At 35.7% G+C, this 144,179-nt stretch overlaps 1 protein-coding gene across 1 annotated transcript; it reads right to left on the bottom strand.

The window, feature by feature from the left end:
* Nucleotides 1–37,937: 37,937 nt before the first annotated feature.
* On the bottom strand, nt 37,938–87,492 carry LOC126778390 (B-cell receptor CD22-like). Its single transcript, XM_050501878.1, has 21 exons — nt 87,399–87,492; nt 64,080–64,212; nt 62,300–62,413; nt 60,478–60,563; nt 57,186–57,299; nt 53,922–54,043; nt 53,633–53,690; nt 45,754–45,905; nt 45,131–45,275; nt 44,363–44,493; nt 43,979–44,132; nt 42,820–42,914; nt 42,017–42,107; nt 41,811–41,924; nt 41,626–41,738; nt 41,267–41,444; nt 41,054–41,182; nt 40,896–40,982; nt 39,943–40,319; nt 38,627–38,852; nt 37,938–38,078 (listed from the first exon to the last, which is right to left on the bottom strand). The coding sequence occupies exons 1-21, from the start codon at nt 87,490–87,492 to the stop codon at nt 37,990–37,992; spliced, it is 2,802 nt and encodes a 933-aa protein (XP_050357835.1). The 3' UTR covers nt 37,938–37,989.
* Nucleotides 87,493–144,179: the final 56,687 nt, after the last annotated feature.

Genomic DNA, 144,179 nt, shown 5'->3' with positions numbered 1-144,179 from the left:
TTCCTCACGATATTTTCCTTCACCGTCAAGCACTAGATGAATTATAATAAGAAATAAAGCACATGAAAATTTAGTGGGTTTGAACCCGAGCAAATTATTGAAATAGCAATGTAACAAATATAATAACAAATGTACGGCATTTACGTCAGAAATATTTAAATAAATATATAAAGTGAATAATCAAATCAAAATAGCCATTATATAAATCATAACTTCGTGGAATGGTGACGGGAATGCTAGCAGCATTTCGTATACGTATAAAATACGATGTTATTATCAAATAGAATGTTTTATTAATTAATTACTGTTAAAATTAAATAACTCAATATAAAACTACTAAGCTTTCATATAAAGCTGATATAAATTATTAAATTATTGTTGCTAATATTTGTGATGTAATCAAAATACAGGCAATATATATTATCTAATTAAAGATGTATTAAAATAGTTTTATATACAAATAGTAAAATAACAAAACACCAATAGTAAATACATGCGTATAGTAACTAAAGTAAAGGTGAATTAAAATCGTAACTTTATGTTGACGCGAGTTCAGAAAAACAATAAATCGCTGTTTATCTCCTGATTATATTTGACTCATTGGTCTAGTGGCTAGATATAAGGTCGCAGATCCCGAGGTCCTGGGTTCAAATCCCAGATCGGGCCAATAAAAAGTTATCGGGTTTTTCTGTTGAAAAATTCTCAGTAGCTACCCGAAGTCTGGAAGTTGGAAGTGTGTACACTCCCATACCTCGTAAATCACGTAAAGCCCAACCGACTTTCTTAATAAAAATTCCTTAAACAAAATAAATATTTTAATAGTATTTGATGGAAATAACTTTCAAATTTAAATCGATCGAAAAATAATAACTACTAAGTTTGCCGGTTCTTCTCCATAGAATCCCGTTGGGACCCGTTGGTAACTTATATATTAATACATAATCCTATTTGACTGCCTCGTTGGTTTAGTGGCTAGAAAGCCGCAGACCCAGAGGTCCTGGGTTCAATACCAAGATCGGGCCAGTAAAAAGTTATTGGGTTTTTCTGTCAGAAAATTCTCAGTAGCAGCCCGGAGTCTGCAAATTGGATGCGTGTACACTCCCGTTCCTTGGAAAGCACATAAAGCCGTTGGTCCTGCATCTTAATTCTTTCTGGTCATGTCGGATTGCCGTCCCATCGGATTATAAGAGTTAGGGAATAGAGTGTGCACCTATGTTTGCGCACACACTTGTGCACTATAATGTCCAACGCAGTAGGCTAATCTCTCTTGAGATTGGCCTCCGTCGATATCAAATTAATTAATTTATGATTCGTTGTGTGATTGTAGAAGCGAACTTCTATCTTCGTTTATTTCACGATCTGTACTTATATAATCAAAAGGCTAAATAATACCTGATCTCTATCATTCATGAACAATTAATATAGAAATGTTTACATTTTTTTCTATAATGTATATAAATACAGTTATGTGTGGGAGAAAGGAGCCTAAACTAGGTTGCCCTGTGCTAAGGGTCTCCTGGCTCCTACTCTTGAGTAAGGAACTATTTATTTGTTTAATTTTATTTTGCCGTGTGGTGACGGCGACGAATATCATCACCCCATCTCATCCCGTGGGGGACGTAGAAGTCGACCCGAGTGAATATACACTAAAGAACGGGCAGCAGCGTCTCCCTGAGTACTACGACTAACTTACTGCGATCGCCAACCCGTCTGCCAAGCGTGGCGATTATGGCATATCCCCTCAATGATTCGCGCAACTAAACCACGGCCCCTAGTCCCCGGCAGCGCTGCTATTCCTAGCCTTGGTAACAGGTGTGGTAACGGCGGGGCAGGGGATGCTAAGAATCCCCGGCAGATTTCGTGTTACCAACACCGACGACCTCTGGCCCTGGCAACATATAACACGCGTACACTGTGGACCGACGAGAAGATCATCAAACTGGAGGAAGAACTGACCAGGTTAAACTGGGATATCGTCGGATTATCCAAAATCAGAAGACAGGGGGAGGATACGATGATCCTGAAATCCGGTAAGCTTTTCTATTTCCGAGAGGGCGATCAACTGTCTCAAGGTGGTGTCGGGTTCATAGTCCACAAGTCCCTCGTTAACAACGTTGTGAAAATCGAGAGCGTGTCGACTAGGGTGGCGTATCTTGTACTTGGAATCACCAAGCAGTATTCTTTGAAGGTCATACAGGTATACGCGCCGACTTCGACACACTCCGACGATGAGGTTGAGGTCATGTATGAGGATTTATCTAAAGCCATACATACCAATAAGACTCATTTCACTGTTGTAACGTGGGACTTTAACGCGAAGCTGGGCAAACGATTTGGTTATGAGTTAAAGGTGGGACCACATGGAATTGGAGACCGCAACCCTCGGGGCCAGATGTTGGACAACTTTATAGAGAAGGAGGGACTCTTTATGATGAACTCCTTTTTCAAGAAGCCAGGTCAACCAGTCAAGGTAAATGGACCTGGGTGAGAACTGATGGGAAAACCAAGAATGAGATAGTTTTCATGTTGTCGACGAGAAGACAAATATTTAATGACGTCTCCGTGATCAATGCAGTCAAAACCGGGAGCGATCACAGACTAGTAAGAGGCTCATTAAATTTCAATGTTAAACTCCAGAGGTCCCGACTGATGAATCCTACGCTCCGACCGTCACCTCTCCAAATCCGAAATCCCGAAACCTTTCAGCTCGAACTCCAAAACCGATTCGATTGCCTAGTAGACTGCGAGGAAGTGGACACATACAACGATAGGTTTGTGGAAACTGTCCGTACTGTTCAAGATACAGGATGTTCAAAATGTAAAGTTTTCTGACTGCTAGAACATTTGTTTCCCTATATAGGTCTACAGTGGGAAGTATCATTCTTTGAGCTCTTTCAACATCAATTATGTGCGTTTTGTTAGAACCACCCCATACAGTTATACAGTATGCTATTAAAGATTGACATAATGATATATAAACAGTCCTGATGAGAGTCCAGTCTGCGATATGTCTCATATTTTTGAAAATATATGTAAGTTTTCTGAATTTTTGACTTAATTGTTTTAGATGCCCTTTAAAATTAAGATTTTTATCAATTGTTATACCTTAGTATTTAGTTTGATCTGTTTTATTAATAACGGGACAGGTACATTTGGTACGATCTGCTAAATTACATGAGTGAGCTACTAATTGATGTGATATTGTATTACGTATGCACGAATATATCCTGTGCAATTATTATTTAAATATTTGAGATTAGTGGATAATGTAATCGTGGCTGAAAATTCATTCTGGACTAGGATTTCAACTTTGCTTAGTCCCGTTTATTCGTCGAACTAGTACTAATAATAGTAATATAGTAATATGATCTGTTATGTCAACTAATATATTATACTACCCATAATTCATAAATTAATCTAATTTCGAAACATTTGACAAATGTTTGGTCAAATGTTTGATTAATCATTGGCATGTACACTTAACGGTTATAATGAGACAATTAGCATCAATATTACCAGCAATAGATTGATACAACATTAGCTAAATGGTAATCAATTCGATTTATGCGATAATATTGTAGAATACAATACATGTGGTTACGCAAAATTTGATGTGAATATTGCACCATAATATGTAAGTCTTTGCTCAACATTTTGCCATTTGAGGTCTATTAGCACACCATTTACATTATAAGTTATAATTCATATTGTATACATATTATACAATGGCTCTAGTGACTGTCTTATAAATATACAGATACTTTGATTGGGTAGGACCAATCACGCGTCTGATTAATAATATGTTAGTGTTTTCAGAGTCAGCCTGGTCTTTCCGGTGGTGTCGGGTACCATTCGAATGAGCGCACAAACTTGTGCACTTTAATTATATGTCCTGCGCAGTTGGCTAATTCTTTCGAGACTTGCCGCCGTTGCCGAAATCGGCCAGGATGACATCATCAGCTTGGAGTTTGGAAGTTGATAGCGTTGACTCTTCACCTGGACTTACTAGTTCATGTCAGATAACCGTATTTTTGGATTATGAAAATGGACGAATAAATAGTATACATATATGTCCATAAACATTGCATTTAAATTCCCATTGCGATTCAATAATTAAAGGTATAATCTTGGGGACAATGCCACAGGACAATCTTTTAGACGGCGTGTTTTTTCTATAAATTTGTAATGCGTATTTTGTTTTGTTTTTTTATTTTAATCTTAATATAACTATTACAATTAGGTACACGATGTACAATTCAAAATCACTGTATCCAACAAGTATTCTAAATTTAGACAGAAAAGAAAGGAGAGGAGAGGAAAAGTGAGGAGGACAAAACATATGATGATGATCTAAGGAGATCTAGGGGATAGAATGCTTGAAACAACCATGTATGAGGGGTGAAATTACTAGCAACAATTACGCACTGAAGAAGCTTGCCACATCAGGAAATCAGCAAGATAAAATTCCGCTACCAATGTTAAATCCACAATAGATCAAGGTGATGGATAATGCTTCAAATTGTATCCTTAAGAGCTCATGATTTTACTCAGCATTGGGATCACTGGCAATAAGCAGCTGCAGCGAAGAATATAAAACACAAATATAATTCGTTATATGATAAATATATTGAGCCTTATAGAGACACATCACACAAAATGAGTAAGTTAGTTTACTCATTTCAAGAGATTCATGTAAATTTACGTACATACACGCTTTCGCGTATAGCTGCTTTCATTTGAATATAAATGCTTTCACTCGACTAATTGCAGGCTTAAATGTAGGTCTGAAATTTCTGTCCAGATTTACCTTTTGTAAAATACAAACAATTTTGGCAAAGTTATATTTCGATAAACAGATTTTATTAGAAATATCCAAGTTTAAACACTTATTTTTGTAACCTAATAATGCGCTTAATTGTAAATTATTACTAAAAAAACAAAACTACAAGTTTGTTAAGTCTATTATATGTAATAATGTCTCGATGTCACCGCCTAACTGTGACATCAATTCCATCGCGAACAAATTTGGCAACTCCTTTCTTTGTCGCACTTCCAAAAAATGGAATTCCTTACCAGCTCACGTGTTCCCCTCCTCTTACAACCCGGGTTCCTTCAAACGAGGCGTGAAGAGGCATCTTGCGGGCCGGCAAGGCGAAGGCGGCTAGTGCAGAACGTTTTTCCCGTCTGTACTGGCCGTCGTCGCGTTTGGACTCTACTACCACTTACCAACAGGTGGAGTAGAGTCATTTGCCCTCCCGGCGAATATAAAAAAAAAAAAATAATTTATATTACTGTACATAGTTTATTAAAACATGTATTTTAATAAATTCTTGTAAATAAAATATAAAAAAGTGAATAACGTATTAAAAAATGAAAAAAATAAAATTTATAACGTGTGATTTCCAGTTCGTAAAGTATTACCTTTTAATATCTGGAAATCAAGATAAAATACTTGGTGGTAGGGCTTTGTGCAAGCCCGCCTGGGCGCATGGAGTTACCACCCACGTAAGTCCATGCGCCCAAACTATTTTCAGTATTTTTCGAAAGTCTAGATAGGATTGTTTGATTTGCTACGGTCAATATTATTGTGTTTAGAATTTTTTAATAATTTATTATTTCAAATTAACAACAGAAATAACAATGAGCAAATAAAAAAATGATTAGATGAATAATGAGTTAGGACCTCGGAATCTGGGGCTTTATATCTAGCTACTATACCAACGAGGCAGTTGAAAATCGAAATCTTATTATTGCTATTCCATGGAACCAGTTTTTGCCGGCGATTTTTCCGAACCGATATGATATAGACATCTTCAAGAAAAATGCCTACGTATTCTTTCAGGGCCGACAACGCACCTGCAAGCCCTCCGATGTTGCAAATGTCAGTGGGCGGTAGTCCATCTGGTGTTCATCCTGGTCATTTGTCTCCTATTATATAATAAAAAAAATTAAATGATAAAGTATGTAAGCAATTATTAAAATCTTCTTTATAATATTAGTGTAGAAGATACTTCAGGCTTGACAAAGTTTTTATATTATCCCGTTGAAATAAAAGGATTTTTTGGAGACCATTTTTGATATGAGGATGAAAAAACAGTCGTGCGAATACGTTTCTTACGAACGCTACTTTAACTGTAAAAGATATATGAAATATTTCTTTGGAAAAATTGTCGAGATTGTCACTGGGTTCTCGTGTGTACGGGGTTCGTTCCACCAATTTACCATTACATTAAAAAAACTCATCATAAAGATTAAAAATTTTAATTATAAAATTTATAACATAAAAAATCAGGGGGTGGGCCGTTGATAGTATCTGGTCAATTAAGTTCGCATTAATAAAATAAAATATTATAAGTAAGTTAGCTGTAGGTGAGTTGGAATCGGTTAAAATTAATAGATAGATTTAAATAGATAAGCAGGATAGTGCAAACCCTGAACGCAGTGTCACAATTAATGAGAAAACAAACAAAATCAGTGCGAAGCAGCAAAAAGCACCAGCAGCAACAGCAAGCCACAGGACAAGCAGACTCTCCTTCATAAAACAGCAGAGCCTCCAACAGCTCCAAATCAGCAACAATTCCTCGGTTGATTCCACCGTAAAATATTATTACACTAAGAAAGACTTAAGAATGCCCTAGACACAGGTACAAAGAAGAATAAGTTATTAAAACTAATTAATAACTAGACAAATAAGGTTATTAAAGTTAACTTTTAAAGTGTCAAAACATGGAAAATTATTGCTTAATAAGCAATAAAATAATATTAGAAAGCAAGAACTATATTTAAATTAATGTAACATAGCTTTTAAGACATTCGAATCACATTTGGATTCGACCCAGGTTACCTAGTACATTGACAGAGTCTATGTTCAGTTTTTGAATAACATATGAAGAAATTGATAAAAATATATACTGAACCACGTGATGTATTTATAATATAATGTAATTTATGCTTCAACTCACCTCAGGAGTGTTTAAATATGTAGAAATAAAGCGATATATGACTTATATTGCACGTGGCACGGTTTCGATACAAAGACTGGAATTAAACGAAGAATCAATTAAATACTACTCAAATAACAAATAACGAATGCACTGTGTTTTACTTACGGTTTGGTAACCCGAACCTCTCAAATAAGTTTTACAAAGTAGATGAGGTAGGTAACCCTCCGTTATTATAATTTTGTATATAATCTGAAACGAATATAAAAACCAATATACGAAATGTACAAACAATATATTCAATGCCAATAATCCACTATATTCAACGAATATACTTACAAAAATGAATATATTTAAACGTTTAAAACTGACAGCGTCGGTAAACGACCGGCGCCTGCTCAAACATCCAAAGGACGACCGAACGGCGAACAACGTAGTGCTGCTATCTCTCAAACAGCATAGATAATAAATGTCGAAACAATGAATGCCGATTCGATAACCGTAATTTATTTTTTAAACCGGTTAGATTAGGTAAAATATTATTGGGTTACAAGATAAAAAGATATATAAAAAAGTGTAAACCACATTCACAATTTGATAAAAAATGATGAAAATAATATATATTTAAAAATAACTACCCGTCCCGGTTTCACACGGATTTATAAGGCTCTATACAAAACGATTATTTCGTAATATTATACGTACGAATACATACAACTCCATTGGTTTACGTGGTGTATGTCAGTAAAGCTCTCAGTCGATATGTTCAACAATTATCGTCATATTTTAGTCAATTTACACAAAACATTAATTACACCTAAACTAGCCTTCTAACTAAGACCGCATGAATATCCAATCGATAGTTTTTGTGTTTATCGCGTTCAGACTAATTTTTATATTTCACTATGTTTTGCATGTAAAGAAATAAAGTTTTCATAAGTAACGTAAACTTTATAATATATAAAAAAATATAATTCTGTTGATAAAACTATTTAAAAAAATCACAAAAATTGATTTTTTTTAAATGTACTGTATTTGTAAACTTACATCTGTCCCTCCAATCAATTTAAACGAAAAAAGAATATTTCATATATTTCAATCTACAAAACTTGACATAATTTATTATTTATAAAATGGGACGTGACAACCGTAACAAAAATCTCGCTATCAATACAAAACGTACAATTTGTACTTGTCACGTTACGTTATGCGTTAAAAGAACAATCACAAAATTCAAAACAACGAATACTTTCTAAGATTGCGATATATTTTTAACATGTAAAAAAAACATTGAGAAATGATCGATAAAAGACTATGTTAGAGAATAAATAAATAAAGCCTTTATCGCTGTTCTTATTTATACAAATAGTTATAATAATATTTTTTTCATTTTTGAATGTGTCCTAAACTCTTGAAGTAATTTATCGGCTCACGGTCGTTAATCTCCTACAGCTTGTCGTCCGACAAAGGCCTCCTCTAAAGATTTCCATTTCATCCTGTGTTTCGCTTTGCGAGTCCATGTTGGACCCGCTACTTTTTTAATGTCATCCTCCCATCTCATAGTCTACCTCTGTTTCTTTTGCCATCTCGGGGGTACCATTCCGTTACTAGCCTTGTCCATTTTTCTTTCTTTTCTCTCATCATATGTCCTGCCCATCTCCACTTTAGTTGTTTATATGATGAGTATACATCTTTAAATTTTGTTTTACTTTTTATGTTTATTAATTTTTCTCGGTCCTTTCTTTTAACTCCTGTCGTGCTTCTCTCTATTACGTTTTGGTAATGTTTTATTCTGTTTCCTAATTGTTCTGTCAATGCCCAGGTTTGACACCCATATAGTAAATATGTTATATGTTTTCCTTTTTTCTTTCATAGGTATTACTTTGTTTTTCATAATTTTACTAAGTGACGAATAGCGTTTCGAAGTATTAGCGATTCTTCTTTCTATTTCTTTCTGCATGCATTGTTTGATAGACATTAGCTGTCCCAAATAAATATACTCCTGTACGTATTCGATTTGCTCATTATTTATTTTTATGATCTCTGTTTGCGAAGAATTTGACATTATTTTCTTTTTTGTTAGGTTTATTGACAGACCTGCCTTTTCGCTTTCATCCGTTAGCTGTTGCAGCATTGTTTCCAGGGTCTTCGGACTATCTGCAAATAAAAATAAGTCGTCTGCGAAACGCAGGTGACTCAGGTTTTCCCCATTTATGTTTAGACATTTTGTTTGCCCATTCTAGATTCCTAAATATCATTTCTAGGACGGCTGAAAATAGTTTCGGTGAGATAGTGTCTTCTTGTCGTACACCTCGCTTAATCGGAAATTCTTCCCTTATAGATTCTAGCTTGACTTGCCCAGTACTCTTCGTGTAAATGTTTTTAAGAATTCGTATGTATTTTGTTTCTATGCCTTGTGTAGCCAATGCGTCCCAGGTAAAGCCGTGTTCCAATGTGTCGTATGCTTTGTTGAAGTCGACAAACCCTAGATTGTAAATCTTGTTATATTCTTTAGCTTTTTGCATTGTTTGTCTAAGAACGTAGATATGATCTTTAGTTAAAAATTTGCTAGGGAATCCCGCCTGTTCCTTAGGCTAATTTTTTTTCAAGGATATCGGTAATTCTAGACAGTAAAAATTTTGAAAATACCTTTTAAACATTAGACATTAAACTAATGGGTTTGTAGTTTACTATACCTCCTTTATCACCTTTTTTATGTAGCAGTATAATTGTCGACTTAGTCCAATCCTTGGGGATCTTTTCAGTCTTTATAATTTCGTTGAATATTTTCATGAGCTTTGGTGCAATCACTGGTAACGTATTCTTATTAATTCATTTGTAATGAGGTCTGATCCGGGTGTTCTATCAGACTTTCGTGAACTGACAGTTTCTTCTTTTAATATTTCAGGTATTTGTTCTCCGTTAGTTTGAGTATCATATTCTATTACTGCTTGTTCCACTGTTTGACTTTGATATAATTTCCGGTAAAATTCAGTAGCAACTTTTAGTTTTTCGGATCTCTTACTTGTAGTTTTCCTATCTTGTGTTTTCATATTTAGTATCCAATCTTTTTGTCATTTAATTTCTTCCGTGCCTTTTTTATTACTCCTGTTTTTTGTATATAGTTTTTTATAGTAGTTAACCGTTTGGTTTTCCTTTCTTTCCGAAGTTTTTCACTAATCGTTCTGTTCATTTCTGTTATTTTTTACGGTTATCGTTATTTTCTCTTTGTTGTAAAAATTTCTTACGTTCCTACTGTAGTTGTTTAGTGTTAGGTTAAAATCATTCTTGCTATTTGTGCTTGTTTGTCTAGTTACCGTTTTCAGTTGATTTAATAGTTTATTATATTTTGCCTGTAATTAAGTGCATTATTTTTTATCGAGTTCATCAGCATCTAGTTAATCTTGAAGGTTGTTAAGCAGAGATTGGGTGTTATCTATGTATTGGATAGCCGTGTGCTTATTATGAAATGGTCTTGTTTTTTTGGGGCGTGCTCCTCTCCTGCCAATGTTGCCTTAATCATCCTATGATCCGTATTAAAATTTAAATTGTTTATAATGCATAAATCCTTAAAAGCTTGACTATTGTTCGAAATAATGTAATCAATTTCATTTTTAAACAGTCCATTAGGAGATCCATGTCCATGTTTTGATGGCTTTTTATAGAAACTGTGAAGGAAACTTAACCTCTTTTCTAATGCAAAATTCACTAGTCTTGTGCCGTTTTTGCTTCTTATGCCAACTCCATGGCTTCCTATTATGAGCCCTTCTCCATTGTTTTGTATTCCAATTTGTCCGATGAAATATCCCATCACTATGATGTTTTTATGAGCGCTTTCGCAAGTTTTTTGGAGGTCTTCATAGAATTTTTCAACTTTTGTTGTCTTCTTTGTTGTCTGGTTCTGGTGGTGAATACGCCTGGATAATGGACCACTTTTCTTCCTTTTCCCCAATTATTTTTATATTAAGAATTGCGATGCGTTCTGAGATTCTTCTTATTTCTTCTATGCAGTTTGCAAGATTTGTTTTAATCATGAATCCGACTCCATATAATCTTAGCGTCTCCCCTTTATAGTGTAATTAAAGTTTCCGTGATCTTCTATTCCTTCTCCAAATTTTCCTATTTCGCTAATACCGATAGTATCCCATTTTATTTCTTCTATTGCATTTTCTAGTTCTTGGAGTTTTTCAGGGGTTCTAAGAGATCGACCGTTAATATATGTACAACATTTGTTTTATTTTTGTTGTAGATGTAAGTATCATTTTTTATCTTTAGAGGGTAGTGGTCGTTTTCCCCCACAGGGACCAGTCGCATGGGGGAGTGTGGTATTTTGTTGTTTCTTCTCTTTTCATGCTACGAGATTGATGTGTTTTCCGATAACCGATATTTAATTGTTATTGGAGATGAACAATTGGCTGTGCCGCACGTGCACTGACTATGTCACACGAAGAGATAATACTAAACAAACAAAATCCCTTGGCTTTTGCAACATAGAAAAATGATAAAATAACGTGTGGTGCTCATTGATTTTCATGCAGGATAAATAATGGATTAATTAGTGGTCACGATTTGTACAGTAACTATTTTTAATTTTTATTTGTAAATATGTAAAATATATAATAAACAAAAAAAATTATTATATGAAATAATTAATAAAATAATTATATATATATATAATAATATTATTATTATAATATTTATAGGTCAGCGTTTGGCCGTTGACTTGCTTTGTCATCGACACGGTCTAGGATGTAGCACGCTTGCTTGCTTTGCTGTTTACTCTGGATTTGAAGAGACCAACGTTGTAACTTTTAGAATCCGGAGTCGAAAACTAGTTGTTTATAAATTTCTTTATAATAATATACATTTAATAAAAAATATCTACGTCACAGCCATAAGGCATATATTGGCGACGTAAAGGTCACAAACACACTCGAGCTTTTACAATTGCGTCGAGAAATAGCAGCGCTGAGCGCTTTCTATTGACTATATCACGGCGAGGGCTCTGAGAAATTATTCTCTCTAATTCCTGCTTCCTCCTTCCTTCATAAGTCTACACGTGCTGGCTCTCGATGTCACTGCTTAACTGTGACATCAATTCCATCGTGCACAAAGAAATTAGGCAACACCTTTCTTTGTCGCACTTCCAAAAAATGGAATTCCTTACCACCTCACGTATTCATCTCCTCTTACAACCCGGGTTCCTTCAAACGAGGGGTGAAGAGGCATCTTGCGGGCCGGCAAGGCGGGGGCGGCTAGTGCAGAACATTCTTCCCGACTGTACTGGCCGTCGTCGCGTTTGGACTCTACTACTACTTACCATCAGGTGGAGTGGAGCCCTCTCGGAAATATTAAAATAAAAGGAATACAATTGAAAATCAGTATTGAATTCTCAAAGCTAACGTAAGAATGGTACACATATTTGGAGCAAATCAGAGTGGTAATAGAGTTGAGACGTGTTAAGCATAACAGATAAAAATACTAAATAAAAAAGTACCAGTTTGTCACAGTGATAAGATTTCATCCATACTTGTGACTGTAATTTATACCAGGATCAAAATAAATACTCATAAATTAACGGTACTGTTAAATATCATTATGTAATAGACATTTTTTATCTGTATCAATGCACACTACCAAATATAGTCTGTCATTGTTACTGTCCTTGAAAGAAATATTTTCATCTTTGTTACACATTGTACGTGTTAAATAACATGGAAAAGGATTAGAGTAGAAAAAAATAATTTGTTGCATTTCAAATTTGTATTTTAAATAATAATACATCCCGTAAATACCTTTGAGTAAAAGTGCAATATTCTTAAGTTTTATAAATGCGTTGTGAATGATTGTAACATTTTGAACGAATAAACGTAAGAACGAATGAATGAAAGAAAAAACAAATAAATAAATATTAATGTCCTACAGACCAATTTCGGCCACGGCGGCCAATTTCAAGAGATATTAGACAACTGCGCAGGAAATATTGTACTGCACAAGCATGTGCACAAATACAGGTGCACTCTCTATTCACTAACTCTCATATGGGACGGAAATCCAACACGACCGAAAAAAGTTCAGGCGCAGGACCAAATGCTTTCCGAGGCACGGAAGTGTACACACTTCCAACTTCCAGACTCCGGGCTGCTACTGAGAATTTTCTGACAGAAAAACCCAATAACTTTTTATTGGCCCGACCTGGGAATTGAACCCAGGACCTCCGGGTCTGCAGCCTTATATCCAGCCACTAGACCAATGAGGCAGTAAATAAATATAAACATAAGATTATAAACCTTAGTCGACCCGACAAAAAAAACTCAACAATATTATATTTTCTAACGAACAATTGTTGTTTATTTTTAATATACATAATTATAATTTTATTATAACTGCCTCGAGGCGATAATTCCATTCCCAAGGCGTGTAATCATCTGAAAAAGCTTTCTAGTTTTATTATAAACTTTTTGCACGCAAGTGTAAATGTGGGTGGCACAATTACCACCCACGTTCCTAAGTGGAAAATTTTAACGCAGTTTTTACCCTTATATGCTTATATTTCTTTATGAACCGTTTTTATAATCAAGAAATTATGACATAATACTTGTTAAGCAGTACACTGTAAGTTAAAATAAAGATACGTTTAAAACAATGAATACAAATTAAAAAGAAAACTAATGAGACAAATATTATAAATAAAAATTTGTATGTTTGAATGAGTTACTCAATCACGCAAAAACGACTTGACGGATTTAGATGACATTTGGCAAAGAACTTATATTTTGACGGCGAAATTTTGCGAAAGGTATTTATTGAAGATTTTAAATTAGATCTGTGATAGTTATTTTCATAATTTTTTTTAATGGACATTGACCCCATGTACAAGGTTAACCCATGTACAAGCCGTACAAGGGTTAAGTTCTTTAATATATATTTATTAAATGTAACGAGTATTTTTACGTCACATAAACATACTTAATATTGTTTACTTAAAAAACTTGAGCGGTTTTTCAAGTAAACGTGATTAGAGTTACAGTACAATTTTTGGAAATACTCATTGTCAGTGCCGTTGCTTAAATTTCTAAATAAATAAACAACTAATTTGCACAAAAGAAAGTAAATAGTATATCACATTGCAAGGATTTACTATAAGTATTAATAATAATAAACGTATTTTAGCGTTTGTATAGTTAAGCAATGCCGTGTCTTCTTCTTTCGAATGTCAAATCAATAATGATTGAAAGAGCGAAAGCTAGGTGGTAGAGCTTTGTGAAAGCCCGCCTGGGAAGTTACCTACTCATACCTACTGCAATACTTAACATTGTTGCATTTCGGTTTGAAGTGAGTGAGCCAGTATAACTATATTCACAAGGGACATTACATCCTAGTTCCCAACGTTGGTGGCGCATTGGCGATGTAAGAAATGGTTAATATCTCTTATATTGCCAATATGTTAGGGTGGTGACTTACCATGGCCTATTTGCCGTCCCATAATTTACAAAAAATTTAATCTGTCTGCTTATAGCTGCTAAGGTTTATAGTAAGATCGTAAACGATTGAAGATTGCTTATATGATTGCAGCACCGTTACTCTGGGGCATCACTTATCAAATTCACTCCTCTCAGTATAGTAAGTGCTTTTATGTTTAACTTTTTTACAGTAGAAAATCAACTCACTGATGTTATCATACAACCGAATCCGTTTCTTTGCATTATAAGTATGTAATTTTAATTTACATTAGTTCATGTATTACATTTGTTTTTTAATAATAATCAATTTATAAGCTACGTAAACAATTATCACCTAATTTTAACAGTTGTAACCAAATTTAACGCCTATTCGACTACATGAAAATTATTTTTTAATTAATAAATTACCTATCTAAATTATATATTTATAAAACAAAACATAAACGAATACTTAACATTGCATATGTAAATTATTAAAAGCCCTGAAAGCCTATTTAAGAGCATGTAAGTTTAAATTTTGATTTCAAAATGAAAGTACATCGACGAGCATATCTCTAAAAATAAATAAAATTGAAGTGTCTGTAAATATGGCTATTTGCGAGTTACCAAAAGCAAAATAATATTGTCCTAGCAAATGGAAATACTACATCTTACATAGTATATAAGGAGGCATTACAATAATTCATTATATCTATTTTTCCATAGTTACTAGAATAATAATAATTGCACTAATATTACTATATAATATAAGTGCGATTTGTATATGTCGTTTAATATTAAGTTGCTGATTTGAGTATCATAGTACCAAAGAAGGGGTAAGCACCGTGACGTCACTTGTTATTGTAAAGGCGACACGTGGACAGAGTCGTGTTGGAAAGTGAGGAATTGAAAATTCTTAGTACTTATATTTTTGCTAAACTACCTCCATTTACTTTTAAAGTTATGTTGCTTAATACATGTACAGTGCAACCTTAATATAACGTACCTCAATATAACGACTTCCTCAATTTAACAAATTCTTCGTAATCCCCTTGAATTGTCCATAAGATTCAATGTAAAATGTCCCTTTACATTACGAACATTTTTTGCGAACAACCTCTTTTTAACGAATTTTCAACTATTAAGAAAAAGTATATATACCTCTAATTAACGAATTTTGTCAACCCAAAACCTTTATATCCAATAATTACGTAATGTTGAGGTAAATAAAACTATTTTTTTACCTCTTTATAACGAATTTTAGACCAACCTAACCTCAACATAACAAACCTCAGTTCAACGAATTATTTGATATAAAGAATATTTAATTGTTCCCTCCTGATTTGTTGTATCGAGGTTGCACTGCATACTGAAATTAAAAAAAAAAAATATATTAAAATTATATTAATGTCTGTGCCTTTGTTGTAACTTTTTATTTATTTATTAAGTCTTTATTGCTCTCAATTTACAAACATTATATAAAAGAGCATCCTTCTCCAAAATTTCACCTCAAAAGGGGAGAGGAGACCTTAGCCCAGCAGTGGGACATTCACAGGCTGTTACTTTTACTTACTTTATATAAAAGAACAGATATTATAAGATTGAGGCCTTATCACTTAAAGTGAACTATTTTTTATAGTTGTGATTGAGATTTTTTTTTAAATGTAAGAGTAAATTTTTTAAATGAGGATAATGAAGACAATAAAAATTGTAATCTTTCAAATTAATTGTGATGCTACTTCGATATAAAACATTCTGAAACACAGACAACACGTCTTTGTAGTAAATAAACACTAATACCGTACAAACGAAAACAAAATAAAACATACTTTGCGGTCTCTTAAAGTATTTGAGTGTGAAATGTCTGTGTACTAAATAAACGCTGATACTGTAGAACTGAAAACAAATGAAAACATATTTTGCGGTTTGTTAAAGTATTTAAGTGAGAAATTATGAAATATAAAAGATTTTATATTTTAAATCAGCTTGTAAGATTTATAACTTAAAATTAATTTTTACAAGATATAATATTACGGAGATTATCTTCAAGTGAAAGGACGTTAAGTACTATAAAAATATATTAAGGAAATTTTAATTTAAACGTTAAAATTATGTTATCAAATTTAAGTAGAGAAGATCCTATTTATTTATTATGATATCAATACCAATAAGAAGTACACTAATAAACACAATTGAGTCTAAACATAAGGTTATATAAATCGATTATATATTTATTAATAATAATAATGTCCTCCAGACCGATTTCGGCCACGGCGACCAATCTTAAGAGAGATTAGCCAACTACGCAGGAGATATTATAGAGCACAAGTGTGTGCGCAAACACAGGTGCACTAACTATTCCCTAACTCTCATAATCTGATGGGATGGCAATCCGATCGGAAAGAGTTCAGGCGCAGGACCAACGGCTTTACGTGCTTTCCGAGGAACGGGAGTGAACACACTTCCAACTTCCAGACCCAATAACTTTTTATTGGTCCGACCTGGGAATTGAACCCAGGACCTCGGAGTCTGCGGTCTTACATCAAGCCACTACGGCTAGTACTAGTACTAGCCACCCACGAGGCAGTCATATATATAGGCAGTATATTTATTATATTGTATATTTCATGGATTACTGGTAATTACGTGGTGAGTTTTAGTTGAGTGAGGTGAGTTATTAGGAAATGGTAGGTGGACTGGCTAATGTGCTACTTAAGTGGTCACCACCCTAAACATTGACTCTATAAGAAATATTAATCATTCCTTACATTACCGATGCACCACCTTGTGAACTAATATGTATATCCCTTGTGTCTGTAACTACACTGGCTCACTCACCCTTTCAACCGGAACACAACAACTGCTGTTTGGCGGTAGAATAATGATGAATCGATGGTAACTACCCAGAGATGCTTGCACAAAGCCCTCCCAAGAAAACTGCACTACAATTGTATTACCGAGAAAAAAGGTTTTAATGTAACCCAAATAAATTTACCTAACATATACCCAAGCCTTTAAATTACCGTTTTTTATTTTGAATAAACGAATAACTGTTGTCCGTTGATCTATAAAGCGTGGTCAGGCGTTTTAACGGCATGTGAAGTATTTTCACCGAGGCTTGTGTAAATAGCTTTTATTTTACCATGCGGAAGCGATGCACATCCGGTAGTGGCATTCTTCAGGTTAATTCACTGGTGGTAGTAGGGCTTTGTGCAAGCTCATCTGTGTAGGTACCACCAACTCATCAGATATTCTACCGCAAAACAGCAGTACTTGGTATTGTTGTGTTCCGGTTTGGTGGATGAGTGAGCCAGTGTAATAACAGGCACAAGGGACATAACATCTTAGTTCCCAAGGTTGGTGGCGCATCGGTAATGTATGCGATGGTCAACATTTCTTACAATGCCAAAGTCTATGGGCGGTGACCACTTACCATTAGGTGTCTCTCCTGGCTAAACTCTTTGCCGACAATTCCGTCATCGATGATTGTAGTGCACTGCCACCTTCAATACCTGCATGTGGCCATACGATGCTTGACATTAAAATCAGGCAACGTGATGTGCGTGCGGAGCTGAAATCACTTGATGTACGGAAAGCTAGCGGTCCCGATGGAATACCAGCCATAGTGCTGAAGAAGTGCGCAGCGGAGCTGTCTCCTGTGTTAACGCGCCTGTTCCAACTTTCTCTCTCTTCGGGAAGTGTGCCGGAGGCTTGGAGAAGAGCTAATGTGCAAGCGGTTCCCAAAAAAGGGGATCGGTCTGACCCGGCAAATTATCGGCCAATAGCTATCACCTCAGTACTTTGTAAGGTGATGGAACGGATTTTAAACAACCAACTGATCCATTACCTAGAAGATCACTCTTTAATTAATGATCGTCAATACGGGTTTCGACCAAAACGGTCCACAGGTGATCTTCTAGCGTACGTAACGCACCTCTGGGGTGAAGCTATCGACAAGCATGGAGAATCGTTGGTTGTCAGCCTCGATATCTCCAAGGCTTTCGACAGGGTCTGGCACAGAAGTCTTCTCTCCAAGCTGCCGGCATATGGTCTGCCTGCTCAGCTATGCACCTGGATTGCCAGCTTCCTACACAAGCGTAGCCTTCGTGTTTTAGTTGATGGTTGCGCTTCACAATTCTATGTAGTGAATGCTGGGGTCCCCCAGGGATCTGTGCTATCTCCCACACTCTTTCTTTTGCATATCAATGATATGCTCTCTCTTGGGAACATACATTGCTATGCAGACGATAGTACAGTGCATGGTGGATACCACGGACGCGCAGTGGCTGGGCGAGCGGAAATTGAGGAGAGGCGGAAGAATCTTGTCATTGAACTCGATAGGACGTTAGAGCTCATCGCCAAATGGGGCTCTGATAATCTTGTTGAGTTTAATGCCAAGAAAACACAGGTATGCGCTCTCACGGCGAAAAAGTCAACATTTTCTCCTCTTCCCTCCCTCTGTGGTACTCCGCTGGTGATGCAAAGCAAAATCGTCATGCTGGGGATTGACGTTCGCTGCGACCTTAGTCCAAGGGATTGCATCGAGGCTGTTATAAAAACAGCTTCACGGAAACTCGGAGTTCTGAACAAGGTGCGGCGCTTTTTCACGCCACAACAACTGTGCCTGCTGTACAAAACACAGGTACGGTCTTGCGTGGAATATTGCTCGCACCTTTGGGATGGCTCCGCTAAGTACCTACTTGAGGCCTTGGACCGGTTGCAGCGACGTGCCGTACGCATTATTGGCGACGTAAAGGTCACAAACACCCTTGAACCTTTACAATTGCGTCGTGAGATAGCAGCACTGAGCGCTTTCTATCGACTGTATCACGGCGAATGCTCTGAGGAATTATTCTCTCTAATTCCTGCTTCCCCCTTCCTTCTTAAGTCCACGCGAGCTGGTTCTCGATGTCACCGCCTAACTGTGACATCAATTCCATCGCGAACAAAGAAATTTGGCAACTCCTTTCTTTGTCGCACTTCCAAAAAATGGAATTCCTTACCAGTTCACGTGTTCCCCTCCTCTTACAACCCGGGTTCCTTCAAACGAGGCGTGAAGAGGCATCTTGCGGGCCGGCAAGGCGAAGGCGGCTAGTGCAGAACGTTTTTCCCGTCTGTACTGGCCGTCGTCGCGTTTGGACTCTACTACCACTTACCAACAGGTGGAGTAGAGTCATTTGCCCTCCCGGCGAATATAAAAAAAAAAAAAAAGGTGGCCCATATGCTCATCCGCCTTCCTATTCTATAATAAAAAAATACCGACTAGTTCGATTGCACCTAACCTACTTATGTGTGTTTTACATTTACCAATAACAAAATTTAAAAGTCACGTGATATTTTATTTTGTAATAAATAAGGCTTATTTTGTATAGGATTATATACATCATAGAATATCTAGGAGTTAGTATTCGTTAATGTTCATACGGGATATATAAAAATATAATCGTGTATCCACCAACCCGCTATCGGGGACGTGGTGAAGTAGACTCCACACCTCCCAAAACAGGAAAGGAGGCCATCTTAGCCCACATTTACAGGCTGTTAATTTTTACTTACTTTACGTTCCTAATAAGTATGACTTCTGATTTCAGTCTCTGATCCTCAAGGGTGACTAGCAAACTGCATTACAGCAGCTCACGTGTGAGAGCAGTCATAATTACACTTTCTCACTCATTATCCAACGATTCCAATTATGTATGTAATTGATACAAATTAATATTTAAAAAATATAAATTTGTATCAATTATCCACACTCCGAACCGGTGGTAGTGCTTGACGATTCTTAAGTATTTTTAAAAGTATATTTGAATAAAAAATATTTTGATTTTGATTTCTAACACAAAAGTTTTAGAAATCATAACCATTACTCTTATGATTTCCTTTAAAAATAAAATACAAGTAGATTAGAATTCTTCAGTTCAAAACTATTTTCTCTATAAGAAAAATTGTATTAAATTTTTCAATTCACTACCTTCACGTTTGCAACGCGGACAAGTGTCAAATTATCTCGCAACTACAAAAAAGTTGATTAAAACAACACGGTTCGGAAACGCTTGGCTTTGAGCCAGCTCTCTTACTGACTGGCATATCCCGTAGCATATTATAAATCAACATGAACTTTGTTTGTGACAAATTTTATAATATTGAAATATATTTGTTTTAATAGGAAAATAATAAAGCTAAAACACATCCACATAGTTAACGTAAAATTAAATATCTATTATGTTATAACTAGCTGATTTGCGTGGTTAATGCTATTATATTAAAGTAACAATCTGTAAAAGTCCAATAGCTCTTACAGCTGGGCTATGGCTTTTTGACAAGGTTTGGAATGCGGTTGGATACACACGTGAAAGATTCAAAGACAGGTGCAGGTTTCTTCACGGTGTTTTCTTTCACCGCCGAGCACGAAACGAATTTTAAACACAAATTAAGCACATGGAAATGATGTCATGCTACATCGGTTAAGGTTCAAGTTGTCCAACCAACTGGACCATATCGACTCGGGTATTATGGTATAAATGAAAAAAATATGTGTACGATATATATTTTATTACAAAAAGTTTTTATTAAAGTAATTTGGATACAGCTTCAAAGCCCACGCCGAAAAATGTAGTTTATATTAAACATTGTTCGGAATTTAAACTTTCGCTTTGGTAACATAAGAATTTAATTTATTCATATATTTGTTTTGTTTCATTTATTTTTTTCAAATTTGAAGCAGAATGATGATGATATCCTTCTGAACGATTTCGGCTACGGCAGCAAATCGAGAGTTTAGCTAACTGCGCAGGACATATTATAGTGCACAAACACATGTAAACTCTATTCCCTCACACTCATAATCCGATTGAATAGCATTCCAATACGACCAGAAAGAATTCAGGGACACGACAAATGGCTTTACGTACTTTCCGAGACAAGGAAGTGTACACACTATCAACTTTCAGACTCCGAACTGCTACTTAAAATTAAAGACAGGAGCGCCCAATAACTCTTTATTGGCTCGACCCAGTATCTTAGAACAGGACCTCGGGATCTGCGGTCTTATATCTAGCAACTAAAAAAACGAGGCAATCTATAATATCAATCAACAAATTTAATCAACAAAACAAATGTCTTAATTATTCGTTAACTTATCTAAATTTAAGATCAATTTCATTCTTAATCGTTCTCCATTTTACAACTATTAAGATTAAAACTTCTATCATTCGATCAATGATGAACGAGAGTTCCGTAAATAAAAATCGATGTTTGGCCCAGTCTTAGAAACTTTCACTGTTTGTTTTGTTAAAGCAAAGTTCAAACAACTTTCAAGTTAATAAGCTTGTTACAAGTTTTCAACAGGCAAAGACTGAAACGTCTTACTGGTAAGCAAAATATTTTAAACAAATGATGTTTAGTGCTTGTTCTCTTAAGGGAAATATATGTTAAGATCAAGTGATGACCTTACTTCATAAATGATAAGCAGACTTTTACGTTGCTCGCTAGGATAACATAGTACATATATTTTTTGAGCATTAATTGTTTTAAAGAAAAAAAATGCAAGAGTAGAAGATGGTGGTGAGCTTAATAATATTATATAATAATTTATTCATTAATAACTTTTGAATTGAATGTACAGATTAATGATAGAACTTTGTGCAAGTCCGTCTTGGAAGGTATCAACCTCTCATTAGATATTACGCCAAAAAGTAAATAGTATTGTTGTGTTCCGGTTGAAAGGGTGATTGAGCCAGTATAACAGGCACAAGGGAAATCTTAGTTGCCAAGGTTGGTGCCAAATTGGACCACCGTCAGGTGGCCCATATTTTTTTATATATTTCACAGATAGGCTGACGCCTACATAAATATATAAAAAAAGAATGACTGATTGATTTCCATACACGACATACCACATACTGAGTTTCTATGTCAATATATATTGACATAGAAACTGAAAAAAAAAGTAGGCATATACCTACTATTCCGAACCTTGTATGTTAGAAGTATATACGCTTGCTATACAGTTAAGCACGTATCCCCGAGATACCCCTCCAGGATTTTGAGAGTGAAGACGTGAAGTTTGCTGCTGTAATTAAATGGTCCACATCCTTATACCATGTATGCTACATACATGATGTTATTTCCGTCTTGTGTACCATTCTTCACATGAAACATCTATTGACGAACCTTGGACGATGGACGTATAAATATTATTATTAAAACTCTATGTTTTATTTAACTATATTTATTTATTGAGTTTATTTGAATATTAGTAATTTCGATGTTCCACATGTTTTTTTTTTTGTTAGTCTACAATATACTATTTTAATTTTATTGTAAAGAAAACACATTATTAAAAATAAGTAATGAATTATAAGATTGATAGCCTTCGACGCCGTGTGACCTATTACCCTGAAAGGAATATGTATTTTGTGATGGAAAAAGCGCGCGCGAACAGGCCGCAAATTAGCACTGCAGTACCATATCATCTATAACGTTCAATCGATCGATTGACACAACTATATATTTATTTTTTATATAGAATAGAAAGGTGGACTAGCATATTGGCCACCTGTTGGTAAGTGGTCACCAACGCCCATAGACATTGTAAGAAATGTTGACCATTGCTTACATAGCTAATGCGCCACCAAACTTGGGACCTAAGATTTTATATCCCTTGTGCCTGTAATTACACTGGCTCACTCACCCTTCAAATCGGAACATAATAATACCAAGTACTGCTGTTTTAGGTAGAATATCTGATGTGTGGGTTGTACCTATAATGGTGGTAATTATACACAAAGAGAACAGCATCTGTTGCCTTTTTCAAATAAATAATATAGGCAATCTTTTGATAGATTTGTTTAATCAAAGTCTATATATAAAAATTTTCTTAAAACGAACAAATTGACGCGTGTTTACTACTCCTAAATAATCACATTCAACTCGGTCAGTAGTATCGTGGAATGAAGCCGTAAATGGTGCAAAGTGTATGAAGAAATTAAGTTTGTGGCAAACTTTTAACTGAAGTGTTTAACTACTTGGTGCTCCTCTATCTACAGAATTTAGATAGTTTTAGTTTTTAGATCGTTACAATGACAATAATTTCAATTTAATTATTTAGGTGTATATGGTGTGTAAATGGTACTTTTTAGTATTGACTGCCTCGTTATTATTATTGGCTACGTGAACGGCCGCAGAACTAGAAGTTCTGGGTTCAAATCCTAGGTCGGGCTAATTTATTTATTAAGGATCTCCAACAAAGGACCACGAACTTACAAGTACATTAAATAAATAAAAAATATTAATTTTAAAATATGTGTGCTCCTTCAATCAAAGGAGACCACAGCAAGCAATAAAAAATATTTATATATTATAATAATAAGTTATTGAATGTTTCCGTCGAAAATACACTATTGAGTATTTTTAATTCGTCCAGAGACCGGAGGTTAGAAGTGGGTACACTCCCGTGCCTCGGAAAGCACGTAAAGCCATTGGTCCTGCGCCTGAACACTTTCAGAGTTAGGGAATGGAGAGTGCACCTGTGTTTGTGCACACGCTTGTGCAGTATAATATTTCCTGTGCAGTTGGCTAATCTCTCTTGAGATTCGCCGCCGTAGCCGAAATCGATCTGGAGAAATTATGATTATTACTTTTTAGTATCTGTTGGGCTTGTAGTTTGTAAGTCTGCATGTTCCGATGTTATATGTTCTATTCGTCCTATTAATCCGGAAATTCAATGTTAAGTTTTGTTTTGTAGTTTCAGAGCAAAATATATTTTTTATTTCGTGTCAATAGATAGTAAATGATTTTTTAAAACAAGGAATATAGATTCTTAAGTTTCAGTTTTGAGGTCACATAGTTCGAGAATGAAACGAAGGAAGGAAGCACCAGAATGCAAGGTATTATTATAAGAACCATATTAACAAAAAAAAAACAAAAAAATAAATAAAGCATTTAATGGTATTGCATTGTTTTCGATATTATTGTAAAACTTTTTATTTATAAAAGAGTATATTTAGTTTGAAAAGCCTCCCAGTCGACTTTTAGACGCGGGCAGCCAGTCAAAGAATTACAATTGCACGGCAAGTATTTCTAGTGCACAATTTAAGTTTCTTTTTCTCTAGGGAAAGACCAACGTCCTCTCTAAGGTATGGAAGTGTAACTTTCAACTTCCTAACTCGGCGCTTGTAATGGGAATTTCTTGATAATAAACTTCAATAAGTTTTATTTGCTTGATTCGAGATTCGAATCCACGGACATGAGAACTAACCTTTTAAATTAAGAATTATAATAACGGGCCAGTTTTTAATATAAATATATATATTATTATATTAAGAGCTTATAAAAGTGCTGGGCTAGGGCTTCCTTCAGAAGGTTTTGAACTTATTCTACGACGCTACTCCAACGTGGGTAGGTGGATACATATTTGGAAGTTTTTTATGTCACAAAAACCTCACGAAGAATATATTAATTAAGAGAAAGCCGATTTTGAACCTGCATCTTTGGTTAAAATTCAAAGATTCACGTGTGACCAATGAGCTATTAATCGATTCATGAATGTCGTATATTTCGTAAATCGTATTTGTCGTTTATAAATGCCATTTTGTATTCTTTTAAAATAACTTAAATATTTATATAATATTTTAGCAATGACATAAGTTTAGATAGTAAAATTTTGACATTATTTATAATTTTAATCATAAAATATCATAAATATCATTCGTATCGTAAGTTTTATTAGTAAATATATAAAGGTATCAATAAATACACCAGCTGCTCTGATCTTTGATCTTAAATGTCTTAACCCAAAGGCTGTTGAAAGAAATCGCTAGTAAGTGATGGGCTTTTTGTAATGCATATATTTATGTATTTCTTTCTTTAGGCTTATTATTAAGTTAGGCAGTCCGGTGTACTATAATGAGTAAAATAAAAAGTATACGAAAGTAGTTATATGCGAAAGGTTATTTAATTATTTAAATATAAATAAAAACAGTTTAAGTGGAATATATTTCTCCCAGTTACAAAATACACACTATATATATCTGTATATACAGAATGATGATTGATGTCCTTCTCACAGATTTCGACCAAGACGGCCAAGCTTAAGGAAGCTAACTGAACAGGTCTTATTAACAGTGCACATGTACATATGGTATATAAAGATATGGTGAACCATACCTTTAAATAAGCATGCATGAGCCTGATCATGACAGTCCCAACCACGCACTGTAAAATTCGAAATATGTCTATTTTTTTTTCGCTTGAAATTATTCACAGCTTTTTGGCACGCCTAGCCCATTCAATGTGGCGACAAAATTAACCACATTTTCTAAAACATTATGTCACGATTATTATGCTAAGCACAAAGGCTATACTTTTATTTGAATATATTAAGGCTGAAGCCGAGATTGCCTAGAGGTTAGAACGCGTGAATCTTAACTGATGATCGTAGGTTCGAACCCGGGTGAGTACCACTGAATTTTCATGAGCTTAATTTGTGTTTATAATTTATCTCGTGCTTGGCGGTGAAGGAAAACATCATGATGAAACCTACATGTATCTAATTTTGTTGAAATTCTGCCACATGTGCATTCTACCAACCCGCATTGGAGCAGCGTGGTGGAATAAGCTCCAAATCTTCTCCTCAAAAGAGAGAGGAGGCCTTAGCCCAGCAGTGGGACATTAAAAGGCTATATATATATATATATATATATCCGCGTTGAATGGGCTAGACACCAGGCGCCTAGAGGAATTGTTCTTTTTACTCTACAGCATGGTCAGTTATGATACGCATGAGTGTGTACAAATAGCCCGAACGCACTATATGCGTATATTCAAAAAATTTATTTTATAATATAACTGTCTATGCAGGCAAACTTTTTAAGGTGATTTTTCTTGTAAATTTTGATATGATCGAAATCAAGCCTCAGGCTCTGCAGCATTCATTTTAGCACGAGACAAACGCCGTTATATTAACCGGAGAAGAATCTCTGAAAGCTAGACTGAGATAGTTATAAAACGCAAATATATTTATATAATTGAACAATTAATTCCAATTCAAAATCCCTGAAGAGCTGTTTTTATGTTTTAGAATCAACGAGATAAGCGAATAAACGAATGAACATAATGAATGTTAATCCGCGCTTAGTCGCAGATTCGCGAATAAAGTTGGTGCCTTATCTCGCGTGTGTAACGGCTTTATTCATTTGTTATTTGAAACGATTATTATGCTAAGCACAAACGCTATACTTTTATTTGAATATATCAAGGCTGACTGGAAAATGGACAACCTGACAGTTAACACCGTTATACACATTGGCATTATAAATATTAGTTGAATACTATGGTAACTAAGTTTTATGATCACTGTGACTTTATTTACATACATATATTTGTTTACTCCAAGTTTCAAACCTGAAAAACAGCTATGCAATATATTGATGTTGCGTGAAGAATGTTCAGGCGCTGGTTCAATGGCTTAGCGTGGTTTCCGAAACACGGGAATGTAAAACTGTCGACAGCTTTACTCCGTACCGATAGAGATAATTTACAGAAAAAAAAATCAATAATCTTTTCGGGCAGAATTTAGAATCCACAGCCTTAAAGCCTTAAAACGACATTATGTTTTCAAGGGCACCCAACCTTAAAAACAAAAATAAATAAATAAATTTATTAACACAACGATTTACTATATCACAAAATGGTTGCTCGAACGATATCCTATCCCCATATACAACGTTAACTAGTATTAAACAATAACAATAATATTTCTTTATATAAAATACAGTAATATATACATGAGAAAAAAGAATAATATTTAATACCAAAACAAAAATAAAAACATATATTAAAATTTGGTTATATAATAAGAAATAATTTTTTTTTTTGTAGTTGCTAATTTGGTAAAAATGAAGCTTGAGTTAGTTCAGTGTCAATGGTACCAAAAGAAGTTCAAACATAAAATATAAAACTTTCTCTATTGTAAAAAATTACGAAATGTCACATTATTGAGGCAAAGATTAAGGTTTTGTGGCCCACTAAATTTTCTTTCCGCGAAAAACACATCTCCTGTTTCATGTCACCCATACTATAAACATATATTTGACTCCTAAACCAGTCGCTCCGGTACTGTCGAAACGAGAGGACTACGGTAATGAAAACGCGCTCTTAGAGCTACATTGTATAACTACAGGTCTCATGATATAAATAGTTTGGTATGTGTAAATATTTACAGTCCAACGCTTCAGAAATTATGTAAATACGCAAAGACCCTCTCAGGTCGACTTGGGTTGTCGTCTCATCGGATTTTAAGAGTTAGGGAGATAGACTTTGGGCAAATAATCACTTTATTTGCCTTATGATGGCCAGTCCTTAAAAGTTGCCATGGTAATTCGTCCAGAACACTATTTACATGTTTAAAATAGCGTTGGCTTTTAATAATACCCAAAACTACCTAATACAATTATAGAACTAATTGAATATACCTTGAAATTCAAACCCTTTTGGTTATTTTAAATAAAAAATATCTTCTCAAAGGATTTCTTCGTTAAGCTTTTCATAGTCTTTTTATAAAATAAAGGGAAGTAATTGTAAATTAGTTGAAGAATTTCAATTTAACTAAAAAAATAAAACATAAGGAACAGCCGGCAAATGTTAACTTCTAGACCTAGGCTTCCCCTACTTTAGAAACGCAGGTTTGGAGATTATTCTACCACCTACTCTAATGTGGAGTTGGTGAATAAAAGGGAAAGCAAATTTTCCATCCGACAAGTTTGCTTACGATTTTTTCTTTCATAGCCGAATACGAAATTATAATTAGCACAAATACATCATACAGTTTTTGTAATAATCCAATTAAAGAATTAACAAGTAAAGTAATCAAATATTTGTATTTAAAAAAGTAGCAGCCTCTAAATTTCCAACGTCTGGGCAAAGCCCTTCTCATCAGAAAAGTTTCGAAGCGTTTTCCACCGTTAAAGGTTTATACACATCTGTCAGAATTCCATCCGACACATTCAAGTAAATTATAAATGGCGGGTTTCAAACCTAGGGTGCTTTGAAAGTCGCAATCTTTATTTAGAATTTACATGTTCTAAGCATTTGACTATCTTGGCCACTACTATAACATCACACGCCATATCTCTCCAATTGTCTTTTATCAATAATACTTATTACGTCATAATTTCTCAATTTCAAATATGGAACATTAGTTCGCTAATACATATCTTATTTAACACATACGTATATTAAATTACAAACAAATATGACGAAATTAATGTTTATGTACATGAGACATGATAAAATAATACGATTTTGAATAATTAGATTATTCTGGTATGATTCAATAGTTACACACGATTTATAAACATCACGCGATTATTTCGAATAATGTTTGCATAAAATCATCTTTCATTAAAGATTTAGGTAATTACGCCTATGTTTGTTTGTCCTTCATTTATTAACTCATCAACTGTTTTAAATGAAATGGCGGGGAAAGAGAGATTAAAATTTGAAGATGAAAATTTCTTAATAGATATGGCTTTATTTCTATGAAATGTCTGGATTTCCACGCGAGTAAATTCACAGACAAAAATTTGCTAAGCATATAGATACTATCATTGTCTGGTCGATATGTTAAAAGGCACATAGATCTTGATGTCCTAGGATTAAACCCCGAGTGGGTTAATAAAAAGTTATTGAGTTTTTTCCGTCGAGAAATTCTCAGTAGATCTTGGTAGTTCGCAGATGGCGGTGTTTACTTTTCCGTTGGTACTAAGTCCTGTGCCTGAACTCTTTCGTGTCCAATTTACCATCCCATCGGAGTTAGGGACTAGAGAGTGAGTGCACTTGAGTTTCTCATACACTTTTGACTATATTGTATTGCGATTGGGTTAAATTGAGATTAGCTGCCGTACCCAAATCAGCTTAAAAGGCATCATCATAACGAATAATGGTTGTGATGGTTTTCCGTGACGGCCATTTAAACCTAATATTTTGTAGTTCGTTCGAGCAATTAGTATCAAATAGACTAAAAATGTTGAATGAATAAAAAAATATTTATATATCCAATACCCCAGTGACAACATTCGCGGGGACAGCGTTCGTCAATATTTAACAATATGATACCTACCAACCGTTCAACTGCATTTTTGATGACGTCATGCGGCCTATGTCGAAATTTTACAAATCTAAAAACACATTACTTGTCCAAAAAAGCCGAGATGACCTAGTAGTTAGAACTCGTGAATCTTAACCGATTATCGTGAGTTCAAACCCGGGCAAGCTCCATTGAATTTTCACGTGCTTAATTTGTGTTTATAATTCATTGCGTGCTTGACGGCGAAGGAAAACATCGTGAGGAAACCTGCATGTGTCTAATTTCATTGAAATTCTGCCACATGTGTATTCTACCAACCCGAATTGGAGCAGCGTGGTGGAATAAGCTCCAAAGCCCAGCAGTGGGACATTAACAGGCTGTTACTGTGTACTGTGTCGAAATAGTTTCACTTATTCATACCTTATACTTATTTTTTTAATAATATATAATTGAAAAGTTGAAACAATTCTATATTGCCCAAAACAACAGCACATTAGAACAACATATGTTTTATTTATATGTAATGTTTGTTATTTGTTGTATTTGTATGTAAATATATATTTGTGTATGTTTACCCCATGTATATGTATACGCTATTCCAAACAAAGATGACGTAAAGATAAACAAACCAAACAAAGTTATATATTTGCGATTTGCTTAGCTTGCTGTATTTTGCGCTACAAACAGTTATGATTAATTTACCTGTATATAATACAACACAATAGTGTTTCAACATAATAACATCTAGATACTTTAATTTATGTACTTCCAAAGATCCGATTATACATTAACAAATATTAAAAACGCTACTTTTCAACTTTGACAATTCAATGTCGAAGTTGTTTATTTGTCTTAGCACTTCTTGTGTTATCAGGAGTTGGACCAAGCATTTAATGATGCGTGGTCCATATAGAACAGTGCATAAACAAACTACAACAATCACTGACAATTCTTCAATTAGGTTAATACAAAAAAAAAAGTTTTAATAGGATTAAGAGTATCGAAAACCCCTAAAAAGATCCAACCGTTTTTGTTATTTCGAACCAAAAGAAATAAAACATTACTGATACGTCAGAGTACAGATTTATCGTGTAGGAACGAGGCAGGTGCGTTCAAACGAGTTACAAACGGAGGTCCTCGCTTGTGGAACCATTGAATCGATTCAATTGTCAACTCGACTATTTGTGATCATTCTAGTGTCCGATAATCATTTAGGTCCTTAGATACGTCATTTAGCGGGTGTTTGGTTAAAAGCTATTTCTCCTATTTCTATAGTCATTGATTTTACATAATTGAATTCAGTTTCGAAGTATGAGTTTTATTATCACTGAAATAAAATAGCCTATTAATTATTATAAAAAATATAAAACCATAAATCCTTACTAATATTATAAATACGAAAGTGAGCTTATAAATGTGTAAATATTTTATCGCTCAGTACATGGTAGGGGATAACTGAGATTTCGAGCGTTAGACGAGTAAGCGTAAGATTTCAAGCATCAGATGACATCAGCGTAAGATTTCGAGCGTCAGATGACCACAGCGTTAGATTTTGGTGCGGTTGCGACTGCAATGGTCCGACGCTTGCAAATTTATTTCCAGGTGATAAAAATATATAATTTAAACATGTATTATTGGGGTCGAGTCCCTAATGATGATGCTAATACAGCTTGGGACAAAGAAACACCGATACATATTATCGCTCAACCCTGACACAAGAGGGCTGCACATATAGTCAGGAGAATATCCATATTATTCATTAGGTAAATAATCAGCTTAATGTAGCTACAAAAAACGTAGGTCAATCGATGCTATATTGCTAAATGTCACGCTACAAGAAGTATCGTTATGACAATAAACTATCAACTTATTAATTAATCTCAATTAACTAACGATTTATGTATAGCCTTGCGGTGCAGTCCTTATATAACAGAGCGAAACCACTAGCTTGCTAGCTTAGTAATAAAATACTTGATAAAATTCATGGTTTCTAAGTTCGCATGCCATTGAATCCCGGCAAGCACTCACTCAGATTGCTTGGGCTAAATTTATGTCTATATATCTTTTGCTCGAGTGAGAAAACCTATATAGTTTATTCCAATGACAAGAGGTACCAGTGCAAATGGAAATAAACAACTTTGACCTTGAAGTGGCATTTTAAATAAAATATGGTATTCTCTAGTATTATTATATTTCTTAATAGATATGAAAGAGAGAGATATATCTTTCTTTAGTATACAATATACAAAGATTTATGCTTTATCGTAAGAAATTTGTGCAAGATCGTCTAGTAAGGTACCACCCACTCATTAGATATTCAGAAAACAGCAGTATTTAATATTGTTGTGTTCCGGTTTAAAGGGTGATTGAGCCAGTGTAACAACAGGCACGAGGGACATAATATTTCTCTCGATTAACCGTTCTCAAGGTCGGTGGTGCATTGGTGATGTAAGGGATGGTTAATTTTTCTTACAATGCCAATGTCTATGGGCGTTGGTGACCACTTACCATCAGGTGGCCCATATGCTCGTCCGCCTTCCTTTTCTATAAAAAAAACAGCTTACATAGACTGGACCCAGTGCGTGTCTACGATCCACCTATTTAAACATCTTCATAGGTTACCAGTTGTTGAAGGGACCAGGCATTGTCGTCCATACTTATATATATGATGATAACACTCACAGAGGACACATATTACAGTTTTTAGTATATCGCGTACAATAATCGACCGGTTAATTCGGAGACTGTTAAGAATAGTAGTTTTTATTCGGATTTCTCTATTAAGAATGAAGAAAGTATTCAACCTCATTCCCAAAAAAAATCTTGTTTCTAAATATTGTTTTGTCTTATAAATAAAAATTAATAACAAATAGTAGAATAAATTTTGATAAGAAATTAATTGAGTTCCGGTTCGGATTTTTTTGAAAATATTTGTGTCTTTATTTGTTTTATTGTATAGATAAGCAGATCGTGTATTATATTGCAAATTTGCGAAAACCGTTTGTATTAGAAATATCTAGAATAATCTATCTTTTCTAAAAAAGTTACATACAGAAAATGCTCTTTCAATTTTTTCTATAAATAATTACATATTTTTTTATTGTGAAAAGAGTGCAGCAGTCATTTCCAGTATATCGCTGCATTATCTAGAAGTAGATATTGAATTAAAGCAATCATATTACGCTTCTCGTACCCCGCAAACCCTTTAACGCGTCCGCGTCACCCAAGTGACATATCACTCATTTTACTGATCAAAGACATATCTTAGCGTCAGCCAAACGTAATTGATTATATATCAATATATAATATATGTTACATTACTCAGTGAAAAATCTACTTTAGTTTATTATATGTTGGTATAGATACAGAAATATTTGGATTATATTCTTTGGTACTTATCACTTTTTAAGAATAAAAATTAACTCTTAAAAGGATTAAACTGTAATGATATCCCGGGGCATTATTCACACACGGCCATCCGATCCCAAATTAAGCAGAGCTTGTACTATGGAAACCAGACAACTTATATACTACAAATACTACTTTTCTTTTGTAAATACATACTTATATAGATAATTACCCCCAGACTCAGGACATACAGACACGTTCATGCAAACAAATATCTGTCCCGGGTGGGAATCGAACCCACAACCTTCGGCTTGAAAGTAATGATTAAAATATTCAAGGCGTGTCGCCCAATTTTAAGATAATGATCTCACGTGACTTCTGATTATTTCATTTTTGAATATAAATACCCATATTTAGATAATGTTATATACATTATCATAATATACACATTAAAGCGTATGAAGTTTACGCTTACAATATATGAATAAATAAACGCTTATACTAAACGTAAAAGTAAGCCGAGATGGCCTAGTAGAACGCGTGAATCTTAACCGATGATCGTGGGTTCGAACCCGGGCAATCTCCACTAAATTTTCATGTGCTTAATTTGTGTTTATAATTCATCTCGTGCTGACGTTGAAGAAACCTGCATGTGTTTAATTTCATTGAAATTATACCACATGTGTAATCTACCCACCTGCATTGGAGCAGCGTGGTGGAATAAGCTCCAAACCTTCTCCTCAAAAGGAAGAGGAGGACATTAACAGGCTGTTACTGTACTAGTTTACTGTTATTCTTGATACTTGTACGATCGAAGTACAAGCAGATAGTAATTTTATATCCTCTTAAAATGTTATAAGCTACTAGCTTTCACCTACATTTTATGGGGAAAGGGGGTAGGTATTAAAAAGTAGCCTGTCCATCCTTCGGGTTCAATCTTGTTCCATACTATATCAAAATCGGCTTAGTGGTTTAGCTGTAAAAGCTAACAGATATATAAGTATATGTTTTTATGTATGTATAAATGTATATGTACGTGTATATGAATAAGAGTATGTATGTAGGTATTTAATAGGTAGTTATTTTAAGTTGATTGTAAGTGAACACTATGCCCAATTTTTGTACATGCCAATTTTTTTTCTTTTTTAATTGAGGTTGCTTGAGAAATTTCTGGATCCATTTATGGTTTTTATCGAAGTCTTGGAACCGTCCATCATTATGGAGCGGAAGCGCCGATATTATGTAATCTGGTATCACTAATCATTAGAATGAGTTCACCAGTTAGTATAACAAGGCTAAGGCCATCCGTCGGGGCTTCACGTTAGTATGTGCAAGCAATCCCGTTACGCCCCCCCCAAGAGGCGTAGTGGGTACCGCTGGTTTTCTATTGGGCATTCCGGCGCACTCGATGCCAGTGAGTACACCTACCTCTTCATGTGGTGAACGCGTAAATTCGTTTTCCCAGAGATGTAAAAAAAAACGTTTATCAGCGATATACAATGTACTGCCAGTCGGCAGAGTAGCATTGTTCGATGACTAATCGAGATGGACTCCCTGACGGGTCCATGATAACGAACAATGGTTGGAGATGACTGATAAGCAAATTATACATAAAACGACTTAAGTCAATTTCGGTCTATTTCAATTTGTAAACGGATATTGTCGTTTAGAAATTCAAATGTCTATTTGATTACAATTGTATGATTTAAATATTATTATAGTCATATGATGAAGCCGAAAGCCGAACGAAGAATGTAGACTTTTTTTTTGGGAGACACAGTTTTAGTTTTAATACGTCAATAATACAATGGCTTACGGGCTGCCTAGCAGCTAAAAGGTTCGATCCTTACCCCTTGGTCCTATGTCGCCCTCACTCCTAACATAAGCTGTACGCTTAATAGGAATATCAGTAATTCCTCGCACATGGGCCATTCTTATTGTTAACGAACGATTTCAATTGGAAATAAGTCCCAATTTCATTAAAAGTAATAGTACATTCACAAAATGTTGTGCGCTGTAAGAAATATTAACCAATCCTTAAATCGTTAATGTGTCACCAACCTTACGAACTTACAATTTATGTCCCTTATGTAATTACACTGGCTCACTTACCCTTCAAACTGGAACACAACAATAAGTAGTACCGTTTAGCATGAAAATCAATAAAATTGAATCGTTAAACACACATGGCACTTTACTTGTATTACTATAACCAGAAATTGTATTTTAATGGCGCCCCAAAAGAAATGCATAAATTTAAAGGTAATAAATTACCGAGATGTCAACGCTGGTACATAAAATGTAGCAATTAGAAGTTGATGACTTCATCATTAATTTTATTAAGGTTAATTGCTGTTATATTTTTTTTTTGTTTCTTTTTTATTAGCTACCCGTTTCATTTATTTTTCGAGATATTTTTTGATACGAAAGATCTATTGAGTCTCGTTGATGTCGTATGCCGTGACGACAAACGGCATGACGCTCTTATTCTGGTATGCCCCCTCTATACTGTACTAATAACACGCCTCGCACCCAAACTACGTCTCCGTTATTATTATAATAATAACGAATATCTATTAAATTTATCAAAAAACTATGTTTTTAAAATAACAAATTATTTAAATAAATTAAATAAGATCGAAATTGACGTTGTCCTCCTGACCGATATCGAGATGGTCAATCTCAAGAGAGATTAGCCATCTGCGCAGGACATATTATAGGGCACTAGTGAAAACGCAAACACAGGTGTGCTCTGTATTACCTCACTCTCATAATCCGATGGCAATCCGACACAACCGGAAAGAATTCAGACGCAGGAGCAACGGTTACGGGATTGTACACACAGCCAACTTCTAAGCTTCACGATGCTACTGAGAATCTTCGGGAGAAAAACGCAATAAGTTTTATGGACCCGACCAGGGGTTTTACCTTAGAATCGGTGGCTTTATTAGCCGCTAAGAGGCAAAAACTGGAAATAATTCTCTCTAACAAGTGATTCATTCTTAGAATTTTAAATGGAAGATCCTTTTCTAGAATTGGGGCTATATATACTATTTATTTTTTGTAAGAAACACGAATATTTATTAGTTCTGACTTAAAGCTATTAAGGTGATATTTGAACAACGATTTAATCTAGATACCAGACATCGATTCAAACCCCTTTATTTAACTTGGTCCCGTGTCGTTTCGATTCATATCGTTGTTTCAAATCGTGTTTTAAAAAAAAACTCCATTTTTCTGAGACAACATTGGTGGCTAATTGGAGTTCTATACTACGGCTACACCAAAGATACAACTTGAAACGTATTTTTTTAACATTTTAGTTTTCGCCCGCGGCTTATCTCTCGTTTTATGCGGGTGGGAGGAGGGGTAAAGGTTTTAGATAAAAAAACTTATATACTTTCTTGGGGTTCAAGCATGCTTCATACAAAATTTCATCAAATTCAATTCCGTTTAAGTGAAAGCGTAACAGATAGACAGGGTTACTTTCAAATAAAACTTCATTTACAGATATAAATACATTTATTTCGATTTATTGAAGAAAATATATGAAACGTAAATATTACAATATGTAATATTCAATTATTTATGAAACATCAAAATAAATATGAAATCGTACGAACAAAAGGTCATTAGTATCTCTTCGATATTTTAACAGCCTGTATAGTAAAGTGTAATATACATATTAGTACACTGCTCACTCACGTGTTTTACTACAACAATAAATAGAATTTTAGTAGAAATTTAACTTATCATAGTCGTGTTATTCTTACATTGATAAAATGAAAACTTTATTAATAAAATGTATATAGCTTTTATAAAGCTAGCGAGCGCTTACGCCTAACGTAACGCGGCCGGCGACTGCCAGCGATCGTTACACAGTTTAGTAGTTTTCCATTATACAGTTACAGCGTGTTTAGGCTAGTGTGGAGGTACCACCCACTCATCAAATATTCTACCGCAAAAGAGCAGTACTTGGTTGTGGTCCGGCTTGATTTCCGGTGAGCCAGTGTATCTGCAGACAGGAGGGACATAACATCTTCGTTCCAAGGTTGGTGGCGCATTGACAACGTAAGAGATGGTTCATATTTTTATCAGCCCATTGTCAATGGGCAGTGGTGACCACGTACCATCAGGTGATCACTTGGACGTCCACCTAGGCTTAAAAAAAACATTACTTTTCGTTCTCACCAAACGAATACGTTATAATATATGCGTGGTCACTGGCCTATTGCAATATTACGTCCTACGCCACGGACACTGATTGGCTACTTAGCAGCCTTCTCGTCAGACAGCCAATCAGCTTACGAATAGTGTGAACGAAAAATTCAGCTTGCCTCAACGATCATACCTAGGCTGAAAGTGAGCCTGCTTGCTAGACTTGGGACATATTTGGTATATCGTGATACTAGATGTCACAGTGACATTAACTCAAACATACCTGTGACAATAAGGTATAAAAACACGTTATTTATACTTTATTACCCAATTTATAATTATAATTTACTTATTCAATATTATTATGCAATAGCGATATTATTCATGTGTGATGATAAACACGCCTCAACTCAAATGCTTACAGTCGGTACGTTAGTTGTGAACGCTCGCTAAATGTTACATTAAGTACAATTATCAACTTAAAGTAATATTCCAGAAAACACCGATACATCTATTTAAATGTTTTTTTTACTTCCATCGAAGCTCATGATTCCATTCTATTAAAAATCTAACAATACCTTAACTAATATGGCAACACATTCTATTATTTATCTGTACATTAAATACACAAATTATTTACAATGATAATTATATATACAATTATTAACAATAAACATTAAAATTTTATTTATTCTTAAATATTATTTATATATTTTTCAGTGAAACTTATTAAGCGCGAACACTTCGATCATTTAAAATGTCAGTCTTAAAATTTTAGAAAAATTCGAATAACCGTTAAAAATTTGAAAACATTAAGCAAAATTGACATTACGCAACGTAGAGTACGTTATGAATAAAAATTAATTTACAAAGGATTAAAATTTTGTTCAGATTTCATCTATTGTAAAATTTTTAATAAAGTAACTCACTTTTGACTAGTGATATTAATATGCACCGTTTTTTCACAAAGTTTAGCACATCACATTTTCGTTTCTGAGTAATCATCAACGTTTTCTCACCTACACTCTTGTCTATGGTCATTTTGTTGTGTGTTGGTTTCAACGGATTTCATAGTGGATTCTACGTCCGGGCGTGATGGGTTACCTGTGAATTGGGTATTGGTTAGAATTCTATTTTATTAAATTGATCTGTATTGTTAATCTAGTGGCTAGCTTGTATGGGTATAGACCCAGGGGTCTGCGATTTTTAATTCTAGGTCGGGGAAATTAAAATGTATTTTCTGTTGAGGGATCCTCATTGCCTGGTATCGGGAAGATTACAGCGTTACAAATCCCTGCCTGGTTGCGCAATTTAAGAGGCTGATCCTTCGCCAGAGCTGACTTCGATTTGTTCTGTTGCCATCGGACTATAATAGTAAGGGAATAGGGAGCACTTATCTTTGTTCTCACACCTTGGCTGTATGAAATCTCATGGGCAGTTGGCTATACTGTATTAAAAATGGCGTAACAAAAGTTCGTCAGGACATTATGTTCATCATGCCAACTAACAGTGGGCTTCTACTGAGAATTACTTAACAGAAAAGTTTAAAAACCTTTTATTGAATCGACTTTTGAAACCAGGACCTTAGAATTGTCAGCCTTATCAGTTAATAGACAAACGAGACAATTAGTTAAATACCATTTAAAACTTACCAATAGCTGACCTTTGCAGCAAATTCTTGCTAAAGTAAGCACTGGTGCTATCTGGGTTGACTCGCACTGGGGGCGAAGCGCCGCGGTACTCTTGCGTGATTGAACGAGGCTCCGCGTGGTAAGATTCCAGTTCAGGCATCTGAGCTAAGTTTAGGGGATTCCTACTCGCCGTATTGTATACACTTGGGGGATACAACTCTGGAGGCATACACTGCTCCATTGGTAGCTACAATCATGGTAGAGCTTTACAATACAGTACATACAGTGCAATTACGTTTTTATATACTGTGGTTAAGAAAGATTATCTTATAAGTACGATCATCATCACTGATTTAAATGAAACTTTAATAAGTGTAAAGCATCCTCTATACGTATAAATAAGCCTTAACAGCCTGTAATGTCCCATTGCTGAGCAAAGATCCTCTTGAGGAAGGAAGGAAGAAGGTTATTGGAGCTCGTTCCAACATCCTGTTTCTATGACAATTGGATAAACATGTCATAATTTTTTATCGCGGAAATAAAGTTTCCCTACCGATGATTATAAACAAAAATTAGAAAAAATCTTCGCCCAACAGTAAGACATTTACAGTCTGCTAAGTTTGTTTATTTAAAGATTGGTGAGAAAAAATTCTTAAATATTATATTCTTAACTTAGACTGTATAAGTTTGATTTTAATATTTATGAGTGTATGGCGGACGAGCACATGGGCCACCTGATGGTAAGTGGTCATCAACGGCCATAAACATTGATATAGACATTGACATTGTAAGAAATATTAACCGTCGCTAACATCGCCAATGCGCCACCAACCTTGGGAACTAAGATGTTATGTCCCATTTGCCTATAATTACACTGGCTCACTCACCCTTCAAACCGGACCACAACAATAATGCTGTTTTGCGATAGAATATCTGATGAGTGGGCTGTACCTACCCAAACGAGCTTACACAAAGCCTTACCACCAGTATGTATCATATATGTATATATAGTATAAACGTAAAGACAAATAAACAACTTTGACATTGAATTGGCGCAATATCATTGTTTGAATAATCTATGATATTCATAATGGATCGAAAAAAATAACGTTTTGAATGTCGGCGAAGTTTTCCGAACTATGAAAGTAAAATTAAAGTGTAATGAGTTAAGTGGAATTGTGTTGTATTAAAAATAAAGTCATATCCATTTCTTTATAGTAGTACATTATATAGCACAGCTGTTAGCAAACCCATATTTTGGTATAGGTTATTGTTATTGGCTTGCCGTGTATGTATGGATAAACATTATCCATTAAAAAATAATGAAGTGCACTTACCAATCCACTCGTATTTAATGGCAAAGAATTCTTATACTTTAACCAATTCTCGTACACTTTGTCATACGGCGCTTGACAGTCGTTTGGACCAATATTTGGTATGTGGCTCAAGTTTGGTCCTAGATTTAAACTTGGTCCAATGTTGGGCATGTGAAGGCCATGTTGGTACTGATGCACTCTGAAGTCCAACGGACGTACTTGCACGTATTGGCTGCAAGGCTCGTTGTGTTCACAATGGCGATCGCAATTGTTGCCGTATTTATCAGAATCAGACTTGGAGAGAAGGGGTCGTATTGAACTGTAATCGGTCGCTGAAGATTTGTTTGAACAATTATCATTAATTTTACCTTCAATCGGTATTATATCTGGGTTTTTATCTGCAAATTGTAGGATATTATAGTACACTAGTAGACACCCGCGTTTAAGTGGGAGAGGGGGAGGGGATTTGAGTTGAGGTTCAAGCTTGCTTCAAACCAAATTTAATCAAAATCGGTTCAGTGGTTAAATCTTGAAAGCGTAACATACAGACGGAGTTACTTTTGTATTTATAACGTTTGTACTTGTAGTAAACGTTTGTTAATTATTATAATACTAATCAATAAATTATATAAAATACTATATTCTACTCTTGACTTTGGGTTATCAAAAACTACTCGCGCTTTATATCAAAAACGATTGATCGTATATAATATTGCAAAAATTTGTAGAAAATTTTAGCGTCTATAACTTACTAAACTAATAACTTCAAAAGGGATTTAAAGCATGGGAAACGAGATATTTACGAAAAAAAAACCGTTCTCGTTGCATTTTAACTTGAATTGTTAATTTATATAAGTTTTAAGCTTGTTATGTACACTTTCTGGCATTCAATTGAATGTATGTACCATAAATGGTATGTACGATGCATAATATACAATTTGTTAAGGACAATTACAGTACGCAAACCAGCTTACCTAAACTATCAACGCTTTCATCATTGTTACCAGTGAGCGGTGTGTTTGATATTTCATCTTGTTTACGTTTTGCTTTCTCATTTTTCTCTGTAACAAAATTGATACAAATTACAATCGAAAATTCTAGAGACTATTCATTCCTCGTAGTAATAGCTTACCTTCTTCCTTCTGACAGTATTTCCAGCAGAAGATAAATGCTGATATGGTCGTGATAGCTGCAATGCCAGCTACGGTACACAGTACTGTTACCAGTATAGTTGTCAATTCTACGCGAACTGGCACGTTTGCTATAAAAAAGAAGAATCATTACGATGCTATAAATAATTCATAAAAGAATAATTATTCAAAGTCACTATATATGATTTTCTAACCCGTTTGCCGCAGTGGGTGTTTTAGCAAGCTAGATGATAGTGTAAAGGGCTCACTGGACCCCTTGCTGTTGTAAGCACGAACGGACATGCCCACGGCGCCGGTCAGACCCCACACCGCAAACTGCGGCTCCTCGCTGCTCATGTTACGCAGCAACGAGCCCGTTGCCATATCGAACACCTAATTAAGAGTAAAATTTTAAATTGTAAATATTTTTTTTTCTTTCTTTTCTTGTATTTCTATTTCCACACACGTGTTTTCCGTAAATCTACGTTTCCAGATTAAAAAAATTATCGAGATATGGTAAATAATATTAATAAACAATAATAATATAAAATACTTGGCACAATAGGGCACCGACCTGCAAAAGAAAGGCCTGTCGCAGCCCACCGTCATGTCCGGACGCGCAGGCTAACGATACTGACTCGTGTGTCACGTTTGTGATCGTACAACTTTTCACAGGAGACGGCTTTTCTGGGACGATAATAATTTCGTTACAATCATTTCATATATAACCTTATTTATTAAAATAATACGATGGCTTACCAGCGGGTAAAATGTTGAACAAGCAGGGAACCTCCTGACGGCCCACCGAGTTAGTGCCGGCACATTGTACCCAGCCGTAGTCAGCTGAAGTGTTAACCGTGTATAGGTATCTACCTAAACAACCAATAACATCAGAATCATTTTTATTTGGACTGTTTATTTATATTGCGTACGGAATTCAGTATTACAGACACCAAAAGGCTTACCAAGATTGTTCTGCGCGTGTACAGCCATCGTATTGAGTTCGAGCTTCGAATGAGCCGTGCTATTGAGCCACCATTGATATGTCATGGCCTCCTAATAAAACACAAAACATAACTTTTATTGTATAATATAAAAAAAATTGTAACAATAGTTATAAATTGTTAGTTATGTTATATAATTTTATGTAACAAAATGTTATACAACTAATTACAACAAGATACAACTAATTATAACTTTTGTTATATATATGTATATATACATATAACAAAAGTTATAGTTTGTTTGTATATATACAGGCAGACCCAAACTGATAATTACAGAATGGTAAACAACAAGTTGAACCAGTGTGGGAGCGTTGATAACATATAACATTCTTAGCATGTACCAAAATGTTACACACTGTTATAAAATGTTATCGTATCTACAGAATATTTTATGGGACTGCTGTGTGGGACCCCAATATACGCACAAATTTAAATCATGGAACTTTTGCAATGGAGACAAGGAAACGATATTCATATTTATCTATTGAGGGCAAGCACCACTGAATTTTCATGTGCTTAATTTGTCATTATAATTCATCTCGTGCTTTACGGTGAAGGAAAACATCATGAGGAAACCTGCATGTGTCTAATTTTACTGAAATTCTGCCACATGTGTATTCCACCAACTCGCATTGGAGCAGCGTTGTGGAACAAGCTCCATACCTTCTCCTCAAAAAAGGGAGAGGAGGCCTTAGCCCAGCAGTGGGACATACACAGGCTGTTACTTTTTTTACTTTATTAATCTAGCCGTATTGCCTTACCTGTGGATTTGCCTCCAACTCACAGTCAATCTCCACGGTCTCTCCTCGAGCCGCACGCAGCGGTATTGGCTGAGTATTCTTGCACGTTGGGCTGTCTGTGGGCGGTAGACATGTTTAATATTTTGCAATTTTAAAAAAACCGCGTTAGATAAGTAACATGTTTTTCTCTAAGGATATTCTCAAAGCAGCACGAGAGGAACAGTGTAGTCTAGTCCTGCGCTAAAGCCTCTCTCGTGTATTAAGGATTATGTGAATATGGACATTTTTTACACAATTTTATATTCATTATAATGTCGTTCAATTGAATTAAATGCTTGTAATGATGTATCACTGTACCAGTCTACTATTATCGTTTTTTTTGTTATTATTGTGAAAATACCGATGGTGTTTCTCTTATCAGTAAATAATAAATATTAAAATATACCCTGTAGTTAGGCTAGTAGGAGGAATTTGGTCAAAAAACTTTGCTGGTTATGGCGTTAAGGCACGGATAGTCTATCGATGGTGAAATTTTCCCACGCAACTCGACAGCAGTTTTGCGTTGCATACATTGCATATGACGTAAGCATCATTTTAATTTAGACGCCCTTAGACTTTGGAACTGTAATATTTTCTTTTGTAATATATTCACTTTTTGTCTAAAATGCCTTATCACCAATAATTTCTTTTATTTAAGTACTTTTTGTATTATTCATTTTTTATTCATTTTTATTTCTTGTTATGTTTGAGGACTTATCGTTTTATTCGTTGTTACTGTATGTAGTATGTATATATATTATATACTTGTGATTTTATATGTATTGATAATATAATTTATTTATTGATATATAGTATGTGTATTTTATATTTACACTTATTTATTGGTTTGTTTTAATTATTAAAGATTAATGTCATTTTATTTTTCTATTACTTACACAGTTGGTTGCCTGGAAAAGATCGCTATGTAGCGATAAGGTCGCCATAATTGTAGTAAAGTAAGTATATTCCAATTCCTTGCAATGTAAATGCCAATCTTGGGATATAAATAATTTTGACCGTTGTGTTCATATTGCACTGGCTCATTTACATTTAGTAGTATAGAAACGGATTAGTGGGTGGTCCTTACGTAGATAAGCAGCATGCTACCACTATACAGATCATTAGATAGAAGGACACTTACACTTGACATCCAGGTGGAGTGGCTCGCTGGAACCCTCCCCCAGTGCGTTCCGTGCGACGCACACATACGCGCCAGCAGCACGGCGCGACACGTGCTGTAGCACGAGGCTCTGGTTGGCGACTACTATACCACCGCCACCACGTACCGTCGCACCCTGACCATATATTTAATTTATACCACCATATAATAATAAATTATTTCATTATAATAAAAATTTAAATTTATTCGCAAAATAGTAATAAAAATTATAAATACATATACGTAGATTAAATTGTTTTAATGTAAATTAAATAACAATGGCATACAATAACGATGTATTGTTTTGTTTGATATTTTACGAAATATTTATTCAATTATTAATCATAGATATTTGGTACAGCTTACGTTGTGCGTGAAATAGACATGCGTGTGCCACGGATTTGCCCGCACCATACAGTCTAAATAAACATCTGATCCTTCTACCACCTTAGAAGCGTCCAGGTTTGCGCCAAGCTCTAACTTCACTACTGGCAAATCTATAAACGATTACAGATTAATATGACTTGAAATGTATGATAATAATCACATTGATATAACTAGTATTCTAAATTATGTGTTTTTTATGGTATAGGTAGGCGGACGAGCATTTGGGCCACCTGATGGTAAGTGGTCAACAACGCCAATAGACATTGGCACTGTAAGATAAGTTAACCATCGCTTACATTGTCAATTATCCCCCAATCTTGAAAACTAAGATGTTACGTCCCTTGTGCATATATTACACTGGCTCACTATTCCTTCAAACCGGAACACAACAATACCAAGTACTGCTGTTTTGCGGTAGAATATATGATTAGTGGGTGGTACCTGCTCAGACGAGCTTGCACAACTTTTAATTTGTGTTCTTACCAATTTTAATTTGTAAATTAGCTAAAAACATTAATATCAATTGAACACTGACGATACGTTTTATTGTATCTTGCTTTTGTCATACATACATTATTTTTAGTGAAGTTTAATTTTTTGTTCTTTATTTTTGTGTACCCGTAGGTTGTATATATATGATAATTAAAGATATTCATCTTATTTTCTCAAATCTTTAAAGTAAATTGTTCTCTTTTTCTTGAGTAATTAATTCTTAAGCCGTATATTATAAATATTTCTTTAGCTTACGTTGTACTTCGAGCTGAAATCCATCCTCTCGAACGGCTCGTGGGAGAGCTGGTTGTGTAGCTCTGCAAGAGAGCACCCTACCCGCATCCTCGATACTGGGCATAAAGCTCAAAGTACTGCTGGTCACGTTGCCATCGGGAGAGGTCTTAACAAAGAACATATCCGAAATTAAAAAAAATTGAAGTAAATAATAATCATATAATGCTCATGACGTCTTATTGCAAATGTGCTTCAGTTGAAATTATACAAATAGTCACAATGCTAAGTTTAAAAAAATATTTTTTAATATAAAGCGATTGAGAAATACATTTTCTTAATACGTATATAAAAATAGTGTTACAAAATATATACCAATTACAAGATTAACATGCAAATAAAAGTTGTTGCTGTAATTGACGAAAATAAAAAAATAATTAACTTAAATCAAAGAGTGTGTTAACCAAATATATAATTCGTTTCACGAACACAAATACAGTAATAATTCGTCGTATATTTTTGATAAACTTTCATACTGGTAATCAGATAATTTGGAAACGAATTGTTAATTTTTTTATGGACTATTCCACAGTCCTCAAAATATATATAAAAAAACGGCAACTACGGGTAACGGTAACTATACTTACAGTTTCTCTAACAGTGGTGAGTCTTGTACCACCCTTCCACCAGGATATGTTGGGCGATGGTCGCGCGCCGACCGCTTGACACACCAGCTCTGCACGCCTTCCAGCTACCAGGGGTCGTTTACCCCCTAGCAACCTCACCCATAACGGTCGAACTGGGAACAAAGCCATCTATTATCACACTTACTACTTTGATTGAGCATTTTATTATTTAAGTTTTTTTTTGTGATTGTGATTTTATTTTTTATGTTATAGGTAGGTGGACTAATGGACTACTCGATGGTCCCCCTCGCCTATAGATATCGGCTATATAAGAAATATTAACCATTCTTTACATTCCTTAATGTTATGTCTCTATTGCCTGTAGTTACACTGGCTCACTTTCCTCACCTTTCAAACCGGAACGCAACAATACTAAATATTCGAGTTTAACCGTAGAAAATCTGATCAGTGGCCACCTTTTGTGCATACCATTAATATACTTTTTTGTGTTGACTGTATGTTTTTGTAACTATTTTTGGTTTACTATTGTTAAAAAGCAGATTCTATCCTATTATATTCTACCAACCTAAGCGGGCAAATATTACGTTCATTATGTTCCTAAATTGAAATTATATAATTTTAGTTTAAAGATTTAGTATATATATACTGGTGGTAGAGCTTTGTGCAAGCTCGTCTGGGTAGGTACCACTCACTCATCAGATATTCTATTGGAAACAGCAGTACTTGGTATTGTTGTGTTCCGGTCTGAAGGGAGAGTGAGCCAGTGTAATTACAGACACAAGGTATATAACATCTTAGTTCCCAAGGTTGGTGGCACATTGGCGATGTAAGCGATGCTCAAAATTTCTTACAATGCTAATATCTATGGACTTGGTGTCTACTTACCAATAGGTGACCCATATGCTCGTCCGCCTACCTATTCAATAAAAAAATATAGAAAGAAAAGAAAGACGAGGGTTACTTTTATTAAAACAATTATTTCGTAATTTAAAGTACCATTTCATTTCTTTCAACGAAATAAATCGCAGCTAAAAATCGGTATTCTAAAGCAAATCTTTTGTTCAGACTTTTCACCTTTCACAATAAACAAAAGAACGACCGGTATAAAACAACGCAATTCTCACTTTGAATAAACAGTGGGATTTTGCCGACATTATATTTAAAAAAAATAGTTTCCTGCCTGCGTGTTAAGGAGGACGGGGGGCAGGTATCAGTTACAAAAAATAACTTTCTTAGGGTTCAAGCTTTCTTCATACCAAATCTCATCAAAATCGGTTCAGTTTAGCCGTAAAAGAGTACCAGCTGGCTGTTACTCTTAATATATATATATATATATTTCTATTTATAACTAAGTAAACACAAAATACCCGCTCGTGAATGATTAACACTTCATTTTACCTGCCTATCCGAAAGTTCTGGGTTCAAACCCCGGGTTGGGTCATTTAAAAGTTTTGGGTATATATGAAGAGAAATTCTCAGTAGCAGAGTTCGAAAGTTGGTAGTGGTTTCTCTTGCCTTGGATAACACGTAAGGCCTTTGTTCCTAAGCCTCAACTTGAAAAGATAGACCATCCGTTATTGATATATTTAAATATTGAAATAGTAAATATTAATTATTTCTTATAACTTTCAGAAATCAGCTTATATAATTACTCTTACAATAATAACAACTACTATTTAACTGCGCTATCGTGAGTCTAAAATTATATCAATGAATAAAGTCTATAATGTTTAAATTTATACAAAGAAATAAAAACAAATTAACAAGCAGCCTATTAGTTAAACAAACAAAAGCGAATCTACGGAATTTCATACAAATCTTTCTAAGGGTCTGATTATATTTCACTCCAAAAATAAGGGGAAGAGGATATTTAGAATTCTGCACACAGCTTTATCAAGCTGTCAATTAAGTTACCGAGATCAGCATCGCGACGATACAAACAAAATGATTATATCTACCGCTATACGGGAGATCTGTCGCTAGTGCGGATTTATTAACTTATTCACTTCTACATAAACCTTATAAGGTATTTAAGCTTTAACGTGCTGTGATTGGTTGTTATTGAACCATACACACATACAAACGCACACACTGTTAATATTTCCTCTTTGTCTGTGTTTGTATTGGTAATTCAATGATTGCGAATTATTATATAGTATGTATAGTCCGAAAAAAGCCGAGATGGCCTAGTCGTTAGAACGCTTGAATCTTAACCGATGATCGTGGGTTCAAACCCAGGCAAGCACCACTGAATTTTCATGTGCTTAATTTGTGATTATAATTCATCTCGTGCTTGACGGTGAAGGAAAACATCGCGAGGAAACCTACATGTGTCTAATTTCATTGAAATTATGTCACATGTGTATTCTACCAACCCGCATTGGAGCAGCAGCGTGGTGGAGTAAGCTCTAAACCTTCTCCTCAAAAAGGGAGAGGAGGCCTTAGCCCAGTAGTGGGACATTAACAGACTGTTACTGTGTATGTATAGTCCTCCTCATCGATTTAGATGACGGCGACCCTATAAATTAATTATTATTTCTAACATGAGCCCTAATGCGGCTCGCTAGACAAAATTTGGTTTTTAAAACCCTACGACACGTTACAGTACAGTTGGCCCACAGAGTTGTATGTTTAGGATAGCAAATGTTTCTCTTTTCTTAACTGGCGCTTTTCGTCTAGTGCGTGGAGGCGGTTCTCAAACGCCTTAATCTTTTTGTAGATGGTAGAGCGCCAAGATGATCTTTGGGAAGCGATTACCTCCCAACATTCTGTGTCAATGTCAGTCTTATTATTGCGAATTATTATTGTGTGTGTGATAATATTGTTTTGTAAAATACACTGTTAAAGCCAGTAGCTTGTTAGACGTCAGAGATGTCGGACGTCTGCGTTTAATTCATATTTTTAAATAATTTTTACTATTACAAACACACACAATAACAATCCTTTTTGATAATAGCCTGATACTAACAACTTTAATATTGTAATTTAAATAAGAAGTACACTAAACATATAAACTACACTAAATATATATCCGTGTAGTGACGGAGAAAGAATACATTTCACTGCCCCTCTCGTTCCCATGGGTGTCGTAAGAGGCGACTAAGGGATATCTGAGCGACCATCTGCTCATCTGGTGGTAGGATGTTAAACATCCGCCTGGCTTGTTACCACCGTACGCATGGTGAAAAACTCGTATAGTGGCTTGCAGCCGCGTTTCGAGTTCAGCCAGCGTACAGCCAGAGCCCGAGCGAGTATTGCCGCGATGGGTGTTGGTCCAATGGAGACGGCTGTTGAACCAATGCCGGGGGAAACTGTATTGACCTGCCGGACAGGGAGACCCGAAGAAACGGCTGTTCCGCTGGCCGCCCGTGGCATAGTACAGGGGCCCGAGCGTGCCTAACCAGCTCGTGAGGCTGCCCCACCAGGCCACGGCCAGGTCCTGCCGATACCAGCTACCTTAATTATCCCGGCTACACGCTTGAAGAATCCTTCAAAGCGAAAGCCGGAGTATGCTTGTTCGTCAGGACGGATGTTTGCTGTCACCGACTGCGCTGCTTGTAGGACCCCTCCTTCTCCATGTTGGTGCTACGTGTGGACCTGGTTCGTCAGAGCCGGGTATACGTGTGCCTCTACAGATCCCACAATGACCACAGTGACTTGGAGACAAGCCGACTATTTGACCATCTTAGTCGGGAGGCAGATGCTGCGCAAGACCAATTTTCTAACGCAGAATTGGTGTTTTTGGGGGATTTTAATGCTCACCACGAATCATGGTTGAAATCCCTCAAAACTGACCATGCTGGAAGGACTGCTCATGCTTTTGCTCTCACACATGACTTGACCCAACTGGTTGATCAGCCCACCAGGATCCCACACATTGATGGGCAAGCACCTTCTCTACTGGACCTTCTGCTGACTTCTCACCCGGTGAAATATCAGGTTGTGGTTCAGGCTCCTCTTGGCTCTTCGGATCACAGCCTTATATCTACCAGAGTGCCACAGGCCAAGCTGCCGCCACTAGCGGTATTCAAACGTCGCGTTTGGCACTATAAGTCGGCGGATTGGGACGGTATGCGCGATTACTATGCATCGGTCCCTTGAAAGGAACGTTGCTTCAGTGGGAATGACCCGACAGCTGGTGCCGCTGCTGTTGCTGACGAGATCATGTTGGGAATGGAATACTACATTCCTAGCTCAGATCTCGTCAGTAGGAGTACGCGTAACCGTTGGTTCACTCGTGAATGTGCCGATGCTGTATCATCTAAGCAGGCGGCATATCGCAAGTGGATCAACGGCTGCATTAGCGGGGCATCTAACATTGACTCACTGAAAGCAAACTATAATAAAAATTCCAAGTCCTGTAGAAAGGCATACGCGAGAGCGGATGCACAGCGCATTGTACAGATTGGTCATGACCTTGTTTCGCATCCTAGGGGCTCCCGTAGCTTCTGGCGTCTGACCAAGTCTGTGCAAAACAATTTCTGCCAACCTTCGCTGCTACCGCTCAGAAATCCGGACGGATCGCTAGCTCACAGTCCGCAAGAGCAAGCTGATCTCCTGGCTAAACTCTTTGCCGACACTTCCGTCATCGATGATTGTAGTACGCTGCCACCTACAATACCTTCATGTGGCCATAAGATGCCTGACATTAAAATCAGGCAACGTGTTGTGCGTGCGGAGCTGCAATCACTTGATGTACGGAAAGCTGGTGGTCCCGATGGAATACCAGCCATAGTGCTGAAGAAGTGCGCAGCGGAGCTGTCTCCTGTGTTAACGCGCCTGTTCCAACTTTTTCTCTCTTCGGGATGTGTGCCGGAAGCTTGGAGAAGAGCTAATGTGCAAGCGGTTCCCAAAAAAGGGGATCGGTCCGACCCGGCAAATTATCGGCCAATAGCTATCACCTCAGTACTTTGTAAGGTGATGGAACGGATTCTAAACAACCAACTGATCCATTACCTAGAAGATCACTGTCTAATTAATGATCGTCAGTACGGGTTTCGACCAAAACGGTCCACAGGTGATCTTCTAGCGTACGTAACACACCTCTGGGGTGAAGCTATCGACAAGCATGGAGAATCGCTGGCTGTCAGCCTCGATATTTCCAAGGCTTTCGACAGGGTCTGGCACAGAAGTCTTCTCTCCAAGCTGCCGGCATATGTCTGCCTGCTCAGCTATGCACCTGGATTGCCAGTTTCCTACACAAGCGTAGCCTTCGTGTTTTAGTTGATGGTTGCGCTTCACAATTCTATGTAGTGAATGCTGGGGTCCCCCAGGGATCTGTGCTATCTCCCACACTCTTTCTTTTGCATATCAATGATATGCTCTCTCTTGGGAACATACATTGCTATGCAGACGATAGTACAGTGCATGGTGGATACCACGGACGCGCAGTGGCTGGGCGAGCGGAAATTGAGGAGAGGCGGAAGGATCTTGTCATTGAACTCGATAGGACTTTAGAGCTCATCGCCAAATGGGGCTCTGATAATCTTGTTGAGTTTAATGCCAAGAAAACACAGGTATGCGCTCTCACGGCGAAAAAGTCAACATTTTCCCCTCTTCCCTCCCTCTGTGGTACTCCGCTGGTGATGCAAAGCAAAATCGCCATGCTGGGGATTGACGTTCGCTGCGACCTTAGTCCAAGGGATTACATCGAGGCTGTTATAAAAACAGCTTCACGGAAACTCGGAGTTCTGAACAAGGTGCGGCGCTTTTTCACGCCACAACAACTGTGCCTGCTGTACAAAACACAGGTACGGTCTTGCGTGGAATATTGCTCGCACCTTTGGGATGGCTCCGCTAAGTACCTACTCGAGGCCTTGGACCGGTTGCAGCGACGTGCCGTACGCATTATTGGCGACGTAAAGGTCACAAACACCCTTGAACCTTTACAATTGCGTCGTGAGATAGCAGCACTGAGCGCTTTCTATCGACTGTATCACGGCAAGTGCTCTGAGGAATTATTCTCTCTAATTCCTGCTTCCCCCTTCCTTCTTAAGTCCACGCGAGCTGGTTCTCGATGTCACCGCCTAACTGTGACATCAATTCCATCGCGAATAAAGAAATTTGGCAACTCCTTTCTTTGTCGCACTTCCAAAAAATGGAATTCCTTACCAGCTCACGTGTTCCCCTCCTCTTACAACCCGGGTTCCTTCAAACGAGGCGTGAAGAGGCATCTTGCGGGCCGGCAAGGCGAAGGCGGCTAGTGCGGAACGTTTTTCCCGTCTGTACTGGCCGTCGTCGCGTTTGGACTCTACTACCACTTACCATCAGGTGGAGTAGAGTCATTTGCCCTCCCGGCGAATATAAAAAAATAAAAAAAATAAAGAAATATTAAATAATTTTAAATTTATTTTTTCTCTCCTATAGACAATAATATTTATATTTTTTTTATATAATACATTTGTATGTGGGAGGCAGGAATGAAATGAAAATTAATAAATGAAATCGTTTTTGATTATAAAAACACTATTAGTTATTTCAATTTAATAAATCGACTTAAAACGCATTAAGACCAATATCTAACGATTTATTTCAAGCTACAGCTTCCGCTACGGATATTAACACGTATCTCCATTAGAAAGAGGCAAGCATTGTTTATGGGTATGTTAGAGCAGGACAGCTATCTTCCATGCATCATGGGTTTGTTATGATGGCTATTTATTAATGGGATTAAATAAAAGTGTGGTACTCGTTCATTGATAAATGACATCTCCTTGGTAGGAGATAATTATTTGTACAAAAAAAATAATTAAAAATGAAGTTGTGTTAGCACCGCCTCGTTGGCTCAGTAAACTAGTTAATGATGTAAAAATCGGAGTCTCGAATTCGTCACTGGTCGGACCAAAAGTTTTCGGGTCTTATTATTAATAAAATTTTAGTAGCATTTAGGATTTAAGAAATTTGGCAGTCTCGCAAACACACAACACTCCTGCATCAGGAAACAAAACTAATTTAACAAGAGAAAGGTCAGAATCATTGTCGGTCTTTTGATATAGATTGTCTTAAGAGTAGACAGTGACATTGAGGATGAGATTTTTTTACACGTGCAATGCAGGTGTTTGTGGATATTATAGGGCCAGATCATAAAATTGCAATACGACGTCGCAATGTACAACGATAAGAGAAATATGTATTCGTTGGTGATGTAAATATGTCAATCCGTTTTTACTGGTGGTAGGGCTTTGTGCAAGCTCGTCTGGGTAGGTACCACCCACTCATCAGATATTCTACCGCAAAACAGCAGTACTTGTTGTGTTTCGGTTTGAAGGGTGAGTGCGCCAGTGTAATTACAGGCACAAGGGACCTAACATCTTAGTTCCCAAGGTTTGTGGCGCATTGGCGATGTAAGCGGTGGTTAACATTTCTTACAATGTCAATGTCTATGGGCGTATGGGTGACCACTTATCATCATATGACCCATAAGCCGCCTACCTATACTTAAAAAAATCCTCACCATGATAGTGAAATGCATTCCTGCACAAAATCGTAAGGCTATTCAGTAAGCACCGCAAGAAACGGTCGTGAAATATCAGCAAGAGATGTGCGACATTGACCATTATAGTTATGCACCAAAATAGTATATCACCATAAGTTGGTTGTCAACATTTTACTGGTGATTAATTGAGTTCTTACAGAATCGCACAACAGTTCTCTATGTTGTATTCGCAGTTTTGTGTTTAGACCCTTACGTTATTAAATTCATCTGCCTCGTTGCTCAAGTAACTAGCTCGTTTGAATACATGTAGCCATATGTATAACCCAGTTCGATTTCCGAGGTCCCGCGCCGGGGTTTTGGTATCTGTGTTATTTTTTTTTTCTAACGTTCATTATATAAATACATTAATTTCAATTAATAAGTAGATAAATTAAAGTAACATACGGTTCACATCAATCGTCAGGATCTCGGAGAGCGGCGCTATCGAAGGATCCGTCACTGCCTGTTAAAATAAAAAAATAATATTATGACCTTATTTTATTAATTTTTTAACACCTTTTAAAATATTCCATGGATTACGTGAACATTAACCGAAGACTGGGTAAGCATATCTGAATTTTCATGTGCTTAATCTGTGTTTATTAATTCATCTCCCATCGAGAGGAAACCTAAATGTGTACCGTGCTAACTCATATGCTATCCTTTTCTATTTAAAATAAAACCTGTATTTTACCTGACAGGTGACTTCAGAGCCGTAGTCGGCTCGTTGCAGTGTGAAGGAGACGGTGGCGCGCGCCTCCGAGTTCGCGAGTAGCGCGTGCGACTTCCACCAGGAAACGCGTGCTGGTGGACGACCTATATCCACAAATATATTATTATTGCTATACTCAACATTAAATTAAGAACAAGTTCGTTTAACTCCAACCCACATTGGAGTAACATGGTAATTAGATCCAAGGCCTTCTCAAGGCCCAGCATCTACTGTTACTTTACTTTTTAACTTTATGTTAAAATTGTTTATTTATTATATTATTACTTTATTTAATGATTCTAAAAAAAAAACAAATTTTAAGTAATCTTCACCAACAAAAATCATTAATCGAAGTCCACATGGTGATGTAAATGAAAAAAGAGGGGTAAATTTAAAACAATAAACGGAACAGGAAATGAGCTATAAAAGGGGCCTCGAATGGAGTGCCTAAACAAAAGTACCGCTGAATGTCATCAAAAGTGACGACCGTTGGTAGGAAATAACGGTAAATAAATGAAATGCCACTCGTTCATAGATGAAATGAAAATGGTTAAACTTGTAAGGGTATTGTAATTTTTAAATATATATTCTGCTTTAGTAGCCACAATATTCAGTGGCTATCTTATGTAGCGGATCTCGAGGTTGTTTCATACCAGGTCAGAAATTCTCAATAGCAGACTGATGTTTGGAAGTTAGGCAAGCACGAATTTTCGTGTACTTAATTTGTATTTATAATTCATTTTAAGGTGAAGGGAAAATATGGACAACTGCATGAGTCTAATTTCACTGAAATTTTGCCAAATGTGTATCAATCAATCTGCATTGGAGCAGCGTGATGGAATAAGCTCCAAACCGTCTCCTCAAAGGTAGAAGCATTATCCCGGCAGTGAGACATTCACTATTACTTTTCTTTTGTAGCGTTAGCACTCGAAAATCATGTAAAACCGTTGGTCCTGCTTCCCGCTGGATTATATGAGTGAGGGAAAAAAATATGCACTATAATATCCTGTTGGCTATTCTCCATTACGAATGACCATTAACAAAATCAGAATCCGCATTAAAAGTTTTATACGATGAGTCATTAAAATAATATTTCTAGGATATAATCTAATACACAATTTATAATGGAGTCGACGTATATAAATATACATGGATTTTTATGGAAATGGTTCTGAGAAAGTAGGTCATCTATATATGTCTTACCTAGTCATAAGTTATTGTAACATTAATAAACAAACATATATTACATATGTTACTGTTTTCCGATTTCAACAAGCAATATAAGAAATACTACATACACTATTATCGAATGGAAATAGTGTATAACATCGAATAGAAGTTACTTGATATCAGACCACCTCGTTGGTCTCGTGGCTCAAACTCCGAGTGGTACATTAAAAAGTTATACAGTCTTTCTGCCGAAGGTTATCAGTAGGAGACCGGCGTTTATAAGTAACAAGTGCGCACTTCTGTACGTCAGAAAGTTCTTAGAACCTTTGGTCCTGTACTCTTTCATGTCGTGTCGCATTGCCGTCCCATTAGGTTATTAGTGTGAGGGAATAGAGAGTGCACATGTGTTTGCGCACACACTTGTGCACTATAATATGTCCTGGGCAGTTGGCTAATCGCCCTTTATATTGCCTAGTAGTAAGAACACGTGAATCGTAATCGAAGACTAAAATTCACACTTGGAAAGAAAAATATCGTGAGGAAACCGGCATGTGTCATATGCAAATCTGCAACATGTAAGGCCTTAGTCCAGCTGTGGGTTCAGCAATGGGACATTCAAATGCTGTATTTTTAGTTTTTTGTTTAATTTAAAAATAAAGATTAATTTAATCAAGAGCTTGCAGTGTGTGATACAGCAGCGCTATTAGCAAACCTCAAGTAATATGTAAATCTAAGTTTTTTTATCTTTACTCCTCTTCCCATTAGAATAAACAATAGTAACGTAATTACTCTTCAATTAATTATTCTTACACTAACAACTACATTTTCGTTCAAACAACTGAAATTAGGATCGTTACACACAAAAGTGGTTCAGATACAAAAGACGATGAGGGTGAGTTCAGACGCGTACAATGGTACGGGTTCAATTCATATGGGTAATTGTTTTACCTTAACAAGGGGTGGGAACCTAGTGTGCATTGTAATAGCTCGATTTAAACATGCCCTGAATTGGTTCTTAATTATCAGAAAAATTTTGGGGACTTGAAATTCTATACCTAAAATTTAATACTACTTACACAATACGTATTTTATACATGTTGATAGGGCGTTGAGCTAACCCGTCTGCGTAGGTACCACCCACTCATCATATATTCTATCGCTAAGCAATACTTGGTATTGCTATGTTTCGGTTTGAAGAGCGAATGAGCCAGTGTAATTACAAGCACAACATATCTTAGTTCCCAAAGTTGGTGGCGCTTTGGCAATTTAAGTAATGGTTTATATTTCTTATAACGAATGTTTATAAGTGACTACCATTATGAGGCCCAATTGCGCAATTACATAAAATGTTTCACAAATAGCGGTGAAATATTTGGTAATTCGAGATTGTATAGTTTCAGTCTCCGTCTTAGAAACCACGTAACTTTCCGAGAGTATCCCCTGGAAAGCCATCCATTTCTGGGTAAACAAAGATTTATCTGTGATTTAAAAGAAAGATAGTAGTGATATTTAACACCAACCTCTCAAAAAAAGCATTCATTGTTTGCTCCGGATGTTTGTAACTTGATTAAAAATAAGATTTATTTTTTTAGAATAAACAGGTAACAAATAACAGATGTGGTGTAATAACTAAATCATATACATATATACATATAATGTCCTCCAGACCGATTTCGGCCACAGCGGCCAATCTCAAGGGAGGCTAACCTACGTAGCTGGACGTATTATAGTGCACAATCAGTTTTACGTCCTTTCGGGGCACAGGAGTGTTCACAAATTTTTTCGACAGATATTCTCAATTTTTATCGCACCGACTAGGCGTTTACACCCGGCTACAGTACGTTGGTTACAGGATCTGTAGCCTTATATACAGCCACTAGACCAATGACTTAAATAAGTAACAGTCGCGGGCACCAGCTGATAAATAATTAAATAATTAATGACGCCATTATTTTGATTGATGTAATTATAAACGTTTTCTTTATCAATAAATGCAGTTTTTTTAACGTATGCTATAACTCAGAATAGTTTATTTATAAGCACACTTAAAGATTAACAACATCAAAGGAAACTCGCCTCCAACAGCGACGCAAGTGAGATTGACTTCAGTGCCCTCGTCGTAGGGGCCGAGCACGCCGCCTTTGATCTCGTCACCTTCCTGATCCAGAATCAGCAGCCGCTCAGGTGGAACTGTGAACCAGATATATATTTAAGTAAAACATACATTTGTTCTTAATAAGCTTTATCCAGTCGTGATACCGTGAAGCCCCGTTTGGTTTAATCATAAAAACTGCTTTCATTAATACTTTTGTACTTCTGTGTTATGGTTTAAAGCCTAGTGAGCCAGTACTTGTGGCAAATACTGTTTTATTTTACTACTAGTTTCATGTTACTCAGTTCAAGTTTGTTTCATAACAAATTTCATCAAAAAAATTGGTTCAGGGGTTTGGTTTAGCCATGAAAACGTAATAGACAGAGGTTATTTCGCATATAGAATATTAGTATATATTAGATCCCATTCTGTGCGGCGCATTGATGGGAAAAATGACCATTTATAACCTGGTGAAATAATTTGAAAGCTAAGAAAATATTTTTTTTATGAAAATAGCTACGTACCACGCCAGTTCACTTTGTACGGAAACGAATAATTATTTATTACAAAATAAACTTTTAAATATTACGTCACGTTTTATGATTTAGCCATTTTGACATATTTCGCGTTAATTAAATATTAATAATTCCTCCAGACCGATTTTGGCCACGGCAGCCAATCTCAAGAGAGATTAGCTAACTGCGCAGGAGATACTATAGTGCACAAGTGCGCAAACACAGGTGCACTCTCCATTCCCTAACTCTCATAATCCTATGGGACGGCAATCCGACACGACCGGAAAAAGTTCAGGCGCAGGACTAACGGCTTTAAGTGCTTTCCAAGGCACGGGAGTCAACACACTTCCAACTTCCAGACATCGGGCTGCTACTGAGAATTTTCTGACAGAAAAACCCAATAACTTTTAATTGGCTCGACCTGGGAATTGAACCCACGACCGGGTCTGCGGCTTTACATCAAGTCACTAGATCAACGAGGCAGTTAATTAAATATGATACATATTGACAAACAAAGATAATAAATAGCTTATATAGTAATATAATTATTTTATCTCCATTGGCTGTAATCTCATTAGGTAACGGCCTATAATGTCCCCACTGTGACACAGAAAACAAAAGAAAAATATTTTATTATTGTTATTATGTATTTATGTATATAATATAGCTTACCGCTACCTTTATGATCCAAATAACGATCCCATTAATATATATTCACAAGATATTTTGTACCAAAAATCAATTATCATCTATATTGACTCATTCAAATTCGAATGTCTCCATTTTGAAACAATATACCACTTCATCGAATTGCTAATGATTTTAAAACTTAATACTTCAATCTTACCAATGTAATTTAGACTTTAAAAACCAAAGAACAGAAATCAAAATCAATTAACGGCAACTAAAACATCAAAAGACACTAAATTACTAGTATCCAGAACAATTTACTTCGATATTTGACCTCGCAAAATGACAAACGTATTTTGTTTCAAATATAAGAAAATAAATGCGAAAATTTTTGAAAGGGATTTACATTTATTAAACCAAGCGTGATAGCTACGTACGCCTTTTACGCTTGGACGTAAATGTCTGGCCTTAGCTTTATAAATATACGGCCTTACCTATTTATTTTTACTTTACTTTTACCTATTTTTATTTATTATTTTGATGAGTGGAAGCCTTTTCTTCGCAGGTCTGAAGTGTTTCTTCAATAACTTACAGATTAAAAAAGGAAATTTAATAAGATTTTGACTTGTATTACAAAGGCGGTTTTGGGGGTGTCAGTTAAACAATGTGTCTTCTTCTTTTGTAAGTTAAATCAATGATGAGAGAAAGAGAGAAGGCTGTGTTTAACAGCCGCTAAATAACGTTTAATTAACATTCAATATATAATTACAACCTTTACAAGGTGGCTTATAAATTTCGCCTTTATTATGCGACGTTTTTAACGTGTGTATCTGTGTGTGTCGCATCGTAGCTCCCAAACAACTAGACTGATTTTGATGCGGCTTTTTTTCTTTTTTAAACCTTATATTATCGAGATGGTTCTTGGCTATAAATTAGGTATAAGTATAGTTATATCTCTTTGATACCTGCTGACGCGATGATGCTATCATTAAAATATTGCGTACGTACTTCTAATGAAAGTTAGAACACAGTTTTTAGACACTTTTCGTCCACAAAATTTCACAATATTGAAGAAATACAAAATGTTTCTTCAATATAAACTTAGTTAAAAGAACATTAGCGCTGACGAGTTGTCGTAGGTCATGAGCACATTGAATGTTAGAATTATTTAATAATATTTTTGTTTATAAGATCTGAATTCTTGAGAGTTTAGACTACACAGTTGGTTTACACTTTCCACAGGTAATAAGTTAATGTAACTTTTAAAGCCTGAATCGAAATTTAACCACAAAAATAAGTAAAAAAATAGCGAAGCGCAATGTTATGCGTGTCAATTACTGTCACTACCTGACAAAAAGACTAATTAAAAAGTATCTAGCCACTTAACGTTGCCCTTCATTTATTATTACTGGTGGTAGAGGTACACTCATCAGATATTGTACCGCAAAACAGCAGTATTTGGTATTGTTGTGTACCGGTTTGAAGCGTGAGTGAGCCAGTGTAATTACAGGCACAAGGGCATACATAACATCTTAGTTCCCAAGGTTGGTGGTGCATTGGTGATATAAGCGATGGTTAACATTTCTTACAATGCCTTTGTCTATGGGCGTTGGTGACCACTTACCATCAGGTGGCCCATATGCTCGTCCGCCTTCGTATTCAATAAAAAAAAATATTCTAAGATGCAAGACAATACTCATAATATGTATTTCATAATAAGTTCATAAATTAATTAATTTAATTGCCTATTTTTTATAATGACGTTTACTTCTTTTTTTGTTATAATTTTTGCATGTTTTGTTTTGTTTTTATAAATAGTTCCTCTTTTTTTTGCTTACGTAATTTAGTTCTTTTTTAAGTTGTATAACAAAGATATTTTTTTTCCTACGCATGCTAAGTTAGCCTTTAAGTGAGGTATGCAATTTTTATATTTAAGTTATTTAAGATTGTAGTCTAGAATAAGAAACAAAATTGTATACAGCGTTAGCTTCCTATTTAATAAAAGAAAAGCCAAAAAACACATTTGATTTTTAATTTCTAGAAGTTTTTGTTTTTAATATTTTATTTCATTATGTTATTTATTACACTGATTCTTTCAAAACATATTTTGAAAGAGTATTAAGATACTCACTAAGTATAGTTAGATTGAGTCTTGTGTTCTTCGTAGGTGATCTAATGAAGTCCACTCGGCATCTATATTGTCCACTGTCTTCAGCTCTGAAACAAAGTGCAAACGTTAGAAATGTGCTCTTTACTCACTTCGACTCATTTAACACCATTCCACTAGCTTCGTTCCGATTTCATACAGAAAATGATGAGAAATTTATTTTGGATAGGATTTGCGTAAAAACTGTTCTTAGTGTCTATTAGCCCTTGAGTTTCCGATTTCGTGACGAGTCAGTCAGTCAGTATATATAACAGTATATCTCTCGGTATTAGTATTTCTAATCATATATATTAAACCGAAAATTTAAAGTTCTTTTTTTTATAGAATAGGAAGGCGGACGAGCATATGGGCCACCTGATGATAAGTGGTCACCAACGTCCATAAACATTGGCATTGTAAGAAATGTTAACCATCGCTTACATAACCAGTGAGCCACCAACCTTGGGAACTAAGATGTTATGTCCCTTGTGCCTGTAATTACACTGGCTCACTCACCCTTCAAACCGGAACACAACAATACCAAGTATTGCTGTTTTGCGGTAGAATATCTGATGAGTGGGTGGTACCTACCCAGACGAGCTTGCACAAAGCTCTACCACCAGTTTGTTTTTTTTAATGTATGACATAGTTATGATTTCTTAGACTTGAGGTTAAAAGTGATTTTATTATGACTGTCTCGGTTACCTTGTGGTTAACTAATAAGAATACAGATCTCGTCCTTGGTTCGAGTCCCAAGTCCGGCCATTATATTAATGAGTCTTTTACTTTCGTATTTGCAACATTAGTAAGGACTCACTTGAACACTATACGTAAATTCAAAATTATCCCCAAAATCTTATCAATTAAAAAAACAGCCCTTTAACAACACTCATATCCTTTTACAAAAAGTAAAGTCACTAGAAACTCAAAGCTCATACTTAGGTATCGTGTATCATGACCCGCTTCCCACATACTCAACGGTTTTTGTATAGCCTATTATGTAAGGCTGTGTGCACAAAGCCAACGCTAAATTCAATACATTAAAAAATAATTTAAAACGTTATGACAAAGCTTTATTACGGTTTCTACCTCGTTTTCCATAACATTGATATAATGCTAGGTTAAAATAAAGAACGATATTATTATCATTCATTATTTAATTCGTTCGGTCCGGTCGTACATTCGTTCATTATTGATACGTTCTTAATATATTCAATTACATTCTAAAAAACAACAGGAAATCGAACTTTGTTATTATTGTTATTATGTGTTTGTGTATGTATATGTTGTTATTAAATATAGGGTATATATTATATTTACTGGTGGTAGGACTTTGTGCAAGCTCGTCTGGGTAGGTACCACCCACTCATCAGATATTCTACCGCAAAACAGCAATACTTGATATTGTTGTGTTCCGGTTTGAAGGGTGAGTGAGCCAGTGTAATTACAGGCACAAGGGACATAAAATCTTAGTTCCCAAGGTTGGTGGCGCATTGGCTATAAGCGATGGTTGACATTTCTTAGAATGCCAATGTCTAAGGGCGTTTGGTGCCCACTTACCATCAGGTGGCCCATATGCTCGTCCGCCTTCCTATTCTATAAAAAAAAAAAATATAATCATCTGATTAACATTAATTAAAAAGGGAAAATAGTAATTAATTTTAAATAGTTTTCAAATATATCTCTTACTCTGTCTTACGAAAAGGTTTAACAAGTAAGGAATATGACCGTGTAAAACAAGGTCGGCAATAGTACCTTAATAAAATATTTATTATTTGCTTTGTTATGAAAAAAAAAAACGAATTACCTTAGCTTGGTGAGTAATAGCACAGCTGGTTCCGCGTTGGTGCGGAAGGTAGCTCGCGTTGACAGCGTCGAGGGATCTGACCAGTGTGACGTCACACCCTCCCGCTTGTCATATCTGATGACATATTATATTACAATCTGCTTGTATTTATAACGTAACATAATTTTTAATATGTATATAAGGCTATTAAAAATAATAATAATTATCGCGTATAAAAATAGTCTTTCACTAAATAGGCTAAGCACTTTTGAATCACAATGTTGCCAGTTCAAAATGCAGTTCAGAATTCTTCCAAAACACAAACAACGCAAAAAAAAAATTCGTACGTTTAATCCTGTTTCCTGTCCTCTCTACTTCGTCTTACGTATATTGACATTTTAAGCATTACAATATTATGTAACAAAAAAAAAAATACTTGTACAGCATTCTAAGTCTAGTCCACTCAGAGCTTGTATCATTATACTGTTAAATAGAAATAGAAATTGTTCGTAATTTGAATCATTCGATATTTAAAATTGGACCGTTAAATTTTTAATTTCGCTCATGTGTATGGAGGTTAACAATTAACACGCCTTACTTTGATCCAAGCATCCCGCCCGTCACTCTCCGTCGGCGGTTAATATCTTAATCGAGCCTTAAAAGGCACCCGTGATCAGAGGATTTGGAACGCGTATAGAAATTCTCTATGAGCTTAAAGACATTTGACAGTTCGGAAAAGTCACATATTTAATGTTGTTTGAGAATTATTGAGGAAAGAAAGAAATTGTTGAGACGATAGAAGACATTAATTTTGAATTTGTGTGCAGCTTTGAGTGGAAAGATTTCGATATGAAATCAGAATTGAATGCAATTTTTTTTTTAGTGACACTTCTTTAGAAGAGATTTCTGAAAGAGTTGACTATTTAAGGACGCTTCATAATCTAGAACATTTATGTTATTTCATTATTATTATGTTACTCTATTTATTCTATTTAATTTAATTTATGACATAATTATTGTAATAATGTATTATAATCTGTAAAATATTATTGTTGTATTTTTTGTATTTTTATTGTAATGTATATGATCGTAGTTCGAAATAAGTGATTTATTATTATTATTTATTTACATGAGAGAGAAGAAAACTGAACAGAACTACACAGACGCTTACTGTTAAATTTCTATAACTAAACTTACGGAAGCACTATTGATACTAAAAAATAAAGAAATATTTTCAGTAACATTCAGATATGTTATATATACTAATAATACAGTTTGGCAATTCAGTAGTGATATTCTGTAAGAATACTTTATTACGACGGGCCGGTTGGCGTGGTTGGCCGATACTTACACGCCGAAGATTGTGGGTTCGATTCCCACCCAGGACAGACATTTGTGTGCATGAACATGTCTGTTTGTCCTGAGTCTGTGTCTAATTATCTATATATGTATGTATTTACTAAAGAAAAGTAGTATATGTAGTATATCAGTTGTCTGGTTTCCATAGCACAAGCTCTGCTTAGTTTGTATTCAGATGGCCGTGTATGAGATGTCCCAGGATATTATTATTATTAATCACCCGTGAAATGACAACCATACGGTGGTATGCTATTTTGATGAGTGTGTTCTTGAAATGTTACCACAAATGTTACGACCTTTTTATGCGGCGAGTTTTGTTTGCTCTTACAGAATAGCCCTACAGACTGTAATTACACAGTAACAAAACCGGTGACGAAATTCCAGCCGTACATGCTTTGAAGCCAGTAAGCAAGTAAATTAACATCTGTTATTATTAACTCACGTGTATATCGGCGTGTCATGCCCTTGTTTGTACCAGATGACAAGGCCCATGCTATCGTTGGGGAGGGCGGGTGTGACGTCACAAGGCAGCTCCACCGCGCCGCCCACGCCAGAGTGAAATGATTCTATAGCAGCTGTAACAAAACATTTGTTTATAATCCAATCATCTTTTAGAATTGTCAATTCTTTTTTATACAACAATGAAGTCATTTTTTATAAAAAAAAATACGACACCTAGTTGTAAGGAAGTTCCTATATATATTACGTATCAATAAAACTTGAAATTTAACTTAATAGCCGACACCATTACTTGCAGCTTATGATCATATGGATAAGTATTTTTCAAGTACCCATCTATGTAAGTCTTAAAGCAAACATCACAAGAACTACCTTACTAACTTACCTTACCAAGGTTGCTTACTTAGATGAGCTTGTATAGAATTCCAACACTAAATTTAAACTGGAATATTCCAACGCCAACGGAAGTATGAAATAAATTTTAATTAATTATTTCTAAAGCACGTCACTAATTACATACAGTATTCCATTCCCCTTTTAAATATGGGAGAAGATGAGACTCTTTGACAATTTCCTGACCTTATTGCGTCGAAAAATTTCACTCATTTATTCTATGTCTTCTTCGCACAACGCGTTTATTGCGAGACGGAAGCTTCGAATGATTACATAACGCGACCTTGTATTAACCTCTTAGTTCCGTAATAGAAGTATCACTTAAAAGTTTTATAATACTTGTTTAGATAGAAATTCAAATATTCAATAATTTAATTTTCTAATTAAAAGATCAGTTTCAAAATATTTATACTTTACATAATCTGTGGATAATATATAATGACAATAATATGTAACTTAAGCAAACTGAATTTAAGAAAAGCAATGAAAAACGAAAAATTTTTGAGCAGGAGAACCGAAAACGAGAAATGTAATTACAATTATATTTTACTTGGTGGTAGTGAGCCAGTGTATTTACAGGCACAAGGGACACTATATATCCCCAAGATTGGTTCCGAAATCGACGATGTAAGGATTGGTTCATATTACTTACAGTGCCAATGTATATTATTATTATATGTTGTTATAAAGAAGTAGCCTTTATCCTTCCTCGGAGTTCAAGCTTAAATTTCATCAAAATCGGCGTCATTGTTCTAGTCGTGAAAGCGTAATAGACATACAGAGTTAAATGGCATTTATATAGTAAATATGCATCACAAGTATTATTTCATTTTACATGTATATAATATTTTATTTAATCATCTTCTATATATAAAATATAAAAATGTCTGCAAATACGCGAACTAAACTTATAACAAGTTCCCAAGTCTCAGTGATACTTCCGGTGTATATTCGATTGGATAAAAAGTCATACATTTTGAATATTTCCTAACTGAACTGAAAATATATTGTCCAGAAAGGAAGCATTAAGTTATTAATAGTTTTCTAACGTTATGTACTTTAATTGCAAGTAACAAATAAAATACTGAAATTGGAAAATAGTGAATTCAAGTTTATTGTAAGTATTTTAAGTTAAATCTAGATTATAAAGCAGTGATAGTAATCAAGGATCACACTAAGATCAATCACATAAGATAAGCCACTGACACACTAAATGTTAAGTAAGAGTAAAGTATTTTTTTATTTTATAGATAATGGACGGGCCTATGTGCCACTTGATGTTAAGTGGTCACCACCGCCCATAAACATTAACCATTTCTTACATCGCCAAGGCACCACCAACTTTGGGAACGAAGATGTTATATCTCTTGTGCCTGTAGTTACTCAATCATCCTTCAAACCAGAATGCAACAATACTATGTTTTGCTGTTTGGCGGTAGAATATCTGATGAGTGGATGGTGTGGTGGTGGCTTGCATAAACCTAACACCTAGTAAATTAAATGTCCCAATGCTGGACTAAGGAATCCTTCCTTTTTGAAAAGAAGTCAAACAATACTGTGAGTCAAAAGAAAAAAAAGTCGTTGAAGATTTCGAAAAATCGAAAACGGTGTAATATTTTACACCGTTTAAGAGTCCTTAGCAAAAGCCTTTTGCGTTTAAAAACAAATTCATAAGCAGCAAATTCATTACGACCAACTAATAAAGTCTTAAGAGTATAAACAACAGGCATACTCAGTTCCTCCAGCAAGAGTTTACACAGCAATGGTAAGTAATTCAAAAGGAGCCGAACCCTCGAAATGACCTCTATACAATAGAAATTCATCTAGAGGCGATTTTTCACGCCTGCGCACAATAGTCCTTCAAAAATCATGCATAAAAATTGCAAAGGTTTTTTTTTCAAGATTTTTTGTCCACTCGAGATTTGTTGTCAGAATTATATTTTACAATAAGAAGGTTACACATGTGAGAAAAAATTACGTTGTACTTGGTACAGAGCAAACATATTTTTTATGTGTAGAAATTCACTTGAAAAATGGCAATAATGTTTTATTGTAAAGATAATTTATAAAGAACTAGTTTTCAAACGCGGTTTGACTCGCGTATAGCAATTTTCATAAGACTTGTTTCAAAATATCATCAAAATCGGTTTAGTGTTTTAGCCTTGAAAGCGTAACAGACAGACAAAGTTACTTGCGCATTTATACTATTAGTAAAGATTATAATATTAAGGTTTTTTTAAAGTTATCTTTTTAAAGCAAAAAAAATTGAAAGAAAAAGTGTTCCTTCCGTGGATTCTTCTTAGGTCAGAGATTTTTCTTACCGAACCAGTTTTTGACAGTCGATAGAGAATTGTATTCCTTATAAAGATTTTAGCTTTTACCATACTCTCAGAGGAGATTCTTCAACTATGCAAACGGTAACATAATGAACAAGGTTTTGTACAAATTACTATTTGCTATTTCATTCCGTCCGAAAGTACGACAATCCAACAGGTTTGTCGAGAGAGTATTCTTGTATTCTGGGGCTTGGAAACTGACTATCTACAAACAGCAAACATTCGACAACTGGCATGTATATATTATATTTGCATCTTCAAGACATTTTTAAAGCAAATATATATTTCTAAAACTTCATCTTCGATTTCACGAGCCGGTTGGCGTGGTTGGTTGGGTTGGATACTTGCCTTTCACGCCGAAGATTGTGGATTTGATTCCCACCCAGGACAGACATTTGTGTGCATGAACATGTCTGTTTGTCCTGAATCTGAGTGTAATTATCTATATAAGTATGTATTTACAAAAGAAAATTATTATTATTATTATTTTTTATATGTCCGGGATGGCTCTACTCCACCTGATGGTAAGTGGTAGTAGAGTCCAAACGCGACGAAGGCCAGTACAGTCGGGAAGAATGTTCTGTACTAGCCGTCACCGCCTTGCCGGCCCGCAAGATGCCACTTCACGCCTCGTTTGAAGGAACCCGGGTTGTAAGAGGAGGGGAACACGTGAGCTGGTAAGGAATTCCATTTTTTGGTAGTGCGACAAAGAAATGAGTTGCCAAATTTCTTTGTGCGCGATGGAATTGATGTCACAGTTATGCGGTGACATCGAGAACCAGCTCGCGTGGACTTAAGAAGGAAGGGGGAAGCAGGAATTAGAGAGAATAATTCCTCAGAGCACTCGCCATGATACAGTCGATAGAAAGCACTCAGTGCTGCTATCTCGCGACGCAATTGTAAAGGTTCAAGGGTGTTTGTGACCTTTACGTCGCCAATAATGCGTACTTCACGTCGCTGCAACCGGTCCAAGGCCTCCAGTAGGTACTTAGCGGAGCCATCCCAAAGGTGCGAGCAATATTCAACGCAAGACCGTACCTGTGTTTTGTATAACAGGCACAGTTGTTGTGGCGTGAAAAAACGCCGCACCTTGTTCAGAACTCCGAGTTTCCGTGAAGCTGTTTTTATAATACCGTAACCGTAACAGCCTGTTAATGTCCCACTGCTGGGCTAAGGCCTCCTCTCCCTTTTTGAGGAGAAGGCTTAGAGCTTATTCTACCACGAGAGCATATCATTGATATGCAAAAGAAAGAGTGTGACAGACCCTGTCGAAAGCCTTAGAGATATCGAGGCTGACAGCCAACGATTCTCCATGCTTGTCGATAGCTTCACCCCAAAGGTGTGTTACGTACGCTAGAAGATCACCTGTGGACCGTTTTGGTCGAAACCCGTACTGACGATTATTAATTAGACAGTGATCTTCTAGGTAATGGATCAGTTGGTTGTTTAAAATCCGTTCCATCACCTTACAAAGTACTGAGGTGATAGCTATTGGTCGATAATTTGCCGGGTCAGACCGATCCCCTTTTTTGGGAACCGCTTGCACATTAGCTCTTCTCCAAGCCTCCGGCACACATCCCGAAGAGAGAGAAAGTTGGAACAGGCGCGTTAACACAGGAGACAGCTCCGCCACGCACTTCTTCAGAACAATGGCTGGTATTCCATCAGGACCGCTAGCTTTCCGTATATCAAGTGATTGCAGCTCCGCACACACATCACGTTGCCTGATTTTGATGTCAGGCATCGTGTGGCTACATGAAGGTATTGTTGGTGGCTGCGCACGACAATCATCGATCACAGAGTTGTCGGCAAAGAGTTTAGCCAGGAGGTCGGCTTTCTCCTGCGGACTGTGAGCTAGCGATCCGTCCGGATTTCTGAGCGGTGGCAGCGAAGGTTGGCAGAAATTGTTTTGCACAGACTTGGTCAGACGCCAGAAGCTACGGGAGCCCCTAGGATGCGAAATAAGGTCATGACCAATCTGTACAATGCGCTGTGCATCCGCTCTCGTGTATGCCTTCCTACAGGACTTGGAATTTTTATTGTAGTTTGCTTTCAGTGAGTCAATGTTAGATGCTCCGCTAATGCAGCCGTTGATCCACGCGCGATATGCCGCCTGCTTAGATGATACAGCGTCGGCACATTCACGAGTGAACCAACGGTTACGCGTACCCCTATTGATGAGATCTGAGCTAGGAATGTAGTATTCCATTCCTAACATGATCTCATCAGCAACAGCAGCGGCACTAGCTGTCGGATCATTCCCACTGAAGCAACGTTCCTTCCAAGGGACTGACGCATAGTAATCGCGCATACCGTCCCAATCTGCCGATTTATAGTGCCAAACGCGACGTTTGCATACCGCTGATGGCGGCAGCTTGGCCTGTGGCACTTTGGTAGATATGAGGCCGTGATCCGAAGAACCAAGTGGAGCTTGAACCACAACCTGATATTCCACCGGGTGAGAAGTCAGCAGAAGATCCAGTAGAGAAGGCGCTTGCCCATCAATGTCTGGGATCCTGGTGGGCTGATCAACCAGTTGGGTCAAGTCATGTGTGAGAGCAAAAGCATGAGCAGTTCTTCCAGCATGGTCAGTTTTGAGGGATTTCAACCATGATTCATGGTGAGCATTAAAATCCCCCAAAAACACCAATTCCGCGTTAGGAAACTGCTCTTGCGCAGCATCTGCCACCCGACTAAGATGGTCAAATAATCGGCTTGTCTCCAAGTCACCATTGTGGGATCTGTAGAGGCACACGTAGACTCGACTCTGACGAACCAGGTCCACACGTACCACCAACATGGAGAAGGAGGGGTCCTCCAAGCAGCGCAATCGGTGACAACAAACATCCGCCCTGACGAACAAGCATACTCCGGCTTTCGCTTTAAAAGATTCTTCAAGCATGTAGCCGGGATAGTTAAGGTAGCTGGTGTCGGCAGGGCGGAGTATTTGCGTCTCCGTGAGAAACAACATTGCTGGCCGTGCTGTCTCGAGATGGTGGTCGACAGCGTTGAGGTTAGCGTGGAGTCCTCGGATGTTAGAGAACTCGACCTCAAACAGCGTTGGTATGGTGGGGGTGGGCACCGCTGAACGACCGTTATTTCTTAGTTGCGCTACCATTTGGAAAAATAAGGAAAAGAGACGTGAAGCGAGCGACGTATTGCCACGATAGGGATGGGCAAAGTATGGAGGCGTGTTTTCCCAAATGGTTGCCAAAAGGGAAAATATACTGATCCGCCGGACGGAAGGGCCCCCGAACCCCCCCGGAAGTGGCCGCTGGGACTCCACCTTCCGGTCACCAACCGGCACCGGTCCACCCCGAGATTATGCGTGGCCTGGTGGGGCAGCCTCGCGAGCTGGTTAGGCACGCTCGGGCCCCTGTACTATGCCACGGGCGGCCAGCGGAACAACCGTTTCTTCAGGTCTCCCTGTCCGGCAGGTCAATACAGTTTCCCCCGGCATTGGTTCAACAGCCGTCTCCACTGGACCAACACCCATCGCGGCAATACTCGCTCGGGCACTGGCTGTACGCTGGCTGACCTCGAAACGCGGTTGCAAGCCACTTCACGAGTTTTTCACCATGCGTACGGTGGTAACAAGCCAGGCGGATGTTAGCGTCCTACCACCAGATGAGCAGATGGTCGCTCAGATATCCCTTAGTCGCCTCTTACGACACCCATGGGAAAGAGAGGGGCAGTGAAATGTATTCTTTCTCCGTCACTGCACGGATATAGTACATGTAGTATATCAGTTGTCTGGTTTCCATAGTACAAGCTCTGCTTAGTTTAGGATCAGATGGCCGTGTGTGAACAATGTCCTAGGATATTAATTAATTAAGTGGGTCGCTCGAAGGTTTTTTGCAATACTAAATAAAATTCTTATTTCACCCGTACGAAGCTAAAACAGGTATCTCATTTAATATAAAGTATCCATTATTTTACTTGGTGGTACAGCTTTGTGCAAGCCCGTCGGGGTAACGTACCCACTCATCAGATATTTTACCTCCAACCAACAAAATTTAGCTATGTTCCAGTTTGAATAGTGAGTGGACCAGTGTAATTTCAGGCACAAGGGACATAACATCTTATATTATATGTAATATAAGATGTAAAGTTAATATTTCTTACATCGCCAATGTCTAAAGGCGGTGATAACTTCTCAAAACCTATTTCATAAAATAAAAAATAACTTCATAGAATAAATAATAGACATCACGAAAATTATTTGCGACAGAAAATGTTTTCTGTATCCTGAATAAAATGTATAACATTAATTTTTCAATAAAACGTCGGTCCCTTAGTTAAAGAATATATTACCATTTTATATTTAGTCGGTACGAGTCCTTTTTGCCTTCGGAATAATGTATTAAAACTTGGTACAATATGATTTGGAAAGTCATATTCGATTCGGGCAGAAAGTAAATTCGGGTTAAATTTGTGTGGACTTTTGTTAGGTAAATAGTTTTAGGAATATCCCATAATATCATCATATTATACGAAATATGCTTTCGTTGGTTAACATTTAATAAAATTCATTCATTATTATTGAGATAATTTCATCCGACCCTGATCAGATAACAAACGCTTGCACATTTTTCTTAATTCGAGGTTTCGAGATAGCGCTCTTATAAAATGCGCGGGTTTTAATAATATTAATAATCATTAATTTGCATGAAAAGTTGTTTTACACATGTTTTTTTTTCTTATTATTCTTATCTAACACATTTCACCCACGATAGCAAGCAAATATATTTGTAAACAAGTAATTAAGATTGAATACAGATCACAACAATAGTACATTAAAATAACTCTATATATATAAATAGGTACCACCCACTCATCAGATATTCTACCCCCAAACAGCAATAGTAATTAGTATTGTTGCGTCCGATTTTGAAGGATGAGTGAGCCAGGTAAAGGCAAGACAAGGGACATAACAACTTCATTCAAAAAGGTTGGTGGCGCATTGGGATGTAAGGAATTGTTAATAATTCTCAGATCGCCAATATCTACGGGCGGTGGTGACCACTTAGCATCAGCTGACCAAGGTCCGTTCGCCTACCTTTAACAAAAGAAAACGATCACAATCACCATTTGATAATGAAATCTACTAACATTAGTTGTTACGATAATTGTTGCAATACTGTGTCGGCTTGGCCTGAAGCTCTGAAATAAATGTTTGTTATAATATTATAAGTACTTTACGTGTCCGCGTCGGTAGTGTAGTTATTAGTTATAAGGCACAGATCTCGAGATCCACGGTTCAAGCACCAAGTCGGGCTAGTAAAAAGTTATTCGGATTTTCTTTCGCGGAGTCAGGAATTTGGAAGTGTGTACATTACCGTTGCTTCTAAAGCATGCCTGAACTGTTTCCGGTCGTGTCGAATTTGCCGTTCTATCGGATTATTAGTGAGGGAATAGAGATTATACTTATTTATGCACAGTCGGCTAGTCTCGCTTGAAAATGGCCGCTGTGGAGGATTATCATAATCTATGGAAGCTTAAGTATATAAAGCACATTTATATTTGTACATTTCTAAGTGACCTGGTTATAAATATTGCACAAATAATACAATGCGAACTGTCCAATTGCCCATAACAAGTGACAATAAATCAACGGCAATTGCGTCCAGACACTGGAAGAGAAAGTGCAGACATTTAAATTGATATAATGACAATTTATATCGTTCCTTGTTATTGGTTGAAATGAGCTTGTCATATTTATTGCTTTGAAGTTTTGGCGCGTCAAGTTACAAAGAGACATCCGTCAGAAAGTCACAAAGCAATTTCGTAATTTCACAAATCGATTTCGTTCGTAGAAAATGTTTTGAGTAGTATATATATTCGATTAATCACGTGATCAACAATTGACATATTGAATTAAATCATTTAGATAATAATAATAATGTCCTCCAGACCGATTTCGGCTACGGTGGTCAATCTCAAGAGAGATAAGCCAACTGCGCAGGAGATATTATAGTGTACAAGTGTGTGCGCAAACACAGGTGCAATCTCTCTTCCGTAGCTCTCATAATTCGATGGGACGGCAATCTGACACAACCGAAAAGAATTCAGGCGAATGACCAACGGCTTTACCTGCTTTCCAAAGCACTGGAGTTTAAGCACTTCCAGACTCCGGGCTGGTACTAAGAATTTTCTGATAGAAAACCCAATAACTTTTTACTGGCCCGATCTGGGAATTGAACCCAGGACCTCCGGGTCTGCGGCCTTACATCAAGCCACTAGACTAACGAGGCAGTCATTTAGATACACACATACAAAAAAAAAATCATCAAAATTCATCCAGCCGAATAGGAGTTCAGTGAGGACCAGAAGAATTATATATGTATTTAAAATTGTATGCTTGACTGTCTATTCACATAGTATTTTTGTTTGTTATTCTCATATGATATGGTAATATATGACGTCCCTGAACAACATGGATATTGTCGTGTAAAGTAGCAATTAATTTTCTTTGGCAGCGCCATCTAGCGATAATTTTACAACAAATCAACGTTTGCAACGTCAACCAATCAAGTCGGAGTATCCCCAGATCTAATCACATGACGTCATCTACCAAGCCTTAACTAAGGGGAGTTTGAGGGACGCTGAACAGCTTTATAGTAGTATAGTTATTTCGTGATACAAATGTTTAATAGTGTTGAACCGTATTTTGATTGACTGATTAATTTAATGTGCTTACACGAGAAGAAAATCTCGCGTCTACGTATTGTATTATATAAGACTCGTATACTGATATGAATGACTAGTTAGTCTAGTGGCCGCACACCGAGGTCCTCTAGGGTGAGTGAGCCAGAGCAATTTCGGGCACAAGAGACAAGTCTTAGTCCTCAAGTTTGATGACGCATTAGCGATTTAAGAGATGGTTAATATCTTACAGTAATTATACATATGATACAGTTGGTTAATTATGTAAAAGGAGATTAATACCTTATAAGCCCAATTTATTTACATAGAAAAGCTTATTTTAATATAATAAAATTCATTACTAAATGAACAAAAACATTATTAATTAGTGTAATTATAATTAACAAAATAGCGAAGCGAATAAATACTATTGTCGCTCTCAATCATTTATAGATAACATCTCTTAAGTTATTAACAGATGAATGAGCATTTATAATATGTGACAGCTGGCGCAGTGTATCCGCGAAACAAATCATCACACGAGAGAGCGCGTCCGTCAAACCATCTCAATGTTTGTGGAGAACATGATTCTGTTCCAGGGTTGAAACATTAATTGGATAATTGGTAATTTGTTTTTAGTTCTAAACAGATTTTCGAAATTATTTTATGTGTTTTACGAACTCGTATTAAATCTGTCATGTCGGTCTACCAGTAATGAGTTAGAGTGCAGTATTTTATATTCCCTTGTCTCACGAAGCACGGAAAGCTCTTGCGCCTAAACTCTTTTCAGTTTTGTCCGATTTATCTTATGAGAGTGCGAGAAGTGTGTACTTTCCACGCGCACTTGTGCACTATTATGTGTTCCAGCCTTGATAATGGCCACCTTGGGCTAAAATTGGTCAAGAGAAAATCATCACACATTTAACATTATTTCAGAATATGAACAGGTAAAGTTACAATTGTTCCGGATGCGTAGTGTACAAAATTAACAATAACGTTACTGTAATTCTACAAGAATCCGATAACAAGTATATAGTAATAATAATAAAAATAACAGGCCTCCATACCGATTTCGGCCACGGGGGCCAATATCAAGAGAGGATAGCCAACTGTGCAAGACATATTTAGTGCATAAGTGTGTGCGCAAACACAGGTGAACTCTCTATTCTCTAACTCTCTGTATTCCATGGGTTAGTAATCCGACAACCGGAAAGAGTTCAGGCGCAGGACTAGTGGTCTTACGTGCTTTCCGAGGCACGGGAGTGTACACACTTCCAACTTCCAGACTCCGGGCTGCTGTTGTGAATTTTAGACAGAAAAACTCAAAAACATTTTTATTGGCCCAACCTGGGATTTGAACCCAGGATCTCCGGGTCTGCGCTTTACATCTAGCCACTAGAACAACGAGGCAGTTATGTATACAATATATATTGTTTGGCAACCCTATTCCGCTCTAGTGCTCAATGAACCTTGCCACAAGATAGGTGTAATATTACTGCAGCGAGGATAGCTTGTCAACATAGTGCTTACATTCACACTTAGTGAACTAAAATGGCACGTATTTATCAGTATTAGAACTAATTAACGGAGTGAAACACCGATTATGTCATTAGCGTCAGCAATGTTTTAATACACGATACTAAAAGGCATTTTAACTTTCATAATGAATATTAATTAATTAAAAGTGTACATTGGTTGTGTTCATTTTATCGAACTAATATCGCCAGGTATTCAATCTATCTATTTATACATCATTTGAGTGCTGTTTTAATTTGGTAGGGTATACAAAATTCGATACGTTAATCGCAGGATTGTTTGCTTTCACTAAAAAATAATAACAATTACAATATTATTAGCTATTCCCTTAACGTAACTGTAAGTATTCATAATTTGTTAAAAACACCACGGAGAGTGTTGAACACCAGGATTTTATAGACTATTTAATTAATTATAATATAATTAGATTAGTGGGCAAACTAATACTGCCTGTAACTCTAAGAAGAATCCTAAGGTTAGGCAAAGGCCCTTTTCTTGAGAAGGGTTCGAGCTTACTTCAATATGCTTCACCAATGCGGATCGCAATCGCCCAACCCGTCAAAGTTTGCTCAGCAAATGATTGGGTCTTTTTCTATTCAAAAATAAGAGATAACATTTTAAATCGATTGGTAATAATAATGTACGAAGAACTTCCGACGGTGTAATTATCTAAGAAGTGGACTTATTAGCTATTTGACCCAATATTTGCAGAACCACTATTTATTGGGGGAAAAGGTCGAGTTACTTGTCAGTTTATATATTTTGGATTGGCGTTGTAATTTGGACCAATCGGCGTTCGTTGTAACTCGTGAATCGATCACAAGAGCTATAACGCTTTAAGGAAAAACGTAAGCTTGTTAACGAAATGTATTTCTAAATAGTCACTTTTTCTCACTTTGCCAATTGCCGTTTCTTCTTGATCTACGTTCCGACACGGTTATAGGTTTTTTATTTAATTCTGAAACATGGTGATTTGAAAGTATATAGATCTACTTAAATTAAGAATATTTTGATTTTGATTTCACTTATCTTATATATATTCATTATCCTCTTCAGGATTTCTACCTACCATTTCTCTATCGATAAATATTTGCCACTCAAGGTAGTACGTATGTACGATATTTACATATTATTTTCGGTCTTAAGCCGCGACCATACTTTGTTAATTATTTTGTCTGTCATTCAACAGTGAGCTCGAGACCACGACAGTTGAAAGTTTGTCAAAACAAAATAACAAAAATAAAGTTAACAGCGCGTAAAACCAGAATAACTTATAAATAAAAATGGACGTTGGTATGTCTGGTTGAGATCAATAAACTTTGACACCGATTGAATATTCACCATCAAAATTGGCACACATATATATTTAATCTAGAATGTTGTATACATATATATGTAACTCACCAGTGCAACCAATCGCCAAGTTAATTGGTATATACCACAGGCACGCGAGGTATGCCGGTATTGCTAGTAATATATAAAATTGATAAAACACATTGCGAACCTTTAAAGTATAATCACACGAATGCTGAATTCCATTAAAATGTATATAGTGGATTTCCGTAATTAATTCCGAATCAAATATAAACTATCGGTCTTACGTAAGGTTGTTTTGCGGGTGATTAGTTAAGCAACGCTTTGTCTTTTTCTTTCGAATGTCAAATCAATAATGACAGAAAGAGCGAACTGAATTGACGGACGTTAACTGAACAGCCGCTAAGCAACGTTTATACCAGACACGATACTTGTATTATACGTCACAACACTAACAATAGAAAATATAAATATAAAAGTTTTATAAATGCGAAAGTAACTATGTCTGTTAGGCTTTCACGGTTAAATCACTGAATCGAATTTGATGCAATTTGGTATGAAGCAAGCTTGAATCCCAGAAGGACACGGACTACCGTAAAACAAAAGCTAAAACGCGAGCAAAGCCGTGGGCGAATACTAGTTATAATCGAGTTTTTCCTTCCTCAGTCTCTCTCTACTTTGATTGATATATCTATCTCTTTCTCTATTTATATGCGTGACTATTCTCTGACTTCACGTAAGTTAGATATAAAAAACACATTTAACACGTAACAAATAAGCCGAACAGATTAACACCTAAATACCGCTACTAAATTCAACATAATTCGATTGAGCCTTATTTATATAGCAATAAAGATCAATTTCCAAAACAATAAATGTAGAATCGAATAGCGTTTACAATGGTTTCCCTATTTGGTGTTTTTTATCACGAAGGGACGAGTAATATATTTGGACAAGTTAAACGAACGAGACGTTTAACAGCCATATATTGTCCGACCACGGTCGTTATATACTGGAGTCGAAATGAGTATTTGTGTAGCCAGTATTATTCTAGGCAGAGCATTACTAGTTATATACTCAGCAAATCTGATTATACGCATGTATTTAACCGCATGTGTGTATTATAACCCTATAAATTTTAATTTTTCAATTTTTTAATTTTTATTAAAATACTGGATTTATTTTACCTAATCTAACTGGTTTATAAAATAAATTACGGTTATCGAATCGGCATTCATTGTTTCCACATTTATTATCTGTGCTGTTTGAGAGATGGCAGCACTACGTTGTTCGCCGTTCGGTCATCCTTTTTGATCGTTGAGCTGGTGTGTGTGTGTGCTTGTGTGTGAAGTTGAAGAAGTTTTTGTTATATAATGCTGATATTATAAATGCGGCAGTGAGCTTGATTGTTTATTTATGTTTGTTTTTTATACACGTGATCAAAGGTACCAAAAATGATATAGCTTACACTACACCTCCCCCTCTCAAACGCGGACGAATCCGCGGGCGGAAACTGCTATGTACATATACCCATTGGCCTACATACACCTCTATATGCTTATGTCGTGTGCTTATAATTTCTTATGTTTAAAGGCAATCACAAAGCTTACCCATCATCTCACGCTGGATATATTGTGCGTAAGTGTGTGCGCAAATAAAAATGCACTCTACACCCTCGCTTATAAACCCAATGGGACGGACACGATTGGAAAAAAAATATTCGTCGTTGTATGTAGCACTTTCCCTTCTTTATTCTGGGTTTATTGGTCTAGGTTCAAACCCAAGACCTCGGAATCTTCAGCCTTTTAAGCTAGCGACTAGGCAAACAAAGTATATATTTATAACGATAATATAGCACACATGCTAATTAGCATTCGAGTTGTTAAAAATATATATATGTAATAAAATGTATACTAAAAAAATCGTTTGTCCTGACTATCAACGCGCAGACAAGCTTGTTGAGACTAGAAAACTATAATATTAAGCATAAGCTAAAAAGGATTTCCTGAAATTCAAACCTTAAGGAGGGGGCAGAATGGGGGAATAATTTTGTATAAATTTTAACATTACTAATTCGGAAAGGGCAGTTATCATAAATCAACAATCACTAATTCTATCTCTCACTAATCTATATAATTTCAAATATAATTATATGCAACACAGATCAAAATAATAATTAACGCGACGCTTTAAACTAAATGATGGATTTAATTAATTAAGCTACTAAAACAGAGCCGTTATCATTAAAATTCAACGTTAAATTCGGTAAAATACGAACTATGTTGTCAAAACATATTGATTACGATAATTATAGAAATTAAAGGATATAAGAGTCAAAATAGCGTATCACTATGATGGCTATTTTCAACTTTGTTTCACTTTGAATTATATAGATAGTTAAAATAGTTGTAATTAATCATGAGATATTTATTCGCACAGGTTATGTTATTCAAGTAACTAGTTAACTCATAAAATGTTTTAATAATAATAATAATAATAATAATATCGTGGGAAATTTTTCACACACGACCATCTGATCCCAAACTAAGCTTGTACAAAGCTTGTGCTATGGAAACCAGACAACTGATATACTACATATACTACTTTTCTTTTGTAAATACATACTTATATAAGATAATTACACCCAGACTCAGGACAAACAGACATGTTCATGCACACAAATGTCTGTCATGGTTTTAAAATACAATAATAAATAAATTCGAAAGTAACTCTGTCTGCTAAGCTTTCACGGCTAAACCATTAAACCGATTTTGATAAAATTTAATATGGAACCACACGCCCCCAGCTTGCTTGCTTTGATATATTTTGTAGTTCATCCTAATAAAATATAATTTGATTGTACACTACATACACTTACGATCGAGTGTTATTCTTTTACACACACCAAGACATATGTGATAAAAATGTCCCCTTGAAAGCGCTATAACATAATATAATTTTTATTGTGACCAAATCCGGGAACTATAGTGCTAGTTACAAATAAAAGCTTAATAATTAAATGTCCTGCAAATATTACAAAGCATTTTAACAAAGCCTTTATACCGAACGGTCTAATAATTACAGCGTCGCGGGCGGTCTATCCTTTACTGGTGTGATATCAATAGTAAAAAACATAGGGAACAATAAACTTGTACCCTTTTAGGGAACGAATTATTGCACAGTACGCAGGACTCGTATTTACTCGAGGCTTTTATTTAGATTTTTTTGCACGAGATATGGGTATATATGTAAGCAATTAGCAAAATTATTTAAAAAATTAAAACAAGCAAAAGCAATCAAGCTCAAGTCAGATCGTGCATGGAGTACTGCAGCCATTTATGGGACGGCTCTGCTAAGTACCAGCTTGAGGCTTTGGATTCAGTGGATCGTCGTGCTAGAAGGCTCATTGGCGACCAGACACTGGTCGCAAAACTCCAGACCTTGGAACACCGTCGTAAGGTTTCCTGTCTGTCGGTTTTCTACAGAATATATTTCGGAGAGTGTGCCCAGGAACTATTTAATTTGGTTCCTCCGTCACCTTTTTACCATAGAACTGCGAGGCATCGTAAAGATCTGCACCCGTACGTTGTTGATGTAACTAAGACACGTACAAAATGATTTGCTTCCTCGTTTCTGATACGCACCGCTAAGATCTGGAATACCCTCCCGACCTCCGTTTTTCCCACCACCTACAATATGGGTACCTTCAACTCTAGAGTGAATAGGCATCTTTTAGGCAAGCGCGCTCCATCTTAGACTGCATCATCACTTTCCATCAGGTGTGATAACAGTCAAGCGCTAGCTTATATACTTAAAAAAATAAAATTTTAGTTGATATCGTAAATTGCCAAAATGCTGACATTTATAGTGCTTGTGTTTGTGTGTGAAAAATCAAATTGGTCTATATATTTTATGACGCTTAACATAAATGTTTGATTTATTAATTTTTTTCTTAATGGGATAAAAACTTTTACTTAAGACTTAATTTCTTTTATCAATATCATCATTTACCGATTAAAAAAATGTATTATGTATATATTAAATGTATATAGCTGTATTGTTTACTTCATTAGTTATTTTTATTAAATTTAAGAGTCTTCAGTATTTTTTTAAAGATCCACTTATAATTTTTTTTTATATAATTGTCAATATAAGTTTTGCCTTCAAAACTAGTTCAGCTAATTACGGTGAAACTCGGCAACATAATTATATGCTTGACGGTAAAATGAAGAGAAAACTCAGAACGGAATCACGAATAATTTAATTTTTAAATAGTGTTTATCCATGAACAAGGATTCGATCAGAAGTGGTATCAGAGGAATTATTAAAAAGGTAACTACGTTGTAATCCAAACAAACATAGCATGATATATTTTACATAAGATAACCCATTTATTGACCAAGACTATTATAACATTACGCTATAACCCACGGGGGCGCTGTAGTTTCGTTTAATGCGAGTGAAACCGCGTGAAGCATCTAGTTATTATTTATAAATACCACTCACCATAAGATCTACTAAGCTATCTGTCCGACTGCTCGTTTTTTTAGCGACAAGACCGCCTTTTGTTCATTAATAATTTTTTGTTTGTGTTTGTGACTGTATGTTTCTGTAACTCTTTTGGTGTTCAATAAAGCATATTCTATTCTATTGTATCCAAATACAAGAGCGCTTATTTCCTCAATCTAATAGTCTTAGAAGACATTAATCTGACACGACAAGCTCGGGCACAGAACCAAACAGCTTATTCTTAATGTTCTTTCTGAGGAGCGCAATAATGCGAAGTTTTTTACTAAGACATGTTACTTTGGACGATAACTTGACAGAAATGCTCAATCACTCAATACAGATCGTGCCATTTCTGTTATTTTCAAAGCTGTGTGATTTATTAAATCCATTTCATTGAATACAACTGATATAGGAATAGTTCCAAATACGAAGGCCTTTGTGGATGCGAGTCACGCGAACGTAAGCACGTTAGTAAATAGGCATTGTTAAATTTGTTTGGGAAATCATTTCTGTTATCAGATATGGATTTAAATAGATAGATACCGAGAGATCTGAACGGAGACGTCTCTTTATGGTACCAATGTATCAAGTAATCTGATACAGCTCCAATATGGGACTAGCGACCTAAATCTATTTGACTAGCTATTATTATATGTAGATATATGTTTTTCTTTAGATTATAATTAATCAACATCAAAATATTCTTAATAAAAAATTCAGTGTATTTGTATTTTGTAAATGGTATTTTTAATCCTATAGTTTGATATTCCCAGTCATGGGTATGAAATTATAATTAAAAAGGTTTTAATTGGGGTTTTAAAATCAACATTGGATTTTATTTTTCCAAACTGGATTAAAAAGTCTGGAGAAGTTCTCCTAGTAAAATATGTTAGTATATTGTTTTACAAAAATTCTATTTATCTATATAGGCAATCAAACCATGTATGTTTTGCAAGCTTCGAGACTAACTCAATCCTTTCAACCCTCGGTTGAACATTAACGCGATCCGCACATATTGGCTCGTACATACTAATCAAATAAACAGACGTTACTTGAATCAATTGCAACATTCATTAGCTGTTTAGAAACAGTCTTGATACTTGCAATACTTCAGCTACAAACGATATTCACTGTAAATTAATTACCTAAAGAGATGATAGAGCTTTATGCGAAGCCCGTCTTGGTAGGTATCCTATCCACTCATGAAATATTCCACCGCCAATCAGCAATACTTGTATTGTTGTGTTCCGGTTTGAAGAGTGAGTGAGTTAGTGTGACTATAGACACAAGGGACATAAGTCTTACCGAAATTTGGTGGCGCATTGGAGATGTAAGGGATGGTTAATATTACTTACAATGCTTAGTCTATGGGCGTTGGTGACTTACCATCAGATCGACCACTTACCAGTCTGCCTACCGAATTCAATAAGAAATAAATAAATGGGAAAGCAGCAGTCAAAACGGGGTGATTAAACCAAAAATACAACAATGCGACATTCGTGTCGTGGATTACATGATATAAGCCAAAATTCATTATGAGTTCGGGGCGCTTGCTCGCTTGAGCTCAATTAGTTTATTCGTTCTTTGAGCTTAACATACACGATCTATTCAACAAGAGCTGGTGTTGATATCTGAATTTTATTGGAATATGGATTATATATTTATTCGAATATGGATTTGCTTACGTAATTTATCGAGGACTGCTCGACAAATTTCACCATATTTTCAAATATACGGACGAAGAAATGGTGTTGAGTGGTCACCAAATCAGGAAATATTAAAACACAAATAAAGGAGACGGTAATCGCAAATTTAGGGGAAATGTATGAAATAGTTTTGAGAATCAGCGAAGCAAAAGAGCTTGTGCAAGTTGGTTGGCTGTAGGCGTGGTAGGTCATCTATTGATTGTATTTTATATCTCCTTAATTCTTAGTTATGTTAAGAATCAAGTCGTAAATAACTCAGTACACTAGTGTCGCCAACCCCACTAATACTTTTTTTTAACACTGGAAAATCGCATTACGCGTTTCCCCCACGGCAACAGTGGAAATTTGGGTCTCGCCGGTGTCCAAGGCGCCGAGTGCACCCCGAACATCGAAATACGCACTAAAAAACCAGCGGAACCCTTTCCGTCTTCACGAGGAGCGATCGATCGATCGATCGCTAGCGCATGCTACCGTGACGCTCTAACGAACCCTACTAATCCTCTTGTTTTCTTACAAATCTAATTTTTATATTTTTATTTGACAAATATCGCTAAAGCTATGAATTATGCAGGGCAGATTTACGGTTCGTTTGAACCATTACGCCATGCTAAACAAATGAAAAATAAGATAGCTTTACATTTAATTCAATATAACGTAATGATTCAGAAGTGCCTTTATTAGACTTGAATAAAGATTTGATTTCATTTGCAATTGACCTTTTTCTTCCTCTTCCTCATGGACGGTTAATCTAATATTTATAGAAACTATTCTAACGTATAGTGATTAATTAAACAATGCTTTGTTTTCTTCTTTCTAATGTCAAATCAACAATGTCAAAAAGAGATAAATCTTTGTTTAACTAAACAGCCGCTAAGCAACGTTTATAAGTAAGGCCGTGAATGTATTAAACTTTAAACTATATATTTCAGATCACACACTCGTATGTCCTCTCGATAGAGTCCTTCAAACAGAGCACTTGTTAGATTTCAAGATCCTTCCGATACTTGTCTCGTTCTGATGTATGTTGAGAACTGAGGATGCGACAGGGACGGGCGTTTTTGTTAGCATTTATGAACGTAACGGTGTCAGCGATTTGTCACCCGATACCCGTGGTTAAAAGGGGAACAAGTGATGTGCTTGTTATGCTATCGATAATATTAATTAAATCAATATGGTATACCAACTTTTTACGTTTTTTTTTAATTAAGTATTTTAATAGCAGGTTTGAAATATAAATTTTAACTGTTACGATGTATTCGGTCTAAAGCATCAGCTACTACAGTTAATTTACATTTCTATATAATGAGAAGTGCTATTTTTCCTTTTTTGAATATATTTATAATTCTTAATAAACAATTTAATGTATGAGATTGTATTCGGAACTTTCCATAATTAAGTAATTAGTATTTTATTTATATCATCCCAGTGCAAGGGTTGTTGTTAAATTTAAGGAAATAATGATAATTTTGATAAATTTTAATAAAATTTTGACTTTAAAAATTACTGATGATTTTTTGTTACTTTTAATTTGAATTTAATTAGATTGAATCTGGAAGTGCTATGTACACTTGTAATTGACATGCATATTAGATATACTATTATTGTTTTATAAATTAATCTTTTCAATGCTTTATATGTATGTTGTAAGTGTGCTATTATAAATAAATAAATGAAATAAATGTAATGATTCTATATCAAATGAATAAATGATCTATGTTTAATGATCAATTATTAAACCAAGGCGTGCTTTCTTTTTAGTCGGTTAATAATACCACACAAATAAAGCTCTCCGAGATTAATATTACACATTTCAAATACCAGTCATATTAATTATACAATCCTTTCAAATGGTAACCAAGTAATGAGGTTGATTCTAAATCGCGTTGCGGGCGATACGTGGAGGGTCCGTCATTGTTTTAAATTAGCTTAATTGACGTGCGGGCGACACGTCGTTTGTAATTTTGCTCCGGGGTTTAAATTCATTAATCTCATAATATATATAATGCGATTAGATACGATATGTTGTTCACGGTACAGTATATACAGACATTAATTATACAAAATTTAAATTCATAATTTAAATTCATAATATACTTGTGGTAGGGCTTTGTGCAAGCTCGTCTGGGTAGGTACCACCCACTCATCAGATATTCTACCGCAAAACAGCAATACTTGATATTGTTCTGTTCCGGTTTGAAGGGTGAGTGAGCCAGTGTAATTACAGGCACAAGGGACATAAAATCTTAGTTCCCAAGGTTGGTGGCGCATTGGCTATAAGCGATGGTTGAAATTTCTTACAATGCCAATGTCTAAGGGCGTTTGGTGACCACTTACCATCAGGTGGCCCATATGCTCGTCCACCTTCCTATTCTACAAAAAAAAAAAAATTCTTTATTCAATTTTAATGCTTTTGAAATATATTCTAACGAAAAGAAACAACAAGGAATTGAGTAGATTCTCTTTGCGAGCTCATCTGGATAAGCAACCAGTCTGTAGTAGTAGATCAAACATTCTACCGACACACAGATATACTTAGTCTTGTTTCAGTTTTAAGGGTGAGTAAGCCAGATTTATAAGATTTGAATTGATTTATTAACACAGCTAAAATAATTAGAGGAATTTTACTATACAATATTGAATCCTCGTCTCGTTTCCGCCACTAAGCCATCTCGGCTCATACGTAGCTAAGAAATCACTACGCATTATTATCTACTTATAATGTTAACCAAATCAGCTTTATGACTTTAAGTTCGAGATTACTACGTAAGTTGTACTTTAAAGGAAAACAAATTGCAAAGCACTTCGGAGTTCTACATTTTCTACTTAGGTTTATAATGAATAATGTTCAAAGGAACCGCAACTTGTTATAAGAGAAGTTATATTTTATTCGATGCAGTGCGTAAAAAATAAAACTACCCTCAACTTAACTTTCCTTACTTAAGAGTTATAAGGAATATATTTTTTTAAATATTTAAGTAACAGCCCAATGTATGGCTAAGCTTCTTATTTTTGAGAAGATTAAGGATATATAACTAATACGAACTATGCCGATATGCCAATGCTGGTAACATAAGTGGCAGAAGGGCATCAGATATCTGGTTTCTCCAGCATATGTAAATCCGGTGTTTCTCCTTCGTGCCTGCCGTGCCGTACCCACAATCTTATGCTAAGATTCCTATGTTCTAATCACTGGACCATTACGGCTTACCTTTATTTTCAATACCTAAGTATATTTAGTTGATAAAATCAACTTATCGACTACGCTAATTTGCCTATAACATAATTATATATAACTTTTTGTTACAAATATTATTATTATATACCTAATATAAGTAAAGCATTATTTATAAACGTTGCATATTAGACAAATAAATAATTAAAGTAATTAATGATTATTATATATCCGCGATTTAATTTATTTAAAAAAAAACCTTAGTATTCGTTGCATTTCTTACCGGTTCTATTCGGTAGAATCTACATTACAAGCTGATGTAAAAGTGATGACTCACTATTTGATTGCAGTTGAATTATCTATTACAAAAATACCTATCCATCAAAACTGCCTCCTTGGTCTAGTGGCTAAATATAATGCCGCAGATTAGATCAGATCCCGGTGTCCTGGATTCAAACCCCAGGTTGGGCCAGTAAACATTTTAATGGGTTTTCCTGTCGAAACTCATTAGCAGCCCGGAGTCTGGAAGTTTGAAGTATACGTTAAAGCCACGTTCACGATTTAAAGCCGTTGGTCTAGTAGTTGGCTAATCTCTCTTGAGATTGACCACTACGGCCGAAATCGGTCAGGAGTACATCATCAACTATCCATCTATGTGTAAAAAACATACCCTAAAAATGCCAGAGAACGTTAACATACAGATATGTAAATATTATCACCAGCACATCACCAAGCAATCATAAAACCTGCTTCAATTAGCTGCACATTTAATCAAATTAACCGGAACTAGCTTAGTTATATGGAGATTGGTCCTCATGGGGAACCTCATTACGGAACTCGAAAAACGGAAATTCAATCATATTTTAATAGCGAACATGACTATCGCATTTCCAATTATAAATGAAAGTGCTTCATTTAATTAAAATGGCTCTTCAGGATACCCTCAGATGCTCAATTAGGGCACGGATGCGGGTGTTATTATTTGAAATTAGAATCTATGTTACTGGCTATAAATATATACTCTCACAGCTGTAAATGTCCCACTGCTGTTTTAAGATCTCCTTTTAAGGGGAATATTTTCATCGGACCTGCAGGTTTTCTCAAAGTTTTCCTCCACTGCTTTGTCAGAGATGAAATTATAAACACAAATTGCCGACCTGGATTTTGAACCCAGGAAATCTCGGGATCTGCGGCCTTATATAGCCACAAGACTAACGAGCCAGTCAATTATATATATAATATAATATAAAAACCCAGACCATATAGCATATTATCCATAATAACTTACTGTACACAAATGGAACAATAACCAACATTTAGTAATACGTAATGTGTATTAATTTAATTCCAGTGTGAGTAGGATATATCTAATTGAACGTGAAGATGATGAAGGGTACCTTTATTAAGATAAACTAATGATGTACCACTTATGTTATCTTTCGATGAATTCGTGATATCTTTTGAAAGACTATAGCTATAATCATTATGTAGCAGACATGTCGAAATTATTTGGTATATGATACATGTCATCAAATCGGCATTGTATATTTCTTATAACATAAGTAAATAAATCAATCATTGCAAGCTATATAAAAGGAGACATTCAGACCTCAAAACAAAACCAAAGAAATTACATATAAAAAAAAATAGCTAACATAAGTTACTTTGTATGATAATGAATGTATACTCACATGATTCCTCTATAAGCACTTCTTGCTGACATTTAACATGGTTAGTAAAAAAACAAGCAATCACTATTAAAAATAATCGTTTACACAAACACATTTTTAAAACTCGCTTCTATTTATCGATACACATAATTTCGCATCACTACACACTCAATAATTAATAGCAATATTATTTAACAATTGTTATTTAAAATTTCGATTCTATTTACTGATACGCGTAATACATATCACTACACTCGCAACTTAATTATCTGTGGTATTTGTTGAATTGTTTTTATTTATCGTTTTAGTTGTTTTGAAATCACTAAGAATTCGTTTAAAAAACTCATTGATAGATCATTGTGTGAAGATGCTTTAACAGCTGGACCTGAAACAAAATAAGAAATAATTAAAATTAGTATATTAACACAAATGCATTCCCTATCCTCATACTCTTAATAGCCACGTGGAAATAGTCCAGGCGGCTTTAAGTGTTTTCCGAGGCACGGAATTTAAGCTACTTAAGCATTGGTAACTTTTAGACTCCTGAATCCTGCTGAATTACTAAGCACAAAATGACTACTATTCCGAACTGTGCTTTGAACCTAGGAGCTCAAGGTCGGCAAACTATTTACTAAACCAATGAAGCAAAAATAAATTATAAAGCAATAATATGTAACATGTGAAAATGCATTACATATTATAAAACTTATTAATGAATTTATTGGAACAATTTCATTGGTAATCATCTCAGTTTTCATTGACATCAGAATGGCGTTAATTACAAACCCAAGTGGCAATTGACTGCTGAGTGTTAAATCGACGAGGCCCATTATGAATATCAATACTATTTGAAGCTTTTAAGCAATTTGCTTATTATATAAATATACATATATAAATCCGCCGGGCCGGTTCGCGTGGTTGGTAGATACTTGCATATCACGCCGAAGTTTGTGATTTCGATTCCCACCCAGGACAGACATTTGTGTGCATGAACATGTCTGTTTGTCCTGAGTCTGGGTTAATTATATGTATATCAGTTGTCTGGTTTCCATAGTAGAAGCTATGCCTAATTTGGGATAATATGGCCGTGAGTGAATAATGTCCCAGGATATTAATATTATAAAAAATAATGTCTCTTTGTATGTCTCGTATACTTGACGGCTCTCGTATACTTAACTGCCTCGTTGGTCTAGTGGCATGATGTAAGGCCGAAGATCCGGAGGTCCTAGGTTCAATTCCCAGGTCAGGCCATAAAAGTTATTGGGTTTTCCTGTCAGAAAATTCTCAGTAGCAGCCCGGAGTCTGAAGGTTGGAAGTGTGTACACTCCCTTGCCTCGGAAAGCACGTAAAGTCGTTGGTCCTGCGCCTGAACTCTTTCCGGTCGTGTCGGATTGCCGTCCCATGGGATTATGAGTGTTAAGGAATAGAGGGTGCACCTGTATTTGCGTACACACTTGTGCACTATAATATCTCCTGCGTAGTTGGCTAAACTCTCTTGAGATTGGCTGAAATCGGTCTGGAGGACATTATTATTATTATACTATATACAAGTGATGATTGCGGATTGTACCGTCAATGCGCAGAATGCCATACGTACTTCCTATTACTATTTACCTCTCCAATAAATCGTACAGCTTATGTTAGGAATGGGAACAACAACAGCGCAAGCGGTCAGGATCGAACGTACGACTTTAATATCGTTAGGCGACCCGTACATATGATACCCTTACGTACGATTTGAGTTCGAATCATATTCGAACTTTTTTGCATAATTTCAACTTGTGCTCAGGACCCAGAGTCCAAAAAAAATCGTAAGGTAACCAGCATTTGTGAAGTTTCAAGCTTTTTTTATAAAGTGTTGTGGGACATACACGGACCCAATCAAAAAGAAATCAGCTACGTGTTAAACTCAACGCTACGACCAACGCGTATATAATTTAGAATAACCTAATATTTATTTAAGTTAAGTTGATTATAAATTTTGTTTCAATGTTATTTAATTTCGTGATATGATTTTTACAACTAGCAACATCAAAATGATTTCACTTTTGTATAAATAGCGATGTATTTACAATAACGGTTATAATTATGGGTGGTTACTCTGTCTGTTTAATAAATATTGTTTATAACAAAACAACACTTCTTTCGCTATCCTGGCTCACCTTCTGTTTCATACGTCATCAAATAGAAAACATGAAACATTTTTATTTACTTTTAATTAAACGAAATGTTATATTTTAATTAACAGAGTCCAACATCTAGTTCACAGCTATATAACACAAATTCACGTTTCAATTTAGATTCTGAAATCAATTCTAACTTTCAAAGTTACCAAGTGCATTACTGTTTCACCATTAAGGATAATTGATATATAAGTATCAACTAGAAATTGAATGGTGGATAATTTGAAAAGATCGATTTCATGTAATAATGTATTGTTATGATACATAAAGCGTAATGTACTAGTAGCTAGTTTATTACCGAGATGGCATAGATCATTTGAATCTTAAGGGTTGCATGCTGGTTCAATTCCAAGGAACATTTTTTTTTTTTATAGAATAGGAAGGCGGACGAGCATATGGGCCACCTGATGGTAAGTGGGCACCAAACGCCCTTGGACATTGGCATTGTAAGAAATGTCAACCATCACTTACATAGCCAATGCGCCACCAACCTTGGGAACTAAGATTTTATGTCCCCTGTGCCTGTAATTACACTGGCTCACTCATCCTTAAAACCGGAACACAACAATAACAAGTACTGCTGTTTTGCGGTAGAATATCTGATGAGTGGGTGGTACCTACCCAGACGAGCTTACACAAAGCTCTACCAACATTGAATTCACATTAAAATGGGTGAAGGAAAACACCGTGAAGAAACCTGCATATGTCAGATATTTAAATATAAGTCATGTGTGACATTGCAAAGCCATATTAGAGTGTGTGGTGGAATAGACTTCAAAAATATCTCCACAGTTGAAGCGTTTATCTGGCAATTCTTCCCAGGCTGTTACTTTATTTAATAAATATCATTACAAGATAACTTATATAACAAGATAAGTCTCGAAGCTTTTATAGTATATGTTACATTGAGAGATAAATGTACTCATAGCTTTATCAAACCTCAGAGCAATTTCGTCCACGTCCAAGTTATATTAGATAATATTTTTAAATGAAATGAGTTTTTTTTTTATAATAAGCATCGTATTAATCAAAATATACATTATTCAAATATTAAGATGTTTTTAATTTTACGAGATTATATTAGCTGGATGATGCTTTGTGCAATCTCGTCTGGATAGGTACCACAAGCTTATCATATATTCTACCACCAAATCGTTATTAGGTAAAAAAGTAGCATATGTATTTCCTTGGCTCAAGCTTATATGGTACAAGCTTGAGCCCCAAGGATATACTACCACCAAAAACTGACCATATTTCATCAAAATCGATTCGGTGGTTTAGCGTAGAAAGCATAACACACAGACAGAGTTACTTTCGCATTTATATATTCGCATAATATTAGTAAAGAAACAGCTAATATGAATACAAACAAATTCTATATGTACTGGTGGTAGAGCTTTGTGCAAGCTCGTCTGGGTAGGTACCACCCACTCATCAGATATTCTACCGCAAAACAGCAGTACTTGGTATTGTTGTGTTCAACATTTTGTGTAATATTATTGTCTGTAGGCGTTCTGTGCATGTTTCGGTAATGTTTTGTCATTATTACTAAAGAGCACAAAGAACCAGTATACCTAAATTCAACATAAGATTCAAACAAAGAAAATTATGAAACTATATAAAGCCGAGATGGCCCAGTGGTTAGAACGCAAGAATCTTCAAAGTAAATTCAAGCCCAGGCAAGCACCACTGAATTTTCATGTGCTTAATTTGTGTTTATAGTTCATCTTGTGGTACTGACCATCAGGTGGCCCATATGCTCGTCCGCTTTCCTATTCTATAAAAAAAAATCTCGTGCTTGACGGTGAAGAAAAATATCGTTAAGAAATCTGCCTGTGTCTAATTTCATTAAAATTCTGCCATGTATTCCATCAACCCGCATTAGAGCAGCATGGTGGAATAAGCTCCAAGCCTTCTCTTCAAGAAAGAAGAAGAGGTCTTAGCCCAGCAGTGGGACATTCACAGGCTGTTACTGTACTATAAGACTATCGTATACACCCAAAGAGCTACCTCGCTTACAATTTTTTATACAATCATAACACTATACATACAAGGGACATTACATTTTAGTTCTCAAGGTCACTGGCGCATTGACGATTTACGGAATTCTTAATATAACTCATAATAAACTCAGTAGTTACTTCATTCCAAATAAAGTTATATAGGATAAAAAATACATTTTTTTTTTACATAGTTCCAAAATTACTTTCTGGGACACCACAAAATCACGTACATAATGATTTCCAGGATATAGTCAAAGAGCTGCATTAACATACCAAAAATATAACCAAAGTGGCGAAAGAATGCGAAGCACCGCCTTAATTTAATATTCTTAGTTCAAGTCCGAGCTGAAATAAATAATTCATACGCCTTTTACCACAAAGCTATTCGTTTTATCTTGGGTAGAAATTAAAATGAAAAAATACAATTGAAAACATTTTTTTAGTTATAAACCCGACCAAGCGAGAAACGCAAAATTTATGTTAACATACCAAACACGTATTGTTTAAAAAAAAAAATCAGACTTAGTACTTTTTCAGCGTTTTCACAACTATGTTAAAATCGTGTCGTTTAATATAATCAAGTAAATTCCGTGGACACACGCTGTGAAAGTATAGATTTTAATTAAAAGTTCGTAGCAGTATCGAACAAAACCTTCCATGTAAGGTTACGTTGTACTGTACGTATAAGGAAACAAACATAAATTAAGTCACACTTAGTGGGAGGGGGTTCAGTAAACAAAGGTTTACAAGCTATAAAACGTCACATAAAAATACGATTCAGGAATTAAGACTAAAATTATTTTATCCTCAACAGTATTTCTAATGAAAAATAGAAAATAGTACAAAATTTACTTTTATTTCAAGCATCAAAATAAAATGTCAACCATAGAGGCGCGACCAAAAAAAAAATGGCGACAGTAAGGAATCATTTCAATAATTCTGGTGGTCAGTGACGTCACATGATCCACCTATTCGGGCAATGTTTTATTTATAATAGTAGATTGACATTTGAAAGTATGACGTCACAACATAGGAGAGTCTTGCTACAGTAAGTGTGATTTCCCGTGACAAAATACCATTCCAAGCTTCTGACAAATTTTATGGACTCTTATAATATGCGAAATATTGTCATTTTTATACTAATTTTAGGAAAGTCACCGATCAAACAGACCATTTGACGATGACTGGTCACCATTAGTCAGATATTGCCACTGAAAGAAATATAAATCAGTAATAAAAATATCAATCCGCCTCTACTAATATATATAATAATATAATATATATTTACTTTTATTTCAAGCATCAAAATAATTATATTATATATATTAGGTCCTTACATATGAAGTTAGCGTTTTGCCGTACTGACCACTTTGATCTGAAATAATCTCCTCTTTGGATAAGAATTCCAAATTCATTTAGCTGGTACATTTGAGTTTTGAAAACAGTCATTCATTTGTTATTTCCTCATTATTTTTTTCTTTGGCGTCGCTTATTACCGCACAGTTATGACATGACATAACATAAAATATCGGTATATTTATGAGTACGAGTTCTACCGTGGCACCAGTGCTGCAGAAACAGCTCGAAGGATTAATGATGTGTATGGCACTGGTGTCGCAAAGGAAAGCACGGTACTTTTTTGGTTTCAACTTTTTCGTTCTGGAAATTTCGACCTTCAGAACCAACCCCGTGGACGGCCGGATACCAAAGTGGAAAATGAAGAATTAAAGGCTATTTTGGAAGCGAATCCATCACAAAGCACTTCAAGAGATAGCTGCAGGCTTCGGAGTAAGTGAGAAAAATGTATTAATCCACTTGAAGCAAATCGAGAAATTAAAAAAAACTTGAACGATGGGTACCTCATGAATTGAGTGAATCGAACTTGCAAACACGCGTCGACTGCTGTGTTACTTTGCTCAACCGACACAATAATGAAGGGATTTTAAATCTAATCATTACTTGTGATGAAAAGTGGATACTGCACGTCGCAATGGCTGCACCCTGAAGACCCAGCCAAATCCTGCCCTAAACGAAAATTGACTCAGAAAAAGTTACTTGTGAGTGTTGGTGGACTAGCGCCGGTATCGTTCACTACAGATTTCTAAAACCTGGCCAAACGATTACGGCAGATATCTTTTGTCTAAGGAAGAACCAGCTGCTAAACTGCCGAGATTGGTCAATCGCTCTAGACCACTGCTGCTTCACAACCCAAAAAACAACCACTAAGTTAGATGAGCTACAATTGCAATGCCTGCGACATCCACCACAATGGTAATCTCCAACAGATTATCATTTTGTCCGGAATTAGGACAACATCTTACAAGAAAAAAAATTCAACTCCGATGCGGCAGTCCAAACCGCCTTCAAAGAGTTTATATATATATATATATATATATAGGTCCTCCTAGGAGGAATATAGTCATATTTTTTTTGTAAAATATATTTAATTAATCAATGTATGCACCGTTGTTATCTATGCACTTTTGCCATGGGGCGAGAATCAATAAACTCTTTGAAGGCGGTTTGGACTGCCGCATCGGAGTATATATTCCTCAAAAAGAGGAGAGGAGGCCTTTAGCCCAGCAGTGGGACATTCACAGGCTGTTACGGACGGGACGGACGGATATATATATATATATATATATATATATTGGTAACGAAATTCTGTCTTTTTTATAGTATAGATAGGCGGACGAGCATTAATTAGTATTGTAATAATGTATTATACAAGCCACGCACACATGGGAGTAGAGTGGCCGTCACTACGTACGAGTCGCTCGCACCTCCAAGTCGAACAAATACGTCATATGTCATATAAAAACCAAATTTCTCACAATTATGGGATGACAAAAAAAAACAAACATGGATGCAAAATTCTTTAGCGAAAGAGAGACCTATTATTAAAATATATAGCAGAAAATGTAAGTTTATATAAAACAAAAAAGGTATACCAGACTGAATTGGTAATGATGCTGGTGACCAAAAGTTTGTAGGAAAATTTCAGCTCCATGACTGACACCTACAACAACTGCTGACGAAATTAGTAAGTAAATAGCGGCTTTAGACCCCAACATCCACTTGAACCATCTCACGATGGTTACGCTATCGATGCAGCTATTAATGCTAAGAGTACCCAGGTGAATGTTATAGCTGGCAACCATTCCCCACGCGATCGCGTGGTAATAAATTACACGCCTCATGTACTTCGTATAATGGCTGGCGCGGTCGCGTTCATTTGAGTCAATAGTTTGACCCGGCTATTCAAGTTAAAGCTCAAACGAACTGTTTTTTTAATTAAAAAAAAATCTTATTCGTACATTTATAGAACGTTTTGTAAAACTACTTTTATTGATTAGTTCTTAAAAGATTTATACCTCCGTTTCTTAATCTAGAATCTTCTATATTTAAGAAGATTCTAAACAGTTGATTGAGCCTCCATATAGATATATGTATATGTATTTGAAGGGTTATTAGAGCAATGCATTGCGCTCTGATATTCTAAAGGCTTTCAAGTATACGAAACATAATCATTATTATTACGTTAATTTCTTACTTTTCAGTAATTTACAAATTTTTTTATAATATAACAATGTAATCACACAAATGACAAGTTACATTGAAAAAGGATAATTTTAGTTTAAATTAATCATTTATCAGTTAATATCCGCTATTCATCAAGTTATTTTTTTTGAATGTGGCAACAACAATAAAACATAAAATTATAGCACATAACTTAAATAAAAATTTACAAAGATCTGACATTGGATATCCCAATCATAGCATATAAATAGTACATATTCTAAAAAAAAAAGAAGTTGAAAATCTGGTCTTGGTATAATATGTAAACAAAACAAATAAAAACCCACTTTACAGTACAAATTTAAATGAGTAGGTATTTAAATTAAGCGGCATGAAAACCAACGAATTGTTGATGTTGAATCGTTAATGTTCTATGTATTGTTTCGTGAATTAAAATAGTCTTCAAATATACTTTTTTTTATCATTAAAAAATGGCGGGCCGATTGGCGTGTTTGGTGTATATTTCCCTTTCACGCCAAAGGCAGGACAGACATTTGTGTGCATGAACATGTCTCTTTGTCCTGATTCTGAGTGTAATTATCGATATAAGTATGTATTTACAAAAGAAAAGTAGTATATTAGTTGTCTGGTTTCCACAGTACAAGGTATGCTTAGTTTGGGATCAGATGGCCGTGTGTGAATAATGTCGCAGGATATTATTATTATTATTAAAAATAAATATATATATATATATATAAATAATAAATATATATATATATATATATTTATTATTTGGCTGCCAAAACCTCCATATATATGAGGTTTGTGTTATTTATATATATATATATATATATATATATATATATATATATATATATATATATATATATATATATATATATATATATATATTAGATTTATTTTGAATTACGTTATGTATATTTTATTAAATAGTGTAACTAATCCTAAGCTATGTAAGTAATATGAGGTTTTGGCAGCCAATTACGATTACATTTCGATCAACGTTCACGACCGTGTTAGATGGTCTTTTCGATTACCTTTCGGAATTCAATAGTATGTTGCTATTAACGAAAAAATATTGGATTAACTAAACGAGCTCATTATTACAGCCATTGAAGAAATGCAACTTTGAATCATGTTTATTATGCCTGCTATAAAATCGGTTGTAAATTTTATTCTCTTCAAAAACGCTTATAATAAGGGTCTATTTCATGTTCACGCAGGTTCTCTCACTATGATTACTGTCATTAGAGGCCCGTTCGCTTGAGGCTACTTTCGACACATTGAGTTCGAGGAATTAACACGTCCAAGTTTTGGGTTGAAGAACGCTTTCAACAATGATGCACTGTGTTTAATTTGAAGGCTGTGAATTTTTATTTTGTTGATATTTGATGAGGCTTATGAGTCTGATAGTTTCGGTTCCGGTGTACGGACATACGTTGTTCTCATATTAGGTGATTTATTATTAATTACGTTGATTATAATTGTTGTACTCACTATCATAAGTTACGAAGCACAGTAACAGCCTGTTAATGTCCCACAGCTGGACTAACGCCTCCTCTCCATTTTGAGGAAACGGTTTGGAGCTTATTCCACCACGCTGCTCTAATGCGGGTTGGTGAATACACATGTAGCAGAATTTCAGTGAAAATAGACACATGCAGGTTTCCTCACGATGTTTTCCTTCACCGTCAAGCTCGAGATGAATTATAAGCACAAATTAAGCACATGAATATTCAGTGGTGCTTGCCCGGGTTTGACCCCAAGATCATCGATTAAGATTCATGCCTTCAAACCACTAAGCCATCTCGCGATGTATATAGTATCGCGATTACGAAGCACATATAGTTTAGTTTATACCATACTTTTTATAAGTAAGATATAAAACTAAGAATTAATGACCTGTATAATCCTTACTATCTTAACCAATATCATAAATGCGCAAGTTAGTTTGTTTATCTGTATATTTGTTACTCTTTCAAATCTAAACTACTTAACCGATTATGATAAAATTTTGTATACACGTTATCGTTACAAAAAAGGACACAGGCTAGATTAGATTTATAAAAATAAAAAATCATTACATTCAAAAGCCTTTCTTGAGAGGTTAATAACGTGATGGTACATGGGTTTTTTAACAAACTGGTTGTGGGTTCGATTCCCACCCAGGACAGACATTTGTGTGCATGAACATGTCTGTTTGTCCTGAATCTGAGTGTAATTATCTATATAAGTATGTATTTACAAAAAAAGTAGTATATGTAGTATATCAGTTGTCGGGTTTCCATAGCACAAGCTCTGTACAAGCTTAATTTGTGATCAGATGGCCATGTGAGAAAAATGTCCCAGGATATTCCCAGGAACTATATTCACTACAATAAAACTCGTATAAGTCGAGATGGCCTAGTGGTAAGAACGCGTAAATCTTAACCGATGAACGTGGGTTCAAACCCGGGCAAGCACCACTGAATTTTCATGTGCTTAATTTCTGTTTATAATTCATCTCGTGCTTTTCGGTGAAGGAAAACATCGTGAGGAAACCTGCATGTGTCTAATTTCATAGAAATTCTGCCACATGTGTATTCCACCAACCCGCATTGGAGCAGCGTGGTGGAATAAGCTCCAAACCTTCTCCTCAAAAAGAGAGAGGAGGCCTTAGCCCAGCAGTGGGACATTTACAGGCTGTTATTGTTTATTGTTGTTGTAAAAATCGTAGCAGCCCGATGATACTAAGTTGGTATTACAGTCCCATGCCTCTTAAAGCACTTTAAGGCTGTGGATACGTGGATACGGATCTCACTCCGTTCGGATTCGGAAGACTAATTTGCACGAGTACTTGAACAGTCAGCTAGATATCGGTCGTCATCATCAATACCATCATATAAAACTTCGAGACCTTAAGTCTTGGTTTACATCAGAAAACGAACACTTTTACTTACTTGATGGTAGGACTTTGTGCCCTTATGGATAGATAACACCCACTCATCGTGTATTCTACCACTAAGCAGCAATTTAGTATTGTTATATTCCGGTTTAAACGGTGAATTAGCTAGTGGAGATGCATATACAAGGGACATAACATCTTAGTTGTGAAGGTCGGTAGTGGTTTTTTAAAGAATAGGAAGTACGAGCAAATGGGCCACCTGATGGTAAGTGGTCACTAACGCCTACATAAACATTGGCATTGTAAGAAATGTTAACTACTGTTTACCTCGCCAACGCGCCACCAACCTTGGGAACTAAGATTTTATGGCCCTTGTGCGTGTAATTAAACTGGTTCTTTCACCCTTCACACCGGAACACAATAATACAAAGTACTGCTGTTTTGCGGTAGAATATCTGATGAGTGGGTGGTATCTTCCCGGACGAGCTTTCACAAAGCCCTACCACCGGTGAATTTAAAGTTCTTACAGTGGGTGTTTTAAATGAATAGGTGTTTATGTGCTTCATAATAATTTATTCCATGTAGTTAGTATTAAGTTAAGAAGAAATAGTAGCAAATTAAACATACAATGAAATAAAAACAAATATATAAAATTACCAAGTCCGAATCGAATGCCTGGGGTATTGGTTCATTTGCATATCCAACACTGACATGGTAATGAGCACCTTTACAGAGCATCTTGGCCGCCGCGTCCAAGAAATGTTCTTGTATTGAATTAATAATAATAATAAAAAAAACATAAATAAGGATTCTTGCTAGAATCATGATCTTAGTTTTGTAAACAGAATTTAAATATAATTCGATATGTTGTAGTAGCTAGCTGAGTTTGATGTGTGTAAACACACACATTTACTTTGATAGTGAATTTCTTGTAAATCAAATGATAAGTAAACCAGGTAACAAATGAAATTTTGTCATAATACATGTTTTACCAAACAAAATAGCAGTACATAGGCCGATAAGTCTTTACATAACAGTGTACATAATTGATCTGTTACTTTGCTTGATTTGTTTAGTTACTAATAACAACGAGTTGTTTTATCAGGATATTTTAACTGCCTCGATTGGCGCTTACCTGGGCTTGAACTCGCAATTATTGCTTAAGATTCACGCCTTCTATCCACTGGGCTATCTTTAAGTAACAACTAACGGATGTATACACACGACGTACACACGAGCGCATTTTTATTTGCGCAGAAAAATGTATTAAGGCGCGTTACTGTAAACATTTTGAAAACGCCCTGTGACTTCTCTTATACGCGAACGTGGGCGCTTCTATACGCCGATTTTTTCCTATTCCTCGCTCTATTTTAAGCTCCACGTTCCATATTTGCATCAAAGGGAAACGTGCATATGCGTTCGAACTAGCGCTTTTTAAAACTCAGAATCTGTCAGTTTCGACTATGATTTAGGTGATTTAAAAAGTTACCTACAATAGTATCTGGTGATGGTATTTTTGGCTAGCCTCGAAGCCACAGTAAGTAGGTAATTGTTTAACCTTATTTTTTTTTTCCTTGTCTAAAGAGTTTAAAAGAATTTTGTTTTAGTTTTTAATGACCGTCATAAATTGGTCTTTTCAAAGTCGTTCATTACTTATTGGATTAAACCTTAATTTTCCTTTAATATTTTTGTAAATTTGTATCAGATATGTCTTTTGCTGCAAGTTCAGTTGAATCAAACAGCGTTCGTGTGGAGCACAAATTGATTATTAAAGCGCTCGTTTGAACAGCTTGGGAGCAAAGTGATAAAAAAGCGACTGCAACTTTTTACGCAGCGCTTATTTTAACTCCCGTGCGAACGCTGGTTGTATGGGTTACAAAACTTTATATTATAATAGCATTATATTATAATAACTTTATATTATACTGTAATTAAGCCTGTTAATAAAGTGCTACTTGCTTTCACTGTTACGAGGATCTTAATTCACTACGCTAATTAAATGCGGCTTTAAGGACAAAAGTTCAAATTGGTTGACTCAGATTTTTATTTAATTTAATAATAATATACCAAAATAATAAAAATAAAACAACTAACTTAAGAAATTCATGTAAAGTACATCATTTTTATATATTACTAGTTTTTCATGATGGGGAGCGCCATCATGAAAATACCTGGGTATTTTAGGTATAAAAAATAAGCCATTAGGTATCTCCTTCCCCAACTTGAACTTCAAGGTTCAAGCTTGCTTCAGACAGATAAAGTTACTTACTTTCTTCTTAATTTTAATATAGATTATTAGAAGCTACTGCCCGTGCACGTGCTACACTGCCTCTTTGAATTTTTTATGACAATTGTCCGATGCGACTCTTGAGAATACCTTCTCCTACCATAGCATTTACTGGTGGTAGAGCTTTATGCAAGCTCGTCTGGATAGGTACCACCCACTCATCAGATATTTTACCGCAAAACAGCAGTACTTGGTATTGTTGTGTTCCGGTTTGAAGGGTGAGTGAGCCAGTGTAATTACAGGCACAAGGGCATACATAACATCTTAGTTCCCAAGGTTGGTGGTGCATTGGTGATATAAGCGATGGTTAACATTTCTTACAATGCCTTTGTCTATGGGCGTTGGTGACCACTTACCAACAGGTGGCCCATATGCTTGTCCTCCTTCCTATTCTATAAAAAAAAACCTTCATGCAAATGTCAAGAACTGGCGAGTCACGGAAGATTACACTCGCAACTTACAATAAAAAAAAACTTCCCAATTTTGAGCCGCTAATGAGAAATTTTCAACAAAAACACATAACATTTTTATTGGCCCGATCCGGGATTTGATCCATCAGAGCCTTAAAAGCGAGCTCTTAGACTAACGAGCCAGTTCTGACATACGAAACATCTTAAAATAAGCTCAAATTCTTTCTTAACTTTTATATTTAACAAGATAACTTCATGGCTTCAAGAATAATAATGACTGTTTAAATAACAGTCTCAACTTCAATATTCTCAACCGTTTTATATTCACCCATTTCGCAGCCATTAGATTAAATTGCAACACAAAGAGTGAACTCCATATTTCATTTGTAACGTTCAAATAAAAATTAAACCGAAATTTTCTATTGAAATATTCTTTTGTAGTTTACTGAATCCACATTCAGACAAAGCAGAGATAAATGTCAAATATTCAGAGAGAACTACTATATTGGACTGGAGAAATGATATACGTTGTAAATGACAGTAAGGTATGTGGAACTGTGCTGGATGTATTACGAGCTGATTTGGCGTGGTTTTTTTACCTCATGGATTGCAGATTTAAATATTCCATAACCTTTGTCAATAAATGGGCTATCTAATGCAAAAATATTTCTTCGAATCGGACTGGAGATGAAGCTAGCGCGTTCAGATAAACAAACTTTTCAGCTTTTATATAAATCCTAGCATCCGCTTCTCGGTCAATGAATCAGCGACCGAGAGAATCGAATAAAAATTAAAAAAGTCGATTAAAAATAATATCGCGACGTTATTACATTAAAGACAAAACAACAATGAAACCTAATTTTAAATTTAAAGGAGTGTTCGAAACTACTGTATATCATAATAAAATGTCGTAATAAAGTGCTAAAATTATTCTTTTACTCAACCATTAAGCCTGCCAACAAAGTCGGAAAAAAATGTAACAAAATTCCTATCCTATACTATAGACTATTATAAATTTTAAGCCTTTATCTGTTTCTTTATAGCAACACTCCCAATAAAATGGGTCTGATTCAATCAGTGTACATGAAAACTAGTTTAAACAGGAACATTCTAAAGGATATTTGACAAAAATTTGTTCAGCTGTTTAATAGCTATTAACTCAGTCTATCTGTCTGTCGGTTTGTCTGTTACGCTTTCACGTGAACACCACTGATTCGATTATTGTGCATACTTATCAACCACCTGCCCAGGCCCCTTTCATCCGGCACGATAGCATGCGAAAGCGATCCCGTGGCGCTCCTTGTTAAGACGGAAAGGGTACCCGCTGGTTTTTTAGTGGGTATTCCGATGTTCGGGGCGCACTTGCCGGGGCCTTGGACACCGGCAAGCCCCACATACCCCCCCCCCCCAATGTACCTGTGGGGGAAACGCGTAACGCGTTAAAAAAAAAACGTCCAGCGTTAAAAAAGGCCCCTTTCATCCATCGCATCAACTAGTTTTATATAATTTTATTAATTAGAGAATTAGTTATAAAAAGTGTATATTAGGCAAAATCACAAAAAATTTAAACTACAAACACCAGAGATTTCATGTGCCTAATTTGTGTTAGTAACGCAAGTTGTGCTCGATGAATGGGATAATATATGGAGAAAACACATGCATGTTGGATGAATTTCTGACATATCTAATTATACCAACATTGGAACACCAACATACTGGAAAACGCTCTAAATCTTCGTAAGAATAGCCGTTTCGTTTGTCCAGCATCAAGTCAAATATGTAGGTTGTTATTTATGTTTCCAGATATTTCCAAATGTCAAAGGTCCGCTAGCCAGCCAGCTACTGCTGAGTCAATAAAATGGCTTACGATCATAATGATTGCATAATGAAATATTCATACATAGATTTAATATCAGGATCGAACAAAAATAATTTAGGACTTCCAAAATTACTTTGACCAATAATGCCATAAAGTGGTCACTATCAGTTCAACTCTTCAGCTCAGTCGACTCAGAATACAATCTCGTTTCGAATTCCGCAACATAAAATAATGCTGTTTCTATTCCTTCCAGTCCAATGGAGTTGGAAATTGTAGAAATTTTCACTGCATTCCGTTGCCTGATTTTATTAAACTTAGTCCCGGAATTCCAAGCTTTTTGATGATAGTTCCACCAATTCGTGGTAAAGAAAATTATATTATTAATTAAGTTTTATTATCTATATCATTAAATATGCTTTTGAATGTGCCTAACTTCATTGAAATATGTATATTACTTTGACGGAATTATTATGTGTTTGATCTTGAACTGAATCTGTAAGTGTTTTAAAGATATTTATTTTTACGAGCACACAAATAATACGAGGGCTTATATTAAGCAATTAAAGTCACGATAAAACTTTAGAAATGATAAACTTCTAAAAAAGTATCCTCAAATTATTTACCATTAATCAAAGAATATTTTAGAGCTCTAAGGAGTTTATATTGTATTGCGAATAGTGTTTGGTACCTACTACAGTTTCTACCACAATCATTCTGCCAAATACCAATGTTAGTTTTAATAGTACCAAATATACCATATACCAAATACCAATGTCAGTTTTAATAGTAGTAACAGGAGAATTTGAACGTTTCAACCAATTCTTAATTTAAAATTGATTATGAAATAAATTCCTCGACTGACTGTGATAAATCAGATATATTGATATCTTTTTTTATAATAGCATTCGTTTAGAAAAATCTAAATAGTATTTAGACAGTCAATTGATCGGCCCCGATCGTATAGTCCAATTTTACTGTTGAATCAAATCGATCAGTTTATTTAATGAAGACAAAATACGAGTCGATCAAGTGAGAATTACTACGCATTAGCAAAACCATGGCCGGTACATTAGAAATAGGTTTTTTTTTTATAGAATAGGAAGGTGGACGAGCATATGGGCCACCTGATGGTAAGTGGTCACCAAACGCCCTTAGACATTGGCATTGTAAGAAATGTCAACCATCGTATAGCCAATGCACCACCAACCTTGGGAACTAAGATTTTATGTCCCTTGTGCCTGTAATTACACTGGCTCACTCACCCTTCAAACCGGAACACAACAATATCAAGTGTTGCTGTTTTGCGGTAGAATATCTGATGAATGGGTGGTACCTACCCAGACGAGCTTGCACAAAGCCCTAACACCAGTAAAAGAAGAAGTGAAGAAGAACGGTTAAGTTGCTACATTTGTTTTGATTGAATATAAAATATTTTTTTTTTATTTATTTAATACGCTTATCAGCAATTGTTACTTATTAATTCAATACATAACTATAACTTAAAAATAAATAAAACAAGTGTGATTGCACAACTATTAAAGATAAAAACATAATCCTTATTTAACTTATACACATAAAATATGAAGATTAAAAATGGCAACCGTGGGTTTGATAATTTAATAGTTTTTCAAAAATACTAATCACTAAGTACAAAACGATAAGTAAATGAGTACAAATGATAATGACAGAATTTTAAAGAAAATCAACTTTGTTGAACATAATTTAAATATTTCAAGACGAAGCCACAATACTGGATAAAAAATCATGAATTCATAATACCCTATCTAATCGCTAGGTGTACATTTAGAAGCATTTATTCTTGACATAAAATATGAAAAACATGAATTTAAAGAGAAACATTAAAAGCAAGTACCTCTTCATTCAGATGCCCTATTTTAGTCTCTCGCCCCGACCTACTTTCAATCTTCCACGATACAGGTGATCTCAAGTTAGCGTAAACAGAAATTAGTTCATGTTAAAAAGATGCCATTCTTGCTATCATCAGTCAGTATTCCTTTTCAAACTCATACAATATGATTGTGTTTAATCTGTTTGTTAAGTAAAGTTATTTTTTGTTATAGTCATTATTTAACATTGAAAGTTAACATTGAAGTTAGAACTATTTCTAGATTGATTACTAATGTTATTTATACATTATATATATATATATATATTATATCACCAGCCGAAAGACGTCCACTGCTGGACAAAGGCCTCCCCCAAGGATTTCCACGTTGGCCGATCTTGCGCTACCCGCATCCAACGGCTTCCCGCGACTCGTTCTAAGTCGTCGGTCCACCTTGTAGGGGGCCTGCCCACGCTGCGTCTTCCGGTTCGTGGTCGCCACTCGAGAACCTTTCTGCCCCAGCGGCCGTCGGTTCTGCGAGCAATGTGCCCCGCCCACTGCCACTTCAATTTAGCAATTCTTCGGGCTATGTCGGTTACTTTGGTTCGCCTGCGGATTTCATCATTTCTGATTCGATCTCGCAGAGAAACTCCGAGCATAGCCCTATCCATTGCCCTTTGAGTGACCTTGAGCCTTCTTATGAGGCCCATTGTGAGCGACCACGTCTCTGATCCATAAGTCATCACTGGCAACACACACTGGTCGAAGACTTTCGACTTGAGACACTGCGGTATTTGGGATGAGAAGATATCGTGTAGCTTCCCGAACGCTGCCCAGCCGAGTTGAATTCGACGATTGACCTCTTTCTCGAAGTTGGACCTACCTAGTTGGATGGTCTGACCTAGGTAGACATAGTTGTCTACAACTTCGAGTGCAGAATTTCCAACCTTGACTTGAGTGGGTGCAACATGGATGTTCGACATGATTTTCGTCTTGTCCATGTTCATTTTTAGACCCACTTGTTGGGAAACCCTGCTGAGGTCATCGAGCATAGTGCCGAGGTCTTCCAAGGTCTCAGCCATAATTACAATGTCATCGGCAAATCGAAGATGAGTGATGTACTCGCCGTTAATATTGATGCCAAGTCCGTTCCAGTCCAGAAGCTTGAAAACATCTTCCAATGCAGCGGTAAACAGTTTCGGAGATATCACGTCTCCCTGTCTTACACCTCTCTGCAGTTGGATAGGTTTTGAGTTCTGATCCTGGAGTCGGATCGACATGGTGGCGTTCTCGTACAAGCACTTTAACACCCTGATATACCGATAATCAATTTGGCACCTTTGAAGAGAATTCAGCACGGCCCAGGTTTCGATCGAATCAAAGGCTTTCTCATAGTCCACAAACGCTAAGCAAAGTGGCTGGTTATACTCCCCAGTCTTCTGTATAACTTGCCGCAGCGTATGTATGTGGTCTATGGTGCTAAAGCCTTTCCGGAATCCGGCTTGTTCGGGTGGCTGGAAGTCGTCAAGCCTTTGCTCGAGACGATTCGTAATGACTCTCGAAAACAACTTGTAAACATGACTCAGCAGTGAGATGGGCCTGTAATTCTTCAGAAGGGTTTTATCACCCTTCTTAAAGAAAAGTACCACCACACTTCTGTGCCATGCTTTTGGCGTTTGACCTTTGGCAATGACGGAGTTAAAAAGCCTCTGAAGAGCCCTGAGGATCGGTGTACCACCCGCCTTCAGAAGCTCGGCTGTAATACCATCATCACCAGGTGCCTTGTTGTTTTTGAGTTGTCCGAGAGCCATTCTAATCTCGAAAAGACTGACGTCCTGAAAATCTTCAGTGTAGTGTCGGGTTAGTCTTGCTCTGGGATCTGCAGCATGACTACTGACAGGTGATTGAGCTGTCGTGTACAGCTGACCGTAGAACTTCTCAACCTCTTCCAACAGCTCAGATCTTGACGTGACTATTCTGCCATCCTCAGTTTTCAGCCTTGTCAGTTGACTCTGACCAACAGACAGATCTCTGGCGAACACTTTAGAGCCTTTGTTCCGCTCGATGGCCTCTTTAATGCGCATTGTATTAAATTGGCGAGTGTCGCGAGTTAGAGACTTTGAAATCCGTCTGTTGATCAGCCGATAGCCGGCAGCATCAGCTGGGGACGTCAGAATCATTTTCCGTCTTTCCTCCATAAGCCGTAGGGTAGAGGCAGAGATCTTTTTGGTTCCTTTTGTACGGCTGGTCTTGAAGGTCTTAGACCCAGCCGTACGGACAGTTTCCACAAGCCTGTCGTTGTATGTGTCCACTTCCTCGCAGTCTGCTAGGCAATCGAATCGGTTTTGGAGTTCGAGCTGAAAGGCTTCGGGATTTCGGATTTGAAGAGGTGATGGTCGGAGCGTAGACTTCATCAGTCGGGACCTCTGGAGTTTAACATTGATATTTAACGAGCCTCTTACGAGTCTGTGATCGCTCCCAGTTTTGACTGCATTGATCACGGAGACGTCATTAAATATTTGTCTTCTCGTTGACAAGATGAAGTCTATCTCATTCTTGGTTTTCCCATCAGGGCTCACCCAGGTCCATTTACGCTGACCTGGCTTCTTGAAAAAGGAGTTCATCATAAAGAGTCCCTCCTTCTCCATAAAGTCGGCCAACATCTGGCCCCGAGTGTTGCGGTCTCCAATTCCATGAGGTCCCACCTTTAACTCATCACCGAATCGTTTGCCCAGCTTCGCGTTGAAGTCCCCCATTACAACAGTGAAATGAGTCTTGTTGGTATGTATGGCTTTAGATAAATCCTCATACATGACCTCAACCTCATCGTCGGAGTGTGTCGAAGTCGGCGCGTATACCTGTATGACCTTCAAAGAATACCGCTTGGTGATTCTGAGTATAAGGTACGCCACCCTAGCCGACACACTCTCGATTTTCACAACGTTGTTAACGAGGTACTTGTGGACTATGAACCCGACACCACCTTGAGACAGTTGATCGCCCTCTCGGAAATAGAGAAGGTTACCGGATTTCAGGATCATCGTATCCTCCCCCTGTCTTCGGACTTCGGATAATCCGACGATATCCCAGTGTAACCTGCTCAATTCTTCCTCCAGTTCGATGATCTTCTCGTCGGTCCGCAGTGTACGCGTGTTATATGTTGCCAGGGCCAGAGGTCGTCGGTGTTGGTAACACGAAATCTGCCGGGGATTCTTAGCACCCCCTGCCCCGCCGTTACCACAGCTGTTACCAAGGCTAGGAATAGCAGGGCTGCCGGGGACTAGGGGCCGTGGTTTAGTTGCGCGAATCATGAGGGGATATGCCATAATCGCCACGCTTGGCAGACGGGTTGGCGATCGCAGTAAGTTAGTCATAGTACTCAGAGAGACGCTGCTGCCCGTTCTCTGGTGTATATTCCCTCGGGTCGACTTCTACGCCCCCCACGGGATGAGATGGGGTGGTGATATTCGTCGCCGTCACCACACGGCTCGATTTATACATTATATAATATTTAATATTAAAGCTGTTATGAGTTGCTAGTGAGTTAAAGTAACTTTTTCATTTGCATCTAATATGTTTTTTTTTTATATTTGCCTGGAAGGCAAATGACTCTACTCCACCTGATGGTAAGTGGTAGTAGAGTCCAAACGCGACGACGGCCAGTACAGTCGGGAAGACTACTTTACTATAAATATTCAAATCAAACCCTTTTGTTTTTATTTGACCTGAACATTTTTATTATCTGAGTACCCGCATCTCTTTATCTTTTAAATACTACTCATACTATTATTACACATATGTGCCTAAGCAGGAAATTTAACACGTCAAAAACTCAAACCCACATTCGTTCTCGCAATTTTCGTATAAGATCCACCTCTACACAATAAGGACAATTCTTTTTCTTACCATGATTTGATATCTTACACGTTTTCTTACACGTTTAACGTCACAGGTTTTACCTCTTTACGATATGTGTCATAGAGAATCAGAAGCTAGATCATATATAGATTAAATATGGATATAGTAATTTAAATACGGAATAATTATCCTAAGTTGAATATGTATCAGTATGCTCAGCGCGTTACCCTTAATGTCAGAGCTAGTTAATTTCATGTCAACGTCGTGTATCAATTTACATAATCAATGAGATTGAAGATCATAGTAATTTTCATATCAGATGTTAACGGGATTTGTAACAACTTTATTTACATAAGAATTATTTATATTGAGGACTCGAGTAAGAATATACAAATTACAAATCGCTGTATAAATCCGTCATTGCGTAGAATCAGTTGTTAGAACATCTGAATTAATCGTGTGTTGATTTGTGTTTGTAATACATCTAGTGCTTGGTGGTTTTTTTATAGTATAGGTAGATGGACGAGCATACGGGCCACCTGATGGTATATGGTCACGCTCATAGACATTGGCATTTTAAGAAATGTTAACGATCGCTTACATCGCCAATGCGCTACCAACCTTGGGAGCTAAGATGTTATGTCTCTTGTGCCTGTAATTACACTGGCTCACTCGCCCTTCAAACCGGAACACAACAATACCAATTACTGCAGTTTTGCGGTAGAATGTCTGACGAGTGGGTGGTACCTACCCAGACGAGCTTGCACAAAGCCCTACCACCAGTGACTCGTGAATGAATACATCGTGAGGAAACCTGCGTCCTCGGAGGGAAAAGAAGCCTTAGCCCAGGTTCAATTTTACTAACAATTGTCACTATATCGCAATCGAATCGAAGCGTAATCGTTGGCGTTTATTCGTTTTCCTATTATTAAATTTAACTATCGACTATTGGCATAAAAGTTAACAGTTTAGTTTGGTTTTGACATAACGGTACATCATATCGGTTCGGTTTCGATCCGAATAATTATATAGATTAGTCAACGTTGGATTGGATTTGAAAGGGAACTTATTGTAATCAGACATTTATAAGCTGTTATACGTGACTTTACTTTGAGAGGAATAGTATATCTATATTATAAATTGTATTGCTTGTTTTTTTAATTTAAATTATTAGTGTAATAATATTTAGTCTATATATTAATATAATATAAAAATCCACTATATAAAGATGTTTTTGAGCAACAAGATCTTATAATCCAATCTCATCTGACATTTGACACAGTAATCCCTTTATATGAATATTGTTGTTAGATGTAAACCGACCATATTTACGTAAGGAAACAGGACATGTACATTCACAAACAGAAGTGCAGTCGCTCACTCTCATAATCCGATGGTTTCACTATCTGGGACGACCAGAAAAAACTCAACGCTGGGGCGGTTAACTGACTGTTATTTAGAATTACTTTACAGAAAAAACCGTTCGAAATGTTATTATAATTATTATGCCATAAAACACTTTATGACATTTCACGACCTTTTCCTTGGTGGTTTTTAACGATAACCTTTTGCTTCATATAAGCCCTAAAAAAATCGATATCAATACCAATTTTGTAAAGAGGTAAAGTTTGTGAGGTTGTAAGGGGGGGGGGGTTGTAGGTTGGGGGGGTAATCTCTGGATCTACTTAATCGATTTCAAAATTCTTTTACCAATAGACAGCCACATCGTTTGTTAGTGTCAGAGGCTATATATTAATCCGTAAAATGAAGCGACTTGTTCGTGGTAGTGGAATTTGCAAAGTAAGTCGAACAAAAAACGGTCGAACGAAAACGTTCCTTACGAACGCTGCTTTAACGATGAGAGATATATGATTGAGTTCTAGAAAAAAATTGTAGAGCTTGATAATGCCTATAAAAATGTCAGCGACAGCATGTCTAATTTTTATATTTAAGTCACAAAAAGTAGTTTTTTATATTAAAAAAATAATTTATATCGTTAGGTTATTTTTATTGGTCATATTATCAACAATTACGAATTATTATCAAAATAAGAAAGCTTATTGTCTCAAGTGTTTAAAACAAAAGACTTTTCCCATTAACTGCATATAATTTGGACGAATGGTTAAAGAGATAATACGACATAGGTATGGAACCGTGGCCGTGTCGTAATCTATCGAGTGATATTTCTATTAGACGGTTTTTTCATATACGTCAATCTATTTAAAAATAATTTAATTTATTACCAAGAAAATTTTATTTAGATAAAATTAATTTTTTACAGTTTGTTTTTTGGTGGCATAGTTTAAGAGATAATTTAAAATATCAAATACGCGAGACAATTTTATTAATGTTCGACCAATCGATCACAAGTAAAAATGTTTACCGCCCAACGAAGTGGGCACGAGTTAGCCAGTAGTTTACAAAGGAAACATTATTTTTTTAATTTGTTACTGTCTCTAGATAAATTACTTTGGAAATGCTGCGCAGTTTATGTTTAATTACTCGTTTCATATTACCTGTTCTGTCCAGATCCAGATACTTAGCGGACTAGATTAACAAGCTTTATAATAGTATTGAATAATTCCAACTTTTCATATTTATGAGATGAAATAGCACTTAGAATATACATTTTAAATTACGATCAACGTTGCAACCTAATTAAGGAGACACTTTTGTTTTTGAATTATTACCGAGAACTTTTCTTGTTATATAACTAACCTAAATTAAATGAAGGCTTTAACGCAGTGACGCAACAATATGATGCTGATAGTCATGTGTTATTGGTTGAATACAGATATGGAGATCATTCTTAAGGAAGTCTAGCCATCCACACAGTTCATATTATAGTGCACAAGTATGTGGGTAAGTACCAGAGTTATCTTTATTACTGGAATGGATGGGAAATCCGATCAGAAAGGGTACAGACGCATGATCAACGACTTCTGATGATTACCAAGACACAGCAAAACTCTATAATTTTTATTGGTTCCACGCTATGTTTGGACCTCATATTTGCAATCTTACAAGCAAATCACTAGACCTAAGAAGCAGCCAGCCAGACACTTCAATGCTTAAGCATTGAAGTATCTTACTGACAATATTGTTTAGGTCTACTTTCAGAGTAACATATTACAAACGATTTTCTTTTATCACATTTTAAAATGAAAATACTAAGAAATGTCGTGTATATGTTGCAAGGTGAGGCTCAAGTCACCGGTAGTTATTATTCCAAGAAAATTCTCTCACAGTATTCCTCTATTCCTTTGTATTTTATTAATATTAGCTTCTGTATCTTTGATATATATCTCATACTAAAGGCATTTTATATACATATATAAATAAGGAAGTAACAATAAGTTACACTACTGGGTTGCGAACCCTCTTCATGCATTAAATAGATTTTGATTCAACACGTCCAGTTTCCCACACAATCTGTCAAATTATAAACGCAAAACACACGAAGTTTTGAAAATCAATTGAACGGGTTACACAAAATCGAATAAGATAAACTGAAGGTCGTGTAAGCTAATAATTATATGTATTACGATATAATCATTTTATGTAAATATATAATAATAATATCCTGGGACATATTTCACACACGACCATCTGATCCAAAATTAAACTTGTACAAAGCTTGTGCTATGGAAACCAGACAACTGATATCCTACATATACTACTTTTCTTTTGTAAATACATACTTATATAGATAATTACACCCAGAATCAGGACAAACAGACATGTTCATGCAAACAAATGTCTGTCCTGGGCGGGAATCTACTGGTGGTAGGGCTTTGTGCAAGCTCGTCTGGGTAGGTACCATCCACTCATCAGATATTCTACCGCAAAACAGCAATACTTGATATTGTTGTGTTCCGGTTTGAAGGGTGAATGAGCCAGTGTAATTACAGGCACAAGGGACATAAAATCTTAGTTCCCAAGGTTGGTGGCGCATTGGCTATAAGCGATGGTTAACATTTCTTACAATGCCAATGTCTAAGGGCGTTTGGTGACCACTTACCATCAGGTGGCCCATATGCTCGTCCACCTTCCTATTCTATAAAAAAAAAAGAATCGAATTCACAAACTTCGGCGTGAAAGGCAAGTATCTACCAACCACGCCAACCGGCTCGTCATCGTCGTCGTCATATAAATCTTTCTTCTCACCATGCGAAGCCGGGACGGGTAGGTATTTATGAATAAATATATCAGGTAAGAGCTCTGTAAGAACACTGAACATGTGTACACATAGTAGTTACAGTACTCAACAATTAATCACTTAGCTTGTATAGAACGTAAGCAATAGCAATTAGCAACATTAAAAATGATAAAAGACCAGTTTTCCAAAAATATATTACATATATTTTTATATTTATTTATATGTCTTCGATTTCAGTTAGAAGAAGTCATTTGCAATGACCAATTAATGTTATGTTATCGCCATCGGGTTTCCGGTCATATTTTCACACCAACTCAATGGATGGCAGAAGTGTGCAATGTGAAGTACGCAGAAGTCAACTTCAGTGATATGCTAGCTGAATCTGATCATTCGGAGAAGTGTTGCGAGACAGTGAACACGTATTTGTATTACCATAGTAATAAATCCAAACAATAAATAAAAATAAATCATTTTAAGTACAACTTGGTTTATATTCTGTTCAGTTTAATAGCAATGTGTATGTTACCACGAGATCGCTTATTACTTTGGAAGTAGAGCACCTACTAGCATTATTTTATTATTTAATGCATATATCGCTGGCGCAAATGGCGCTGTTATCACACACAATACGACGCAATTCGAAAATTTACCATCCATTGCTCTATTTATTTAAGAAACTCCATTACAGTTCACTGCATGTGTACAATGTACTAATAGCCGAGATGGCCCTGTGGTAAGAACGCGTGAATCTTAACCGATGATCGTGGGTTCAAACCCGGGCAAGCACCACTGAATTTTCATGTGCTTAATTTGTGATTATAATTCATCTCGTGCTTTACGGTGAAGGAAAACATCGTGAGGAAACCTGCATGTGTCTAATTTCACTGAAATTCTGCCACATGTGAATTCTACCAACCCGCATTGGAGCAGCGTGGTGGAATAAGCTCCAAAAACCTTCTCCTCAAAAAGAGGAGAGGAGGCCTTTAGCCCAGCAGTGGGACATTCACAGGCTGTTACGGTTACGGTACAATGTACATATATATTTTTCAATCAGACAAACATTTGCTCATTTTAAATTAATTAACTGAAATCTAACACGAGATAAAGACCTTGTTTTCCCAACATGACGATGTCAACTTCGAAACAAAATATTTTAAAATTCTATACGTTTTAAAAGACATTCGAAGTTAAAAAATATATTTATATTATTATGCTTTCGAATCTGATCATATATCTTCTATACGATTCCCGCAAACACATGTTTCTACACGTAAAAGCTTTTAGAAAATGCTTTTCACGCTATTCTTTGATTTACGAACTACTTCGTATGAAGATCGGGATGCACGTTCTAATGGCAACATGTTGAGTTAATGTGAACTGTTCGTTGAAATATCTTATTTAATTGAATTTAAATAGAGTTGAAGTTTGTTTGGACTTTGCATTGTTTTATATTAAGTCAAATTCCTTATACAATACTAGCTAGCCGCTGCATACTCGAGGGAAATGTTTTTTGTTTTATTAATAATTCATAACAGTGTATGTTATAATATAATGTGCTTTTTTTGCTAAATTAAAAAAAGAAACTGAGATTAATCTAGTAAGGCAACATAACGTAACATATGTCCATATAAAATATTAGTAAGAAAACAGATTTGACTGCCTCGTTGGTCCAGTGGCTAGATGTAAGGCCGCAAACCCGGAGGTCCTGGGTTCTATCCCTAGGTCAGGCCAATAAAAAGTTATTGGGATTTTCTATCAGAAAATTCTCAGTAGCAGCCCGGAGCCTGGAAGTTGGAAGTGTGTACACTCCCGTGCCTCGGAAAGCACGTAAAGCCATTGTTCCTGCGTGTGAACTCTTTCCGATCGTATCGGATTCCCGTCCCATCGGATAATGAGAGGTAGGGAATGGAAAGTGCACCTGCCTTTGCGCACATACTTGTGCACTATCTATCTATATCTCCTGCGCAGTTGGCTAATCTCTCTTGAGATTGGCCGCCGTGATAAATATATAAAAGATATAAGATAAAAGAGTTCCTATTTATTAATTAACTATAGTTTCATGTACCAATTATTTGATATCTTTGGAATTTCAACAATATCGTTATTTTTTTTTTCTTTTATTTGTATCTTCATAGTCGTGTTCGCTTCATTTTGGTGTATCTTATATTTAATTTTTATTACTGTTTGTGTGTGCCTGCATTTTTATTACCAGCCAGCATCACAATCTATTTCTGATTAAAAACTTTCGTCGTAGAGTCAAGAAGTCTCATTGTGACTCAAAATGTGTTCTAATATTACTTTGAAATCTTATACTCCTGTTATATATTACTTTATATTTTATAAATAAAACTATATAAAAGTATCAACAGGACATATAAGGCTTTCACTTGTAATATACACCGACAAAGGGATGAAGATCATGTCTGCATTCCCTGAACTACCGCAGAGCCTAAATAAACGTTTTAAATCGCCTATGTATATAGTGACGTCATGTTTAATCTGAGGTAAAATTTATTTGTCCTATATACATCTTTTAAGAATAAAAGAATACGAAATTAATAGTTTATTTTTCATAACTTACAAGGTCCAAGGTCACGTTTAATATACATAATATTGTGCTATTGACGCTCTGTAATATTGGCCAATAGTTGAAGCCACAATAACCGTAAAAATATATGAATACTGGTGGTATGGCTTTATGCAAGCCCATCTGAGTAGTAACCACCCACTCATCGCATATCGCAAAACAGCAGTACTTGTTATTGTTGTGTTCCGGTTTGAAGGGCGAGTGAGCCAGTGTAATTACAGGCACAAGGGACATAAAATCTTAATTCCTCAGGTTGGTGGTGCATTGGCAATGTAAGCGATGGTTAACATTTCCTACAATGCCAATGTCTATGGCGTTGGTGACCACTTACCATCAGGTGGTCAATATGCTCGTCTGCCAACCTATACTATAAAAAAAACCGTAATTATTATGAAGTTGTGAAGTGTAGCATGTATTAAAAAGATAGTCAATACTTGCGGTTTGGTTGCTGCAGATTGATTACAGAAATAAAGACAACTTGCTATACATTTTAAAAGTAAAGTAACAGCCTATAAATGTTACATAGCTGGGCTAAACGTTGGGTGGTGAATACACGTGACAGATTTTCATCCACCACATTCCTCGCGATGTTTTCCTTCACCGCCGACCACGAGACGATAAGCACAAATTCAGCACATGAAAATTCAGTGGCGCTTGCACGAATTTCAATTCAGTCTTCGGTTGAATGAATCTTTCATTTCAACGTCACAAATAATTCGTTATAAGTGTTGAATATTTACAGTTTACTTTTATTTTTACAAATGTCAACATAATATATATATATATATATATATATATATATATATATTGATAAAATAGTTACTCACTGAATATACAATTATGTGCCCTGAACGCGACACTACCCTGTTACTAATGACGCCAAGAAGACTATAAATATTTTGTAAAAAAGCGTAAAACCTAAGTTGTTTATATGTAACGACCCATTAACGTCACACAGGAGTCTATTTACTAGTTATTTACTAGATATCGGAGCATAATCGATAATTCACTAGATTGCAAGAGGTTATTTATAAAGAGATGAAGTCCAGTGGCTTCGTTATGTGCAACTAGACCTTCTTTCTTTAATATTAAAAAAGAAACAAAATTTTCAATGAAAAAGTTCATCATTATTCATTCATACATATATTTTGTTTTTATGTATTGAAATGAAAAAAAAAAAACAAACAAATCAACATGTAACAGATCAACGACCTCTGAAATATTCTTAAGAAAATTTCGAACAGACGTCGAGATCAAATGGAATTTCGATATCCTCTTTTAACGGCGTCATAAAGTAGGCGACAGATTACGGTAGACCAACCACATGGTGATAAGTTTCAGGAAAATCGCTCTTATACCATCGCATATAGTACCGCAGCATAATGGACGCCACACGGATATGTATTGACACTTTTACGAGACCAGAGCACTTTATACCTAAACCCAACTGAAAAGATTAATGGAATTTCCATCAAAAATTGTTTGAAATATTATCACTCAGTATAAGTGATGTTCGTCGTCAGAATAAGTTATTGCGGGTTTTTTTCCGCTTGGAGTCTTTCTTAGGCCAATATATGATGATATTATTCTTTTTACATATACAATACAGCCGAGATATCCGAGTGGTTACATAAATCTTAAACGATGATCGCGGGTTGAAACCCGAGCAAGCACCACTGAATTTTCATGTACTTAATTTAGAAGGAAACATTTACACGATGATATTTTTCTTACCATTTATTCTTTGTGAAACTTTACTTACTAGTAAGACTTTCTGCAAGCCCACTTGAGTAGATACAATCCTTAGATTATACCGCCAAACAGTAATAATAAGTATTGTTGAATTCGTTTTCAGGGTGTGAAAGCCAGTGAAAGTAGTAAAACTACAAGTATACGCTTTTAAAATATAATTCTTTGTATATACCACACGTATCCCGAACGAAATGTTTCTAAACGACTATTAAGTGAATAGGTAAAGTTTTATGCAACGATTTCGCTAAAAACTCGCACACAGAGAAACCTGCAACATGCAATTATAAAATTGCTCTAAGCATTTTAAAAGCAATATAATTTCCAACGCACCATTTAGTGTTTGTGAAGCTACTGTAAAATATGTTTAGTAACACCTTTTTAAGCTGAATTCGCTTAAAGGACAGATTTAATGACCAACTACTTGGTGGTAGGGTTTTATGTAAACTCATCTGGGCAGGTGCCACCCACTCATCAGACATTCTACCGCCAAACAGCAGTTCTTAGTAATGCTATGTTCCGGTTTAAAGGGTGCTAACTCACCCTAAGAAAGAGATACAAAGACAGATTCTTCTCTTTCTTACAATGGTTAAATAATTTAGACTTAAACTAATTTTCGTCAGCGTATGACATAGGACGTGGGAGACCTTGTTAGGTATCTTTTATGCTTTGTTATTATTAAAAACCATATGTCATTTTATGTACCCCTGACAACACGTATGTAATATTATGATGATCGATTAATATCGATTCAAAATATAAAAGAAGTATATTGTTATTAGACGTCCTTGTATTTTGAATTGCGTCCATATTTTTTGGATATTGATAATTTGTACAATATTGTGAGATAATCAAAGAAAATAGGTAAAAAGCAAAAATAATCTTAAGAGTAATAATCTATAATATTTAAAACAAAATTATCAACTTTTTTTTTCTTTCTTTTTTTTTATATGTCCGGGATGGCAAATGACTCTACTCCACCTGATGGTAAGTGGTAGTAGAGTCTAAACGCGACGACGGCCAGTACAGACGGGAAGAATGTTCTGTACTGCGGGCCGTCACCGCCTTGCCGGCCCGCAATATGCCTCTTCACGCCTCGTTTGAAGGAACCCGGGTTGTAAGAGGAGGGGAACATGTGAGCTGGTAAGGAATTCCATTTTTTGGTAGTGCGACAAAGAAACGAGTTGCCAAATTTCTTTGTGCGCGGTGGAATTGATGTCACAGTTAGGCGGTGACATCGAGAACCAGCTCGATTGGACTTAAGAAGGAAGGGGGAAGCAGGAATTAGAGAGAATAATTCCTCAGAGCACTCGCCGTGATACAGTCGATAGAAAGCGCTCAGTGCTGCTATCTCGCGGCGCAATTGTAAAGGTTCAAGGGTATTTGTGACCTTTACGTCGCCAATAATGCGTACTGCACGTCGCTGCAACCGGTCCATGGCCTCCAGTAGGTACTTAGCGGAGCCATCCCAAAGGTGCGAGCAATATTCAACGCAAGACCGTACCTGTGTTTTGTATAACAGGCACAGTTGTTGTGGCGTGAAAAAACGCCGCACCTTGTTCAGAACTCCGAGTTTCCGTGAAGCTGTTTTTATAATAGCCTCGATGTAATCCCTTGGACTAAGGTCGCAGCGAACGTCCATCCCTAGCATGGCGATTTTGCTTTGTATCATCAGCGGTGTGCCACAGAGGGAGGGATGAGGGTAAAATGGTGACTTTTTCGCTGTGAGAGCGCATACCTGTGTTTTCTTGGCATTAAACTCAACAAGATTATCAGAACCCCATTTGGCGATGAGTTCTAACGTCCTATCGAGTTCAATGACAAGATTCTCCCGCCTCTCCTCAATTTCCGCCCGCCCAGCCACTGCGCGTCCGTGGTATCCACCATGCACTGTACTATCATCTGCATAGCAATGTATGTTCCCAAGGGAGAGCATATCATTGATATGCAAAAGAAAGAGTGTGGGAGATAGCACAGATCCCTGGGGGACCCCAGCATTCACTACATAGAATTGAGAAGCGCAACCATCTACTAAAACACGAAGGCTACGATTGTGTAGGAAGCTGGCAATCCAGGTGCATAGCTGAGCAGGCAGACCATATGCTGGTAGCTTGGAGAGAAGACTTCTGTGCCAGACCCTGTCGAAAGCCTTGGAGATATCGAGGCTGACAGCCAACGATTCTCCATGCTTGTCGATAGCTTCACCCCAGAGGTGTGTTACGTACGCTAGAAGATCACCTGTGGACCGTTTTGATCGAAACCCGTACTGACGATCATTAGTTAGACAGTGATCTTCTAGGTAATGGATCAGTTGGTTGTTTAGAATCCGTTCCATCACCTTACAAAGTACTGAGGTGATAGCTATTGGCCGATAATTTGCCGGGTCAGACCGATCCCCTTTTTTGGGAACCGCTTGCACATTAGCTCTTCTCCAAGCCTCCGGCACACATCCCGAAGAGAGAGAAAGTTGGAACAGGCGCGTTAACACAGGAGACAGCTCCGCCGCGAACTTCTTCAGCACAATCGCTGGTATTCCATCAGGACCGCTAGCTTTCCGTATATCAAGTGATTGCAGCTCCGCACGCACATCACGTTGCCTGATTTTGATGTCAGGCCTCGTGTGGCCACATGAAGGTATTGTTGGTGGCTGCGCACTACAATCATCGATCACAGAGTTGTCGGCAAAGAGTTTAGCCAGGAGGTCGGCTTTCTCCTGCGGACTGTGAGCTAGCGATCCGTCCGGATTTCTGAGCGGTGGCAGCGAAGGTTGGCAGAAATTGTTTTGCACAGACTTGGTCAGACGCTAGAAGCTACGGGAGCCCCTAGAATGCGAAGTAAGGTCATGACCAATCTGTACAATGCGCTGTGCATCCGTTCTCGTGTATGCCTTCCTACAGGACTTGGAATTTAACTTAAGACAGCAGCTATAATTACAGATCGGAATCGAACTCGGACCACTCGAAAATTCGTAGTATTTCAGATCTTAAGGCCAACTAATAGTCGACATGCTAATATTCGTATAATCTTTCATTATACGAATATTAGCATGTCGGGGACGCGAAACCACGAGTTTATCCTCTACGACAAAACAGCCCAACGCGCCTAAAGAAGTTTTCACTTCAAAGAAACAAATATTATGTCATCACAACAATCGTTTTATGTGACCTAGGTTAAGATAAAAACATAACATATTATTTTTAATATAGAACAAAATAACGAGTATACTGCACACCAAAATTTTATAAGTTATTCAAGTCATGGCTGGGGTAATATTTCTACTGTGGCGTTTAACTATGTACCTAAATAAGAATTTCAAAACAAAAAAACATTATACGTTTTTCGTATTTTATTTTTGGGTTTCTATAAGATTTTATTTTAATTAATAATAAATATTTCTAAATTAATTAATTGCTACAACAACAATTTCTGTTTCTTAAATTAATCATTTTTTACATCAAATTCAGTTAGTTTTAGCAAAAAATCAACATTAAATTGGTATAAAATTTAAATAATTAACTAAAACCAGTTAAAATTTAAGAGATACATTCTTAAACAAAAATAACGTATTCGGTAGTTTGACCTGTTAAAATAAATATTAACCAAACAATTAACAATTATTCGCATTTTCTAGTGCTAGTTATATATAATTTTTTATAGTACATATTTTTCATATGAGATTTGTATCTGTTTTAAAAAAATGTAAATCATTCAATTATATATACTTATTACATTTGACTTTGAGTATTTTCTTAGGAGAAGTAGGATTGATGGTGATTTTTGATATTTCATTTATAATAGTGTACCTAAAACCTCAAGAATATCAAGCAAATTTACAGCTCTTTTACTGGTGGAAGGGCTTTGTGCAAGCTTGTCTGGGTAGGTACCACCCACTCATCAGATATTCTACCGAAAAACAGCAGTACTTGTATTAGCAAATTTGGTTTGAAGAGAGAGCCAGGGTAATTACAGGCACAAGGGACATAATATCTTAATTCCAAAGGTTAGTGGCGCATTGGCGATGTAAGCGATGGTTAACATTTTTTATAATGCCAATGATTATGGGCGTTGGTGAACGCTTATCACTAGGTGGCCCATAAGCTCGTTCGCTTACCTATTACATAAAAAAAATATCTATGTGAATTACACTAGGCTTATTAATTTTTGTTTCTCTCTTTTGATCGAACAATATATTTTATTTAATGGGTGATTAATCAATAACTATTCGATGATTGTTGTCCATTGTGACTGTTTGTAGTTTCAAGAAAATTAGTATTTCTATAAAGAAAATTAGCCTTCTTTATATCGCGCGATCTGTTAAAAGTAGCTTTTTTTGTAAGAGGGGCAAACGAGCAAGAGACTCACCTGATGGAAAGTGACTACTACCGCATATGGACATCTGCAAAACCAGAGGGCTTGCGGGTGAGGAATGAGTACGCTCTTTTCTTAAAGGTTGCTATGTCATATTGATTCGGAAAAGTCCCTGGCGAAAGCTGATTCCAGACCTCGAGTGGTCAGGATGGAATTTCGAGTTGTTGCGCGATGTCCAGTGGTGAAATTCAGCAGCCGGAACTAATCCAAACAATTCCTCAGAACATTACCCCGTGATATATGCGATATAGGATGAAGAGATGCAGAGGTGACCGACATTCCCTAAGACAGCCTTAGCCAAAATACGCGTGTATCCGAAGGATGACGTACCAATCTCTCACCAATCTTGAAAATGTGCTGTCTTTGCCTTGGCAATAACACTTTTGAAAGACATAGAGGCAGAGTTGTATGCCTTTTTATATGCGTTGTTATTTACATCACGAGATGCGAGAGCATTCTCGTCTTCGGCATGATGCCAAACCAGGGATGGGATCTCGGAATTCAATATTTTGCGAATTGTTTAAATAAAATATCTAGATTATTAGAACTTATTAGCTAGGTATTCGAACCGTGGACCACCAAAGCTGTAGCCGAACAAGCCAGATCAACGTAGCACTTAATATACTATCATAAATAAGAACACACGACTAAACACTGCAGACAAATTAATAACATAACGTTTATAGCATTTTATGTGCTAAGATGCAAAACATGCTTACAGCATATTCGAAATCCTTTACAGCAAGGTATTCTGTCGAATAAATTATAGCTCCGGTTGGCTGTAAACTTATATATAATAATACTAATAAATTACCGGGAAAATAATTTGTTACAACCCTAACTAATTACCTAAGGGAATTACAATTCAAATATTTTGCTACCAAATATTTAAATTATCCTTACAAATAAACAGCCTTACTTATAAATTTTGTTTGGCGGGTGATATTATATGTTAAACAATGCTGTCTTTTTCATTCGAATGTGAAATCAATGATGACAGAAAGAGCGAAATCATTGTCTATGTAAGCAATCGCGAAGCATCGTTTACAAGTAAAACCGTAAATGCATTTACATAGGAAAAAATTACAGGATATTATGTATAAATATATGATTTTTTGTATGTTTCTTTGTGATGGATAAACTCAAAATCTACTTAATTGATTTCAAAAATTACAAAAAATTAAATTCTTAATTGATTTAAAAATAACCGTATTTTTACCGTACATTATCCGCGAGTAACATAGGATTTTTACATATATATATATATTTCAATTAGAGATCCTTACGAAAATTGCAATAATGTAACCCAATTTATCAATTCTTTCCTATAAAAGTCATTATTGGCGTAAAAAAGATAATTGTTCAACCCGGATGTCGGAGCGGACCGCTAGTATATTATATAAAAAAAAACGAAACATATTTATAACAATGTGAAAATAAAAGGAGAAATATGAAAAAGTAACGAATGAATGACAATAACAATAAATAACAAATTTTGTAAGAAATAGTAATCTACTTTAACTTAATAATTGTAATAAGCAAAATTAGCAAATAATGAGCACAAGATCAATTACAATAAGAGCTTGATCACTCATAAATTTATTAAAATAATGATTATCTTGATCGAATAATGGCGTATTAATTGAATAATATGCCTTAATTGTATTGATATAAGATTACATTTAAGGTCCAAAATCGCGTGAAGTTTTCTTTAATTTGAATATGAAAATAAAGAGAATTATTTAACTGAATATAAACGTTATCTTGAAAACCAGAAAGTTTAGAAGCCGATACGCCTTACAAAGTATAAATGTTTGGCGACATAAATGGTAGCAGGTAGGCCTAAACAAAGCTTATGTATCTCATTAAATTGGTAAAATTGTATCCCCATTTTCTGTTTTAGATTTAATCTATTTGATAATATTGACGTTTCGAAATCACCGTAAGACTTCCCTTGAATGTAGAATCATTACACTTGCTTATTTAAATATTGTTTTAATAACTTATTATATAATTTAGCCTAGATGGACTAATGGTTAGAACGCGTGAATCTTAAACGATGATCGTGGATTCAAATCCGGGCAAGCGCCACTGAATTTTCATGTGCATAGTTTGTGTTTATATTCTTATAATTCATAGAGGTACCAGTGGTGACCGTATCTACTGCGCTAGTAGATCCTAATAATTCATTCATTCCAGTCTGTTTTTATGTACCTCTGGGAAAAGACCACTTCAATATCACGGTTTCAAGATCAATTTCAATCCGTATCCACAATTTTCCAGCTGGCCTTGTAATATCATTTTGAGAGCATGCTCCTCTTGGCCTCAATTTTATAAGAACCTTCGATCGTCTTCTATTCTCTGAACCGTTCATTTCCATATTGACGTGGAACCCGCGTGGACCTTTTCGGTTCCCGTAGGGTTTCTGCTCATGACATTTGTCATGTCAGTTTGTATAGGCCATTACGGGTGTTTATAGTGGTCTAAGTTGCTTATTCTGTCCAGACCGAAATAAATTTGTTGTAGATTGACTATGTGTGTGACGTGACTATTGATTAAATATCAAAATTTAAATAAATGGATATTTAGAAAAGTTACAAAAACTGTATTTTCATATTAAGCGAAATCTCTGACGAAGCAGCTCATTGTGCACCAAATGTAGTTGAAAGACACCGTTTTGATGTTTAACCATTTTCCTCTCAGGGAAACTAAGGGGACAATGAAACGTGTATCTCCCTAGAGACATTTCGCCTACTTAACTGAATCCACTCTCGGCTGTTCGTACAGTGTCGTGCAGAAATATGTGCAAAATATCAAACGTTAGTAGACTAGGCTTTTTTTTATAACTGTTAATTGATATACTTATATATATAGACCACTGTAGTCCAGGAGAACAAATCATACTAAGACGAATAGTTGAGTTTTATTTGTTTTGTTCGTATGGAAGCAAAAACTATTAACCCGATTTATAGAGCATGTTTATTTTTAAATATTTTTTTATATATTTGTAGCTTCATATATATATATATATTTTTTTTATAGAATAGGAAGGCGGACGAGCATATGGGCCACCTGATGGTAAGTGGTCACCAACGCTCTTAGACATTGGCATTGTAAGAAATGTCAACCATCGCTTACATATCCAATGCGCCACCAACCTTGGGAACTAAGATTTTATGTCCCTTGTGCCTGTAATTACACTGGCTCACTCACCCTTCAAACCGGAACACAACAATATCAAGTATTGCTGTTTTGCGGTAGAATATCTGATGAGTGGGTGGTACCTACCCAGACGAGCTTGCACAAAGCTCTACCACCAGTAAGTAATATATATATAATAAATATAACATATACACGACAGCTTTGTCTCAAAGTCAACGTGAGTCAGAATCAGAAAGAGAGAGATGATAAGTATAAAAAAAGTCTAGATTTTTTTATTTCATACTATGTATTAATCCCTCTCAAAGTAAATCAAATTTAATTTCAAGCGTTTTCTGGCAATGAAAATGGCCGTTTATACTTATCAATTGTGACCCGTAGGTTAATAAATATTACAAGATACGTGAATGAATGTCCGAGAAAAAGAGGCGAGATTCGAGAACCCTAATCATACCCGTACGAAATCAAGCCGGGTACATTCAAATTTTTTTTTTTTTATAGAATAAGAAGGCGGACGAGCATATGGGCCACCTGATGGTAAGTGGTCACCAACGTCCTAAAACCTTGGTATTGTAAGAAATGTCAACCATCGCTCACATAGCCAATGCACCACCAACCTTGGGAAGTAATATTTTTTATCCCTTGTGCCTGTAATTACACTGGCTTACTCACCCTTCAAACCAGAACACAACAATATCAAGTACTGCTGTTTTGCGGTAGAATATCTCATCAGATATTATTAATTTTAACTTACTACTTGTAACTAAATTCATTGTTTACATGTATTAAGTAACTTTAAATTAAGTTTAAGTGTAGTTAATAACTTGTCAACTTAATACGTATAAATCACTTTAAACGTTTTGGCCGTTTATAAGTGGCAATAATTGACAGTGGCATATGCTTGCTACGTTGATTCTCGAAGTACTCATTAAAAAAAAACTATTTAAGAAAAATAGATATCGAATATTATATAATCGTAATCATAGAATCGTCAGTATTTACCGAGTTTAGAAACTGGTAAAAGGAGTTCAGACGTTAGAAAATGTATTGATATTGTTTGTATAGTTTTTTGTGGCCAACATCGCAAGACGATGCAAGTCCTCCGAGTAACTTACCCACTCTCACGGAAAAGTTCGGCAGTATTCCTTGAAACGAGCAAACATTTCGCTAGAGCTAAACATGTCATATAAAAAATCCTTTATGTAATATAACAATATACCGTCTCTCATCTAGAATAGAATAGAATACAATATGCGTTATTGTACACGAAAAAGAGTTACAGAAACATACAGTAAAAGAAAAAATAATATATTAATATATAATCTATGTTCATTATAAAACAAGGTCCTACAATTTTAAATCTAGCAGAACCCACAAGACGGATAAAAGCGGCGAAACAGTATGTTCTGTTTTTGTGTTGTTTTGAAAGAAGCTGGAATATAAGATTTAAAATCCATCCCATACTTATCAGCGTATTTACAGTGCAAGGAATGCGTGAAATTCCAAGCTACCTCCTTAGCTAAAAAAAACTCCTTTCATTTTCATCATGGCTTTATTAAAAAGTTTGTATAAAATTGGTTGTCGCATTCGCGTGTTTACGTCAACAAGGAAAGTGAAATAGTTTGACATGCAAATACACAAAGAAAAACATTTTAACGTGTTATTTAATAATAAGTAATTAATATAAGTGTTTTGATAGGTCGACGATTTTTGAAGTTTGTAATCGAATTTCTATTTCATTTCGGAAGATCTAAAATTAGTATCGTTGACCTTACAGAAGAATAACTATACAATGAATGAATATCCTACGCATTTATTATATACTATTTCTATCTTAACTTTATTAATAGGACTTTGAGCACCACCCTCGATAGATAACACTAGCAATACTTAGTATTGTTGTGTTCCGGTTTGAAGAGTGACTGTCTCACTGTCAATACAGGTACAAGGAACATAACATTACTTCCAAAGGTTGGTGGCGATGGCGATGTAAGGAGCAGTTAATATTTCTAACAGTGCTAACGTCTATCGATGCTGGTCACTTACTACCAGGTGTTCTATTTACCCGCCTATCTATTTTATAAAAAAAAACTCATCGAGTTTCGGCCACGGCGGTTAGTTTCAGTGTTACTAAATACACAGATATTATAGTGAACAAAAGTTCGCACAGTCAAGCACAGGAGCAATCTCTATTTCCTCTGTTATGGACAGACAGATATTATTTTGACAATATTGGAGATAAATCCAGTGCTGAACAGTAGCTTAAAATACTTTTCAAACACGAGAATGTAAGAATTCTCGACTAAAATACCTCAGTAACTTTTATTGACTTCACCCGATATTTTAACCCGGTTCGGCATCTGTTGCTAACTCAGCAATGAAACGATATATGGAGACATTCCATGGAATATAATGTTTTACATTTACAGCTTTGACATTTGCTCGGAATGAAATAGATGATGTTCATTCATTGGTAGAATATTCCAGAAATAATCTTCCAAGATATCATTTAATTAAGTCATAACATCTGAGCAAATTGCATATCAGTATATTTCGAAGTTTATTACCTGTTTATTTATTCTGGTCTCGAGACTAGATATCAAAGACGCGTAAAGTTTTCTCTCCAGTAACAGCCAGTTAATTTTCCACTGCTGGGCTAACACGTCCTCTCCCTTTAAATAGGTTTGGAGCTTTTTCTACTTGTTGTGGTACTTGCCTGGGTTTGAACCCACTTTTATCAGTTAAGATTCGCGCGTTTTAACCACGTGGCTTTTCTCTGTTCATCATCTACATCCCTCGACTATTTAAGACGGTTTGTTTGATTATAGTTAAGTAATTTATTAATCGTATTAAGCAATTAAGATAAATTATGACTGATTCCTATTTATATAAAATTCTTCAGGAAATAACAAGAACATTACAAACATATGGTTTGTCATACACGCGAAATTGGTGTGAGATATGAAAATAAGTTTGCGAAGATTATCCTGAGAACTTAAGACATAACATATATTATGTTGGTTAAAATACATGATCGCATTCGTAAATTCTTGGCGGCCACAAAATTTCAGAGTAGGAAGTTAATTTATGATGTTTCTAACATAAGCTGAGTGGTTCACCAAATTGGACTCCACGTTTCAGCTACACACACCACTATATATTATTACTATAATTTTGCTATGAATAAAGTGGCCTATTTTTATTTTGTATATCTTTTTTTTAATAGATATCATATGTTATGGATATTATGCATCATCTAAATGTTTTTTTGTACTTGAAGCATCTCTATTTAAAAGATATTACGTGTTATTTTTTATTTTTTTTTAAGGCGAGATGGCCCAGTTGTAAGAACGCGTGAATCTTAACCGATAATCGTAGGCTCAAACCCGAGCAAGCAACACTGAATTTTCATGTGTTTAATTTGTGTTATAATTCATCTCGTACTTGACGGTGTGGAATAAGCTCAAAAACCTTCTTCTCAAAAAAAGGGGAAGTGGCGTTAGCCTAGCAGTGGGACATTCACAGGCTGTAATAAATTAATCACATGAAAATTCAGTGGTGCTTGCACGGGTTTTAACCCACGATCATCGGGTAAGATTCACGAGTTATAACCACTAGGCCATCTCGGCTACTACTACTAGGCCTTAAGCATAATTTTTAATCTGTTACTTTTATCTAAATTTAAATCTTTAATCCTTATAAGATGTAAAAAAAGATAGAAAAAAATTGTAAGTGTTTTAATCAATTAAACGTAGCGAGGTAAGAACGTTAAATTTATATGTAAATGCGAGCATTACGAGATATTGAAGAGGAAAAGATTCGGTCAATAAACTCCAATTGTTATTTTTACCAGAATATACATACTCGGTTGCCTTTTGTAATTTATTAAGATAGTAAAAACAGTTAATTATTTTATATTAAAACACAAAAAACTCGTGTTAAATTGGTTTTTGTAATTCACATATATTTAGTAGCCACCTGATAAGGCTGCTGATATAAAGTCTTGGATTCAATAAACAACAAAGTTTTTTTTAAACTCCAAATTCAAATGGGCCTCGAAGGACATTGGCGCTGTCAGATATATTACCCGTTCCTTACATCGATAATGCGCTACCGACCTTGGGAACTAAGATTATCTCCCTTGTGCCCGTAGTAACACTGGCTCACTCACCCTTCAAACCGGAACATAACAATACAAAATAGTGCTATGTATGTGTTACCGTTAAGGTAAAATATCTGACGGCTTACACAAAGCCTTTGTGTAAGGACGTATATACATAAAAATATATAAATGACAAAATTTCAATGCAGGATAAATGCAATTATATATAATTAATATATGTACCATAATTAATTAAAATGTGTTACAACTGAATGCCATGCTGGTTCTTCTTTTTTGTATTGATTGCCAAGATAATTTATGTGCCCGAAAGGTCACACGCAATAGAAAATAATTAATATAATTAATTATAGCTCTAATTATGTCACCAACGGTACTTTGAAATTTTAAAATTCTTTATACAAATTTACTTAAATTTTACAAACGGCACTCACATCGCTGAAAATTTCTTAACATTGGCCTAAATTGGGATGTGAACCCAGGATCTCCGATGCCTTATAAGCTAGATACAAGAGCAACGATGTATATGACTATAACGTTCATCTTTGGCACATGTGAGACGAATGACATATTAGTGCAGCCACCATATTATTGGTATTTCTCGTGCCTTAAAATCACCATACCAGTTCTCAGCATTCTTGTTATATAAAATTCCTCGCGCTGAATTAACTTACTAAATTAAAGCCGGTAAATATATACGTAAAGAAAATTGCCTACGCTTTGTTTTCTTCCTAACAACGAGAGCTTTTAATAAGTTATCGCGTACTTGTTCACGAAATTACATTCTGTTTTTGAAAATCTAATTATAAATGCTGTGTAAATTATTTAACTTACGTGGTTAGAGCTGGACAAGGATTCGTTTACGTTTTTTTTTACATACTTTGCGTCTGTGCTTTTTTATGTAAAATATCAGTTGGCGCGTCTTGGGGGTGAGACCTGACTCGTAAGCCGTGACGGCTAACGGCATGACGCTGTTACGCGTCGACGCGGTTTGCTCCTCTCCGTAAACGCTCTCTATTTCCTTGTGTGTGTTTAACGCGTATACTTTTTTTTTTATAGAATAGGAAGGCGGACGAGCATATGGGCCACCTGATGGTAAGTGGTCACCAAACGCCCTTAGACATTGGCATTGTAAGAAATGTCAACCATCGCTTACATAGCCAATGCGCCACCAACCTTGGGAACTAAGATTTTATGTCCCTTGTGCCTGTAATTACACTGGCTCACTCATCCTTCAAACCGGAACACAACAATAACAAGTACTGCTGTTTTGCGGTAGAATATCTGATGAGTGGGTGGTACCTACCCAGACGAGCTTGCACAAAGCTCTACCACCAGGAAATATACTTATATTTCCTGGTGGTAGACCAGGAAATATACTATATTACTTCATTACTATGTTTTAATATTAATTCTATGATTTTATTCATTGTACTCCGTATTTATTTATTGGTTGTCAATAACCTTAAATTTCAATGTTACCTATAAGTATGGCAATTTTTACCCTTAGACCTATTATATTATTATTCTTTTTTTTATAGATACTATAAAAAAAGTTACATATAAAATGCTGCTGAATTGAAAAGTCACCCGTTTTGTGTTGTGTGAGATTATTGTATGAATATAAAGTTTAGTAGAATAATGACATACATATAACAGAAAGCGTAAGACAAATTGGTCTTAAACCAAAACAAGACATTGATGAAAAAGAGACATCTAAAAATAAAACAAAACTAAAGTTATTAATACTAAGTAATGAAATAATAATGAAAAATGATAATTTCATAATAAATATTGATTTAAATATCTTCAAAGCTGTTTTCAAAATAAGTGCACGATTAAATTAAAGGTGACTTAAGTTTAGAAACGATCGCCTGTTGGCTATTTCTTTGTTATATTAAAAATTTTAACCAATTGAAAAATCGTGTAAAAATATAAATATATTTCGCTGTCAGATCACCGTATTTTATAGCCAAAACTTGTGATACTTTAGCCTGCAATCAATAAGAACAAAGAGACATTATTTTTTGCAAATAAAAGGTCAAAGGTCAACAGAATTAATGAAGCCATTGCCTCAAGTAATCCTCCAGAATTGAAGTTTCTTTTTAATTAATTTTTACATCAAGTTTCTTCTTCATTATAACGTAGGAAGGACACGCTGCGTCCTCTTAATTTTAATTGTGTATATATTTAAAAAAAATCGTATTAAAACTGAGAACACACATAATTTTGTTAGCTAGCCTTTGGGTCTAGTGGCTATATATAAGGCTGCAGATCCCGAGGTTCTGAGTACAAGCCCGAAGGTGGACCGATAAAATGTGATTGTGTTTTTTCCTGTCAAAGAGACTCAGTAGCAGCCCAGTCTGGAAGTTGGAGTCTGGGTAGGTACAAACCACTCAACCATATCATCTACCGCTAAATAGCAATACTTAGTATTGTTTTGTTTCGGTTCGAAGGGTGTGTTAGCCAGTGTTAGACAGACAAAGGACACATCTTAGTTCCCGAGGTTGGTAACGCATTGGCGATGTAAGGAACGGTCGATATTTCCAAAAGCGTCCTATGTGCGGTGACAGCATACACTTATCTATTTAATATAAAAAAAATCGGATTTGAATTCGTGACTTTCATTTTAGATTCACGTGTTCTATCCATTGAGTATCTAGGGAATCTAAAACCGCAACACGTGAATGTGAAAAAATAATATTTACTAAATTCATTTTTATCAAGTTCATATATGAGAATTCTGTTGTTAAGTTCCCGCTACACACGCTAATGTTTGTCTACACACATTGCGAGTAAACTTTAGTATCTTATCAAATCATCTGTCGAGTTTCCTGTACGTGTAGATACGACCCGATATAAATCCAGAGAGAAGAATTTAACATTAAAATTTCTTTATGGGGTTTATTTAAATCGATTCGAAATAATTATTCGAGTAGGCTTAAACACGTGTTTAAGCTATTTACAGATATAGCCTATTCCAACCACATGAGGTGGACAAATAACTATGACACCGATATCATTGGTCACTGATATCAATTGACGCGATGTCATTGGTCGAGATCTTGAATAATCTATGATAATCACTATGGTTTCGCGATAAAATGGCGTTTTCAATATCCGCGAAGTTATAATCGTAATAAAGTAATATTATTCATAGATAACTAACGTTGCAATTGCGTTGTTTGTGAATAAAATTGTTATAATGTTATGTAATTGTTGGTGACCTTTTTGAAGAATATTATCAATAGATACAAACACGAAAATTACTAACTAATAAAAATATAATGTCTTCCAGACAGATTTCGGCCACGGCGAACAATCTCAAGAGAGATTAGCCAACTGCGCAGGAGATATTATAGTGCACAAGTGTGTGCGCAAACACAGGTGCAGACTATTCCCTAACTCTCATAATCCGATTGGACGGCAATCCGACACGACCGGAAAGAGTTTAGGCGCAGGACCAACGGCTTTACGTGCTTTCCGAGGCACGAGAATGTCCACACTTCCAACTTCTAGACTCCGGGCTGCTACTGAGAATTTTCTGACAGAAAAACCCAATAACTTTTTACTGGCCCGACCTGGGAATTGAACCCAGGACCTCTCCGTCTGCGGCCTTACATCAAACCACTAGACAAACGAGGCAGTCGTATTACTTACTATGATACATTGGAACACACAATTAAAAAAACCTTAAACACAGGCGATTAAAAAAAATTATCGTCAGTTTACAAACGTAGCTATTCGAAATTTAAATTTTACCGTTTTTAAATAAATATTTTTTATATATGACAATGTTAATATAGACCACATCGACATCGCCGATAATGTATCCAACCAACCAATAATAACAAATTGCATTTTATAAATACGGTTAAACAAGTTTCATTCTAGAAGTTTCTGTAACCAGTTTATTGCCGGAAACAGTAGAAAGGAAATGTACGATAGCGTTTTTAATACACAAAAAATATTTGTTCATCGATACGATTTGGATGAGTTGGATTTACATTTTAGAACTTCTAACTAAAGTTGGTCTCGATATTGGTGTTGTTTTCTTGACTTTGAATTCAGTCCAAATTCAGGCCAATCAATAGTGGCAGAATTTCAGTGCAATTAGACACATACAGGTTTCGTTACGATGTTTTCCTTCACCATTAAGCACGAGATGAATTATAATCACAAATTAAGCACATGAAAATTCAGTGGTGCTTGCCCGGGTTTGAACCCACGATCATCGGTTAAGATCCATGCGTTCTTACCACTGGGCCATCTCGGCTTTTTACTAACCACTACCAAACGTATAATTAAACCAACAATAACTAAGATCGCCATCTTCGTTCTATCCATAAACAAAAGAATTTTTAATTAAAATTTTTAATTCAACTAGTGAATTTAAAAGCCAAAGAATTTACTCTTTACGATCAGTTTAAATTTAATGAGATGGCTTCTTAAATTAAATCGTAAAATAGTATATATTCCATTTTTAAAAATATTTTAATGTTAATAGAATAGTGAATGTGCCCCGCCTCCGACATCCGATCTCAAAGATTGGACCACCGGTGTGCATTTCAAACAAAAAAGTCGTTAGAATCCCCTACCGGAACTTTTTCTACAAAGATGGTGTTAGTTTACAGAATAACTATCTTGATATCATTTATCTTAAAGTACAACAATTTAATACTCGTGTTATTTATTTGAAAAAACGCATTTACAATATATATATTTACACTTTTTTTTATTGTATAGACAGGTGGGCGAACGTATGGGCCACCTGATGGTAAGTGGTCGACGCCCATAGACATTGGCATTGTAAGAAATGTTAACCATCGCTTACAGCGCCAATGCACCACCAACCTTGGGAACTAAGATGTTATGTCCCTTGTGCCTGTAATTACTCTGACTCACTCACCCTTCAAACCGGAACACAACAATACCAAGTACTGCTGTTTTGCGGTAGAATATCTGATGAGCGGGTGGTACCTACCAGACGAGCTTGCACAAAGCCATCTAGGATCAGAATGTAAATTCTACATCAATCCTACACCCTGGGTTTGAACCAATCTTTCAAATTCAAATATTCTTTATTGTGATCTTGGGTTTACACTGATCTTAAAAGTATAAAATAAATTCAGCCAAATACTGCCTTAAGCATGTAATATTTAATTTTACGTTTGCATATAAACACTTTAAGCTATTATTGAAACATAATAAATTCACTTATTATGTTAATTAAAAAAAAACATATTCTAATATTAAGTTATAATTATTAATCGTCATACTTGAACAAAAAAAAATGAAATCAAAGCAATAAAACGAAAACCATGTGTCTATTTGAATAGACTACATATAATTCAAAACTAATAAAATTTCATAATTAAAATTGATTGAAACTCAAATGTATATATGAAATAATCATTAACAAATTAAAAATTTTTTTCTAACGAAAAAAAATTCTTAGGTCAAAAGTCACGCGTTTCAACCACTGAGCTCAATCAGCTGTTACACTCTCAAAGACAAAAGTAACTAAAATACAAATCATCTGGTTTGAGTGGCACCATAAACTTTTTATTCGGTTCGATCCAACGCCATTTATAATAGGAAAGTGTTTAAAACGACTCCTAAGCATAACATAACGTAAACTTAGTTTACTATTTTAGAAAATACATAATAAGGCCCACTTCAAACTGGACGTTTAACGCGTGCGTTTATTTTTATTGTGACACAAAAATAAAGACCATGTTGCAGATTATGTTACTTTAAACTTTTTTTTTAACTATTTAAAGTAGTATCTGTTATCACAATGTGACAAACATGTTCACCCGCAATCGACTGAAGTATTGAGTGGCGTGTTATTTAACCGTAATCGTTTTAGTTCCATGTACAGTCAACAAAAAAAAAACACTATCAACTTAACATATTATAATTCAATAACAAATATTTTATACTATAAATACTATTTCAATTAAACGTATCGTATAACTTAAGTGAAACAATAGTACGAGTATCCAACAAAAACATCAGCAATATTAAACCGCATTCAAACGCCTAGTGTGTAAACAGAGGTCGTATCTGATTTATGATAACGCCCGCATTGGTAATGATTGACGTATGGCCCATTTCCGTCAGCCATAAAGAATTTCTATCATAAACTTCACGTGCTCGCTACAGAGCATTGATTTAAGAATACTTTTACATCAAATGTCTTCGAAATAATTCTAGTTTAAGACTCGTAAGCTTTAAAACCGAGATGATGCTGTGGTTGGAAAATGTAAATATTAACCGAAGACTGCGGGTTCAGGCGCACAAGCACCATTGAGGTTTAATGCGCTTAATTGGTGTTCTTAATCATTAATACATTTCGTAGTCGCTATTGAAGGCAAATATCTTGAAGAATCTACATATGTCGGGATGGCAATCTGATACATGCTTATCCACCAGCATTGCAGCAGCTCAAGAGGAATGATGGAATAAGCTCCAAATTCCTCAAGAGGATCGAAGGCATTGCCTAGTAGTGGAACATTCGCAGGCTGCAATTTACTGGTGGTGGGGCTTGCAATCTCGTCTGAATAGGTGCCACTCATTAGTTATTCTACCGCAAAGCAACAGTACTTAGTATTGTTATGTTCCGGTTTGAAGGGTGAGTGAGCCAGTGTAATTACAGACACAAGGGACATAACATCTTAGTTCCCCAGGTTGATGGCGCATTAGCGATGTAAGCGATGGTTAACATTTCTTACAATGCTAATGTCTATGGGTGTTGGTGACCACATACCATCAGGTGGCAAAATACTCGTCCGACCTATTCTATAAAAAAAAGTGTCGATTAAGAAATAGCTAGTTGATTCGCTGGTGGCAAGTAATTGATACCATCTCGAAATAAGTTATTCTACTGCGGACCATTAAAATGAAAATAAATCATAATCAAGAAGACTTTAAAAGCTTAGAATTACTTTTGAATTAAAAAGATTAAATTGAAGCTGTTCTGAATTCATATTCAACTAAGATGGACTGAAAAGATACACAGTAGATAGCCTATTTAGTACTTACGTCCTGTATGATAATCATCAAATACTAACAAGTGTTTTTATCATCAACTGGCTACTCATCTCGGCTACTGATCTCGGCTTCGCACGGGTTAAATAAAAGTCTACATAAAACGTTTATATAATAATACATATAGCTGGTTTAGTTTGCGCACGCTAGTCAGTATGATTTTTTTCGACATCTTCAATTATCCTTATATTTCAGCCATTTTTTACAAAACATTAATGTAAATAACAGTCCGTAAATGTCCCACTGCTGGGCTAAGGCCTCCTCTCCCTTTTTGAGGAGAAAATTGGAGCTTATTCCACCACGCTGCTCCAATTCGGGTTGGTGGAATACACGTGTGGCAGAATTTCGATGAAATTAGACACATGCAGGTTTCAGAAATTAAAAATTCCGAGGTGATTGCCCGGGTTTGAACCCACGTTCATCGGTTAAGATTCACGCGTTCTTACCACTGGGCCATCTCGAATTACTAACAACATTAATGTTTTATGCACTAAAATCTTCCTCGTGAATCATTCGTCCATTGGTGAATACTGTATGAAAATCGGTTCGGTGGTTTTTGAGTATATCGCGTACAGACAGACAAATGCGGCGGCGGAATTTGTTTTATTATATGTATGTACTGGTATAGAATAATATATGTAATAAACGTTATGTAATAATGTCGCAGCCATAAATCTTTAATATTATTTATAACCTAATATCGAAGGTTTGATGGCGGACTCCTTGGGGTATTCTCAAACCCATTTCTAATTTAAGTTTGAATTTCAAATAGTAGATAGTTAAAATTATATCAAAGAACTAATAACGGTTTAGATAATAATATATCTTGACCTGAGAAGAACAAGCGAAGCAAACTGAAAGGTTTTTCTTGTATAATCTTGTAAATGTTATCTTTTTCGATAAATCTGGTACGGCTAGTAAATTAACTATGTAACAAATTTATAATTGATGCACCCACGGTGCATGTGGAAGTGGAGATTTCGAAAATTTAAGGACGGCAGACCCTGAAGTCCTGGAAAAACAAACTCTGGAACGTGTCGATAAAAATATTATGAGGTTTTTCTTTTGAGAAATTCTTAATAGCAGCATGAGAATCAGCAGGAATTCTGGAAGTTGGTAGTGTTAATACTCCCATACGTCGGTTTTTCGTGTCGTGTCGTGACGTGTCGAATTTTCCATCCCATCGGATTATGAGAATGAGGGAGTGCATTTATATATACACACTAGTACACTATAATATGTCCCGCGCAGGACTAGTAGTCAGTCCAGTTTATAATTTGCCAGGTCACTTTTTTTTAAATAAATAATTATAAATATTTCGTATAAGTGTAACATAATTTTGGCCATTTTTAGTATCAGATCAAATAGTCTTTTCACAAACATCATACAAGCGCCATCTACTACAAATATGATTAAAATATAAAATATGTATTTTAATTATACACATATTCATTATTCCTTGAATATTAAATTATTTTAAAAACAATAAACATCACTCTTATTTAAATATCGACAATAAATTATTCATTAAGTACAACAATTGGACGTTCATTTTGGTAAATTGGATTTTGTATCACAGATAACAGAAAATTTAATGAAAATACTGTTTGCAAGACGAAATTTTTTATAAAAAAAAAATAACTTATAATATATTCCAATCACAAGAATAATAATAAAATGAACAACTTTTACATTGACTTGACATAATTTGTCGAGGTTTGAAATATAATCTATTGTATTTATGAATACGTGAATAAAACTTGCGTTTTGAATTTCGCCCAAACTTGTCATCGAAGTTAAACTTCCATTTTAAGTTTACTTATTTATATAAATAAAGATATATAAATCAAGTTTTTCCGGTGGTAGAGCTTTGTGCAAGCTCGTCTGGGTAGGTACCACCCACTCATCAGATATTCTACCGCAACACAGCAGTACTTGGTATTGTTGTGTTCCGGTTTGAAGGGTGAGTGAGCCAGTGTATTTACAGGCACAGGGGACATAACATAACATCTTAGTTCCCAAGGTTGGTGGCGCATTGCATCGCAAGCGTATGGGCCACCATCAGGTGGCCCATACGCTTGTCCGTCTTTCTATTCTATTTTTTAAAAAAAGTACTGTTTGTACTGCATACTATAACAGTAGAGTTATTCTATAAGAACAAACTCGAAACTCACCTCAGAAATCAGTCGTGATATGTCAGAAAGATATCTGCGACATTGACCATAATGAATATAAAATTTCAAGAATATACACAACAAAATACCGACCACAAGTCTGTTGTCAACATTTCATGGGTCAGTAATGAATTGAGTTCTTACAGAATAGCACTACAGAGCCATTCGATTGGAATCGGTTATACGTAGGCTTTAAATACATTTTGTTAAAATATAAAGATGAATTAAAGTTACCAAAACTGTTTTATGGCTTCTTATTCCCTAAATCGTGCAATGTCCCAAAAAAAAACCACAAAGAATCAACTAAAATCTATTCTTCTCTCTCAAACCCAACCGTCATTACTAAGAGACGGAATCTTGAAAACGTATCGTGACCTTGTGATTTTATTCTCAGTGCGACCGAAGATATTTTTTTAAAAAACTTCCCTACTATCGAATTATGATCAAGTTATCTGAGAATCCGAAAACCATTTGCTAAAACCGGCTCTTCCATTGAATGGTCCTTTAAAAAGGCGAGAATATATTCATCTAACGATTTTCCATTTGGTTTTACAACTTAACGCCTTGATGCCCTTGATGTTTCTGATCGTCAGCCGAGATTACCATGGCCTTCGTCACGCTACTTTAAAATAATGGACATAACCAGACTCAATGACTTTTGTATAATGGTTTCATTTGGTTTTGCTTTATGATCTATGACGATGCATTAATGAGTAAATGTTTTTAACTGATTTCCATGTCAGAATTCTACCCTTATTTAAACAAAATTAAAAATATAAATTACTTAAATAAGGAATCGTGATGGCCCAGTGGTTAAAAGACGTGAATCTCAAATTCTTAATCGATGGTTCCAAGTTCAGAACCGGGCAAAGCACCACTGACTTTTCATGTGCTTAGCTTGTTTATAATTCATCTCATGCTCGGTATTGTAAAAAAAACATCATGAAGAAACTAACAGGTGGCGGATGAAAATCAGCCAAGTGTATCTATCTAACCCTCATCGTAGCAGCGAGGCGAATTAAGCTCCAAACGTTAGCCCAAGTGAGAATTTCTCAGACTTTTCAAATTGGCTCTTACAAACACTTTGGAATCTAACATCAATTTAGAATATAGATTGTACCGAGGGGAATTAAAGCAAGAAACTCTTTAGTTAATCTTTAACATCGTCCATTGATTGCACTGTAGGAAATATTAACCAACATTGTGAATGCGCCACCAGTCTTGGGTTAAGTCCCTTGTGCTTGTAACTACACAGACTCAATCGTGGTTCAAACCGGAACACAACAATAGTAAGTATTGTTGTTTGGCAGACAATACTATATATCTTGTATATAATAATATGATTTATTAATAATTGCCAATAAGAGCTTTAAACGGATTCCTTAGTAAATGTAAAATGTTTTTAATTTAAAATGTCCGTCATACTACTTCGTACTACGTCGTACATTCGTCAACTCGCCAATGTCCATCTTCTATTAAGCAGAAAGATTTAAGTCGTATTTTGTAGTCTCCATAGACGCGTTGTCCGTGCTTTATTGTATCTTCCTATTGGTTTATAGTTTGGTATTTTATGTGCCTGCTTGTTTTCATAAACAGAAACAAAATCAAAGAGGAAAGAATTAAAGATTTTTCCACAACATTGTTAGAAGTGGGCTTTAGACGAACTTTCTTTCGAGAGTTTCGCCATATCATTTTTGAATGTAACAACAACAAATTTAGCAAATGAAAATATCATAAGCTTATGTATAAGAGTTATAGTCTGTTTCCGCCTTCTCAGCTAATAAAGTGGTTCATTTATATAACATAGTCATATTAGAGATAAACAATGTCTAGTACGAACTTCTATCATGATTATAGTTATAGTTTTGCGAGCGTTCTCAAAACCGCCCCGAGCGATGACTCTCACTCTCTCTAACAACGTTGACGTAATTAGATCCCGTAGAATATAAACATCTTGAAACTATATAATCCTGTAACTAAACGTTCGTGTCTCTGAAATTAGAAATTATTAGACTAATGAAAATAATAAAATTTAATTTGTTTTTCTATGAATAGAACCTCTTACTATAGAATAAATTAATTTAATATCATAAATTCTAGACTGTATAAAAAGATCACAATATTTAATCAATCATTCAATATCAGATACCGCTGCTGAACTTTTTCTTAAGTACAACGATCCGGCGATAAAGAGTTTTATTAACCATTAAATAGTTTTGTAAGAAATACGAAAATATATGGAACCTTTAAAGGAACCTCTTTACAACGTAGTAAAGGAGGTAAGTATTTACTCTTTGTATTTTTTAAATTTAAAGCTTGAATCAATTTACTAAAACGGTAATAAAAACCTGTTACTAGTACTAAACACTGCGCGATCATTGGTCGCTTATTGCGTTATCGACTGTCTCCAGCCAATGATCATTCTGATTAAAGTAAAATTAATTAATCTGAATTTGGTCAGAGTTTCAGGAACTGCAAGTTATGTGCTCAATTATATTTGTTTATCTGACGCGTTTTTGTTTGTACAAAAGTAATAAAACGTATTTAAAACCAATATGACTTTGAGGTTAACAAAATGGCGTTTTGACATCACATCCACTGAGTTTTCCGTCAGATAAACAAATATAATTGAGCACGTAGCCTCCAGTTCCTGAAACTCTGATCAAAGTCAGATTAATTAGTTTAAAATATATAAATTACCCGATTTATATATTTTAATAATTATATGAATTTGTTTTTTTTATAGTTTCTATTTTTTTGGTTCATGAGAGTATGTAAATTAATCACAATCAGCTTGAACAGATGAGCGACCCTCAAGAGGACAATTTGTCCGTCTGGCTTACTACTCTAAATTTAAACTAAAAGTATGTTTCGTTGTAATCCTCCATTTGACATAAAGCTAAGTCAGTAGTGCAAGTCAACAAAAACAACTGTTTAGCTGAGGGTTTTAAAAAATAAGCAGATTACAATTAGTCAAATATTTATTTTTTCATTAGTTACTTACATTTAACTTACTGACCTAACTAGAGCTTTATCTTAGCCCGTCTGGGTACCACCCACTGTATAAAATATAATAATATACTATATTGGATAAATAAGCCAGTGTAATTACATGTACAAGGGACATAACAAATTAGTTTCCATGGTTGGTGGCGCATTGATCATGTAAGAAATAGTTAATATTCCTTACAGTGGTGATCGCGTAACATAAAGTAGCCTATTTTCTCATCCACCTTCTTATTTTATGAAAAAAGACGTACGAAGTTGAAACGGGGGTCCCCCACCCCGGGTAAAATAAATGTAACATTCGTTAACAGACCTATGCACCTGTACTGTGCTAGTACATCAAAAAATATGAGAGCTCCATATCAATGAAAAGAAAACCTACCTCTTTATGTTAGTATGATAAGCATATTTTTTGCATACAAATGAATCTCAAATCGTATGAATCAAAGCGACCGCAGCCAGGATGTGACATCATTAGTCTTCATTAAACGCGGCTTAAGTCGAAAGGTTGAACACCGAAAATGATTGATGGGTTATAAATTATTAAATAATTCTTTACATATTTCAACAAAATACGATGTAAAAACTGCAACGAGATTGTTTTGTTTCAATTAAAATATGAATGAATTCAACGAAGCGGGGCTTGGAAGCCATTTTCGTTTCGTTCTTTGATAATTTTTCCTTCATTAATTTTATTTCGATTGTATGTTTATTTTTCATTAATTAAAATTGAACTTTATTTACGCTTCGATATTCTGTTGTATAAATTTAATTAAGAGGGCATTTTGGTTTATTTAATTTAATGTATTAAACTATTATAACTATATATTGACGGTAGAAAATCATCGTGAGGAATCCTTGTTTCTGATGAAAATCAGCTATAACATATCCAAGTCTGGAGTAAAGTGGTAATGAGATCCAAACCTTTTCATCAAGAAAGAAGTTTTTGTTCATCAGTGGGGAGAACATACAATTGATGTTCTTACGTAACATAAGGCTACTAATTAAAAAATCTTGTAATTTCATTATTCCTATAGAGCAAATAAGAATCTATTATTGTATATTACATAACCTTTTTTTTCGCTGAAAAAACGCATTACGTCCATGGGGGAGGAACAGCACGGAACTCACCGGTGTCCAAGGCGGCCGAGTGCGCCCCGAACCTCAGAATACCCACTAAAAAACCAGCGGTACCCTTTCCGTCTTAAAGAGGACCGCCACGGGATCGCTTGCGCGTGCTACCGTGATTATGGAACCTGACCTAACCTCACCTATCTATCTATACTATCCATCGCTGAAAAAATGCGTTATCGCTTTTCCCCAAGTTGAAGTATGTGGAATTCGCCGGTACTGAAAGCGCCGGAATACCCACTAAAAAGACATGCTGTCAATATAAATAAAGTTAAATTTTAACTATACACCAGTATAGCATCACAAATAAATAGCCTCGACTGATGTCGACAACCAAAAAGTCACCAAGCTCTCGAGTGCAAATGCTGTTTTCCATTCGCCTAAAAATATAATAGAAGTTTACATACACATTACCTTTTAAAATATAAAACAAATTCATTTTATTTAATAAAATATCACTTCTATCTACCTTACTTTGTACATTATATTCAAAACAAATTATTATCATTAAGTTATTTAAATGTGGCGTACATATTGGATTGAAATGGAAATAATAGAAGATTGGTTAAAATAATGTTATATTTACTACACCTCTTTCTTATTTTTTATTTATTTGGGAAACAAACAGTACATTCATTTTTAAAACTATGATATTAATGTTAGCACACATACAAGTCAAGTTTCCATTTATAACTTTCATTAATCTTTTGATTGTATAAGGTTTTACTTATGTGTTGTTTTGGTTTTGTTAAATGTTAGTGATTCTGTTATTATTATCGGTGAAAATTTATGTATTATTTTTTTATTATTATACTACGTGTCATTATATTGTATATTTCCCTAAGAAGTAAATAAATAGTGTGAGCTCTGAGCCATCAAAAAAATTCAATAATGTAAGTCAGCGATAAGATTACTTATTGGAATATATAAATATACAACTAACAGTCAACAAAACATGCTGAAAAATCAAAACTTTAACGATCAGAAATAGAAATCTGAGGAAAATTCATAGAAGCGTGCGTGATTCCGTGATGTTAGCAAAACTTTGGCATGTCGATATTTCAAAAACCTTTTCATATTATAAAAATTTATGAATGCAAAAGATTTTTAACTACTTTTGACGTGTTTGTTACTTTACTAATATGATTAGGGGGAATCCCGTAAGGGTTATTTATCTGACAAAAGAATTCTTTGTTTGAAAGTGTTCTTTGTTTGTTGTTGTATAACTTATAGGGAATGTACAGGAATTCCGGATTTAAAAATCGAAATATATTCTATATTAAGGACTTTTTATTTGTCATGTAACAATAACAGAACAGTAACCGCCTGTGAATGTCCAACTGCTAGGCTAAGGCCTCCTCTCCCTTTTTGAGGAGAAGGTTTGGAGCTTATTTCACCACGCTGCTCCAATGCGGGTTGGTGAATTACACATGTTTCCTCACGATGTTTTCTTTCACCGTCAAACACAACATGAATTATAATCACAAATTAAGCACATGAAAATTCAGTGGTGCTTGCCCGGGTTTGAAACCATGATCATCGGTTAATATTCACGCGTTCTTACCACTGGGCCATCTTGGCTTCTTTCGTCATGTAACAGTATTAAATTAAATATAAAGCTACCACAGGTTCGGAAAGTAGAACGAAGAACTAGCAAAAAAACTCAGAAGTTACAATTTTATAAATGTTAATTAAATATTCAATTGTTATTTAATTTGATAATTGACTGCCGTATTGTTCAATATTATCGTGCACAAGTGTGTGCGCAGCAAGATGCACTCTATGTATGCTCATCCGACTCGACAGAAAATTCAATACGACCGGAAAGAGTTCAGGCGTAGGATCAACGGACCATACCCTGGGCTGATACTGAGAAATTTTCGAAATAAAAACCCCAATATCCATTAATGATTGACACGATTTGGGGTTTCAACCAGGACCTCGGGATCTGCTGCTATTTAGCCACTAGACCAAAGAGGCAGTCCAGTCTGATAATTACTGTTTACGCATGAAAATCAACGAATACTAACTCCTCGGTTCAGGTGGTTCATTTGGCATTCTGCTACCTATTTTAAATAATTAACTAAGCAAGCATTACAGTTTAAATTTAAACATGCTCATGAACGTGTCACGTATATATTTGATCATATATTTTATTTAAAAAAAATATATTTCGAATTGTTATGTAAAAATGGTGGTATGTAATAAAAATGTCTTACACGACATTTAAACACGCGGTCGTTAGTTTTGTTTTATGGACATACAGAACTAAAATAACCTTGAATTTATTCAAACAGTAAAAAAATAAATAAGAGACAGTGCTGTTTTTTTTTTTTTTTATAGAATAGGAAGGCGGACGAGCATATGGGCCACCTGATGGTAAGTGGTCACCAACGCTCTTAGACATTGGCATTGTAAGAAATGTCAACCATCGCTTACATATCCAATGCGCCACCAACCTTGGGA

The sequence above is a fragment of the Nymphalis io genome, chromosome 26, assembly GCF_905147045.1.
Source record: "Nymphalis io chromosome 26, ilAglIoxx1.1, whole genome shotgun sequence".
Taxonomy (NCBI): Eukaryota; Metazoa; Arthropoda; class Insecta; order Lepidoptera; family Nymphalidae; genus Nymphalis; species Nymphalis io.
This window is presented reverse-complemented; position numbering and strand designations above follow the sequence as displayed.

What these genes read in the sequence shown, in the direction of transcription:
- LOC126778390 (XM_050501878.1), bottom strand. Translation starts at nt 87,492, where the DNA reads ATGTGTTTGTGTAAACGATTATTTTTAATAGTGATTGCTTGTTTTTTT. An exon ending in CCTGACGATTGATGTGAACC is followed by an intron (nt 45,906 to 53,632) that starts GTATGTTACTTT and finishes CTTTGTTCCCAG; the next exon opens with TTCGACCGTTATGGGTGAGG. An exon ending in AGTTGGAGGCAAATCCACAG is followed by an intron (nt 42,108 to 42,819) that starts GTAAGGCAATAC and finishes GTGTTTTATTAG; the next exon opens with GAGGCCATGACATATCAATG.